Below are 144,179 nucleotides of genomic sequence, written 5' to 3'. Positions count from 1 at the left end.
TAATTGTGAGCATTTTTAAGGCATTTTGAATATCTATGGAACTGATCTAATGCTTTTGAAATAGTACTGCAGAGTACAGTTTTGTCATGTTAAGTGAGATGGTTGGTAACTTGTGTCTAAATTTGGGAGATCACATCGTACATTGTACTACTATAGATGTATGCCATAAGTCAGAAAGATAATGGATGGAGATATGGTCAGTGGGAAGAAAGGAAAGGAATTCTGTTAAAGTGAAATTGATTTTTAAATGAATGAAAGTTACAGAATGTATGTAAAGGAATGTGTAGAAGATTTGAGGTTGTTCTAAAGAAAAGGAACTGGTCAAACTGTTATAAGAAACGCTTTAAATCACATGCAGAATTCTTCTAGCACCTTTGTGGTAAGATCTATGGTAAAGATGATTGATGGATTATCTGGACTCCTGTTACAGTGCTCTTAAGATCATTGAATTTTTCAAAAGTTGCAGAAATCAAGGGTTTTGACATGGGATTAAAAACATGTTAAACGGTATGCTTTATCTCTACAGATTTTAGCTTCTCTGACTAGGACCCACAGCAAACAGGTGTATTACATCTCTGTGAGTAAAGTGAAATACTTGCTTTTCTCTTCTTTTGTACCTTCAGTATGTTTTTTTGATGTTTCATGGCACTATGTTGGTTTGCATAAATCCAGATAAGTCTTTCCTCTCTGTAATAGGGTCTACCCCTCATGCAGACAGGAAAAACCAGCCATGGGACCCTAAAGCCCTCTTCCAGGGAAACAGTCAGGGGATCTGTCTAAATGACAGGAGCAGGGATTTAACAGGTACTGTTTCAAGAACCCTACAAACCTCAGAGTGACCCTAGAGGCAGGCTGGCTCGAGAAAAGACTGGAAACCATCACTGCTATGGAGAATGAGGAATCTAGGACTCTGCAATGACTAACTCAGTCTGGGCCTACTCTCAGCGTCAAGGAAAAACCTGGAAACCAGGATTTCTCCCAGCCCTGAAGAAGGGATGGGATGGATTCCTTTCTGCCAGGACATCTCTGTGGAAAACGAGGACCAAAGCCACAACCCAAGGGCTCGAGACATCGCGGGACATCTTCTGGCCAGGCCTGGGTAGCTCTGACGTGCCAGATAAGATTAATGAAGATTAATGCCACTATTGTTGTGTCTCCTGTCTTTAGCTGATCCCCAGGACTTCTCAGTAAATAATTGGGTATCCCAAATGGAGAGTTCTCTAATCTTACTGTGTTTATGCAAAAGAACAAGCCAGGTTTGTTAAACTATCTTGCAACGTTTTAAAATGAAGGTGGAGAGAAAACCATGTTTCTGTAAGTAGCTTTTTGTAAGAATCAGATTCTAATTCGACAGAGGTAATTGAATAAATGTATTCTAATCTTGATCTAAAAGGTACCCCCTTTGGGGAAATTTAGATAAAACTTAGTTTACTGTCTGTAGGTAAAACAGCCTAATCTGTAAAGGGAACTCAATATTATACATGCTGTCACTAGTCTGATACGAGCATTGAAAGCCAGAGCTTTACTAGGGTGAAGCTCATCTCAAAGTGCAGAATTGCTTCCCCCCGGTCTGAATTGGCCAAAGTGTCGAGAAAGGCATCTAAACTGGTTAAATTAGAGTAGATTAATATCTAGTTCTAAAATACTGTGAATTTTCTTTCTATACTTTATTGCATCTCATTTTCTGTGAACAGTCATTTGGAGAGAACAAGAATATTATCAGCTCTTAATTTCTGTTGCATCATGGGATTAACAACTCCTGAACCAATGCAATGGAATATTATTAAAGGGTTATGTTTTAACACTAGTGAGAACCATCTTCCATGGGGAGGAACTGAACAGCAAGTAAGATAGAAGTAATTCAGAACTGTGCTTTCTGTGCCATTAATGAACCTAGTGGAAATCCTGAGCCTCCTCTCCTAACACCTGTTCAGCATCAAGGAACTTAGAGGTGAATCGGCAGCTTGACCTTATACAAATGATCAAATGTTCATATGTTCAAGGTATAAATATATGTTGGTTCTCATTGATAGCTTCAGTATATGGGCAGAAGCTTTTCCAGTCTGTACTGAGAAAGCCAGAGAATGGCTTGGTGTTTCTGTGACCATTAGAAAAATCTGAACACAGGAAGTTATATTATCAACCAAACCTGTTTGTAGAGTTAATCCTTTTCATTGTTTTAATGATAGAGATGGGTATGGCATTATGTTGCTTTGGTTTCTGTTGCTTTAACTCTTTTTAAGACCTCATGGAGAAATCTCTCACATCCCTGTTCGAGATAATCTCCCAAAACCTGAGAGGACTCGACCTTCGACCTGTTGTTCCTCAAGAACAGAGGGCTTTGCTCTGATCTGGTGGAGGGATGCTGTTTCTATGCAGACCACACTGAGGTTGTCAGAGACTCTATAGCCAAGCTACGGGAAGGCCTTGAACGACGTCGGAGAAGCCTGGGAGAATTGGTTTGAGTCTTGAAGGTCCTCCTAATTCTGGGCAACAATACCGGACTCTACCCACTGAGGAAAGCTACTCTTAACCACGGGTCCTCGAATTAGGCCCCGACCCCCCCATGATCTCTAGGATTAGAGATGCTCATGAAAAGAAGTGGGGAATGAAAGAATCCATATTAGGGCATCAAATTTTTGTGTACTTTAGCTAACTTGCAACATTGCTTTCTGTAAAACTGCTTGGCTGCTTTGCACCTGGGGGAGAGGGGACTTGGAAAGTGATTTACTGTCCCTGAAATGTATTGTCTCAGTAAAGCACCCTGCAGATTTGAGTAAAGGATAACTCAGGATGCGGGTGGTTGGGGGAAATTGCCCTTTCCTGGAATGTATTGTCTCACTAAAGCACCCTGCAGACTTGGGTAACTCAAAAAGAGGATGGTCAAGGGAGATTTCCTAAGGCTTAATGATTCCAGCTATAACCTTGCTTGTGCTGACAGTCGATGTACGTAAATGCTGATCTTTGAATCTATAGGCTAAGGAGTGAGGTACTTTTAAATGGATTGGTTAAGAAAGTATATGTTGTTACAAATCTATTGGCTATGAAATGCGCGGGCTTTGCTGTAACGGCCAGTGAAGGCCTATATAAGATCCCCTTTGAAGAAGTTCGGGGCTCTCAGCCACTGCCCGTTTTTGGGGTATGCTGCGGAGCCCCAGCATGCTGGTCTAAATAAACCCCGTTTTTACTCCTGCAGGAATTGTGTCTATCTGGTCTCTCCGCGCCTCCCAGGGCCAGGGAACTCCCGATCCCAACATGTGTAGATGCATTGATTTCTTAAGATATTCCCATGTCCTTTTAATTGGTATTAACTATAATTGCATGCCAGAATTTCTTGGCTTTAGGGCCTCCTGCCATTTCTTTCAGCTTGGTGTTATAAAATTTGAGAGATACAATATTTTATATAATCTTTCCTCTTATTCCCACACACCACTGAAATGCGAGCTTTCATTTTGGCATCTATATTTCTTTTCCTCAGAATGCACCTTACACCAGCTGCAATGTAAAATTGATTGTCCTGTTTTTGTGTTTAGAAATATGGTCACTATTATTTCAGTCTTTCCATGGCACCAGACCCATCTGAATGTTTTGAAATCTGTTTTGTAAAAGCAACATGTCTAACTTTAGCCAATGTTTCTTTCATTCACAGTAACAACCTCCAACATGACATGGTCTCTTTCTCCCAAGGTTCCCGTCACTTCTACTTCACTGATTTGTTCTTTCTTGTTGGTCAGAATTAAGTCTGGAGTAGCAGCTCTATTCTTACGTCCTTTACTTTCAGAGAGACGAATTGTCAGCACTGTGAGTCAGGTAGCTCAATTGGGATTGAACCCAAGGGATGTATTTGCGGTAATTCACATGCCTGGAAGAAAAGAGTTTGATGTGAGCTTCAGATAAGCAGAGAAATTGGATTTATTTTGGACAGTGCATCTGGAGGAAAAGGACCAGAGCCACTGGGAGAAATTGAGGTGATTGAATGGATCATACCAAGGCTAAAGGCTGTGTTCATTCTCTTCCAGAAATAAAACAGTAGCTATAGGAGACATAGTGTTTGCATCAGAATGACACCATGGTGTCAGCATATCTAAGAAAATGTGCAGAGCACTGGGTGTTGCACTTGTGCCTGACAATGTAATATGAGTTGTGATGAGAGTTAGTTCTTAGATGGGTGTGTGCCAGTGTAAGATGAATAATATTGAAAATGACTATTGGCACTTACTTGCCTGGTAATTTCCATGGCAAACAAGAAGAGATTATTGGCGGAAGGGGACTTTGATGTAGGGCAAGCCAGAGGAAGAAAACAGGGGCACATGGAGGTGTAGCAGAGCTTTCTTTCTTTCTTTTTGTTACCTACGGGGATAACATCCAGGGGTGCCCAAAGCATTACCTGAAACACCCCAACTAATATGTGTGGATACATCCAGTGTCAGGGATTGAACCTCAGGTCTTTCACATACAAGGTGTGTGTTCTACCATCAAACTGTATATCCTTAGTCCCATCCAGAGCTCTCTATACAAATTGTGAGAAGCAGGGTAGTGGGTGAATTTTTGGATTGATAAATTATGTGACCCTTCACTGTTCATCTCTTACTCCTCCCCTCAGGCTGTTGGAGAACTTATGTAGGTACAGCATGGGAGACACTGAATGCAGAATTGGCTCAGAATAGGGATTCAAGGAATGGAAGAGAAATGAGATTCTACTTGGAATCAGAAGATCCCTGGTGACCACTACAGTAAAGAAATGGAACAGGGACAGAAATCAGACAGGACTGGGAGAGAGCTCCAAGCAAACAACTGGCATCCAGAAATAAGGCTGAATACAGACTGGCAGTGAATTAGCTACAGAGCAAAACTGCCATTTTCTGAGTTGAGCAGGGTGCGAATGTAAGGAATACAGAGTCTGAGCTAGGTACTGTGCTTTCTAGAAAGAGATTTTTGACTAGCTACAGGTATCTTATTTCAATAAGCATGTGTGGAAGGAAGGGAAAGGGAAAAATGGAAAAATTGATTTTAATAAGCTCAAAGGTTTGAGTAGTCTGAGTCTCCAGCATCTGACATTTGAGGGCAAAGACATTGCAGAGAATTGGAGTATGTGCCCAGCTTTCAGTCCCTGTATACTTGGCAAACACTGACTGGGCTATGTGAGGGACAGGCCCAAAATGGACCACCACCAGAATTAATTTAGCTTAGCTTAACAGGAGCCCGCATTGCAAAATAACTGGTTTTTCTGCTCCTGAGCAAGGAATTCAGATACAGGTACTCGAGTTGCAAGTCTTGAGAAGGGTGGGGGTCAGACCAGATAACCGGATGTCTCTCACAAGACCCATGTTGCAAGACCCAGGACTGCCCTAAAAACCAGGATATTCCTAAGCATTGATGCAAATGCTGATCTTTAAACTATAGGCTAAGAAGTAAGGCCCTAGTAAGTTCCTTAATTGGATTGGTTGGGAAAGTGTCTGTTGTTACAAATCTATTGGCTATGAAATGCACGGGCTCTGCTGTAACGGCTGGTGAAGGCCTATATAAGATCTCCTTCGGAGAAGCTCGGGGTCTTGACCCAACCCGCTGGACCTGTGTGTCTGTGTAGGCAGTTGGACCCTGGCTAGCCAGTCTTACAATAAACCCTGCTTGCTGTTTGCAGTCTCTGGAGTCTGTTTGTCGTGTAAGGGAGATTTCGATCCACAGCGCCCTAACAGGCTACTGTGATGACTAGGACCCTATACTAAGAGCTTTTTTTCCATCTGCTCATTGAACTTCTGGGATTTTGTTGAAGAGAAACCATTTAAATAATATGACTAACATTATCAACTATGCAAGGGAAGAAACATATCCCAGACTAAACCTGAGATGCTGGGAGTTGTGGGGGAAGTGGGGGAATGCAGAGAGATAGTGCAGGTGGTAAGGTTTTGCATGCATTTCACCAGAGTTTAATTCCAAAAACTATGTATGACCCCCAGAGTGCAGAGCAACACCAGCTATGACCCAAAACACCCCGAATAATGGTGAAGCTTGAACATTCTAGAATATTCTTAGTTGTTCTCAAATCTTCCTCTTTGCACAACTCAGAAGATTGCCTTTCCTTGGTTACAGCAGATTTAGTGCATAAAGTTGTAGTACTGGAACATTGTAGCTTTCATGGAAACATTTTTATCAAATAATGCATATTGCTGTGCATATTGCCATATATTTTATACTGTAAAATGTGTCAGTGTATAGGGGATATATACTTATATACTCGCACAAATAGTTTAAGGAGGAAGAAAACTTACCCCTAACAAATCTCCCTCCAGACTAAGGAACTGCCTGTACCTGAATCCCATCCCTTACACCCCTTATCACAGTCCGTTACATATCTTCAATCTTGAAGTGCTATCCTGACATTTGTGATATGATTTTCTTTATTGATTTATTACCTATTCCCATAACCCTAAGCATTATATCTCTTTGCTTTTGAATAGTATGTGAATGTCACCAAAATGCATGTATTGTGGCTTTCTTCCTATACTTCTCTTGGGCTTGTGAGTTGAGTCAGCTCATTTAATTCCTGTGTGCTGTTCCATTACATGTTGCCACCCCCACTTATCCACTCTATTATTGGCAGACAGCTGTGGGGCCATGGTGTTACCACTATGAACAGGGCTGGTTCAAACATTTCTTCATTGATCCTGAAATACATGCACAAGAGTCCATCGAGGATTTGTACTTACTCCTGGATATGTACTTGGGGTACTTCTGGAGAGGCTTAGGGGACCAATTAGGGCACTGTGAATCAAACCTGGGTCATATGCATGCAAGGAAAGCATCCTACTTGCTTTACTAATTCTCTGGTCCTGAGGATTTGTATTTGAGAGTGGGGTTTTGGTGGCAGGATAAGCGACTATTTAACATGCAATCATACTCAAAACTTTGCAATAAAGTCCCATCAGTAATGTATGTTATTCATCGTTTAACATACTCATCATTATTGCTTTGACTTACTGACATATACATATAGATAATGCATATATTATAATTTGTGCTTGGATAATAAAGTTCTGTTCTCCATCTATTGTATAATGTAACTGATAAAGAAAATTTAAGGACTTTGTTAGAGTAGTATTCTCCATATTCTATTTCTTCTTTCTCTTCTGGTTTTATAATAAACCTCTAGCATAAAACAAAACAAAACAATACCTTTCAGCTTTAGGAAATTAAATTTTGGTAGACCATGGGGAAATTTCTGAGAGAAAACCCTAAAGAGTTTAGATAAAATATGCTTCTACTTCCATTTGATCCATGATCAATACATCCCAAATGCACTGAATTTATAATGCTGAAAAGACTTTTCCACTTGGATAACTCGGCTTGTTCTGTCGAGAAGTTCTAGAAACTTGGAGTGTATAGTTGCCCTTATTAAGACACATCTAAAGGACTCTTGAAGTTGTAAATGACCAGTATATTAAATGACTTAACATAGTATCCACAGATATAAGAACCAAACAAACTGATTGGGATTCTGGAGCCCTCCGGAGCATTTACCACTTCATGTTCTGTAATTGAATTACATGGTAAAGTAGAGAGTGCATGAACATAGACGTGCTTTTTATTTGGTTAAAGGTGGGTCAGATGTACAAAGAAAACTACAAAACTCTACTTCAGGAAATAAAAGAGGACATGAGGAAATGGAAAGATATTCCCTGCTCATGGGTCGGGAGACTTAACATTGTCAAAATGGCAATACTACCGAAAGCATTGTATAAATTCAATGCAATCCCTATAAGGATACCCACGACATTCTTCAAAGAAATGGAGCAAACATTCCTGAAATTTATATGGAACAATAAGCCCCCACGAATAGCTAAAGCAATTCTTGGGAAAAAGAAAATGGGAGGAATCAACCTCCCGAACTTCAAACTGTACTACAAAGCAGTAATAATTAAAACAGCATGGTACTGGAACAAAGGCAGAACTGCAGACCAATGGAACAGGGTTGAATACACTGATATCTCCCCTCAATCATATGATCATCTAATCTTTGATAAAGGTGAAAGTAATGTGAAGTGGAGTAAGGAAAGCCTCTTTAACAAATTGTGCTGGCATCACTGGACGGCTACATGCAAAAAAATGGGCTCAGAACTCTGCCTAACACCGTGTACAAAAGTAAGATCAAAATGGATTAAAGACCTCAACATCAGACCAGAAACCATAAGGTACATTGATGACAAAGTTGGAAAAACCCTCCATGACATTGAAGCTAATGGTATCTTCAAAGATGCCACGCCACTGTCTGAGCAAGTGAAAACAGAGATAGATAAATGGGACTATCTTAAACTAAGAAGCTTCTGCACCTCCAAAGAAACAGTGACCAAAATACAAAGACAGTCTACAGAATGGGAAAGGATATTCGCCGAATACACATCTGACAAGGGGTTGATATCCAGGATATACAAAATACTGGTTAAACTCCACAAAAAGAAAACATCCAACCCCATCCAAAAATGGGGCAATGAAATGAACAGAAACTTTCTCAAAGAAGAAATCCGAATGGCAAAAAAGCACATGAGAAAATGCTCTACATCATTAATCATCAGGGAGATGCAGATCAAAACCACAATGAAATACCATCTCACACCTCAGAGACTGGCCCACATTCAAAAGAACAAAAGCAACCGATGCTGGCGCGGATGTGGCGAGAAAGGGACACTCCTTCACTGTTGGTGGGAATGTCGACTGGTTCAGCCCTTCTGGAAAACAGTATGGACGATTCTCAAAAAATTAGAAATTGAGCTCCCATTTGACCCAGCAATACCACTCCTGGGAATATATCCCAGAGAGGCAAAAATGTGTAGTCGAAGTGACATCTGCACTTGTTTGTTCATTGCAGCACTCTTTACAATAGCCAGAAACTGGAAGAAACCTGAATGCCCAAGAACAGATGACTGGTTAAAGAAACTTTGGTACATCTACACAATGGAGTACTATGTAGCTGTTAGAAAAGATGAAGTCATGAAATTTACATACAAGTGGTACAACATGGAAAGTATCATGCTAAGCGAAATGAGTCAGAAAGAGGGATAGACATAGAAAGATTGCATTCATCTGGGGGATATAAAGTAACAAAATATGAGATTAATACCCAAGAATAGTTGAGATCAGCACCAGGAGGATTACTCCATAGCTTAGTGGCCAGTCGGGCATTCTAGCGGAAAGGGCAGTTCAGATAGAGAAGGGAACACCAAATAAAGGGTGTTTGGAGGATCCTCCCAGGAGGGGAGATGCATGTCGAAAGTGGACTATGGACTGAACATGTTTGCCACTCAATGCCTCTTTTCAGACCACAACACCCAAAAGGAGAGAGAGAGCACAGGGGATTGCCCTGCCTCAGAGGCAGGGGGGGATGGGGGGATGGGGGTGGGGGGAATATTATCCATGGTGGTGGAAAATGGGCACTGGTGGAGGGATGGGTATCTGATCATTGTATAATCAAACCCAAGCACAAAAAATTGTAAATCTACAACTGTACCTCATGGTGTTTCACTAATAAAAAAAAAAATTTAAAAAAAAAGGTGGGTCAGAGAAGAATTTCAATTGTGAAGAGAGTAAGTACATCTCTTCGAGTAAAATGGAGTGAATTGAAAGAACTAAAAAAGAGCTTAAAAAATCCGTATTTTGATATTTCTTAAAATTTATTTTATTAACTAGAATAGGTTTTCTTATTAAATATATAGCTATTATACGTTAAATGATTAAATATGTCATTATAACATTTTTATTTGTAATATTTGTTATTAGTCAGTCAAGAGATAATTATAAAAATATAGATTAACATGAATATATGTGTTTGTAAATGCAACAGAGTCCCTTTTCTTCCCATATAGACTTTGTTTAGAATTACTGAAAGTTCACAGCAGAATTAAGTAGAAATGTACAAAAACTTACCAAATGCCACATCTCTCAGATTGTTGCATTTGTCACAAGAATCTGCATTTCCACAACATTGTCATCCATAATCCATAGTTTCCACTGGAATTCACTAATTGTGGAATACATTCTGTAGCTCTTGAGAAGTAATGATCATTGTGATACCATAGTTTCTTTGCTCTAAAAACTCTCTGTTGATAAGATTACATGGTGCCAGTGGCAGTTTGTGGGTGTGACTGCCAAACTGCTGGAATACTGGGGACCTGGAGTGAAGAGTCCCAGTCCAGATCCAAGCAGGCTTGGAGATTTCAGTCATGGGTTCCTACTTTTTTGGCAGGTTTGAGTGGTAGTGGGACAGCTGGCAAAATATTGAATGTAACCAAAGTAGAGAGAAAGTATGGGGGAAGTTGTCTGTGACACCAAGAGGGGAAGGGTTGGAATGGGGAGGGGTAGCGAATTTCAGGGATTTTGGTGGTGGAAAATGTGTACTGGTGAAGGGATGGGTGTTTGATGATTGTATGACCAATGCTCAAACACAATAGCTTCCTAACTATCTCACAGTGAAGTGGTGAATCAATAAAAAGGGGGAGGGAAATAATAATAAAATAATAAAATAAAATTAACATTCTGGGAAAAAAAGTAATGTGGAGTTCATGCCCAATTCAATCAGCTTAATCAATGGCTGAATAAATAGCAGTACTCCTACGTTATTAAAAATCAAACCAAACCAAAACAAAACTCTCTGTGCTCAGCCTATTCATACTGACCTAATTTTCAACCCTTGACTTTATTTTTAAAAAATAGTTTCAGAAGACTAGATGAAGAAAAGCAGAAAATTGTTCTATCAGAGTAGAATATATAACACCATTTACATTTTCAAAAATTAAAAAAAAACCATTTTCCATTAAGAAATTACAAAGATAAGTGACAGACATGGAGAAAAAAATCATAAAGCACAAATCTGACAAGGAATTTATATAAAAATATTTCCTCAATGGCTGTCTTCCGCCGTTGGAACAGACACTGCCCAAGTTTCATTTTGTCTCATCTTGTCCAGTCTAGAACCACTCCTAGCCTGCTGCATTATGATTTGTTGCAGGAATGAATGAATGAATGAGAAATGGGGGCGGTGGGCGGCAGTGCATTCCGTGAGTGGTAAGGAGAATCAACTCTGAGCTGGGTATGGAAGGAGGAATAGGATTTGGAAGGACATACTAGTCTAAACACGGCAAAGCCTGGCAAGCTCCCTGTGCCATAGTCCATATGCCAAACACAGTAACAACAAGTCTCACAATGGAGATGTTACTGGGCCCGCTCGAACAAATCGATGAACAATGGGAGGACAGTGCTACAGTGCTTATAAACTAGTTTATTATAATCAAGAAAATAGACAATGAAATGAGTCAAAGACTTGAAGCGATACTTCATAAAAGATGAGGGTTGTGAATAAGCATAGGAAAGGGTGTTGGAGAAATAGCTCCCCCCTCCCTTAAATATATCTAGAAGTCTCTTTGTATTTACCAGAAGAGTTAAAAGAAACAGCCTGGGATGTTAGCAAGTATGGGGCCTGACAAGAGTACTCATTCTTCTAGTTGGCTTTAATGTTATCTAAGTGTGGCATAGTTGTCCTAGGGCTTTGGAAACTGGAAATTTCTTATAAGGTTGAACATTCACCTAACATATGATCTGCTAGAAATTCCACTTCTAGGTATTTACTCAAGAGAAATGAAAACACATGTCTCAATAATGACTTGCATAAGAATACAAATAATATCTTTATTCAAAAGAATACAAACTGGAGGCAACCCATAAACTCATCAACAAATGAATGGGAAAACTAAAAAAGTGTGACATATTACAGTGCACTACTCCTTACCAACAAAAAAGGGAGTTAGATCTACCTAACAACATAAATGTATCTTAAAACAATGGTATATATAAAACAGCAGAAATCCAAAACCGCGCGGCCGCGACATCATTTTATTCTTAAACCAAGCAGTAGAAAGCAAATCATTTCACAACGCTGTTTCAGCATATCTGATTGGGGGGGGGGGTCGTAAACTCTAAACAATAATTGTGCATCTTCTAGCGAAACAATGTATCTAGTCAAAGTAAATAGAGTATTAACTAGAACTCATCTGCCTCACAGGAATTGGGAGGGGTGGGAGGTGGGGTTCTATTGGGGTTCACGGTTAAAAATAAGTATTGGTAAAGGGAAATGTCTTTGATACTTACACGACTGAGACCTAAACCCGAAAGCTCTGTAACTTTTCCCACAGTGATTCAATAAAGAAATAAATTATAAAAAAAAAAAAACCCATGGTATATAAAAAAGCAAACATAGATAAATTTGTAATTTGAAATCCTATCAATATGACTTTCAAGAACAAAAAAAAACCCCTTAAGTATGTGGTAATAGACGTCAGACATAACAGTGATGGGTATAGTTTATTTAATTTGAGTGTTATTTACACAGGTGTGTATACATTTGTCAAAACTCATCAACTATACAGTCAGGATCTGTTAGTGTAATTATATGCAGATTTGACTTCAATAAAACTTCCCCAAATATCAATTAGGAATCACCCATAAATAATCATAAGCATTTAAGCTATCAACACATTATGTTTCCATGATACTGTTAATCTCTTTTCACTTGATGTTGGATGAAGATCCCACACTGAAAGGAAAGGATTCTCCCAGTAGCACACACTAATCCTTGTCCCATACTGAGCTGGTCATCGCACACATGTGCCGCAGTACTGTGTTCTTGCAAACAACCTCACACAATGAGGCATGTGAAGACCCAATTTAAAAAACAAAAAAAAAAAAATGAAAAAATGCCCCACAGCAAAACCATATTTCTAATCAATGACACATTTACCAGAAGTTTAAATATTTGTCACAGATGGTAAAAATTATTCTGAGGTCTAAACAAAGAGGTTTTAACCTGGCCTCACACATTTATTTGCTGGAGGTCTTGTATGTGCTAACATTTATTATGTTCTTTATTTCCATGCTCTTGCTATTTTGCATGATGCTGTTAAATATTAATACATACATGTATATATATTTGTAGTGAAAATCAGATGTTTGCAAAGCCTGGGAAGTACCTCTGAGGTTGAAAACCTCTGGTTGGTCTAGGGACAGTAACTCTGTATTGGAGGCCTGGATGCTGCCTTCTGTTTATGCTAAATAGCTTCGCTAATGGCTGGGCTGAAGTGTTAACAGTTTAGTAGTAATGGGTAAGCAGGCAGTCTGGGAGACTAAATGACTTCTGTTAAAAAATTGATAATGGCTCCTCCTGGGCAGATGCAAAGGACAAATAAATAGAGTGAGGTTGTGAGCTGTCCAGTGAATCTAAATCAGATGATGCTAGGCCATTATTTCAAGCCATTCGTGGCTGCATGAGTCTGTGGTAGACCCCCTTTTCCTCTTGCACCCCCAAACTCACTGGGCTAGAATGGTGCTACGTAAAATCGGATATGCCTACATGTCTCCAAAGATTTTTGTTAAAATTCCGATTATAGTCCAATAGGCCTGGGGTGGCACCTGAGGTTCCTTACCTCCAGCAAGCTGCAGGTAGTGCAGCTGCTGTTGGTTTGAGCACCTTACTTAGAGTAGATAGAGACCAGGGGTGTCAATGGCTCTGAGAGTAAAGAATGGAGAAGAGTACTCAAACCATAGCTCTCTGAAAGGGTTTTCTCATTGGTAATTCAATTTCGATTAAATGTGGTGAAGGCTGAACTTGAAAGGAAGTAAGTTTAGAGCTGCACTGTTCGATATAGACACAGCCCACAACCATATGACTATTTAAATTTATACAAAATGAAATAAAATGTGAGTTCCTCAGTTGAAATAGTCACATTTTCACACTTGATAGCCATGCAAGAATCATTATGTGTCAAATGATGGTTAATGTATTTGTTAGCCCAGAATCAGAACATTTGTACTGCTACAGGAAATTTTATTACTTGGCTCTGATTTGGGGTATTCAAAGAGTATACTTGAGTCAGGAGTAGTCTAAGGAAGCTAGCCAGTCTTCCGGAATAGGGCCTCCTGCACAGTTATCAGCCAAACTGAGTGGAGTTAGATACTGCATCTGCAGATAATTCAAGGCATTTTGTATCTTGGACTACCTAGAGCAGAATCTACTATGTTCCACTCCTCTGCTGGTTTCTGACCTCATATAGCACTGTCAATCTATTCTGTTTCCCATGCATTTAGCACATTGCTTTTTGGTTAAAGAAGGCCTTCCAGACTGCTCAGGAACTCAATGCCAGTGCTTTCTAAACCATATATTCTGGGGGTGGGAATACATCCCAACTTTGGGATCCTTCTGCTTCTTCTTACAGATTAGCTTCATTTTGATCTGTTTTTATATTGGTTTCCTTTAAAACATCCCTCTGGAGGTTGGTAAGGAGTGGAGGAGGTACTTGTGTTACTTTAAAACACAATTTCAAAATCACAAATTCTAGTTCAGTCACCTCACTTTATAAATTATGAGGCTGCGGTCTCAGGAGGGGGAGAATCTGACCTTTTCGGGCTGGTGTGGCCAATTAGCAAGAGAGCTGAGGGGAGAAGTCTTGTCTCCTGACCTGGGCAGCCTCCCTTCCATGGGCTCACTGGTAATTATCTCCACATGCTCTGAGACTGCTGGCCTGGGCAGTGGAGGGTTGTGGCCTGATGCAATTCTGCTATCAACACTGGCCCATTGCTGGCTTGTTGCTGAGGAAGGAGAATGATCTAGTTGACTGTGTGTGACATCTTCTGGGAGCAGAGGATTCAGAAACAGGAACTATAGGGACTCAAGACCTCCAAGTCTACATTTTGGAGGAAACATCTTCACATAAGAAGGCTTTCTGGTGAATGTGACTTGCTAATGCCATAGGCCAGGACAGTCTCATCGAAAGGACTGTGTGGTACTTTCTCTCGCCCTCTCCCACAACTGGCTCCCAAAGTCAGACCTGTACTCCCTGGCTGAGACGTGGCTAATTTCTCCCCTTCATCCAGAGGCTCGTGATTCTCCATTGTTGGCCTCATTAACTGTACAATGATGATTGCCGGCTCCCCAGCCGGCTGTCTTGCTTCTTTTTTGTTTTTATAGTAGATCTTTCTTGAGCTTCTATCTGTCCCTCCGGTAACACTTCATCTCAATATTCACACATGTTAACCATATGCCAAGGAACAGAAGTTTGTGAGCTTCTCCTAAATGGCACTGATGAGGAATTGAATCCAGTCAAGCTACTGGATGTGGAATGAGAACTGTTAAGAGAGGATGTGAGAAACAACGCTTTAACAATGGAGCATTCCTCTTCAATTGGATTCTGCCCCAGAGACCTTGCTCTGAATGTTCCAAGAGACAGGACTTCTTGATTCACAAAAGAGGCTCATTTACCAGTCATCTAAAATTTAGGTTCATTTGAAAATTGTTCTAAATTTAGCAGTCTCTTTGCTTACCCCCAACAATGTAATGATGATTTATTGGCATATGCATAATGCATGGCATTCTCTGAAATATCACTGCAGTTTTGAGGGCTTTCTCGGAAGATCTCTGCATCTGAATATATCTGTGTACACCACGCACCCCCAACAGCATCCCCATACCCTCTGCTGCCAAACCTCACTCATCCTGAACCATCTACGATTGTACTACCCATCCATGACCTTGGCCATCCATGGTCAGTTTGAGTTAGATGTGAGGATGAGGTGGTAGTGCCTACCTAACTTTCCATACTCTGCTCTTTGTTTTCTCTTTTGGAAAAATATTTGGCAGATACTACTGATTGACTTACTCAAGAACCCATTTTACTTCCTTCTCCCTTGTCTTTCTGTCTGATAATTCCATTAAGCAAAATACCTGAGTCCTGAGCCTCTCTTCCACTGGTGGTCTTGTGTCATCATTCTGAACAACTAGATGTTGGCAGATATACTGAGGAGGGTTTTCATTAGTGTGTAAGAACACCACATTTTGTAAGAGCTATTTTACCTTATGCATATAAACCACCCCCTCTCCTTTCTATTTGTGAGCTGGTGACAAAGTTTGAAGGCACAGTAATTTATCTGTATGCAGGAGGATAAGAAGAAAAGCTCTTTGTTAAGGTCAAAAGGGCAGCATTAGGAGCAGTAAGCTGGGGATGAGTCAGGCTTCCAGCAGCAGAACTTACCTACAACAATGCCTAAGACTATCTTATTACATGAAGTAACACGCCCTTCCTTTTTTAAACAACGATTTTTTGAGTTTTTCTCTGCTAAAAACTAAGTAATGCAGGGCATGTAAAAAGTTGTCTTGTGCTGGAACAATAGCACAGCAGGTAGGGGGGCATTTGCCTTGCATGCAACCGACCTTGGTTTCATTCCCAGCATTCCATATGGTCCCCTGAGCACCACCGGGGGTAATTCCTGAGTACAGAGTCAGGAGTAACCTCTGTGCATCACAGGATGTGACCCAAAAAGAAAAAAGGTTTTCTTGACAAGTCAAGCACATAAGGAATTTTCTTAGAAAGAAGTCATGTGATTGTCATTAAAACTTTAGTTCAGGGTTGAAGAGATAATACAGCGAGTAAGATGCTTGACTTGCTAACACCTGATCCGGGTTTGATCCCTGCATTTTGATTCACACCGGGAGTAACTCCTGAGCAAAGATACAGTATGTTTAACTACTAAATACAGCCAATTTCAGCCCAAACAAATAAATAAATCTTAGATTAGAAGTGGGACTTGTAAGCTCTCTCCTTGATTTTCCATAAGCTTAATGTATAAATCTATACATTATATACCCTATACCCTCTTGGACAAATTTTCTGTGTCTCTGTCTTCATTCATAAAATGAGAGTGTCAAACTATTTGACTTCACTAGGATTGCATTTTTTTAAATTCTTAATAAGTTTTTAATTAAATAACCAAGATTTACAAAGTTATTGATAGTTTTGTTTTAGGCATATGATATTTCCACACCAATCCCACCATCAGTGTTTACTTTCCTCCACTAGTGTTCCTGTACTTCATCCCCCATCCCCCGGTCCCACTCCCACCTACCACCTTCACAGGCACATTACAGAGCTGGGCAGTTGTAGCTTAGATAGCATATTTTCAGTGTTGTTGAGTCTGTGCCTTCTATATAGAGCTATACCACTTTCCCACATCACAAGTATAAATGAAGCTCTGACACATTTTCCCATTACTTCCCTTTTCTTTCCTTCTCTGTCCTTCTTCCTAAGCTCTGGGCTCAAGGGTGATCTAGGTATGTCCCCATTTTTATGTTTCCTCATTCGTTTATTCTATATACAACAAATAAATGAGATCATCCTGTGTTTGTCTTTATTCTTCTGGTTTAATTTGCTCAACATGATATCTTTCAGTTCCAACGAGCTTACAGCATATGACATGATTTCATTGTTCCTTGCAGCTGTGTAGTATTCCATTGGTTAAATACATCATCTTCATAATCAATTTTATCACTAAAAACCTAGATTGATTCCATATCTTAGCTACTGTACTGAGTGCAGCAATGAATAATGATGTGCATACCTTCTTTTGAATGAGTGTTTTTAAGTCCTGGTGATAGATGCCCCAAAGTGGAATTTCTGGGTCATACTTCTAAGTTACTGAGGATTTGCCATACTGCTTTCCACAGAAACTGAACTAAACTTCCCACAGTGAATGAGAATCCCTTTTTACCACAATCCTGCCAGAACTGATTGATCTATTTCTATGTGCTATCCTCACTGGAAGAGATGATATCCCATTGTCATCTTGATTTGTATTTCCTTAATAAGTGATGCTGAGCACTTTTTCATATGCCTATTGGCTATCTGCCTGTCTTGCTCTGAAAAGTTTTCTGTTGATCTTAGTGCTTTATGTATTATGGATATCAACCCTTTTTCTGATGTATTGAATATGAGTATTTTTCCCAGTTAGCTGTCTTTTACTTTTAGCTCATGTTTCTTTGATCATGCAGACTCTTTAATTTTATGTGGTCCCATTTGTATATTTTTTTATTTTGTTGCCTTTGCCAGTGGTGTCAGATCATTGAAGACAACTTTGAGGTCCAAATCTTTGAGTTTTCTGTTTATGTTTTTCTCAGTGTACTGTTTCTGGTTGGATCTCAATTTCTCTGATCCATGTTGAATTGACTTATGGTAAGGTGTGAAATATGGATTCAGATTTAATTTCTACACAGTTATAAAGATTTCCCATCACCATTTGTTGTAAAGGTTATTTTTACTTCATGTTTTCAGTTCCTCTATTGAAAATTAATTGTTCATGTCTGGGGTTTTGTCTTTGGGTATTCAATTCTAACCCACTTGTCAGAGATCTTGTCTTTCTTCCAGTACCATAAAGTTTTGATCTCTACAGTTTTATAAAGGTAAAGGTAAAGGCCCTCCCGTTGATCGTCGATTTGCTCGAGCCCAGTAACGTCTCCATTGGAGACTTTGTTGTTACTGTGTCTGGCATATCGAATACTCTCGGTAGCTTGCCGGGCTCTCCGAGAGGGGCGGAGGAATCGAACTCGGGTCAGCCATGTTGGCTGCATGCAAGGCGAACACCCTACCCGCTGTGCTATCACTCCAGCCCCTACAGTTTTATAATAGTTAAAAATTAAGTAATGAGATATCTACCAATTTCTAATTTTTCAGTATGGCACTGGCTATTTGTGGTCTCTTCTAATTCCATACAAACTTTATTGACTTTTCTTGATCCTGAAAGAATATAGTGTGAATTTGTATGGGGGTATTGCATTGAATCTATATAATAGCTTAGGTAGGATAATTATTTTAGCAATATTTATTCTTCCAGTCCATAAGCATGAAGTATTTTTTCCATGATTATATTATTGCAGGTGATTTATGTGAAGTGGGGAGGAGAGAGGTGGCAGCCCTCTAGAAAGGAGTGTACAGCTTCCTCACTAGCTACCTTGTTACCTGTGGAAGTGCCTGGAAAAAAATAGGACTGATAAGACACCAACTCAGTAGAGACCTTATGTTTCATCAGCCCTGTGAGGTGGCCATCAGACCACACTTGGGTTCCACTTGTTCTTCCCAGTGTGGGAAATAGTCCCTGCTACCCAGTTTCTGGTGGAGCCATAAAAGGCAGATTAGAGTGAGAAATTGCTCTTGGAAGAAAGGAAAGTCAGTCCTAAATCTTAGCCAGGTTTTTCAGGTTCATCACCTTTCCCTTACAGAAAAGAATTTCAGGAGGAGACAAAAAGTGAAACTAAAGAATTTTATTTTGAGATTATGTGGAAGGAAAGAGAGAGACTGATGTTTGAGAGAGAGCATGGACTTCTCCAAAAGGGAGAGATGAGAGTACACATCTCAGGTGAAAATGCAGGTCACTCCACCAGAATGGAAAAGTTCCCCACTCACTTCTTCAGACTTGGTATTATATGTTTTTATCCAAACTTCCCTTTGGGTTTTCTACATAGATAAGAGTCCATTGCTATTCCCTGGTATAAAGATGGGTGTTCGGACATTGTAGACTGAAATTCAATCACAAATAACTTCATAAATTTATATCTCAGTGACTCAATTAAAATGTATTCCTTTAGGACCCTCCTTCACTACTGGTGGGAAAGCTGACTGCTTCAGCCCTTTTGTAAAACAGTATGGATGATCCTCAAAAAATTAGAAATTGAGCTCCCATTTGACCCAGCAATACCACTCCTGGGAATATATCCCAGAGAGGCAAAAATGTATAGTCGAAGTGACATCTGCACTTGTTTGTTCATTGCAGCACTCTTTACAATAGCCAGAATCTGGAAAAAACCTGAGTGCCCAAGAACAGATGACTGGTTAAAGAAACTTTGGTACATCCACACAATGGAGTACTATGTAGCTGTTAGAAAAGATGGAGTCATGAAACTTACATACAAGTGATACTACATGGAAAGTATCATGCTAAGCAAAATGAGTCAGAAAGAGAGGGATAGACATAGAAAGATTGCATTTATCTGGGGAACATAAAGTAACAAAATAGGAGACTAACACCCAAGAATGGCCGAGATTAGTACCAGGTGGTTTGCTCCATGGCTTGGAGGCCACCCGGACATTCTAGGGGAAAAGGGAGCTCAGATAGAGGAGGGAGCATCAAATAAAGAGTGTTGGGAGGATCCTCCCAGGATGGGAGAAGCATGCTGAAAGTAGACTATAGACCAAACATGATTGCCACTCAATGCCTCTTTTGCAAACCACAACACCCAAAGGGAGAGAGGGAACAAAAGGGAGTGCCCTGCCACAGAGGCAGAGTGGGATGGGGGTGGGGTGGGAGGAGGAGGGATACTGGGTCCCGTGGTGGTGGAAAATGGGCATTGGTGGAGGGATGGGTATTTGATCATTGTATAATTGATATCCAAGCACAAAAATTTGTAAGTCTACAACTGTACCTCATGGTGTTTCACTAATAAAAATTAAAAATAAATAAATAAAACATAACATGAGGCTGACACCTAAGGATAGTATATACACAGGACAGGTAGATTGCTCCATAGCTGGAAGCTTGCCGTATGAGCAGAGGGGAGAAGGCAGCTGGAATAGAGAAGAGATCACTAAGAAAAAGATGGCCAGAGGAATTAGTTGGGATGGGAGATGTGTGCAGAAAGTAGATAAAGGACCAAACATGATAACCTCTCAGGGTCTGTATTGCAAATCATAATGCCCAAAAGTAGAGAGAGAGAGAATGGGGAATAAAGTCTGCCATGGAGGCAGGGGGAGGGCGGGAAAGGGGGGGCGTATACCGAGGATAGTGGTGGTGGTGAATGTGCACTGGTGGAGGGATGGGTGTTTGATCATTGTTTGATTGTAACTCAAACATGAAACCTTGTAACTATCTCACGGGGATTCAATAAAATTTTAAAAAATGAAAAAAAATGTATTTCTTTATAATCAAGAGACTATTGCTATACTGTTGTAAGGGGAAGAGCTTGAAACTTCAGATGATTCTACTTCAAGTCCTTATCGCAACCTACTCTTCTTTCTCGAGCTTCTCTCTGGACAGGGTCCAGCCTTTTGATTGCCATGCTGGTGCCAGTTAGAGTGTTATCAGAGCTCAGTTCCTGTGTCCACAGAGTGAGCTTGTCCATAAAGCTTTTGACTACTTTGGAACTAGTGACAGTAACTTCTTCAAATCTCATCTTGAGTTTACTACTTGCCAAGAACTCATTGTCAGCCTCCTCACCCCAACTACTTTCCGACTTCAATAGGAAAACTTCCAGGGCTGGAGAGATAGCACAGCAGGTAGGGCGTTTGCCTTGCACACAGCCAACCCAGGTTCGATTCCCAGAATCGCATATGGTCCCCTGAGCACTGCCAGGGGTAATTCCTGAGTGCAGAGCTAGGAGTAACCCCTGTGCATCGCCAGGTGTGACCCAAAAAGCAAAAAAAAAAAAAGAAAAAAGAAAGAAAACTTCCCTGACCACTGGTAAGGGATAAAGTGAGAAACCCTTTCTCTCAAAGCTTTCCACCAATGAGACACTATATATATATTTATTTTCTTAACCATATCATTTAGTAGAGATTTAGACAAAAAATGGGTAGAAGTAAGATAATCTAGTTATCAACCACTTCAACCTGTCTGCCCTCCCCACCAAAAAAAAAAAAATCCCTCCAGACCAAACTATAAAATCTTGGAAGGAAAATTACAGTAACTATTACTTTTTCCAGTTATGGCATGTCTGTGTGCCTGGCCTGGGTTCACGGTGGGGCTGCATTTAGCCTCTCTCCAATGATAGCAAGCTCCTTTTATGCTACACAGGCTGCTCAGTGGCCCAGAAATTGGGACTTCTGTTTGGGTCTCTTCTACCAGGGTAGCTCAAACTCCTGTACCTGATGACTCAGAACTCTAAAATGGTAAATAGATGATGCAAGGCATTTATTTTGAGGTACTAACCAAGAGTTCCAAAATGCTACTTGCACGGCTTTCCGTGTCCATGACTCTCAAGCCTCACCTAATGATGGTATCAGAATTGATATTCTGAATCTTTTATTCTGCATCAAGTTCTGATATAGGAAGGGCTCCTTTTGTGGTGTTGCTTCCTGGGGGCTAGCTAAGTGATTATGAGATGTAGAAATAAAAAGACACGATTGTATCTGCCTCCATCACACCAATAAGCACCATGACAGTAGATCATGAAGTGGCAGAGAAAGGATAGCAACAGAATATAGATATTCCCAGACAGAAACAAAACTGATCTGTAGAACTCTGAAATCCATCCAAACCATATTGTTAGTTCCATGGGGTTTCCCTTAACTCAAGTTCAATTCTGTTTCCCTGAAGGTATTTCCTCATTTCTGAATGTCTGTAGCACTTCTCTGTTCTTCATACTCTGTTCTTTGAACTCTCAGCTCTATACTGAGAATTTTTCCCTTTCTGTAAGAAGTGACCTAAGTTTTTAACTAAGAAGCTTTACATACAACCTGCTTCCTTATTATAGGAAGTGAGGATGAGAAAAATTTTCCCTCTGAATTGTCACTATTCTTTTATTAAAAATGGATACAGCTCTGTTACAAACATTTTGAGTTTCTTTATAAAATATTATTGTCCACTTCATTTGATAAATACCACATTTCTTCTGAAGCAGGCCAATCTCCATTTTTATCTGAGTCATGCCTCTGTGCTTTCCTCTGAAACCCTTTTGTAATGATGAACGCTTCTGTGATACATTCTCTTAAATCTTCCCAACTTCTTCATAGAGACTGATGGCTACACTCTGATTTAATTTGTACTCAGGCCATTAATTTTTTTCCCTTCCTTCCTCCTCCTTCCCCTCCTTTTCCTCCTCCTCTTCCAACCCTCTCATTCCTGTTTCTTTCCTTCCTCCTCCCTCTCCTCCTCCTCCTCCTCCTCCTCCTCTTCCTACTCCTCCTCTTCCTCTTCCTCCTTCTCTTTTTCCTCCTCTTTCTCCTGCATTGGAACCCCGGTTTCACACATTCAAGACAAGTCCTCTACTGCAGAGCTACATCCCAGACCAAAGGCCATTTCTTGCTTTGAAAATCTTTTGCTTGCTGGAGAAACAGTATTGGCCCCTCTGTATTTTCTCTAATTTACTCTTGAAAACTGAAATAGCTTCTAATTTAAACTCTCTTCATAAACTTTAAGAAGTCAAATGGAACTTTATATTCTGCCTAGAACTCTCTTTAACAAGATCCACAAAAACATTAATGTAGTAATGTAGTGGTTAAGTTTATGTTAATTTTGGTACACAAAGGGATGCCCAGAATAGATTTCTTCCCTTCCCTGCCCCCTCCTCCTCTTCTTTCTCTCTCTCTCTTTTTTTCTTTTTGGGCCACATCACATCTTGGTGCTCAGAATACTAAGGGTATTCCTGGCTCTGAGTTCAGGGATCACTCCTAAAGGGCTCCAGGGACCTGGTTTTGAGCCTTGCTCAGCTGTGTACAAGGCAAAAGGTCTGTACTAAAGCTCCAGCCCTTCTTGGAAGCTTTTAGGAATGAGAATGGCTTGGGGTGTGGGGTACATTAGGGATGGAGTGCGCTGGGTGGGGGATTTGGGAAGTCAGAACTGGAACGGCCAGTGGAGGTCATAGTGTGTGTGTGTGTGTGTGTGTGTGTGTGTGTGTGTGTGTGTGTGATTGGGAAGGCCAGCAGCACAGGCCCAGCTAGTAGGGGCAAGCTTTATTGCCCTCCACCCCCCACCGTCCCTGCCCCCCATCAGTAGCACTTGCGATACACTATATGCGGGCCCTGCTCTTCGTACTGTTCCTTCAGCACCCAGCAAGATTGGAAGGCGCGCAGCGAGGCCAGGATGGAGCCCCCGATCCACACAGCCAAGTGGCGGCTGGTCCCTGCCACCACGTGTGTGTCAGAGGCGGCGCCTGCACGCTGGAGCTCAGCCTGGAATCGGCTATGGAACCCGGGGAAGAGGCTGGAGCCTCCGCAGAGCAGCACATTGCGCGCTACCTCGGGGCGCGCCTCTGGTGGCACCTTCTGCAGTGCCTGCTGTGTCATAGCGGGTAAACCCACAGGGGCCAGGCCTGGGATCTCGGGGGGCCGGAACAGCAGCTCTGGGCACTGGTAAAGCTCCTGGTTCAGCGTGACACTGCGACCATCAGGCAGCTTGAAAGTTTGGCAACAGTCTTGCACCGGCCGGGCCTGAGCTTTTTGGAAATCATCAACCACGTAGCAATAGTGGTGCTTGATGTGTTCCACTGTGTCCAGGTGCCGCTGGCTGAATGGCAAACCGGAGCCCAGAAGCATCTTGTCAGCCAGAAAGGCGGTCAGGTGGGTGCCAGCTAGGTCCAGGCGCTGGGTGGCGTGCACCAGATTGTAACCCTGGAAGACCGGCACTGTGTAAGTGACGCCGTGTCCCGAGTCCACCACCAGCCCGCTGATCCGCCCGTGTGCGTACACCGCCAGCACCGACTGCGACTCTACGTACATGGCAGGTGAGCACAACGCCTCAAAGGCTACTTCCACCAGCTTCTCTCGATTGGTGGCGGGGCTGAAGGGTGGATCGGAGAAGAGCAGCGGGTGGTCGCGTGGGGCCACGCGGAGGTCGTGCTCCAGCAGATGCCGCCAGATGAGCTCAGCCGCCTCCCAGTCCACCACGATGCCGTTGCGCAAAGGTTGCACCAGCGCCAGCTCAGGCCGAGAGCGAGCTGCGTTGCCAATGAACGTCTCCAGAACCGGTGGCCCCGCAGTAGCCAACTTCTTGGGCTGGCAGCCTACTAACGTTTCCACTGTGTACATGGGTCGGGCCTGGCCCGCAAAACCCACCTTACAGGTTCCAGTGCCCATGTCAATGACCACAGCCCCCGTCTGGCTCAGTGTCTCACAACTGACCACGCTGGACGTCTCCCGTGGCAGGGTCTTGTTCACTAGGATGGAGTGAGGGATCACACTTGCCTTGGGCGTCTCTGAGCATGGCTGGGATACTGGGAACTTGGAGAGATGGGTATCCATGGAGGACGGACCGGGTGTACCACCCGGGAGCAGGGTGTGGGTTGAAGCGATGGGGGGGGTGTTTAGCCCCGCTGGCCAGCGCGGAGCAGAGTGGGGAGGAGCTGCGCGGGGGAGGGGTCTGTGACATCAAACACGGTCCTCGAAAAACTTCACAATGTGGGCGTGAGCAGGGTGGGGCAGGCGTCCAGGCTACTCAGCTATTAGCATCTCCCCTCACTACACCCCACCCCAAGCCCCGGAGTTGGAGGTGGAGGTAGATAGATCTCAGATGGAGCTCACTAACCCAACCCAAGAATTCACTGCCTCCACCCCCTCTTTCTTGTCCTCTTGTCTGATGTCATCCTGGTTCAGCTGGGGACTGAACCTCTTCACCTGAAACCCTTATCTCTCGTAGTTATTTTTTTATTTGGGGTTTGGGGGTCACCCCTGGCAATACTCCCGATTTATTCCTGGTTCTAAGCTCAAGGATCACTTCGGAGACAATAACCCGGACCAAACCCAGGTGGGCAGCAAGCAAGGTAAGTTCCTTACCCGCTGTACTATTTCTCTGCCTGAAATCCTCCTCTTAGGAGCTGTGTCTTGTAGTTGTTTATAGGGAGGCTGAGCTCAGACTTTTTTCCATTGGCCAGGTCAAGCAAGGCAAGCACCTTACCCACTGTACTTTCTCTCTAGCCCCCGGGAAAATGTTTCTGAACCTCTGAGAATGAATTTAAAATCAACCACATGACAAATCCACAGCTGTTTAGGCAGCACTAATGCTTGTGGCATTTCTTGGGCAAAAAGGGGGTCGTGAGTAGAAAACAAACAAAACCCAACAAACAATCCAAAACTGTAAGAAGGCCTGTGTGGAAGAGAGCAGCATGGAGGATGGGAATGATCATCATATAGAGGCCATGTCCAGCCTGCCCCCATCCGTCATCATAGGTTTTGAAAATGGTGTAGATGATCTTTTCCTGACAATGAAGCAAATGGTAAGCTGGGAGAGTCAGGCCCCGACATGCAGGCAGAAGGCTGTATAAGTCTACCGCCCCCCATCCTCCAAAGTCCTGGACAGGTGTGAAAGGAAGCCAGGGTTTGTCTTGCAGATTCTCTCAAGTAGCAATGCAGGCCTGGACCCTGGGAGATCCTACTCTCTCCTGGTTTTTGTCACAGATTCCTGCAGCCTTGGGCTCTCAGTGTAAATAGAAGTCAACAGAAGGCCCAGGTGCCACCTCCTCATCTTCGCCCTCATCCTCCTCTTCCTTTTTTCTTCTTTTCTTCTCCTTTTCCACCTTCTCCTTTTCTTCACTTTTCCCTCCTCCTTCTCCCTCTTTTGCTTGTCAGGTATTGAACCCAGGGCTTCAAACATTCAAGGCAAGTCTGAGCAACGTCCCATCCGAAAAGTCATTTCTTTGAAAATCTTTTGCTTGCTAGAGAAACAATATTATCCTTTCTACATTTTCTCTGGAATGTATATTTTTTTCTCTAGAATGTATTTCTTTCTCTAGAATGTATACATTCTCTAGAATGTATATTTTCTTCTAATGTGTTTGGAATTTGGCATAGAAAGCTCTATATATTACCCCTTAGAGGTTGTTCTGGGTTGGAGCAATAGCACAGCAGGTAGGGCGTTTGCCTTGCATGTGACAGACCCGGGTTCAATTCCTCCATCCCTCTTGGAGAGCCCGGAAAGCTACTGGGCCTCTCCGCCCTCACAGCAAAGCCTGGCAAGCTACCCATGACATATTTGATATGCCAAAAACAGTAACAACAAGTCTCACGTTGGAGACATTACTGGTACCCGCTCAAGCAAATTGATGAACAATGGAACGACAGCGCTACAGTGCAATGCTATCTTTTCTCTAATCTACTCTTGAAAACTGAAATAGCCCTCTTCATGAACTTTCAGGAGTCAAATGGCACTTTCTATATTCTGCCTAGAACTCTTCTTTAGCAAGATCCACAAAATCATTAATGTGGTGGTTAAGTTTATGTTGACTTGGGTAGACAAAGGGATACCCAGAATAGACATGACTTCTGGGCGTGTCTGTGAGGATGTTTCTGGATAAGATTGGCATTTGAGTTGGTGAACTCAGTAGAGCAGATGTCTCTCCTTAATGTGGGTGGACACCCTCCAATCTACCGAGGGCCTGAATAGACCAAAGTGGAGGAATTTCCTCCTTGCCTCTGACTGTTGGCTGTGAGAGTTGGCTCATCAGTCTTCCCTTCCCTAGAACTCGGACTTGCATTGTCAATTCCTTGGCTTCTAGGCTTTAGAACTCATTTGAATTCAAACTATAGGCTTTTCCTTGTGTTTCCAGTGCACAGAGAGTAAATTCCCAGATTTCTCTGCTGATGCACTTGCTTGCGTCAAATCTTGTGACAGCTTGATTGCCTGTTGGTTCTGCTTCTCTGCAGAACACTAATACAGCTCCCTAACTCTTCTGCCTCACACAATCCACAGTTGCCCAACACTTCAATATATCTTGAATCACTGCCCTTTTGTCAGACTCCAGAAATTAGTCATTAGAAGTGGAGTGATGGGTATGAGAAATGGGACAAAATACAATGGAGGCTGGTAGAAGAGGAAGGAAGTTTCTAGTAGATGCTGGTCGATAGTTAGAAATTTAGGATTGGAGACTAGCACCCTACTCTGTGCTGACTGTGTGGGTTCAGATAGCTTGGTTCTGGATCAGTTGTGTCGGAGGAATTGCACCCGAGATTCCACACTTAGTCTGATTCAAGCAATATATACTGATCTTCAAGCAGATGCTGTAAAGGGATTGGGCTTTGGGAGATTTTGTCCATTTAACGTGAATCATGCTTCTAGCATCCCATCCAAATGTTCAAGAAATGTCAATGCTGGAGTCTAAGGTTAGATGATGGCAGACTATTTCTGCAGATGGCAAGGTCACAGAACTCATCACCTTGTACATTTTCTCCTGTTTGTTTTTCATCAAGCAGTATAGAATCCCTTTCCCTCTCTGTGGGTGCAAACTGGTCATGAGTCTGCTTGGACCACAGAATTAAGTAAGAGAGAACCTGCAGCTTTTCACTATCCCTTGAATTCTTAAGTCACCTTACAAGAAGCCTGGGGATTCTCCTAGAACAATAACTTGAATATGAGGACCTGGCTGGCAGCAGTGTTGATCCCTAGACACTTGAGTGATACTGCAACAGCTTATTTTAGTCCTAGCTGATTTTCCCTGTGACTGAAATCATGTGGTCCGTCCATCCACACAGGCCAAGGGTACTCAGTCAGTACAAAGAACCCTGAGAAATAACACATGTACTGCTTTAATCCATTCGGATCAGGAGTAGTTTGTTATGCAGCATCTTATCACTGATACAAACCCAGCAGGAGGCTTGTGGGTTGGATCTGAGATGCTGAGGATTTTGAGTGCCTTTCAAAGCAGTCATTCGCCTTGCAAGGCCCAAATAACCTGGGAACTCAAAAATCATCTTTAGGAAACCTTTCTATTAGGACCAAGCAGGTGTTTAATAGAGTTCTGCATGTCCCCCTCCTCTTCCTACCCAGCAGCCTGTTCCCTGTGGATTGTTGAGAATGTAGCGAGAACAGCCACAACAGCTGGCAGGAACAGCTGCAAGGTAGACAGGCACATGGAGTGTGATTATTGAGAAGTGTGCAGGGTGCTAGGATCAAGGCTATGCCCGTAGGGGAGGCTGCATGATCTGCCCAATCTTCCAGGGGATTCTCGCCTCACTGGCTGCAGTGGCATGCAGGTAGAGCAGTGCCTTCAACACATCGTGTGCTTTCCTGTCTTCGTACCTTCCTGACGCTTCCCTCTGAAGTATCCACCCTTTTCATTCACCAGAGGAAATCCTACTTCATTTTAAAGACTCATTCACACATCTTCTCTGTGATGCTTTTTAAAACCTGCCTGGGCAGAGGCAATCGATCTTGCTCTGCTCCCACTATGCACTTCTTAGAATACAATTAGCTCTTTGTACAGTCTGACTTGTCTACCAGGTGCTTTAGCTAGGATCATTCTTAACTGAGTAAACCAGAAAGCTCTAAAATCACAGCATTTTCAATATGCTAGAACACCCCTCAGAGACAGGAAGCTACACGCTAGTGAGTTCCAGGGAGGCACCCCCATGGTGTCAGGGCTCAGACTTTTTCTGGTTCTTGTTCCACTGTGAAAAGGTTCTATTGCAAAGGTCACTTCAAGGTCAAAGTGGTTGGTAGAAGTCCAATCTTTATGTCTAAATTCTAACCAGCCAGAGGGAAGAAAGCTTAAAAGGGCATATTCCTTCCTTTTAAGCACATATTAAAAAAAAGCACACAGATCTTCTGTTTATGTGAAGCTTCAGGAGAAGTTGGGAAAGGTGGTCTTTAATTCCAGCTGAAATGGAAATTTATATTTCAGAGAGAGAGAGAGAGAGAGATGATAGCTATAAGGGACAATTAGGGGTTTTTGTCAAGGTGTCATCAATCTTCCTCATTGGAATACCTTCTGAAGACCAGGAAACGTTCCCTGAGCACACAAGTCCATGTTCAGTAGACAATAGCAGTACTCTTGCTTGCTGGTTTGAGGCCATTACCTCTTTTAGGGGTAGTACAAATCACTGTTAATTGTACTAAAAATTTGTCTGTGGGCTCTAAGTCCTGCTTTCAGCCTTATACTCTTTTTCCTCATATTGTTCACTGCTCTCTTTTGCTCCTTTATTCCCAGACCCAGGGGTGCGCTACAGACTTGGGATGCTATGTTGCTTTCATGGGCTAGGAGATGGTAGGGAAGCTACATATTTTAACTGGAAGTCAGGATACCTGAGATCAGTTTGACCCTAGGAAAATGGGATTCTGGCAACCATGTTTACATCAATTACTTCACCTATTTCTGCAGAATAATAGAGATGTGCATTATCCTCCTCCCAGAGGTTTAGGAAATACATTAAGCAGATTCAAGACCATGTGTATTTTATGAGACTGTTGTGCTAAGGAGACAACTAAGATCATGTGTATTTTAGATTTGCATGTACAAATATGAAATACAGTCATAAAGGATTATTATGCTATATGAATAGGAAATAAGCAAGTGAATAGACTCCTTGTGTTTTCTCCCCACCCCCACCGGCCGCCTTCCCCACCCTGCAGCTGGTTCCCAGAAGAGAAAGGATTGGGAAGAGATTTGACCTTACCCTCTTCCTCTTTCCCTGTGCTTCCTTTTGCCTATGCTGCAGCTCAGAAACGAGAAGTCCTTTTTAAGTCTATGGCATTTCTCCCAGTCATCCCTCCTAAGGGCCTGGAATGACAGGGTGATGGATGATGCTGTCATTGCCCTGAGATGGGGAATGTTTGCTCTAGCTGGACCTGGAAGGGCCCTGCCATAGATTTTCTTGGTATTCAGAGTCCTGAAAGACATAAACTAAGGAAACTGCAGGGTCCTAGGGTGGACTGGACCAGTTACTCACTCCTGGGAGTTTGTAGGCACTTCTTGACTTTTGAAGAATATACTGTGTCAGAATAGTTGGAATGAGAAGGGAGGTGTACAGTTCATGTGGACAGAATGGTTAGGGAGATTCCTGGGACCTCATTGTTCCCTACTCCTACTGGTTACTCACTGTTTGGCTCTGCTGGGGATATGCGCAGAGTAGGACAGAAGGTGATCCTTCTAGAATGTCCAAATGAGTGGTTACTACATTGGCTGTCCTGCAGCCTATATCCTGACCATTCCCTTTGCCTGTGTTCAGAGAGATATAATTAGGGGCCAGGAAGGACTCAGGTCTTGGTGTGAAACTCAGGCAGTGAGGATCAGCACCTGTTGGGCCTTATTGGGATGGGAAATTGGCTTATCTGAGCCAAGAGGATTATCCAAGGCTTTCTCTGTTCCAATGAGAGTTCAGAATCCTGCTCTCATCTCCCATGCTTAAAGGTCAGAGCTTTAATAAAGGTCACAACTTTGCCAAAGGGGTTTCTTCTGAAGGGGTGACTGTCACTTTCACAGACTCATTCTCTTCATACCTAGAGAGCATCTGCCCTCCTATGCCTCGAAGGGCAGGATGCTGAAGTACTGTAGCACTGCACTGTCCTCCCGTTGTTCATCGATTTGCTTGAGTGGGCCCCGTAAAGTCTCCATTGTGAGACTTGTTGTTACCATGTTTGGCATATCGAATACGTCACGGGGAGCTTGCCAGGCTTTGCCATGTGGGCGAGATACTCTCGATAGCTTACCAGGCTAAAGTACAGTACCAATTAAAATAATGCAGAGAATCTAACTGTACAACTTGAATGAGGAAAATTGATGTGCTCCAATTTCATCAGATCCGAACTGGCCAGACTGTCTACTCCTGTTTGTCCCTATGAACCCATATTGTATCCTTGAGTTATAAGCAAGAAATAGTTCTAATCCAGGGAATGGAGAGATAGGAGATAGTATAGAAAGCGGGTAGGGAGCTTGTCTTTTATACGGTCAACTCAGGTTGAATCCCTGGCATCCTATGTGGTTCCCCCAGTCCACCAGGTGCTATTTCTGATCAAAGAGCCAGGAGAAAGCCCTGAGCTTTGCCAGGGATAGTCAAAAACAAAAGCAAAGAAATAAACTAAAATAAATAGTTATAATCCAAAAAGTGAGACCAAAATAAGGATTTAATCTTTCTGAGAGCTGAGTAAGAGAGAAGATTTAGGGCTCCAAAGATGTTCATTTCTGTGCTGTAAAGTGGCTGCAATGTGTGTGGGGGGAGGGGGGGAGGGTTCAGTGAACTGAAGACTTTGGCTCTCCCCTCTCTGACTGGTATTGCATCTGGCTGCCTCTTCAGGACTTTGATTCCAGGAAGAACTGAGGGAAGTGGTTCTTTTCATCAGCCTAATTCCTGGATCAGGAAACTGGGCAACAGAGAAGCAGGTACTGATTCCAAACCATGATCCCATGGGAAGATGGCATGAATGTAGCCTGATCTGGCTGCTTGAGCAAACATCTGGAATGTCCTTGAAATGTAAACTTTGAATAGAAAGGGAGCTGGGGCCAAGAGGTTCCTGGAGAGGAGGTAATGATGTGGCCAGATCAGTAGTTGAAACAAAGAGAACTAAGCATAAACCACTGTAAGAGCTAAGCTAGCACAAACCACTCCCCAGCCAATGGCCTCGCTCCCTCACCAGCCTAACTCACTTCTCAGTTGGCTGGGGGGCAAGGAAGCTACAACCCCAACCCAGGTGTCTGGAGAAGCAAGGTTTTAGCAGACTGGCAGAAAGTCAGGCAACACTAGGTAGACTAGAAGGTTTAGGAAGGTGGCGTTAATAGGGCAGGTCGTCTGCACAGAGGGAAAAGACAGTACAGGGGAATGGAAAGATGACAAAAGTGTAGAAGAAATATACACAGAAATACCATTAGGGAAACAGCTGTAAGAAAGAGAGAAAGAAGGTCTCAGAAGAAGAAAGAAAATGGGGAAATTTTGGAGCAAGTTCTCCTGTTTTGGAATACAGTTCTTATCTGAGAATGACCCTTGGAAAAAACAAAAAGCAGTTAATATTTTTGAAAGCTCATGACTCTTCCACATAACATCTATACAAAGACAGTGCCTGGTGGCCCAGTGATTCACTCTTTCCTCTGAAATAATTTAAGGAGGTGGGCTCCATGACTCCAGAACAAGAACTGTCTGCACGAGCTTTGAGCTGGCATGCAGGTCTCCAGTTAGGGGTTGTGGAAGCAGCATCCAAGTCTTTCCTTCATGCATTCCTGCATTCAGGTGCATTCAGGCTTGCAACATGCCTTCAGAGGGGGGATGTCTTAGGTAGGGAGGTACCACAGCAACAGAGGCAGGAGTCTAAGACAAGTCATTTAATTTCTTGTATTGGATTTAAAAAAACATTCAGCACAGCAGTAGGGTGTTTGCCTTGCACGTGGCCAACATGGCCGACCCGAGTTCGATTCCTCCACCCCTCTCAGAGAGCCCAGCAAGCTACTGAGAGTATCTCGCCCGCACGGCAGAGCCTGGCAAGCTCCCCGTGATGTATTCGATATGCCAAACACAGTAACAACAAAGTCTCCAATGGAGACGTTACTGGGCCCACTCGAGCAAATCAACGAACAACGGGTGGGCCTTTACTTTTACTTTACTTACAAAGAACCACTATTTTAAAAGTTCCACGCTCACTTGTTTCACAAGCATATTGGGCACTCAGTGACTTTACTATTCTCCTACATTTCTGCAATACTGGATGGACTCATCCATCTATCTGTTCATTTATGCCTTATCTATCCATTGCACAGCCCCTTATTGAGATCTCATCTGTACCAGGCACTATGGAGGTGAGTCCCTGTTTTCAAGAAAATTAGGCTTATACATAAGGATAGATCTTGCAGATTAGAGGGATAATATTTATAGATCACCATGCATAAAGCCTTGGGTTTTTTCTGTGCTAGATTAAAGCAGCCTTCTCTGTAAGGCTTACAGGTATCTCTAGGGTTAGGATCTGGCAACAACATCTTCCGTGAGATGCTATCTCTTTGCCTTGCATGCCTGCTCTGCCAAATTGCTGTGCTTGACTATTGACTTGGTTTAAATTGTTTCCCACACTTGAAATCCAATCCTCTTCCTACTCATTCTCCTAACACTCATATCCAGATAATAGTGTCCTCATTCATAGAGACCCTTATACCTCACCTTAGTTGATCATCCCAGGCTAGGCTAGGTACCTCTTATATTGTTTAGAAGTTTCCCTTCTCAGGACTCTTTCTCCTTCTACTCAAGATTCAGAGGGAACAGGCGTTTGTGTTCCTTGTGGATGTTCTCCAGTACAAAATGCACAGCATAGGGAGAGTTTAACAAAATCTTATTAAATAGAACGGAGAAGTTCTGATATTTTAGAGAGACAGACCAAAAGGACAGGGATGCCACCAATGAATGGGGTCTTGGTGTATGAGGAAGAGATAACTCCAACTAGGAAAACATTCACTCCAAGGTATGCCAAGACACCAGAGGGCTGCAAAGGAAAGCTGCAAAGTTGAAGAGCATGAAGGCTAATTGCATATGTCAACTTGACTGGACCAAGGGCTGCCCTAATATTTAGTTAAACTTTCTGGGAGTCTCTTTTGGAGCATATTGGGTGAGATCAATTTAAAGTAAGTAAACTATTAATGCAGATTACTTTCCCTAATGTAAATGAGCCTATTAAATCAGTTAAAGGCCATATTAAACTTTAAAAAGCCTTGAACTGGACTGATAGTATAACAGGTAGGGTGCTTGCCTTGTACACTGCTGATGTGTACAAGGGTTTCACCATCCCCAGAATCCCATATGTTTCCCCAGCGTTCTGCCAGGGGTTAGTCCTGGACATTGCTGAGTGACCCACAAACCAAAAAATGATAAAGAAAGAAAGAAAGAAAGAAAGAAAGAAAGAAAGAAAGAAAGAATCTTTCTGATCTTTTTGGTGACTACATGATTTCTCATCTGACTGATAGTTTTTAGCAGGTCCAGTATTCTCTTTCTGCCTTTGGTCTTGAAACAATCATCAATTCTTTTTTTTTTTTAATCCAAAATTTGCTTGTTTTTGAACTGTAGTGAATACCTTTTGGCTTTCCTAGTTTCCTTGCTTGATAGTTATAGGTCTCAAAACTTCTCGGCCTATATAATAACTGGGCCCCATTTCTTAGCTCTTACCACACTTTCTCCCTCTTTCTCCTGCCCTCCCCCTTATCACTCATCCCATAAAATATTGATTCTGCTTTTTTGAAAAAAAATACAAATAATGTAAATATAAAGACATTATTGACAAATGCCAATAGATAGGAAAATTCTAAATAATGTCAATATATAATGTCAGTACATAGACGCTGGAAGACTTAGGGACCTAGAAGTGAAATATGGAAGCCCAAGGTATGTACTAAGGTCAGTGTAATGTGCTCTGTGCTCTGGTATCATTGTACTAACTGACAACTCATCCCTAGTCTCCCTGCATCCCAATGACTCTTGCCCTGTTTCGACTTGCCTCGTGAATGAACATGACTTCTGCTCTCTAGAGATTGGGATGCCCTGTCCATTTCTTCTCTAGAGTCTCCTGACCTCTGCTTGACTATGGAGACTGGTTTCAGTTGAACTCTAGAGACTCCTTTAAGGGATGGACCCTCTCTGTCCAATGTGGAGTGATTCTGGCAGAATTGGAAGTCCAGGCCTTGCATCCAGTGCTCTTGTGCTACCTCTGCTCTCCTGGGATGCTTTCCTCTAATATTTACAGGATTACCTTCCAAGAACAGAAAATCTTTTTGGAAATTCCAGCTGTCTCAGCTGTTCAAAGAGTAGCCAAGGGCAGGATTTGCATATGTTCTTGATCTAGCATTCAAAGGTGGTTAACAGTAAGGTGATAGCAGAAGACCTTGGATACAAGGACCCCACTGGGAAGTGGGGGCTGTGGAGAATGATGTCTGAACCACTTGTCCATGCAGAGGCTGTCCTGTTTGAGATGTTGCCTAGGAAAATGCTGGGTTATCCAAAGAGAACCCCTTCACAGCCTGTCATTTGGCAGTCATAACCTGGACCAGAAAAACCACTTATTTCCTGTGGAGTCTGGAGTCATCTGGGTTTATATTTTGACGTTCTGCTCTGTAGCTATGTGCTGGGGTCATCTCTATGAGTATATGAGGCTCTTCTTGCTTCTGTGTGAAGTAGAGAAATGCAGGCCTCACAGGTTATGGTAGAGTCCACTTAACGAGTTTCATATGCAAGAAATATATATGAATAAGTTTAGCATAGAGGGTGCATTTTATATTATCACATACTCATTTCTCCCCTCTTCTTCCAAATTTGCAGAAAAGCATTCTAGATAGTTATTGTCATTTCCTTAGGGACCCCCTTAAGAATTTATTTATTTCTCTATTTCATTAATTCTTAAAATCCTTGTATCCTGCTCCATTATGAAATCTGTGCTAACGGCTTCAGCATTTCTAGGCCTGGATGGGAGGGGGCTGTCTGCTCATTCTGCAGCTATTGGAAGCCAGAAGGAACAGGTTGGTTATGAAAATTGAAACTCACATTCAGGATGGAGTTACAGAGTTAAATGTAAATATGTAATATTACATCATGTTATGATTATGTATTATATAACACATAACTATATATAATTATATATAATATGGGCTGGAGTGATAGCACAGTGGTAGGGCGTTTGCCTTGCAAGCAGCCAACATGGTTGACCCTACCCGAGTTTGATTCCTCTGCCCCTTTCGGAGAGCCTGGCAAGCTACCGAGAGTATCTCGCCTGCACGGCAAAGCCTGGCAAGCTCCCTGTGATGTATTCGATATGCCAAACACAGTAACAACAAGTCTCATGATGAAGATGTTACTGGGCCAGCTCGAGAAATATAATATGGCTTAACATGGTATATTTTATAAGATAATATTTATATTACTATATTAATTAATCAAGTTTAATGATATTAATTACAAAAATGTAATGTAGAAAGAATTTTCATGAAGTAACACTACAATCCTGTCCACAAATATAAGGACTCAGACACAGGGAGACTACAGTAATTTTTGTCTTCAACTTCAAGGAACAAACGCATATCTTTGTAGCTAACTTGGGTGAATAAGTAACTCGGATAAAGGAAATATATTCAGGACTTGTGGATGGTGTAGGTTTGCACTCTCTCACACAACAAACCATCTTGACTGTATAGTCTAACTTGTGCTTTTGCATATAATTAATTTGTGAATTTATTTATTTATCAAGCAACGTGATTAGTAGCAAATTGGTAGCAAATACCATGGCTTCAGCTCTACTACCTAATCTAGTACTTGCAAGATAATAGCATAAATGCTCGCTAAGCAGTGTGATAAATGGTAGGATAGAAACAAGACAGACAGGCATGATCAAAGCACAAAGGATAATTAGAAAAGGCGACTAGCAATATGGGTCTTTGGCAAGCAACGATTTCCCAATGCAATAAAGAATGCCTGAAGTGGGAAGGGAATTCCTTAAATAGAAATGATCTTATAAAAGATCAAAGAAGCATGAGAAACTAGGAAAGGTTCAAAGGAGTTCCTCTGATGGGCTTCAGGGGAGCAGCAGTGTGGCCATGAGGTAGTTTGGGTGTCATGTGAGTATACGTTTGTCTGGGGAAAGGTGGGCCCATACAGCAAGTAGGAGTGTAGTGCCATAGAAGGTGGGACTTGAGGTTTGGGTGGTGGAGTTCAGATAATTAAGGTATGGGAAGCAAATGTTCAATAGATAACGGGAATATTCTGGAGGACTTTGAAGGGGAAAGTGATGAGGTCACTTTTCTTTTCTGATGTTTTGTAGGTATGTCCAGTAATATAGTTTTCAAAGAGGTTCAGTGGGATTGTTTCTTGCTCTGTAGAGTGTAAAGTTTAATTGAAACTGTGTGCACTCAATGCTGCTCTCCATTCTCTCTGGTCTCTCCCTTCTTTTACACCGAGTCCATCCAAGTTTCTCAGACTGTACATCCAACTGAGGATGACTATTAGTCTGTCCCTAATGACTAATTAGACTCTTGCCTCCCAAGAGCAGAGAAAGATCTCCTACTGGAGGTACTGCTGATTATGACTTGAGTTCAATAGTAGGGAATCAGAGCCCTCTGCTAACCCCAAACAATAAGTCCCAGACTCCAACTGTGCCCATCTGTGATCAGTTCACCAGAAATGGGGAATTCCTTAAGGACCAAAGCCATGTATAGAGGGGCCTATAGAAGTTTCTAATTGGTTCATTTTCTCCCTATTCCCTAAGATCAACCTTTGCTTCCTTACCCCTTTTGAGAGCTTTCTAAAATCTGGCATACTGAGATAGCACAGCTGTAGGGCGTTTGCCTTGCACGCAGCCAACATGACCGACCCGAGTTCGATTCCTCTGCCCCCTCGGAGAGCCCGGCAAGCTACCAAGAGTATCTCGCCCACACGGCAGAGCCTGGCAAGCTCCCCATGATGTATTCGATATGCCAAACACAGTAACAACAAAATCTTCAATGGAGACGTTACTGGGCCCGCTTGAGCAAATCGATGAACAACAGGAAGACAGTGACAGTGATAGTGACTATTGCATGAGCATCTTTTTTTTTTTTTTGACTCCAGCATATCATTTGTCATGGACTGGACTAAGTGGTTTTCAGCATTCCAACAAACCACAAGGTAAACTCATGGAGCTAAAAGGAAAGAATAAGGTTGCCACGAGTCATTCGATTGAAAAAAAAAAAACACAGAATGGAGGCTTTGGAAATGGCAGGGGCTTTTTACTAAACAAGAAGACCAATCAGGTCCCTTATTCATTAAGTCAAGACTGTCCCCCAAATCATCTGGAACTTGTTCTTGTTCTTGCTTTCAACTACCCTTGGACATTGATTCTCCAGAGGGGATTGGGGCTAGAGTGAGGATCCTCCCAACTTTTCCAGTAGACCCAGGACTTGCTTTTCCGAGCTTGTACCTCACATCCCACAGGCTCCTCCTGTTGCGTCTCCAGTACCTGACTTACAGTGTGTGTGTGTGTTTGTGTGTGTGTGTGTGTGTGTGTGTGTTTGTGTGTGACACTGGGGATGGGTAGCCTGGAAAGGTGGTGAGTTTTCAGAGGGTAAAAATTGTGGCTGTCTTGAGTCCTATGAAACGCAAGAGGGATCTGGATCATCAGAAGAAAAACTGTGCAGTAAATAATTCTCAATAGGACCCCCACACCCTGCTTCTGTGGGTACTGTCTTTCCTTCATCTATCTATGCTTACCATCTGGTCTTTAGGTTTGGTCTCCTCCTGTCCAGTGACTGTACAAGACACTGCAATTTCGAACCCTTTTATAAAGAGGAACTTTCTAATGCTAGGAAAGTCATAAGTTAGAAGTTTTTAGGATTTATGGGATCACCACACAGTACCCCACCTTGCCTGGAGCAGAATGGGCAGGGTGGATAGTGGACATGGCTCGAAAATCCTCTTGCTGATTCCTCCCAGCATTTTGCTCCAGCTGTGCAGTGGCTAGATGGGTGGGTGGGTGAGGGACAGGTAGATCAGGAAAGGCTTTGAAGAATAAAGAGATTTCACTTTTCTTAAAAAAAAAAAACATTTGGAGAGGTATCTACTGTCTTCTGTATCTAACTGAAGACAAATGAAGTTTTAAATTTTTCCTCTAAAATAATGCAACCCCTTGAGATTCTCAGCATTTTTAGTGACATTTTCCCTTTGTTAGTATTGGAAAAAGGTGATCTGTTCTGATCCGTACAGAAGTTCTTAGAAACCCCATCTGGGATAAATGATGCTAATTTATGCATATTTACAGGCAACTAACTCCATACTCTAGTGAGGTACATAGCCTTGTGAGTTCAAAGTTAACCTTCCAACAACAGTAACAGAATTCTAATTGTGAAAGGTAAGGCAAGCATCTGGCGATGTGGTTTGTTGGGGATGGAGAGGGCATCCTATTAAGAAGTCAGTGAAATGACTTTGGAGCTGTTCTAATAAAATCCTATTTAACTCAGGTTTACTTTTCACCTTTTTTTTGTAATATAAGAAAATCATCTATGTTTGTAATATTTTTCAATTAACTCATTTCTTTCTATTTAAAAAACATTGATTTATTTTGTAATACAATATTGTCTAACATTCTAGGACTCATTTGAATAAATCACTCATCAGCAGTTTCCGTATGTGACATACAGCCCACACCTGCTTGGACTCTGTAGGCTCCCTTCTCGCCACCAGATGCAGGATCTGGGGCTGACAAACCTCTGGGGTCAAAGGCCAGGGTGATCTGCTTTTCACTAAAGCCACAGGTCACCTACAAAAGCACTTGAGGGATCCTATTTCTAATGGGTTGGAAGGTGGAATTGGGGGTAGAGGCTTGTGATGTGCTTGATAGATAAAGTTATTCAAGGTTGGGTGCACTCCCTTTCAATCAGTATGCTGTGAAACCTAGTCCATAAGCTCATGAAGGCAAATATGTTTGTTTCTTTAAGCTTGTTTCGGCTGTTAAAAGAAAATATCACAAATTGTGGGGTAGTGGTGGGGAAAAATTGACACCACGGAATTGGTGATTGGAAGTCCAAGATGAAGCACCTGTAGGTTCAGTATCTTCAGCAATATACCTCCTAGTGCAGTCTCCTTGGCTGCAAACTGACATGGAGGATAGAGAAGAGGAATAGTGAGAAATCTTTGGTTACAGGGCCACTAACGCCTCTCATGGTGGGATCCACTTTCATGATCTAATCATTTTCCAAAGACTACGACTAACATCAATCATAAAATTGAGAGCCAGGGTTTTCTGTTTGATATTCAGATCCTAGTACTGAGGCCTACTTTTTGAATTTTCAATGTGGATTCAAAACATTTCGTTCCAAACTGAGAGTTGGCATAAATCCTACCTCCCAATGTCTGCATTGGTCAGAAAGGGCTCTTTGGGGCCATGTTGTTCAGCCTCTGCCTCCGGGTCTCTGATCAGCATTAATAAATCATCAGGAATGAGGAACACCCTGCCCTATGGTGTGGTGACCTCCTTGCCTGAGCGTGCAGAGAGCAGCTCCTCCGAGATCCACAGACTTGAGAGAGGGGTGGGCAAGTGCTTTCATATCACAGGGCATTTGAAGGAAGCTGTGAACACACCCTGGGTCATTTTCAGGGGAGCAGGGAAGGGCATCTTTTCATTAAAAAAGCCAAGTTGGAATATCCCAAAGGACTCTTTTGGCAGGGACACAGCTCCGGAAGAGTTGTCAATTGCTGGAACAATCCCAAGATCAGTATACTCCCCATTGGGAGCTTTTATTATTTTAAAAATATTAATAGAACTAATTAAATTATAGAGGTGTACACTAGCTCTAATCTGTGGCTCGTCATCTCTGCTCTCCTCCCTCCTTATTCCTGCCAGGCCCCCGGGTACATTGTCAAAGTGTCAAGTGAGGAGGGAAGGAGAAAACCAGGGAGATAAGGCAGAATTGGTATGCCGGGTGAAAGCTCTGGACACCAGGGACTTCTTTTAATCCAGTCTATTAATCAATTTCTCCGTAGAAATTGAATTAACTGTCTTTCATCAACATCACATCCCAGGACTTGAAAACACTGCGTGCAACACAGGAATGTCAATGCAGCGAGCGGGCGTGTGTCTGCCTTCCCATGGAGGTGAGTATGTGAACCTCTTGTTCTTGGCTGCGCCACGTGGCCAGTGAGGGACTGAAAATCAAAGGGGAAGGTCTTGTTCGAGCAGCCTTGAGCCAGGGCTCCACAGAAGCTGCTGCAGCTTTCTGTCCTTTGTTTTTTTCTGCTCATTGACAGCACAAAGTCACAAAAGATTCCCCATTCCCCTTCCTCCTCTACCTCAAACACATTCACCAGCAGATCCCAGTCTGAGTGTCATGTATTTTCTTCAGAACTTGAGTTGCACAAAAGATGAGTGGCTAGCACCCGATGGCCCGCAGCCCTGCTAGCATCATCTTCGGACAAGACTAGTCATCTGTTTGTACTGGGATGATACCCACACAGTTAGGAAGTAGCTTTGCCACACCTTGTCAGTTGCTAGAACAGAATTTGGACAGGGCTTTATGTGGATGGAGCAAAAGCTCCCTAGAGAGGTCAGACACAGAAGGTGTTTCAGATAGATTTGGGTATTTCATTCCTTTAATCTGTTAACTCATAGATATTTATTGGCTGCCTGCACCGTTCCCGGATCTGTGCTAGTTCTCAAGGGAACACAGATAAGAAAACAACAACAACAACAAATCAGTGCAGTCTCTTCCCTGATAATCTGTTAAGGGGAGATGGGTAGAATAAGAATTCAGAACATATAATGCATATTCAAATAGAATTTTGTAGTTCGTGGAGGAGGATGAGCATGGCAACAAAAAGAAGTTGTGATCCCTGGGCATGATGAGGCCAGGAAAAGCCTCTGAGGAGGTAGGCTCTGGGAAGACCAATAAACCAAAGACAAGAGGGATAGAAATCAGGTCCCCAAATACTTTCCTGTTCTTGACATTGCTCTCCATTCTCTCGGAGAAAGTATGTTCTGACATCTCATCAAGGACATTTCATGAATCACCTACAGGATGCTTCATCTGAGAACCCTCTGCAGCCACACCTAGGACGCCCCCATTGACATATGTCAGGAGGGCTAGCCTGGCTTCACCTGCCTGTCTATCCTGCAAGTATTTGCACCTGTGCTGTCTTTGACTGGCTATTTCCCCCTTCTACACATACCTTCATGCCACCCAGTCTGTTCTCCAGCTGCCTGGCTGTATCTTATTCATCTTCCCTGTGACCAAAAATAGCTTGACCTGGTCCTAGGGAAAGGGCTAGGCCTCCAATCACAACTCAGAGAGCAACACAACCTGCCTCTCCCAAGACTTATAGTCAGCACGGACACACGTTTAAGAACCATGTCCCTCTTCAGAATCAAGGCCGAGAGCAGAAGGACTGTATTTGTATTGATCACATTGCCATGTCAGGTCCCACCCATAGTAGATGCTTAATAAATACTTCATGAATCTTTACTGAGTGAATGTATAAGAGACTGGGACTTTGCAGAGGCTTATTTGGGGGAAACAGTGCATATGACCAGCCAGCAACAGGCTTGGTGCAGGGATCTGCCATGTGGGACTGGGTGAGATTGCATGTCAAACTAAGGAGCTTGGACTTTGTCCTGTAGGCAAAAGGAACCACAAAAGGCTTATGAGCAAGCAAGTGCCTTAATATGATTTGTGATTTAGAAATATATCTCTAGGGCAATTGATTTCCCGGTTAACTATCCAGAATTGGCTCTTATTTGATTTCCTAGGTTTTCACTCTTCCAATTAAGCAAAGGGATGAAAAACACATTTTTACTTTTGATGATGGGCAGGTTCATAACTTGGTAGAGGCTCATCATTTTCTGCTGTCACCTCCCTTCACTGTCATTCTACTCAGACTGTTCGGTTTTAACCCACAGCATCATTCTTGCTGTTCTACCTGATGGCGTATGTGTCACCACTGCAGGAGTCTTTCACTGCCAGGGCCTCCCTCCCCTCTCTGCCATTTCCAATTTTACCTTCTCTCTTCACCTGCTCTCTGTGAAGCCCCTGGCCACAACAATCCACCTTGCTCTATGGGTCCCCCAAATGCTCTTGTTTTCTGCTTTTCAGAGACTCTCAAACCTTCAGCCTGGGCTTGAAGATAAACTTGACCCACATTTTATTTTAACAGGAGGGGAAACTGAGTCATGATTAACTGTTAAAATCAGATACAGGGAGCCGCAAATTTGGATAGGACTACTTTGGCCTTTTCCCTACATAGCTGGGAACAGGATCTCGTACTAAATAAATCTCTAAATTATGAGTTCCTGAGAGACCTGAATCAAGGGAAATCTCATTTATCTGACTATAAGTGCCTGGCACATAGTAGTTATTTAATAAAGTCTCATTGACTCGGGACATTTCCGATGAGCAGTATTTCTTTGATCTCGTTTAGCTTCTGCCCTGTTCATTAGAGCAGTGATGACCTGGGGACAAGATCATTGCTTTGAACGTGAAAGCCAGAGGCAGAGCTGGGCCTCATTGTGAGATGAGACTCTTGGTCTTCCTGAGGGCACATCAGAGGAAGCGTCTTAGAGTCCTAGAAGAAAGGACTTCCCATTCTTTTGTTGTACTCCTGGGTCCTGGAACTGACTTCACTTACCAACCTCCCTACTCTGTGACTCACTAGGTTGGTCTCAACCAGTGAGACCAAGAATTGCAGAGTTGGACATGAAGGAATTTAACCTCAGGTTCTTTCCCCAGGCTCACTCACTCTCCTCTCTGATCACATGCCTACAGCCAGCTCCTCCAGGTAGTGGTTTTCTCATGCTCCAACTCTTACATGGCTTGAGTCTCAGGGGCCTAGATATGCCATAGCTAGTCCCAAGTGATTTCAGTTCTCGGCTTGCTCCCTCCATGTCTAATAAGCTCAGAAATAAACTCTTCTTGCCATCTGCATCTGCATGGGACATCAATCTGATAGGATGGTTCTAGGAAATTCATGGTTCTGGGCTGATGAGGAGGAAGTCGGAGTAGGGAATGCATTTTTCCCAGTTATTCTTGATGTTGAGGAATACCCAGGTGTGCACAATGTCATGGAGTATGCCCTGGAGCTAGCTATGGGGCAGAGTTGGCAGAAGAGTATCCTCTAATCTGAACTGATTCTCTTAGAGATATTGTGTTGGTGGTGGGGGTGGACAGTGCTTTTATTTTTATTATCTACATTCATCAAAACAGGAGCAAGCTGTAAGTCCCCTTCACAGGAGTTTACATAATGGGAATGAGAGACACAAATTCTGGGGGTGGGGGTGTGAAATCTCTGAGTTGGTGCTGGGACTGACTCACTAGAGAGGCTGCCCTGTGTGCCTGTGAGTTAGCATGGAGAACTGACTTCAGCAGAGGTGAAGCTGTACCCCCACCCCACCACCCACCCCCTCAGCCCTGCTGAGAAACTAGAGTGAAAACTCATGAGATTTAAAGGGGGCTACTGAATGCTGAGTTGAAGACAAGGTTGGGGGACACTCTCAGCAGGTACTGAGTAGAGGTTAAGGCTCTATGGAGTATCAATACTTGATGAGTGGATGAATGAGTGAGTGAGCCAGTGAGTGAGAGAGAAGGTGAGAGGGAAGATGTGGGTTGTCACAGGTTTTTTGGCTGATGGTCTAGAGGACTGATCCAGCACATACAGCCCACCTCCACTTTTCTGTATGGATTGTTCCCTTTGTAGGGAGGGAGCAAGAGTATGGGAGAGGGGCTGAATTGACGGCAGGTAGGGCATTTGCCTTGCACCCGGCTGACCCGGGTGTGATTCCCAGCATCCCATATGGTCCCCCAAGCACCGCCAGGAGTAATTCCTGAGTGCAGAGCCAGGAGTAACCCCTGAGCATTGCTGGGTATGACCCAAAAAGCAAAAAAAAAAAAATAGTGCAGCAGAACCCAAGTGACTAAAATAGTGATTCATTTTTGAGCATTCAGGTTTAGATTTTTAATATAAACTCCATACTTACTAGCTTATTTATTTTATTGGTGAGGAACCCAAACAATGGGAGGTGGAAGATACCAATTTCTTTGAAATAGAACTTTCCCCCCTTCAGTTTTTCTTCTTTACAAAACCCCAGGCCACCGACCCAGTTTCTCATTCCCTTTGAACTCAGTGGAGGCTGCTCATCTTCCAGCCGGGCTGTAGCTCAGGTTCTGTGCTTTATGTGGGTCAGGGTGACTCTTGTAGTCACTGCAAAAGCAGGTGAGCTGCGAGCATCTTTTGAGGCTGCCTTGCTGCCCAGAGTAATTTTGGAATTTTTTTCTTTAGGTTCCTTTCCAGCCCAAAGCACCAAAGTCACAGCAGTTAGCAGGACAAGTGTAAAGTGTGGAGATGTTGAGGATTTGATTTTCTGTGCAGTGACTTTGTGTGTGTGTGTGTGTGTGTGTGTGTGTGTGTGTGTGTGTGTGTGGCAGGGGTGGGGGGCATGAAGTACAAAGAACTGGACACAGAGCTGCATGGAGTCTTTCAAGGGCTTTGGTTCCTGGTAGTCGAGGTGCAGCTGCCCTTTCACCTGTTGCAAAAACTCCTGGCCCAGACAGAACCCTGTTTGCGAAGAGTGTAATCTTGGGTCATTCAGTGCTTACTTGAGATTCTGCATCTGAAACGATCTCCTACAGCCCTTTAGTCCTGACAGCTCTGTATCTTGAATGTGGGCTGGAGGTGGAAGGGCATCTTGCCGGGAACTCTAAAAATAGTAGCATGCTCCTTTCTCCCAAATAGCACTGATGTTCCCTTGCTGTGGCAGCCCAGAATGCACAGCGGGAATGAGCAGTCTTCTCCCAGAGTGATCTGAACTGCTCTTAATGGCTAATCTCCCAAATCTCTCCTGCACTGGAATGCTTCTAGCTGGAAATTTCATCATTAGAAAGTCATTCCTTTGAGTAGGACATTACTGAATCCAGGAGTTTCTGGTTAAAATGACTTTGCCACTAGATATTTGAAGAATTTAGGTTATCAGAGAACTTTATAAGGAAGTAGCTGACCGAGGACACTGCAAATTATGTAGATCTATTCTTAAGGACAGGTTAGGCCCATTCCTGCTATTGAGTATCCTGGCCTCCAACAATCCCACTGCAAGAGTGAGGTTGGCAGGTTCTTTAACTTGCCATTCAGTTTCATTTCCCTATCACACCAGACCTACTTTCTTCCCCTATTCTAGAATCTAAACTCATAAACAGGATATGGGGTGGTCCAGAGAACAGCTCAGTCTTGCTAAGCAACTACCTATACCCAGCAGGTCAGATCCTCTCCTGGGACCAGAGGTACAGCAATGATGGCTGTAGCTAACAACCAGGTGTGCTTCCTCTCTCTGAATGCAAGGTTCTTAGAGGTGGCTATTATACATTTTAACAAATCACAGGCGCACTGAGCAAGGATTTTTATGGCAACATGAACACTGTAATTTCAACCTTTTAGGGCAACCAATCTATGAAATCAAATTCCACTAGAGGTTATGGAATTGAGATTCAGCTGTGAAAGCTTTTGCCCGGATGAAGGAATTATCTCCAGAGAGAACCGGGAATGAGAAATGGTCCTTCTTAGGTGTTCGTGCCCTTAGAAGCAAGTGGAAGTTCTTAGAGCTGCATTAACAAACAGAGCCTTGGCCCTGGGTGTTGTCTCACTCACCTCATTGATTGTTATTGTTCCCAAACCTTGCTCCTGATGTTACCAAACCCAAAACCATCTCTGAGACTTCCAATGGAGGTTAGTACTTACTGAATTTTGACTGGGTATTGTGCTAAGTGCTTTACCCAGATTGTGAATTAATTCTCAGTGCAGCACAGATTCTTTCATTTGTTCATTTTCACGTACAAATGAGTAGAGGGCTGGAGTCTGAGATCATCTACCATGATCTACTATCAGCACTGGAATCAGTTGGGCATGTCCTGTACATGGCTGGCTTTGTCCTGGAGCTTGGATTTCATTATTTCACTCCACAAATTATTTTGTAAAAGAGTTGTCAAGTATTTGAAAATACGGAGTCATATTGGAGTCATTCAAAGATTTTTAAACCTATAGTCAGTCCCAGATTTTATGGACCTTCTTTATCAGGCACAGAAGACATACTAATGAAAGAATCACTGAGGTTAATATAGATTCACTGAGAAGTGAATGCCTAACTTTCTGATATGCTTCAAAAAGATGATGCATTTGGTCTGGTCCCAAGAATAGTATGAGTAGTCCTGATGTAGGCAGGTAGATAGGGAAAGGCTCTCTGCAATGAAACAAAGTCTCATAGAAGAATTCTAGGACCGACCCACCCTGTGGACACAGAGAATAAAGACTTGATAAGACCATCCCCAGACCCTGAAAATATGGGCCTCCTCCCCATGAAATTCCTCCTTTCCGAAAACCCCCTTTCAATCCGGTTAACTACCCAGCCCCAAGGAGATTCCAGGACATTCTAAGTCAGATGATTCTCGAAACTGCTTTCAATCTGGCTAACTCCAGCGACCCAGCCCCAAGGAGATTCCAGGACAATTCCAAGTCAGATGATTCTCGAACCCGCTTTCAATCCGGTTGACTCCAGCGACCCAGCCCCAAGGAGATCCCAGGACATTCCAAGTCAGATGATTCTCAAACCCGCTTTCAATCCGGTTGACTCCAAGTGACCCAGCCCCAAGGAGATTCCAGAACATTCTGAGTCGGAAGGATCTATAAGAGCCAGCTCAAGAGCCCAGTTGGGGCTCTCTCCACCCTCGGAGAAGCCCGCGTTCCTTCTGGACGCGTTACTCTCTCTCTCTCTTATTCTCCATTCCCCCCGCTTATCCCTTTCTCTCCCTCTCCAAAAGCCTCCAAATAAAACCTGTTACTTCACTGCTCGTCTACTCCTGAAATTCTTTTCTGCGAGCGAGGCAAGAACCCCAGAAACCTCTGGTAAGGCTTGGGACTGGTCTCTCCTTTCCTGCAAAGAGCAAATTCTCGCCCCAGCTTGAGTCTGTGGCTCCCCAAGCAATCAGGTGGCGGGGATTAACTCCCGTGCTGAGAAGATCAAGCGGACTTCAGGTGTTGTTAGGGCACGGATCGTGATCTCCCTTTAACGACAAAGAAACTCCAGAGACTGCAAACAGCAAGCAAGGTTTATTGTAAGACTGGCTAGCCAGGGTCAAGCCGCCTACACAGACAGGCAGGTCAGTTAGGTGAGGCAAGACCCCGAACTTCTTCAAAGGGGATCTTATATAGGCCTTCACTGGCCGTTACAGCAAAGCCTGCGCATTTCATAGCCAATAGATTTGTAACAACATATGCGTTCTTAACCAATCCAATTAAGGGTACATCACTTCCTAGCCTATAGTTTAAAGATCAGCATTTTGCGTCGGTGCTTAGGAACTGACAGGTTTTTAAGGCAGTCCTGGGTCTTGCAACATGGGTCTTATGAGAGACATCCGGTTATCTGGTCTGACCCCCACCCTTCGAGTACCTGTATCTGAATTCCTTGCTCAGGGGCAGAAAAACCAGTTATTTTGCAGTGCAGGTTCTATAAAGCGAATCTAAAAAAGCTTATCTAGACCTGTTCCTTGAAAAACAAGTTATTTTGCAATGCAGGTTCCTATTAAGCTAAGCTAAATTAATTCTGGTGGTGGTCCATTTTGGGCCTGTCCCTTACAGTGTGACTTGACGGCCACCTCGTGGGGCTGGCGGGGCTTAGGCCCGTGCCGAGCAGGTGCTCGCTGCAGACTTTACCGGTCCTAGCCTACCCAGGATCCCGGGCGGCAGAGGCGGGTGGGGAGAAAGTGACCGTCTTTCTCCTCCCCACTTCACATAAGCCACCCGTGGGGTCCACCGACATCAGTCCAGGTGTATACTCATATGCTAAGTGGAGAGAGAGCTGGTTATGGGTAAAGGAGCGATGGTCTGTAGAGATTAGCAACAGTGTTGAAGTTAGTCTGTGATGTAACCCTAGACCTGATTGAACCATTGGGGAATGTGGAGGGGGAGACACAGCAGTAAGGTGTGGATGAACTGGTCTGTCAGGTAAGCATCCTTGGGAATTGGTTCCTTTAAGCTTGAGGCAGATGCACACAGGTTGAGGTTTGAAGATTGGGTGGGTCTAGAATGAGGTACTCCATGCAAATGAAACTTGGAGAATAGAAAGTTTCACCTTAGCTCTTTGTCTTACACTTGGGTTCACAATTGAGAAGGATCTGTTTGTGTTCTTTGGGGGAAAAAAAAGAGGCATTATAGAGAGGAAGTTGGAGATTATGGCTGGAAGAATGTTAGGTAGTCATTTATGCCTCACTCACTCACCTATGCACCCTCAATACCAATAGATTGCCTGCCTGTTGAGTATAGACTTACTGAGAGTTGGAATTTATTAGTGTTGGAATATCTTCCATACCAGAAGAAAATGATATTTTAGTAATGTTCCAAGCTTGACTTTCTTCTTTTCCAGGGGAAGGGAGTGCAATAAGAGGTTTCTATACTTTTGGTTCGTGCTAACATATCAAAATTCAGCAATTCTCGATCATATTAATTACCATACCCCTTAAACTTAGCCTTTTCACTTTCTATTTCTATGAAAGGAATACCAAACTTTCCAGTTCCCCAGATTGTACTCTTAAGAGATGACCCACAAAGTAAGACACTGGATACCCATTTTATAATGGTACATGACACTAAGATGCCTGTGTTGGAAGAGTATGGTCCTGTCAGAGATGTCACAGAAAGAAACACACATGAGGATTGTTTCCTGATTGATGCCATAGATGCATCATCATCAACATCCATGGCCATAGGGAAGTAAGTGCCTGGGATTGTTCAGAAGACAAACGACAGGATAAAAGAAAGCTTGAACCAAAAACTTCACTGGAGTTTTCAAGGCAAACAATGTCAGGCACAGTACATAATTTAAGATTGTTTGAATAATACTCAAAAGGGTTTAAACTCTTGAAGGGGATACTGGGAATCGAACCTGGGTCAGCCACGTGCAAGGAAAACACCCTACCCGCTGTGCTATCTCTCCAGCCAAGTTTTGTTTTGTTTTTATGTGTTTTGTTTTCTATAGCGGCTTAAGAAAGCCACTATTTGCCTGGTGCCTGGCTCCGAGCTGACAGAGAATGGGCATAGTGTTGCCAGGCATAGGAAATTGGAAAGGATATGAGTATTATAGATCAGAATAGCTGGATGCACCTGAAAGGTGAACCCACAGAGAGCCTTCGCTAATCTCTAAAAAATGAGTTGGCCCCGAATGGGATAATGTCTCTTGTGCTAAAAAGCTTGTTAAAGTGTCAAAACATCCTAAATTTCAGAAAAGAAACTTCAATGGTTCTTTCTTTTCCCTTATTCCCTACACCTAACACTTTATCCATTCTTACCCATTGGGCTTTCTCCATAGCTATTGTTCTGCCTCCTTCTCTGCAGTTTACAATGCATGTCTAATGGGAGCTAAGGACAGAGGAGGCCTGCACTGCACGGGTTCTCCAGGATTTCTCTCTGAAGTCTGTCTCAGTCTCCTCTGTAGCTGATTGGTTCTTCCTTTAGTATTTCTCAGCAATCTCCAGAATCCAATGTCAAGGTCTTTTTGGAAGTTCCTGGTGTTTAGGACCCTCTAAACTTTGGCCTCTACTCCAGACTTATCTCCCAGAACCAAATCAATCTTCACCAACTTTAGAAAAACTAAACACGAAGGAGATTGTGTGTTGGTGGGCTCTCCGGACCGCTCTGTCTCACAGCTTTTGTTCAGTGAGTGCCCTAGCGCCGACGTGTGTGGCCTGGATGTGTGTGGGACGGCTGTTGGCCAAGGACAGACGAAGGAAGAGACGAGAGCCAGGCTGGTTGGTCTTAGTTGCTGTTTATTCCAATCCTCTCTTCATTCACTCATGTCTCTCCCTCTGCCTCTCTCTCCAACTGCCTCCTCTCTCAGCTCTCTTGCCTCTCCAACTCCCCTGTATTCTGGGCTGCAAAATCAACATAAGAAAGCCCTCCCCAAGGGCCCATCAAGTTCAAAGGGAACACCACCTACAAGGCATACCAAAGCCCCTCCTGACTGCCCCAGGCAAAATACCTCCTTAAGGTGTTTTTCTCTTTTCCTCAGTCTAATACACTATCAATAAACTATCAACTGTCAACTATTCCTGGGGCTATGCAGGAAGGACAGAACAGTGTTATTCTACAACCAACCAGACAGACATACTTTTCTGAAACTGTGATTACTTCTTGTCCCTTCACCACCAGGGAGTCTGCCACCTCATCCAACCACTCAAATGCTCTTTCTGCTCAGAGGCCTGGGCATAGTCACATAGTTTCTATCTGACCCCTGAGCAGAAATCAATACCCCCACCATGCCCATTCTCATAGTGTTAAGATTTGGCTGCTGTGATTCAACTTGTCTTATATTTTGAAACAATTTACTTGGGATCAGTGGGGGAAGCATGATGTAGGCTGGAAAATTGCCCTGTTCTTCTGGGCTGCTAATATCCAGTGTCCTTGTCTAAGCTGGTGGCCAATTGGGACTGTCAAGGAGTTAGGATAGGCTAGCACAAGCTTAGCCCAGGACCCTCCCATATAGAGCCTCATTTAATTTTCTCCATTTGGAAATTGGAAGGGATATGAGTATTATAGATCAGAATAGCTCTTCAAATACAATACCCAGAGGAGCTCCAGGATCAAAGGGCTATCCTGTGAGGCTGAGACCCAGATCCAGGTGAGCACCCTGCTGAGGGTAGCAGCTAATTTCCTTGAGATTACTGAGTCCATTTCAGTTTTCTGGCAGATGGCTCCGATGTTGAGACTGTATAATGTGAGTCACTTCAGGTGATGCTCACTCATGTCCAAAGGATGAATTCAGGGCTCTGTGTTCCTGCCACCTATCCTTGGGCTTCAGCCTCCAACGTGGCCTGTGTACTAATTTTTGATGATGTTCTGCCTGCAGTGCCAACTCTGGTCTGCAGTACCCAAAGGTGATGAATGTCGTCAGGTGACTTTTATGAGGGATAGGCCCAAAACGGACCACCAGAACTAATTTAGCTTAGCTTAATAGGAACCTGCATTGCAAAATAACGGTGTTTTTGCCCCTTGAGCAAGAAATTCAAATACAGGTGCCCCGAGTTGCAAGTCACGAGAAGGGGGGGGGGTCAGACAAGATAACCAGATGTCTCTCACAAGACCCATGTCGCAAGACACAGGACTGCCCTAAAAATCAGGACGTTCCTAAGCACTGATGCAAATGCTGATCTTTAAACTAAGAAGTGATGTACCCTTAATTGGATTGGTTAGGAAAGCGTCTGTTGTTGCACATCTATTGGCTCTGCATGGGCTCTGCTGTAATGGCCGGTGAAGGCCTATATAAGATCCCCTTTGAAGAAGTTCGGGGTCTTGCCTGATGGCTTGACCCTGGCTAGCCAGCTCAATAAACTACCTGCTTGCTGATTGCATTCCTGCACGGTCCTTGCTTGCGGTCGGAGATCCAGTATCATGCCCTAACACTTTTATACTGTCCACCTTTGCGGCTGGCACCAAGAGGCCACTCTCCAAGCCTTTTATCAGATGTTTTTTGATGGTGGATTAAAACCCATGCTTTCCAACGTGAGTGACCCTTCTGAGGGTGTTCTGTTGCCTCCCCCGATGTGCTGACACTGTGTTCTGTCACACTGGCAATGTCTAAAGAGCAACAGATATTTCTTGTGTGAAGAGACCCCTCTCCTCCTCCTTCTCATGCCTCTTGCTGTTCTTGCTCTAGGGAAGCAAATGTGCATAAAATAATCAAATAGATCAAGAGATCCTATACAAAGAATTCAACAATTGTGACTTTCTCAAGTTCAAAAGAAGTTAGGATTGGTCTTGTGTTGCTTTAATCATTATGCTAGAAAATTCCAAATGGTAAACATAGTGTAACCAGAAAACTGAATTAAAATTTGCACTTTCCTGAGTTTGTTAGGTATATTTACCTCTGTGGGCATTAGCCATAAAGCACTGCAGCATATTTGATATTTATTGGAAGGCAGAATTCAGGGTGGCATGTGAGTGACTCATTTTTGTATGCAATAATTTAAGGTTTTAGGGACCTTCAGAGAAAAGAAAACAATTATTAATTCAATGTAAGCAGGTTTCAAAGGACCATATATCATGAGTAAATGACTTTATAATATTTTACTTAAGATGGTAGATACAAAATTAGCTGTAAATGGCAAAATTGATAAAAGAAGCAATTGGTCTCTAGACCTGGAAAAGACCAGACTTTATGTGGAACTAGATTGTATGAAGAATACTTTTTAACAAAACTTTTAAGAGCAGTTTGACTGTTATAATTAAATGGAGAGAACAGGGATTTCTGTTTACCATCTGTTCCAACACCACATAGTCTCCCCAAAATTATGATCCTGAACTCATGTGATACATTTACTACCAGAAATGAACTGGTACTGGCTCATCATTATCCCTTAAAGCCTGTACTTTGTATTATGGTTAACTCACTTGAATAGATTTGGGCGAATATACAGTGACATCCACCCACTATTAAACCACTGATTATCTTTATGAATAATATTTATGTGCACATAGGCAGTGAGAAATACCTGTTATTCAAAATTAGGAGTTGGCAGACTGTAGCCTATGCCTGCCACATGGCAAATCTGGCCACCCCTGCCTGTTTTATTTTTTCTTACTGCTTTTGTGTTATGACAACCAAAGTGAGTTCTGTATGTGAAGGTCATATGATCTATACAAAAAATAATATTATTCATTATAAAAAATATTTTCCAACTTCTTTTCCAAATATTTGTTGCTGAATCACTATACCTCACATACATTCAAGGATGTAACAATTTTTTAATTACATTACAGTGATTTACAAAATTATTCATTGTTGGGTTTTAGATACATAGTGTTCCAGCACTAATCCCACCACTGGTTGACTTCCCTTCACTAACTTTCCCAGGTTCCCTCCCATAATTTCCATCATCCAGTTTGCTCTCTGAACAGGCACATTTTTGGTGTTCAGTTGTTAAAGTTTTCATCATTTGAGTATTGACTCTGTGGTTTGGATATTTGTCCCATCATTCCATAACACCCACAATATACCTGAGTCCCTTTGACCATAGACCCCCAACGCTTCTCATCTGTCTCTTCTCCGTCTCCCCTCAAAGCTAGTTTTTTGTTTCTCCTCACTATTCTTTGGGACTAAGGGTGATCTAGGCTTCCTTCCCTTAGATCATTGCATTTCCTCATTCAGTTATTCTAACTACCACAATTAAGTGAAATCATCTTGTGTTTATTCTTTTCCTTCTGACTTACTTTATTTAACATGGTATCTTCCAGTTCCAACCAGTTTTCAATGAATTTCACGATTCCATCATTTCTTACAGCTGTGTAGTATTCCATTGTGTACACCACATCTTCTTCATGGATACTACATCTTCATGATCTTCTTACCTGTATTTGGACATGTAGATTGATTGCAAGTATTGGTGATTGTACTGTGTGCTGCAAAGAATAACATTGTGCATATGTCCTTTTGAATGAACATTCATCTGTCCTGGCAGTAAATACCTAGAAGTGAAATTGCTGCTTCATATGGCAACTCAGTCATGAGTTCACTGATAATACTCCATACAGTTTTCCATAGACAATGGACTAGAATACAACCCCACCAGATGTTGATGAGAGTTTCTTTTTCATCACATCCCCATCCACAGAGATTTTTCCCTGTATTTTTGATATGTGCTATTCTCACTTACATAAGATGATATTTTATTGTTGTTTTGATTTGGATTTCTCTAATAAGTTAGGATTAGAATATTTTTATGAACCTGTTGGGCATCCATTGGTCATCCTCAGAGAAGTATGAAGTATCTGTTAATTTTCTTTCCCCATTTTGGGGGGCTAATAGTTTTTTTTATCTTTGTGTTTTATAGACCCTGGATATAAACACTTTATCTGATGTATTGAGTGTGAATATCTTCTCCCACTCACTTAGCTGTTATTTAGTGTTATCTCTTGTTTCATTTTTCATATGGAGACTTTTAAATTTGATATAGTTGCATTTGTTTAGCTTTGATTCTGTAGCCTTTGCCAATGGTATCGTATCATTGAAGACTCACTTCAGGTTTAGATCTTGAAGAGTTCTGCCTATATTTTTCTCAATTTACTTTATAGATTTGGATCTGATATCAAAGTTTTTGATTCAATTCCAGTTGACTGTTGTGTAAAGTATTTCTTGGGGATATTTAAGTCTCTCAACATGAGAGAATTTACTCCATTTCATGATCTCAGCTCCTTTGTCAAAAATTAACTGACCAAATATATGGGAGACACTCTATTCTGACCCATTGGTCAGAGAATCTATCTTTGTTTCAAAACCACATTGTTTTGATCATTATAGCTTTATAGTGATATATAAACTCTATAGCTTCAAGTTTAGGTAATGAGATGCCTCTCAGTTTCTTATTTTTCAGTATAGTCTTAGCTATCCAGGCTCTTTTATGATTTCACACAAACTTTATATTTGATTGTTCTAAGACCTTGAAGAATGTTTTATGAATTTGGATAGGGATTGCATTGAATCTGATAGTAGTTCAGGTAAGATGGTCATTTTGACAATATTGATTTTTCTGATCCACAAGCATGGAATATTTTTCCTAAGGTCATCTTGGATTTCTTTCTAAAGTGTATTGCAGTTTTCATGGTATAGATTTCTTACCTTTTTTATTAAGTTGATTCTTAGGTACTTGATGTTTCAGAACACAATTTTAAATGGATATCTAGTTTAATCTTGCTTTCCACTGATTTATTTTTTGTATGTAGGGAATACAACCAATTTTTGTATGTTCACTTTAGCTGGCCACTTGGTTTGTATTGGTTTGTACTAGGCTGTATTGGATTATTGTTTCTAGGAGCTTTTGTGTGGACTCCAGGATTTTCAATGTATATCATCATGTCATCCACAGATAGAGATCATTTGATGGCCTCTTTTCTGTTTGGATCCCTTTGATTTCCTTTTCTTGCCTGGTTGATGTTGCTATATCTTCTGATACAATATTGAGTAAGAGTGGAAACAGTAGACAAGCTTGGTTTTTGCCTGATTTCAGCAAGAATGCTTCCAATAACATTGGCATGTGCTTTTTATAGATAGCCATTACTAACATGAGGAAGGTTCCTTTCACCCCTATTTTATTGAGGCTTTTCATCATGAATGGGTGTTAGATCTTGTCTAAAGTTTCATCTCCATCAATTGAAATAATCATATGCTTTTAATCTTTTCTTTTGTTGATGTGGTGTATTATGTTAATCGATTTGCATATATTGAACCATACTGTGTCCCTAGGATGAATCCAACTTGATCATGGTGTATAATATTTTTTATTGTTGTTCTGTTGAATTTTTTATTTGATGTTCTAAGATTTTGTTGAGGATTTTTGCATCAATGTTCATCAAGGAGATTGGTCTGAAATTTTTTTTTTTGTAGTATCTCTGTGGGCTGGAGCAATAGCACAGCGGCAGGGCATTTGCCTTGCACGCAGCCAACATGGCCGACCCGAGTTCGATTCCTCCGCCCCTCTCGGAGAGCCCGGCAAGCTATCGAGAGTATCTCGCCTGCACTGCAGAGCCTGGCAAGCTCCCCGTGACATATTCGATATGCTAGACACAGTAACAACAAAGTCTCCAATGGAGACGTTACTGGGCCCGCTCGAGCAAATCGACTATCAATGGGAGGGCCTTTACTTTTTACTTTAGTATCTCTGTGAGCTTGGGGTATCAGTGTAATGTTAGCTTGATAGAAGGTGTTAGGAAGCATTACTGTTTCTTTGATATTCTGGAAGAGCTTAAGGATTAACAGCAGAAAGTCTCTGAAGGGTTGATAAAACTCATCTGTAAACTCATCTGGTTCGGGACTTTTATTCTTGGGGAGATTAATTATTTTTTCACTTTTCTAACTTGTGATTGGCCTGTTCAGACTTTTTATATCTTCCTCACTCAGTTTTGGGAGATTATGTTTCTAAGAATCTTTGCATTTCTTCAAGTTTCTCCAGCTTATCAGAGAAGAGTTATTCATAATAAGTTCTTATGATATTTTGAATTTCTGTTATAATTCTGCTGCCTTTGAGTTCTGTTGTAATTTCTTCCCTTTTGTTTCTGATCCAATTTATTTGAGTGGTTTCTCCCTTTTCCCTTGTCAGTCTAGACAATGGTTTGTCTATCTTATTTATTTTCCTGAAGAACCATGTCCTAGTTTAATTGATTCTTTGTGATGCTTTCTTGGTTTCTATATTGTTGATTTTTGCTCTGCCATTTATTATTTTCTTCTACTAGACTTAGGATTCACTTGTTCTTGATTCTCTAGACATTTAAAATGTTAATTTAGGTTCTTGATTTTATCTTTTCTTCTTGCCTGTGTAGGTCTGTATTGCTATGAGTTTCCCCTAAGTATTGCATTTGCTGTGTCTTATAGATTTTGGTAACCTACTTCATTATAATTTGTCTAAAGAAATCTTTTATTCTTCTTTGATTTCCTCTTTTTTCCAGCTGTTATTAAGTAGCGTGTTGTCCAGCATCCAGGTGTTAGAGTTTCTCCACTTTTTTAATGGTTAATTTCTGCTTCGTGGCTTTTTGAGTTGATAGGATGTCTGGTATGATTCTTTTTTGGTGAAGTTATGTTAATTAGACTTATGTCCTAATGTGTGATTTATCTTGGATGACAGTGACAGTGATCCTGGAGAATGTTCTGTTTGCACTGGAGAAGAATGTATGTTTGGCTTTTGAGGATGTAAGGCCCTGTATAAATTCATTAGTCCCAGTTCTTCTAGTCCCTCATTTAGGGATGTTGTGCCTTTACTGATATACTATCTTATGGATCTATCCAGTGGTGACAGTGGCATGTTGAAGTCTCCCACTACCATTATGTTTCCAACCATGCATTTGTGAGCAAGAACCTTACAAACTTAGTAGACCCAACACTTGATGCATATAAGTTGACTAAGTTAGTACTTCTTGATCGACTGTTCCCTTGATAAATACATACTGACCATCTCTACCTTTTATTAATTTATTTAGATTAAATGAAATTTTGTCTGATATAAATATTTTTTTAATTTTCCATTAGCCTGTATAAATGTTTTCCATCCTTTTACTCTGAATCTCCATCATTTAATTTTAGATGTGTTCACATTAAGTATCCAAATAGAAGAATTTTGTTTCCTGATGCAACCTGCCACTCTGCCTTTTTATGTGAGAGTTTAGTCCATTGACATTCAGGGATATTGATCTCTTGATCACCTGACATCCCATTACTCATCAATTTGCATGAGTGGGTGCCAGTAATGTCTCCATTTGTCCCTGTCGCATGCTAGTGTAGCCCAATGGCGTCTCCTCATTCTAGGAACATGAAGAGCCTCAAACCGATCATTCAGGGTCTGACGAAGAAGTCTGACCATCTTGTAGGAGGGCAGCCACGTGATCTTTTGATGCCCAGTGGAATTCAATTGGTACAGGCTCTAATCCAGTAGTCATCTCCAAATCTCATTACGTGTTCAGCCCATCTGATTTTTGACACCTTGGCAAACGACACAGTGTCCTTGATTCTTGATCATTGACAGAGGTCGGAACTCCAGATTCTTTCTCTCATTTGAGTGAAGCATGATATTCCAAGCATAGCTCTTTCGATTCCTCTTTGGGAGACCTGAATAGCGTTCTCATCCTGTTTTCATAGGGCCCAGGTCTCTGAGGTGTATGTTAATGCAGGAAGAACAGTGGACTCGAAGAGATGTGCCCGAAGCTGAAGGTTCTTCGTCTTCTTAGATATTTCTCAATGCTCTTGAAGGCGTTCCAAGCCGCTCTCTTCCTCCTGCACAACTCAGGTGCCAGGTCATTCATTATGTTGACTTCTTAACCTAGGTACACATAACTAGGTCAAGAAGGGATATTATTGATATAAATGGCTGTGTTGTGTAGGGTTGTGCCTTCTATAATTGGTTATTTTTTTTTACATAAGTGTTTTTTCTGGGATGGTTTGGTTATCAAAAATGTCTCTAGGTCTTGTTTGTCTGAGAATGTATTTATCTCATCCATCTAAATGAGAGCTTGGTTGGGTAGTGGACCTTAGATTGAACTTTCTTTGATTTTTCAGTGACTTGAATAAGTCATTTTCTTCTTTTTTCACCTCTACTGTTTCATATGGGAGATCTGTTTTGATTATTATGTCATTTCCCTTATATTCAGGTTTTTCTTCTCTATAGCTACTTTAGGAAGTTTGTTCCTTTCTTTGGATTTTCCCATTTTGATTACTATGTGTCTTGGTGTTGTTCTGTTTGAGTCTATTTTCTTTTATTTGTTTCTTGTTTTTGTGCAGTTTCCTCCCTTCACAGATGGATAAGTTCTCTGTTATAATGTCTCCTACAATTCATTCTTCCCCTTTACCTTTTTCTTCATCTGGTATTCCTATTGTTTTTTGGTATTTATTCATTCAGTACTAGGCATCTTGTTCCATTCTTGTGCTTCTCTTCTTCTTTTCCAATTTCATATCAATGCTAGCATGAATATTGTATTCAAATTCATCTAGACAATTTCTCCCCCCTGTGAAATTCTGCTACTGTGGCTTGCTGGTGTGTTCAATTCCATTTATATGGCTTGTTCCTTAAATTCCATTTGTATGGAATCTCTCGCCCTCTGGAAAAGCTGTTCTTGGAGCTGGTTGAATTTACTATGTAGTTATTGCTTAATTTCCCTGGCAAATACATGTATAATTTCGGTGTCAGTGAAGTGAGTGTTGATTTTAGGTCCTCAGAGACCAGGATCAAGCATTTTGATTCTCTTGACGCTTGCCTGGGTTTCTGTCACCATCTCTGATGGCAGCTTTGTTCCTTAGTTCCTTAGTTCCATTTACCTATTCTTAGAATTTCGTATGAGTTAATGGTGGAGGTTTAGATTCTATTACTTGAGAACTGATCTGTTGAGTTGTTTATACCTGAAGGCTACTAATAATAACTTTACTGTTCAGGTTATTTTCCTTACCATGTTGCATTATTTGAGTTTGCCTAGAAAATTGTCAAGTTGTTAGTGGGTTGAGTTAACTGTGATTTAAGGCTGTGTATTGTCTGGGAAATAGATGTCATATCCTTCTTGCCTCCAATATAACAGATATACATAGCAGTGTTTTTACACTGATGCACTAGAATCCACGCAGTTTTGGGTTTGGCGGATAGACAGATGCAGGATACGAATGGTGGGGTCTCCAAGCTGGCTGACATGTAGTTGCATGGGGTTCAGGGTGGGGAGAATCTGATGGATGGATTATATTTTACCTTTTTTACTTACAGAAAAAAAATAAGTTACATATACTACCGGCCACTCATACATTCTTTGTGGAGAAACTCCTTTCAAGTTTCTCAAATTGTCCTCACAATGTCCTGCATAGCAAAACAACCCTTTCCAAGCTCAGGAGAGCTCCACTGCCACATTTTATTTGTCTCTTTCAGCAGGGTTGTGCCCTAATCCTATCTGAGTTTGGTTTTGGTTTCCATTTTTATTTTGACATTATGGAATCACAGAAAGTTTCAGAAATTGCACAGAGGGAAGAAATCCTTTTGGTTATTTCTCAGGATTTTCCCCAAATAACTAAAGGCAGGGGCCACTACAGCAGGTAAGGTGTTTGCCTTGTATGTGGTTGACCGGTTCTGGTTTCACCTTTAGTACCCAGTATGATCCCCAAAGCCTGCCAGCAGTGATCCTTGAGTGAAGAATCAGGATTAAGCACTGAGAACTGCTCAATGTGGCCTAAACATGTTCCAAGTAATAACTAAAGCATGATGTGTGTAATAGATGATAGATAAGTCAGGCATTGGAAGGGAGAGGGAAAGATAGATGACAAGGAATTGGGTTGGGTGATTTTTGAAGCTGCTGAGTCCAAAATATGCAGTATGGATGTAGATTTGAAACCAAGGAGGAGAGCAGTAGTTCAAATGAAGTCTATAGGAAGACCACTGGAGAATCCTCTCTTGCTTTGGGAGGCTGATCTTTCTGTTCTATTTTGGTCTTCAACTGATTGAATGAGGCCTGCCCACTATATGGAGGGCAGTATGCTCACTCAGTGCTCATCCACTTCAATGTAAATGTCATCCAAAAGCACTCTCTAAGGTGATACATAAAATTAACCAACACAGTTGGCAGTTGTCATGAGTTCTAGTTATATTCCAGGCATCATTCCTTAGCATTATCAGATTTCACCTTGAAGGCCCTCTGTGAACAGCCAGGACAGCTAAGATAGTTCCCAGTACCACAGAGTACAATCAAAAATGCATTTTTACATCATTGGACCTTAGTATTGAACTACCAGCCAATTGGCTGTATACAATTAATAATGGTCTCTGGAGTCCCTAAGCAGAGCATGGGAGGCCTTGCTCCTGAAAGAACATTGACCATCATAGACCATTTACATAGCCAAAGTATAAAATCAAGCCAGGAAATAGATCCATGACTAACCCTGACTGTAATTTTCAGTCATGACTTTCTAAACTTCAGAGTTTCAGTGAAAATCAAGTTGAGGTTGTCCCTAGATGGGTGGGAACCAAGTGAACTGGTTCCTACTCCCATTCACTGGGGATAGAATTGTTGATCTTTTATGTCTGACACCTACATAGTTGCACTTGAAGGAAAGACTATGTTGCTGAATCTATTTAGATTCCATTTCTCTAGTCTATATTTAGGCCATTCTTTTTTAGATACCATTTTCCAACATTTACTCCAGATCTGCTACTTATTCCTGCCTTCCTGCCTTCTATTTCAATCTCTAGGGCTGGAGCGATAGCACAGCAGGTAGGGCATTCGCCTTACAAGCGGCCAACATGGCCGACCCGAGTTCGATTCCTCCGCCCCTCTCGGAGAGCCCGGCAAGCTACCGAGAGTATTTGATATGCCAGACACAGTAACAACCAAGTCTCCAATGGAGACGTTACTGGGCCCGCTCGAGCAAATCGACGATCAGCGGGAGGGCCTTTACTTTACTTTTATTTCAATCACTGGCTTTCAAGTCCTTGATACCTGTCTCTGTCTTACTGTATCTGAATCTTTGGCCTCCAGGGTTTTCCCTTTCCCATGTTATCTTACACAAGATCTTTCCATTCCCTTACTTATGCACAGAAAGCCCATTTTCTATTTTTTTCTATGATAACCCTTCATAAATTCTCTTCTTTATCAAAATAACATATTCAAAAAATCTTTCCAACAAGCACCATATATGCTTATGTAAAAACATCTTAACAATTGTGGGGTATTCTGATAAACCATTTTCAGTCTTTGATTAAGTGGGTTAACTTACAAGAACTAAGAATATTTGAATGTTGTACAAATAGGCATTATAAAACTTCCTACTTGAAAGAGTTTTTAAATCATGTTTTCTTTTCAGTATTGCTTGCTTTCCTCATTTAGGGTAATTTGATAAAGTCGACAACTAGTTTTAATTAAATTATTGAATACCTTAAAGCTTTAAATATCTTTACATTTCTAATTATTTGAAGTAAAAGTCAAGCTAAAAACTCAGGCTTCCCTAAATAGCACGAGGCCTTTGTTTTTCTTGCCTCTCCTTTTATACTCCTCATTACTTTAATCTTAGTTTGTCTTTTTTTTTCAAAATCAATTTATTAGCAGACTGAAAACAAATTATTGAGACCTTTCTACTTGTTTTCACTGTTCATTATTAGTTATTTTTTAGTATGTCCCTATTCCCTCCACTCTTCTATTATTGATTCCAGTGATCTGTGACAAGCAAAGAGGATTGGGACTGACTACAGAGTTTGGGGTCTCAGGAGTCAATGAATTTATATTAACTTCATTATTTTAGCATTTTTGGAAATGGTTTAAAGGCAGGGGGTGCCTAGATTATCCTTGGCACCAGAGAATAGAGAGGAGAGGAAAAGAAATTGAGTGGCCAGAGGAAGAAGAGAAAGATGAGAAGCAACAAGGGGCAGAAGTCAAGGGGATTCTGGTACATCTGTGGTGTCAAAAAATAATAGAGCTAAATATCCAAACCGCAGAGTCAACAACACTGAAATAATGAGACCTAGACTTTAAAACCCAAACTTAAAAAGGTGTTTTTCAAGATATCAGGGTGAGGGAGGAGTAGGAGAGGGAACCTGGGAACACTTGTGGAGGGAAATTGAGACTGCGGTGGGATCAGTGCTGGAAAACTGTGTGTCTAAAACCCATCTATAAATAACTTTGTAAATTACAGCGCTTTAATACATTTAAATTAAATTAAAATGATCTTCTATTGAATTTAGAATATTGCAGGGAAGTTTTTTGTGTACCTTGATAAACATTCAAACATTCTTATATACCTCATGAAGCTTGTCTCTAAAAGTCTTATTACATTTGTCACTGTAAGATTACTCCTTTCTTAAAAAGGTTTTTGGCCACACCTGGAGGTTTTCAGGGCTAAGTCCTACCTCTGGACCCAGGAATCACTCCTGACAGTGCTCAGGGGAATCACATGGAATCTTGGGAATCAAACCTGGGTCAGCCACATGCAAGGCAAACTCCCTACCTGCTGTAGTAACACTCCTGCCCCAAGATAAATTCTTTTTATCTGGTTTGCTACTTCTGTTTCTCCCTTCTATAAATCACTTATTTGGTCTCAAAGTCTTAAAATTAACTTCCATTTTATTACTTTCACTCATTTGTTTAGTTGATGCGCCTTATATAAGTGAAATAATACAGCTCTTGTTTTTACCCACCTTACCTCTGACCTACTTTACTAAGCTTCACCAAGCTTCTGTGTTCATTTGTGATGTTGAAAATGTCAGAATTCAAATTTTCTGTAGTTGAGTAGTATTCTAATCTGTATATAGAGCGTATATTCTTTATCCATTCATCTGGTAATGGGCACGTAAGTTATTTCCATATCTTGGCTGTTATAAATGATACTGAAGTAAGGGGATATATATATATATATATATATATATATATATATATATATATATTTGAATTAGAGTTTTTACATTATTTAGGTAAATAATCTGAATTGGAATCCTCCATAATATAGAATTTCTGCTTTTTATCTTTAAGGAATCTCCATCCTCTTTTTCATAATGGCTACACCAATTTATAGTTCTAACAACTGTAGACAGGGGTTTCCTTCTGGGAAGGAAACCTTTAAAGCACTAATTTTTCATATTTTCATGGGAGGTATGGTTTCCCAAAGTAGTTCTCAGAGGTCTAGCAGTTACTCTTAGGACTTCTCAGCCAATTAGATTGGCTGTTTAATGTTAGAGCCCAAAGATGGCTTATGGCTTTTCATACCCTGCTGTGTTTGGCACCACAAGTGCCACAACAGCAGTCCTCAGGGGCTTCTAGAGCTACCCTCACTGAGGCTCATGAGATTGTTTGGTGCCAGGAATCCAATCTAGGTATCTACAGCACTTTTCTCATGTTTTATTGATAAAATCCATTCTCACAGGTTTGATATGAAATTTCATTGTGATTTTGATTTTCAAGGTTGTAAAAAGATTGTAAACAGTTCTTTATATATCTATTGGCCATCCAAATGTCTCTGAAAAAGTGTCTGTGCAGATCCTCTGCCCAGTTTTTAATTGGGTTGTTCATTTTGCTATTGAATTTTATGAGTACTTTCATATATTTTGTATATAACGGATTGTTTAATATATAATTCATAATGCTTTTACCATTCAGTAAGATGGGTTTTAATTTTAAAAAATTGTAGCTTTAGTAACATAGTTATAATAGTGTTAATACACTTGATTTCAGTGTATAAAGCTACTGCATCTTTAGTACCACATAGTACCCAAGACCCTGTACCACAGTTCGATGTCAATTCTAACACACTTCTTCCTTCCTGTTCATCCACATTCTCCACTGCTCAGTAATCTCAGCTTTGTAATTGAAGTCAAGGATGTTTTTGTTCCTCTATATATCATGATGAGTGATCACTTGTATCACTTGTCATCCCTTTGATCATCGATTTGCTAGAGCAGTCGCCAGTAACATCTCCATTTGTCCCTGTCGCGTGCTAGTGTAGCCTAATGGCTTCTGCTCACTCCAGGAACACAAGAGCCTCGAACCATTTGTTCAGGGTTTTGACAAAGAAGTCTAACCATTTCTCGTAGGCGGGTGGCCACGTGTTCTTTTGCCGTCCCGTGGAATCCAGTCGGTAAAAGCTCTAGTTCATCGTTCATCTCTAAATCACATTACATTTCCGGCCCATCTGATTTTTGACGCCTTGGCAAACAAGACAGCGTCCCTGATTCTTGATCGTCAACAGGGGTCAGAACTCCGGATTCCTTCTCTCACTTGAGTGAAACATGATATTCCAAGCATAGCTCTTTCAATTCCTCTTTGGGAGACCCGAATAACATTCTCATCTTGTTTCATAGGGCCCAGGTCTCTGAGGCATATGTCAGTGCAGGAAGAACAATGGAGTCGAAAATATGTGCCCAGAGCTGGAGGTTCTTTGTCCTCTTAACCACTTATTCAATGTTTTTGAAGGTGTTCCACACTGTTCTCTTCTTCCTGCGCAGTTCAGGTGCCAGGTCATTTGTCATGTTGAGTTCTCGACCCAGGTACATATAAATGCTGCATTCAGAGATGTTCGTTCTGTTGAGAGCAAATGGCATGTCAGGAAGTAGTCTGTTTCTCATGAACATTGTCTTCATGAGATTCAACTGTAGTCTGATCTTTCCATACTCACGGACGAAGTCGGCCAACATTTGTGCCTCTTGGCTAATGTTTGGTGTTATTAGAATGATGTCATCATCGAAGCAGAGGTGGTGTAGTTGCCAATCACCTATCTTCATTCCCATTTCTTCCCATTCCAGTTGTCACATGATGTTCTCGAGGGTGGCACTGAAGAGTTTCAGTGAAATGGTATAACCCTGCCAATCCCCTCTCTTTACGTCGAGATGATCACTTCCTTGTAGAATGGTGAGATTCTGGTGGTGAATCCATAATACAGCTCACAGGGGATCCTGATATATTGAGTTTGAACGCCCTATTTGGCTGGAGCATCGATGACCACTTCAGTCTCAACAGAATCAAATGCCTTCTTTATCACAATCATAATCACAAATCATCCTGTTATTCGTTGATTGCCTCGAGCAGGCCCCAGTAAAGTCTCCTTCATCCTAGCCCTGAGATTATATTCAAGGCTCTTTAGGAGAATGAGACCCATCATTGTTACTGGTATTTGGCATATTGGGTACGCCACGGGGAGTTTGCCAGACTCTGCCGTGTGGGCAGGCTACATTCGGTAGCCTGTCAGATTGTCTAAAGTAGGAATGAGATAATAAGATGTCATAATAGGATGTCCCGGTGAGGACAGTCAGGTGCGGGGGCAGGAGACTGCACTGTTCTCTTCCGGGAGCTGGTTTTTATAGTCTCTGAGTCTTGGCCATTGATGGGATTACACGGCGCCAGGGGGCCAGTTGGTGGGTGTGATCCCCGCCTACTGGAATTTGGAGGATCTGGGTGGAGGATGCTCGGCCCAAATCCGAGTAGGCTTGGAGGTCTCGGCCCCGGAACCCGCGTGACTTTGTCCCTCTGCCAGTACCTTCATGTGTGCAGAGAGTGGTCTCAGCATGGTGGTGGCTGGTCTTGGAGGTCTTTGCTGCCGGAGCCCTGGTCAGGGCGGGGAGGAAAGCTCAACCCGCTCCCCTCCAAGGGGCCCCAGTGAGGACAGTCAGGCGCGGGGGCAGGAGTCTCCTGTCTTCTTTAAATCAATGAATATTAGGTAGAAGGGCGTCTTGAACTCTTGCAACACTTCAATAAGCTTGGTCACCTTGTGGATATGGTCGATCTGCTGAATCCTTTTCAGAAACCAGCTTGCTCGCATGGTTGTCCTTCATCTAGTGTTCTGCCAATCCTATTCAGGATGACTTAAGTGAATAACTTGTAGATGACAGACAAAAGGCAGATTGGGCAATAGTTGCTGATGTCTTGGATGTATCTATTCTTGTACAGCGGGATGGTCCTGCTGGTTTTCCATTGGGACGGAACCTGGCAGACAGGTAGCGTGTGAAGAGCGGAGCCAGTGAATTGATGAATACTGGCAGCAGATTCTTCAGGTTTTCAGCTCTGACCTTGTCTGGAGAGGATGCTGTACGCTTCTTTACCAATGAAATGGCATGTTGGATTTCAGAAGGGAGAATGCTGGAAACGACATATCCATCCTGAGGAATTTGGTATATGGGCAGGTGGATGTGGCTATCGAAGAAATCCAAGTAGAAGTCATAGATAACTTTCTCCATTGCCCTTCTGGAAGATGTGATAGATCCATCAGGATGTTGGAGGGCAGTCATCTTAGTTGGCGAAGGACAGGTGGGCATTGTGAATACTTTTCCCGGGTTCTGCCACATCAGCCAACACTGCTGCTCTTCTTTCTTTGAGGTCTTCCTTTCTTGCTTCTCTGCTCAGCTTTGCGAGCTTGGATGTTTGCTTGCGATTGCCTGAGGCTCACACCAAACCACATTGGTGAATGAGCTCGAAAGATTCTGAAGACAGGCTTTTTTTTGTGGCTTTCTCTCTCTTGGCATTCCTTGCACAATTATGAAGGTGCAATTCTATTCTTTGCTGATATTGTCAACGACAGCATCTTCCCAAATTGCTGCAATAGTGCCAAAGAGTTCCCAGTTGGTGGTCATTCTGGGAGTTCTCTTCTTAAACTTTGCAGCCCTTTCTACCTGCTCCATGAAGTAGAATTTTGCAGAAAGGAGACAGTGGTCTGATCCCGTTTGAAATTTTGGGACAACAGGGACATCGATCAGGCAAAACCGTCCATTGAATACGATGTGATCTCTTTAAGGATGAAACAGCACTGACCATGCAAGTGGAAGCAAACATAAACAAATGGGACTACATCAAACTAAGAAGCTTCTGCACTTCAAAAGAAACAGTGACCAAAATACAGAAAGAGCCCACAGAATGGGAAAGAATATTTACCCAATACTCATCTGATATTAATATCCAGGATATACAAGACACTAGTAGAGCTGTACAAGAAAAACCCTCCAACCCCATAAAAAATGGGGAGAAGAAAAGAACAGAAGTTTCCTCAAAAAAGAAATACAAATGGCCAAAAGGCACAAGAGAAAATGCTCCACATCACTAGCCATCAAGGAGATGCAAATCAAAACAACAAAGAGATATCATCTCACATCATGAATACTGGCATACATTCAAAAGAACAAAAGCAAGCAGTGTTGGTGTGGATGTAGGGAAAAAAGGACACTCTTTCGCTGTTGGTGGGAATGCCCACTAGTCCAGCCTTTCTGGAAAACAATATGGACAGTCCTTCAAAAACTAGAAATCGAGATTCCATATGACCCTGCAATACCACTTATGGGAATATATCCTGAGGATGCAAAAAAGCACAGTAGAAATGGCATCTATACCTATATATGTTCATTGCAGCACTGTTCACAATAGCCAAAATCTGGAAAGGACCCAGGTGCCCTAGAACAGATGACTGGTTAAAGAAATTTTGGTACATCTACACAATAGAATACTATGCAGCTGTCAGGAGAGATGAGTCATGAACTTTGCTTAAAAATGGATAGACATGGAGAATATCATGCTAAGTGAAATGAGTCAGAAAGAGAGGAACAGACATGGAAGGACTGCACTCATTTGTGGAGTATAAAACAACATAACATGAGGCTGACACCTACGGATAGTAGATACATGGGACAGATATATTGCTCCATAGCTGCAAGTCGGCCTCATGCACAAAGGGGATAAGGCAGCTAGAATAGAGAAGGGATCACTAAGAAAATGATGGCTTGAGTAATCGTTCGGGATTGGAGATGTGTGCAGAAAGTAGATAAAGGAGTAATCATGATAACCTCTCAGGGTCTGTATTGCAAACCATAAGGCCCCAAAGTACAGAGAGATTATGGGGAATCATGTCTGCCATGGAGGCAGGGGGAGGGTGGGAAAGGAGGAGTATACTGGGGATATTGGTGGTGGGGAATGTGCACTGGTGGAGGGATGGGTGTTTGATCATTGTGTGATTGTAATCAAAACATGAAGGCTTGTATCTATCTCACGGTGATTCAATAAAATTTTTAAAAAAAAGAATATGATGTGATCAAGTTGGTTGTGGAACTCTCCACCGGGATACTCCCATGTTCAACGTTTAAATTTGGCCTTCTTGAACTGTGAAGGTCTTGGATGGTCTTGGCCAACATAATTAACTCAGACAGTCTCTCACCCTGTTCGTTCCATTCTATGACATGGGTTCCAAAGTGGAGTTCTTTGGGCGACCTTCCTGGTCCTAGCTTGGCATTAAAATCACCGACAATGACCTTGTAGAAGGTGTGGTCTTCTTTATAGAACTTCTCCAGCTCCATGTAGAACTTCTCAATTTCTTCTTCATCGTAGTTGGATGTTGGTGCGTAGGTGACAAAGATAGAAACTGTTGGCAATGAGTCACATCTATTCAAACGTAAGCGTCTGATTCAGGTTGCTAGGCATCCAAAAGAATCAATGCTCATGGCCAAGTTTGTGTTGACAAGGACACCAACACCACCTCTACCGTCACATGTTCCAAGGAACACTTCTTCTCCAGTGTTGAGAAAGGCATGATGTGATCGATGCCTTCTCATCTCAGTCAATCCAATGACATTGTACTTGGTCTTTTGTGCTTGCACCATCAGGTCCTCAATGGATGCTTCCAATGCCAGCGTACGTGCATTAAAAGTGCAGATAGCCATTTTAGTTCTTCTTTGTTTTGGCAGCCTAGTTCAGCCCTGAGATTTTAGCAGCTTCTCCTTGTTCGTCCTCAACGCTGTCATACTGGAGACTCTTCCAGGGTCTGGGGAACGAGGCCCACTTTTTGTTACTGTTTTTTGGCATATTGAATATACTCTGGGTAGTTGCCAGGCTCTGCCATGTGGGTGGCATGATGAGTGATATCATCCAGTATTTGTCTCTCCCCTTGACATATTTTGATTAACATGATGCTCTCCAGTTGCATCCAAGTTGCAGTGAATGGCATGATTTAGTCTTTTCTTATAGCTGAGTAATATTCCATTGTGAATATATAGGACAACTTTCTATATCCATTCATCATTGGACATTTGGATTATTTCAATATCCTGCCTGTTGTACTTAGTACTGCAAAGAACACAAATATGAAAATAGTTTTTGTCTTGTTTTTTGTGTCATACACATATTCCATATACATATGCATATACATATCGCTTATGTATTATTGCTTATGCACAGCAGAGCCTGGCAAGCTACCCTTTGCATATGGGATATGCCAAAGACAGTAACAATAATGGGTCTCATTCCCTGACCCTGAAAGAACTTCCAATATGGCAGCATTGGGAAGGACTAGTAAGGAGAGGCTGCTAAAATCTCAGGATTGGGACAAATGGAGACATTACTGGGACCTGTTCAAGCAAATTGATGAACAACAGGACAACAGTGATACGGTGATACAGTGATGGAATTTTTATTTCCATGAGAAACCTCAAATTACTTTACATAGAAGCTAAACCAGAAAACATCCCTACCAACAGTACATGAGGGTCTCCTTTTTCTCACATTCCTGTTAATAATGGTTGTTTCTATTATTTTTGATATATTACATTTTCTTAGATTTGAGATGATATTTCATTGTTATTTCGAGCTGCATTTCTATGAAAATAAGTGACACCACGTGCTAGGGGAAAAGGAAGCTCAGATAGAGAAGAGAGTACCAAATAAAGGGTGTTGTGAGGATCCTCGCAGGGTGGGAGAAGCATGCTGAAAGTAGTCTATAGACCAAACATGGTTGCCACTCAATGCCTCTCTTGCAAAACATAGTACCCAAAAGAAGAGAGAGAAAACAAGGGGGAATGCCCTGACACAGAGGCAGGGTGGGACGGAGGGGATGGGGGGTGGGAGGGATGCTGGGACCCGTGGTGGGGGAGGATGGGCACTGGTGGAGGGATGGGTACTTGATCATTGTATAACTGAAACCCAAGCACGAAAATTTATAAGTCTATAACTGTACCTCATGGTGTTTTCACTACTAAAAAATAAATAAATAATATATTTTAGGAAAAATCTAATAAACATTCTTGAAAAAATTAAAAAAAAAAGAAAATAAGTGACGCTACGCTTTTTCCTATGCCTACAGCTGTCAAAATGTCCATTACAGGGAAGCATCTGTTCTTCTATCCCTATTTTTAATTGGGTTATTGGTTTTTGTCGTAGTTAGATTTTTGAGTACTTTATATGGCTTTAATATCCGCACCTTATTTTATAAATGGTATGCAAATATATCCTCCCATTCAGTGAAGACTTTTCAAATTTTAGCCTGAGTTTCTTTTACCATGCAAAATCTTTTTGATTTGACGTATTCTCATTTGTTTATTTTTGTTTTCTTTGCCAATGGAGCTAAATCATTGAAAACACTTCTGAAGTTCATATCCTAGATTTTTTTGCCTGTGTTCTTTTCAGTGTATTTGTGAACTCTGGTCTAATCTTGAGAATTTTAATAGACTTTGAATTAATCTTTATGTATGGTATAAAATGAGGACCCAATTCCATTGTTAATGTATATGTCTCTCCAGTTTTGCCAGCAAAAATTATCGAAATTTTCCTTGCTCCACTTCACGAATACAGCTCATTTGTAGAATAACTGTTCATATATTCAAGGATTTGTCTCTGGACCCTTTTATTGGTCTGAGAATCTATCTTATTTCCAAAGCCACACAGTTTTAATTACTATAGTTTTATAATGTACAGTCAGAAAAAAAAAACACCTCCCATACTCTGTTTTTTCTGTGAACTTCTTGGAATATTTGAGAGATTCGTGGCCCCAAGGAAAGTTTTGTAATGTTTCTTCTAAGTCTTTGAAAAATGCCATCAGAATTTTGATGAAGTTTTTATAATGCTCTGAGTGCAACAATCAATTTGACAATATTAAGTCTTCCAACTCATGAACATAAAATATTTTCCCATTTCTTTGTATTCTTTTCTATTTCTCCTAGCAGTGACTCAAAGTTTGTTTTTAATCTATAAGTCTTCAAATCCTTTGCTGATTTCTCTGTATTTTATGTTTTAGGGCACTTTAAAGTTGTATTGTCTATTTTATTTCCTTAAGAAATCCAAACGGGTTGGATTCCTCCGCCCCTCTTTGAGAGCCTGGCAAGCTACTGAGAGTATCTCGCCTGCACAGCAAAGCCTGGCAAGCTACCTGTGATGTATTCAATATGCCAAACACAGTAACAACAAGTCTCAAAATGGAGACGTTACTGGGCCCGTTCGAGCAAATTGATGAACAATGGGAGGACAGTGTTTGTTTTTATATTGTTTATGAGAGTTTTTAGTGGAATCCTTAGGATATTACAGATCTTGTCGTCTTTTTCTACTTGGATCCTTAAGGATGAAGAGACAGTAAAGCAAGTGATGTGCTTCCTTTTTATGTGGCTGAGCCAGCTTTGATCCCAGAACCCTATGTGTTCCCTAAGCATCACCAGGAGTAATCGGTGAGTGAAGATCTAGAAGTAAGCTCTTAGCAACTGTAAGTGTGGTCCCAAGACAAAAACAAATAAACCAAGGCGAGGTGGGGAGGTTATTTAGATACCTTTGAGTTTTTCCTTTTTGCCTGATTTCTGTGCTGGGAAATTCCAAATTCAAATTGATTAACAAGGGAGCAAGTGGACATTATTGTCTTGTGCTTGATCTCAGGGGGAAGTCTTTACATTTTTCACTGTTGAGTATGATATTGGCTGTTTCATTTGTAATTACTGTATTGTATATTCCTTTTATACCATTTTTTTGAGAATTTTTATCATGAATAGGTGATGAAACTTGTAAAAAGCTTTTTCTGTTTCTACTGGTAAGTTAATATGGCTCTCATTGATCCTCCTGTTCATATGGTATATTCAATTAATTGATTTGAATAGATTGATTGACATCATTATAATGAATCCCATTTGTTCATAGTATATGATCCTCTTAATATGTTGGATTTAGCTCACTAAATTTGAGAACCTTTGCATGTTCATCAGATACATTGGTCTATAACTTTCTAACTTATTTTGTTATTAAGGCAATGTTGACTTCATGAAAGGTATTAGGAAAGATTCCCATTTTATTGGTATATACATGCAAATCATACATACAAATATTATTACATCCAATAACTGTACTTTTTAGATCCTTTATTTTTGTTTGAATAAGTTCTTTTATCATCTTTCCTAAACATTTGTTTCAGTTTATTTATTCTATTTTTCAATGGTTTCTCAGTTCAGTGAACACTGAGAGGATATTATTCTGAAGTTATCTTTAGGCAATTTAGAAAACTTTGACATAGTTAGAAGGAACTTTCTTGAGCTTCTGTCCCCATTTATTGATATGGCTAAATTACTTGTGCTTTTCATTAAACCTAGTACTTTGGGGAAGCTAGGAGTGGAGTCCTAGCTTCTAGCTGGCCTGTGTAACAATTTGGTGCTCCTGTTTGCAATATCTTGTTAGAATCTAAGATTTCACTGATTTCTAGAGGCCACAAAATGCCTTATGAGAATTTCTTAAATGTTAGCAAAAATCATTCTAGTGCCTGTAGCTCTGCGTTATGTGCACCTCTGGGATGTCTGCTATCTGCTACTGTCTTTGGGACTACATTTCCCATTTTTGGCCTTGGGAATTGATGCTCCCACCTGCAGACTGCAGTCAATTGCATAGTATCAGTACTGGGACTTCCAGTTCCTAGTCTTTTTTTAACCCAGCAGGTTCAAGTAAAAAACTGAACCTCTGTGAGGCCTCTAAACACATTTTCCTCTATCTTATGTTGGAATTTTGTCTGGTGCAATCCATACTGAGGAAGTTTCCTTTTGTTCTGAGCCACTGAGGGGGTACAAACTTGTCAGAGAGTACCACAGCTATAAGTCTATAGGATGGAGCCAAGACAATAATGCTGTTGGGTTGCTGCAAATCAAGGCTGTGGCTCTGTGAGGGTGGAGTCGAGGTTGAAAACAGTTGTCTTGGACTGTGCCAAGGCTTTAAGCCTGTTAGGCAGGATTGAGCCTGTGTCCACGTTGGGAAAAGGCTGTGACTCTGAGTATCAATTCAGGAGTGGCTGCTCCACAGTCTTAACCAAAGTGTGAACCTGCCCTATATTGGGTTTAGCAAGTCCTGAGATTCTTTTCTTACTTAGTGGGTTCCAGTAGAAGGCAAATTTTGATTTTATTTTTAAGAATTGTTGTTTTCAGCATCCCACTGTGAACTTGTTGAGTCAACTCTGTTAGGAAGGAATGAATGCTCCCAGCTTGAGCCAGGGGTGCCAGATATGGTGTTGGGCTCAAAAAAGATCCAAGTTTGGTTTTGACAGAGAAAATGCTGGTATAAAGTTGAAGTTCTGTAAAATTTTTGCATTCATTGCTCATCTTGCCTTAGGTTGGCATTTAATGTCCAGTACTATATTGCCAGTCCATCATCTCTTTTGGTCCCTGCTTCCCTCCCCTCACCCAAAGGAAGTATCTATTTTCTCTGAATTTTCCCACAGTTCTATCTTCCACAGAAATTCTCCCTGAGGTGATCACTGAATTCTCCAGTTAATTTTCTCAGTGAGACAACCATGGAGGATACTGTGTTCAGTTCTGTTTCTATGTTTTTGTGTGTGTTGCTGTTACAGACTTGCTCATAGAACTGTTCCTTTTGGTCGTCTTGGTCCTGCCCCCTACCTTTTCATTTTGTTGAGTATTGCTTCACTGTGCATAAGTTTGATTTGTCCTATTTGTTATTCTCTGGTTTTATTTCCCTTACTGTTGGAGTGCATCCCCCAAAACATAGCCAAAAGTCATTGTCAAGGAAGATATTGTCTATATTTTCCACGTGTATTATTTTTTCTATGCATTTGATGGGTTTAAGTCTCATATTTAAATCTTTTATTCATTACAAGTTAAAGTTTTGTGTTTGGTATTAAATATTGGCCTAGTTTTATTCTTTTGCATATAGTTTATCAATTTTCCCAACAACATATATTCAAAAGACCGCCTTCTGTCACTTTACTTTAGACAGACTGAATTAGAGATGTTCATTGGACACCCAAACACAGGCATCTGGAATTCCATTTTAGAAAGCACATTTTAATGCTCAATTAGACACAAGTATAGGAATCTGGACCTCCATTTTAGACATATTGAGCTTGAGATGCTCAGACTCCCAAATAGGAGAAAAGTTATTTATGAATCTGGAATTTGAGTGAAAGGTTTAGGCTGGGATGGACATTGGAAAGTTGTCAAGTTATAGGTGTTTAAAGATGAGTCTGCACAAAACAGGTCTAGTGACTGCAGTGTAGTGACTGAGAATGGATTATTTTTGTGCTTCCAAGACAGGGGGAGTAGGGTAACAGCAAAGGAGACTGACAAGGAACCACAGAGAGATAGAAAGTGAGCCAGACAATTGTGGTGTTATAGACAGCAAGGGAAAAATAATTGACACAAGGAAAGAGTGATCAGCTTTACCAAATGCGGCTGAAGGGCCAAGTAATTGAGAACTGAGAATTTACCACTGGATTTGGCAACATAGAGGTCATTGGTGTCTCAGATAAGAGCAGTTTCTGAGGAGTGATGGGACAAAAGCCTGATTGGAGTGGGTTTGCGAGAGCATTGAAAGAAATTTGAGACACAAGACAGGCCACTATTTTCAGTGCTTTTGCTGGAAAACGATAAAGAGAAAATGGGTGGTACTTCAACAGAAGTGAGGTCAGAGGAGTTTTCTTGGAAGAAATAACAAGCATGCTTATGCACAGTGTTAGTCTTCTACTGCATGTCACAAATTGCCATTAACTTACTCACTCACTGTCACCGTCCTCCTGTTGTTCATCGATTTGCTCGAGTGGGCCCAGTAACGTCTCCATTGGAGACTTTGTTGTTACTGTGTCTGGCATATGGAATACATCACGGGTAGCTTGCCAGGCTCTGCCGTGCAGGCGAGAAACTCTCGGTAGCTTGCAGGGCTCTCCGAGAGGGGCGGAGGAATCGAACTCAGGTCAGCCATGTTGGCTGCGTGCAAGGCAAATGTCCTACCGCTATGCTATCGTCACTGTAACATACATGAACTATACCAGTACTATTTCTTTTTTTTTCTTTTTGGGTCACACCTGGTGATGCACAGGGGTTACTCCTGGCTCTGCACTCAGGAGTTACTCCTGGCGGTGCTCAGGGGACCATATGGGATGCTGGGAATCGAACCCGAGTTGGTCGCGTGCAAGACAAATGCCCTACTCGCTGTGCTATCTCTCCAGCCCCATACCAGTACTATTTCACGCTTTCCATAAACTCTACAGTAGAGGAGGCATGCAAGAATTAGGTTCATTCTTTAGGATGGGCGCTTCCATGCTTACATTGTATTTGTCTGAGTCCCCTGCTTCTTTTCTCTCACTTTTGGGTCTCTCTCAGCTTCTAGGAACCATTCTTAGTTATTTGCCTTGTAGCTCTCTCACAATTACCTCTCATAACCTCTCAAAACCTGATGGCTCACTTCAACACCAGTAGGAAAACCTCCCTGCTTAGCAAAAGATAAAGTCTGTTTTAAAAGACTTACATCTGATTAGATCAGGTCCACTAAGAATGACCTCAAGTCAGCAGAAGTAGGAAATTTGATCAAGGCCCTTTGTGTCAGGTGTACAAATATGCTTTTATCCAGGACATCTTCTCCATAACCATGGTCATGTAAAATTCCTTAAAATCAAGTCACAGATTCTTCCTGTACTCAAAGAGTGGAAAATTACACAAAAAGAAATTCCCTGGTGTCATCCTAAGGTATTTTAAATGTTTTTATCTATGTTAATAGGTTCCCAGAAAGAAAAAAATGGTATAGGAGAAGAGGGGGAGAATTCTAGAATAATTTCCTCAAGTAGGTGAGAAGTAGCAAGGTGACATTGGACAGAGTGCAAGTTTTTTGCCAACACATGTCAGAATACAGGAAAGCTGACTGAGAAATCAGATGCTCCTCCCTATATGTGTGTAATGGTATAGCCCAGGGAAGACTTTTCCTCTTTCTACTTGAACATTCTCAGATAAGGAGCTGAGGCTCCAAGAAGAGTTGATGGAGGTTGATTTTAAAGTGTTTCTACTTAACTCATGGCTAATATATACTTATATATTTATTATAAAGCATTTGCATGTTTACTTTTAATTTGCAATTCATTCATTATCATATTATCATAAAAAGGATCTATAGTCAGTCTTGGCAGGAAAAATAGGTAGCCTAGAGCTCTATCTGGCAGTTGGATGAAAGTCTGGAACACAGCAGGTAAGGAACAAATGACTCACTTGAGACTTAACCAAAGGGAAAATCAAAAACCAAATCCAAATGTTCACTGAATGGAGATTGCTAGTTCAAGATTGAGAGGTGGGGAGGGGAGGATAAGGTCCCATTACTACCTGGTGTACTCAATTGTTGGGGGCCCATTTGTACAAGTGATTCTGACTCTTCAGACAGGAGGCTAATAGATATTTCATATTCCATATTTTCATTTGTGACTCATAAATTAGGGGCTTGTCCTGACTTATAAACTCCGTGTAACACCTGGAACACAATGCATTTCCCCCACAGAAATTTCCTAGGTAATTAGTTCTATGGAGCTTTGCCATTTGGCACATATCCTTCCTCTTTCCAGGTACTCCTGGGGATACTGTGATACTGAAAAGGCAGTCCTCCACATGGCTATCTGTAGAGCTTAAATGAGCAGAAAACACACAGAGTAGGAATATCAAGTGTTAGGTGCACTATCTGAATATAGAAGCATATTTCTGTGGCCAGCTCCAACTTAAAAACCAATTCATCTCACCCACAGCTATTGATGTTTCTTCATCCCGTTCCAAACCTGGGCAGAGACTGCTTCCTTAGCCAGACTCTTCATGTTCTAGTTTATCTAGAATTCCATGACTCCATTGATTTCTCTCCTTTTCATCTCTAGATCTATTTCAGGTTGAAAGCCCAGGCTTAGAAATCCTCTGGGAAATGGCATGTCTTCTCTCTGCTGCCACTGGCCTAGTCTCTCACGTAGCTGTTTTATGCTTTGTAGTTGGTCCAGGGATGGTGTTCAAGGGCTGCAGAGGATGTGAACCTAAACCCAGAGCATCACCACACTTGTCTCCCTGTGGGAAGTAAAATTTTACCTGTTTTACTAGTGGCTGTTGCTCTGTATCTCTTTGTCCATACCTTTCAGTCACTCTCAATGTCACCTTGGGTCCTCCAGGGAGTGTCACAGCTGGGAAGATCTTGTGTTCCCCTCACAGAAAGGTGTCCTCTCTAGACAGGGCTGTTCTTTTTGTAGGCCCCTACCATGGGATGGTAGAGTACGAAGGAAATGCTTTCAAGGACCCACAGCAGTATGGATGAGCAGAGCAGTTCAGGATAGAGTTCCAGAATAGAGAATTGACAGGATAGACGATGCACAGTTGCTGGAAGCTAACTGCAGCCCTACCCTTGAATATGAACATTTTCCATACCCAAATCTGAAATTTTCCATACCCAAATCTGAAGTTTTTTTTTGGACAAACTTGCAGGCTATCGAATGTAGCCTGCCCACAGGGCAGAGTCTGGCAAACTCCCCGTGGCGTACCAAATATGCCAAATACCAGTAACAATGATGGGTCTCATTCTCCTAAAGAGCCTTGAATATAATCTCAGGGCTAGGATGAAAGAGACGTTACTGGGGCCTGCTCGAGGCAATCGACGAATAACAGGATGATGAAATGAAATGAAATGAAATCTGAAATATGCTTCAAGTTTAAAAGTTCTGGAACCTAAAAGTTAATTGGAATTGATAAGGCTAGTAGGTATTTGGGGCCCTTCTGTGGAAACAGAGAGGTGAGTAAGGAGGATGCGCCCTGAGTCATTTCCCTCCACCTGAGTTAGGAACGTCACTATGTGATTCTTCTCCAAGGTTGGAGCTGACTCTGGATATCACCTGCCTTTCCAGCCTCATCTCTTGTTATGTCTTATGAATCTTGAATGTTCTAGACCCTATTAGCTAATTTATGTTACCTATCTACACTCTCAGGGGCCCCTTTCTCCACCAGCCAGGCGCTGTCAGTCTCCCTGACCCACCTGCCTGGCCTGTTGGACTTGTGAACTGTGGGTCTAAGTGCTTCTTACACAGTCCCCAAGCCCTAATAAAAAATTCTTTATCACCATAATCTTATCCTCTCTTCTGAACTGGAGAGACAGTACCCTAGGTAAGGTGCTGACTTTGCAGGTAGTGTGTTCCTGGTTCTATATCCCTAAGTACAGAAAAAGGGGTGAGCTCTGGAAACAGCTGAGTGTGTCCCAAAATTAAAAAGGGGGGGGGAAGTTGAGATTTAACCCCTTTCTTCTGTTCCCTCACTCTCAGATGCATATTTTGTGAAAAACCTTATAGGAAGTGGAGGTGGGGAAGGGGACCTTACAGGGAAGACTATCACTCTCCAGGTTGAATCCTCAGATAGGATAGAAAATGTAAAGGCCAAAATCCAGGATAATGGTTGAATCCTCAGATAGGATAGAAAATGTAAAGGCCAAAATCCAGGATAATGAAGGAATTCCTCCCCAAGATAGGCAAAAGATTGATCTTTTCTGGCCAGCAAATTGAAGAGAGGTGTACTTTGTCTGACTAAAATATCCAAAGAGATTCAGCTCTTGATCATGTTTTGAGATTTTTGGGGGTGCTAAGAAAAGGAAGAAATCTTACAACAAGAAGAAGAATAAGCATAAGAGAAAGAAGGTAAAACTGGCTCTCCTGAAATACTCCAAAATGGACGAGAATGGGAAATCAGTTGCCTCCACCAGGAATGCCCTTCAGATGAATGTGTTGCTGCAGTTTTTATGGCTAGTCACTTTGACGGCATTATTGTGGCAAATGTTGTCTGATCTATTGTTTCAACCAACCGGAAGACAAATAATTACCTGTAAAAGGCATGAACTCTTAAAAAAATAAATAAATAACACCATTAACTTCCTATCTCCTTGAAAGAATGCAAGGCTTTTTATCTTTGTTGCTGGAAAGGCCACATGTTCTGAGCAGAGTAATGCAGTGAATGGAGGCAGTACTGCATCACTACTGCTAGAGTATACTGAGTTTCAGAGAGACTGCCTTTCAGAAACTCTGAGCATCAGAGAGACATCCCATGGGACCAGTCTGAGGTGGGGACAATTTTGTGCTCCCCAAGTCAACTCTTGTTTTGTGATGGCAAACACAAACTTTCTTCTTCCCTCCCAGTGACCTTCCTGCTGTTGTCCCAACTCCTCATCAATGCAGCTTGCAGTCCACTCACTGCATTCAGTCCCACTCGAATGATTGAAGCTTTCACAGGCAATTACTTTGATCTCAAATTTGAAGAACCCACTTTGGTGACAATTTTTATTTCAGTTGTGTATTTTCAAAGCTATTAACTGTAGTTTTTTTTCTTAAGATGGGGTTAAACCCTTACTTGGATGTCAAATTGTTCTTGGGAAGAGTCCAGCTGTGGAATGATTTGGTCCCATCTCTTCTACACAAGCTTGGGGTACAGAGGGTGCACATGCTATTATCCCTCCTCCCTCAACTGATATGTTCAAGATTTAGCCTCTTTAGGGTGGGTGGTGGCCAATGACTTACTATGGAATACTGCAGGCAGCAGGACCACTTAGGGTCTGTATTTTTGTTAAGTGCCATCTTGTGCCCCGAGAGCAAGCACACACTGTCTTCCTATTGTTCATCAATTTGCTCAAGTGGGCCCAGTAACGTCTCCATTTTGAGACTTCTGTTACTGTGTTTGGCATATCGAATGGCCTGAAAATTAGTTGGATCTTGTGGCTAGGGTAGCTGAGGATGAAACAAAGCTGTCAAGTAATTAATAGAGTGAAAAAAACTGAGGATCCTGTGGGGGATGGCATCTGAGGAGGCTCCTGAGGTGAACTAAATCCTTTGTCCTGTTTCCTCACCTCCCTCCATCCACTCTCTTCACTATGTGACTTTTGAAGATGTTTGAAGAGCATGTTTCTGCCTCCTGATGTTGAGCTACACTCATGATATTCCCTTAAGAGAATCTAAGGTTTTACTTTTTTATTATCACTATAAAAAGTGCTTCCTTCAAACAGGAACACTGGCTCAGGTTGAATCTCAGGACAAACGTAAATGGTACAAACTTGATTCTAACCCAAAGCAAAAAGCCAGTTTCTGACATCCATAACCTATAGCAGGAAAGTCCAGCTTGGATAAGCTAATGCACAAGTGACTGAGAAAAATAATAATCGCTATTCTGAGTTTGGGGATAGTTTATTATGCAGTAGTAACTAGCTCATACAAAGTCTTAATGTGAAATTTTGAAATAATATGTCCTTATTTATGTTCAAGGTTATTTTGCCAATTTTCCTTTTTTGGGGCATGAACATATCTTTTCTGTAACAATAAAACTTAGATTAACTACAGCACCATTTATGAAACACTTAAAATGATATAAGTTCTGTTATAGGTACTTACATGTTTTAATTCTTGCAACAAACCCTGTGATCAAGCTATTATCATCATTCCAAGTTTTCTAAGGACTGAAAAAAGAGTCCTTAGAAACATTAATTGGCCTGAATTCACAGGGTGAGACAGTGGAGAAGCAAGGCTCTACTGATAGGCAGTAGAAATTTGGGCCCAAGTTTCTTGGATCTCTCTGTGAGTTCACTTTTCTCTCTCCTATCAGGAATCTAGAAAATTTCTGAGGACCATTCTGTTGCTTAGTAGGGCTAAAAGGTGGCTCCTATGACAGGTTTAGAAAAATCTCACTTTGAGCCCCAAGCTCCAGGAATGGGTTAGGAAGGCTACTTTATTCTACGATGTCACTTTAAACATCACTGAGTGAACTCAAAGGTATGGTTGTTTGAGAACCTCTGCCTGTTCCTGAGTTCATAATGTCAAGGTCAAGAACTACTTGACACTTAGTATATCTAAGTTAAATTTCATCTCTCTCTCTTAACATGGAGAAATAGAACATGGTTCCAATCTCTGAGCTGCAGGATGCAAGGGCACAGATTCTGAACCTCACTTGCTCAGTATTGGGAGAATCAAGAGTGTTGTTAAGTGCTAGTGAAAGTGGGGTAGAACCCCAGATGCTGGGCCTGGAGCTATAGCACAGTGGGTGGGCGTTTGTCTTGCATGCGAGCAACCCGGGTTCGATTCCCAGCATCCCATATGGTCTCCCGGGCACTGCCAGGAGTAATTACTGAGTGAAGAGCCAGGAGTAACCCCTGTGAATCGCTGGGTGTGACCCAAAAAAAGCAAAAAGAAAAAGAAGAAACCCAGATGCTATGCTTCTTATCCTGTTAAATTCAGTATCTTTTTTTTTTTTTGGTGGGGGTGGGCTATACTGGTGGTACTCAGGGTTGACTCCTGACCCTGCACTCACTCAGGGGTCATTCCTGGAAGTTCTTGAGGGATCATGTGGGATGTTAGAGATGTAACCCAAGTTGCCTTATCCTCTCTCTGGTTCACGTTTTATATCTTGATGTTAGAGATGTCCCTCCCTTCCTTCCTTCTTTTCTCTTCTATCCTTCCTTCCTTCCTTCCTTCCTTCCTTCCTTCCTTCCTTCCTTCCTTCCTCCCATATTCCCTTCCTCCCATATTCCCTTCCTCCCCTCCCTCTCTTCTTTCTTTCTTTCTTTCTTTCTTTCTTTCTTTCTTTCTTTCTTTCTTTCTTTCTTGACCCCACCCAGATGTGTTTAGGGCTTACTCCTGACTCTGTGCTCAGAGATCACTCTTGGTGAGCTCAGGAAACCACATGGGGTTCCGGAAATTGAGCCACAGTCAGTTGTGTGCAAAGCAAGTACCTTACCCACTGTACTGTCTCTCCAGCTCAGAGATGCCATCCTTAGCCTCAGGAACACTTCTCTTGCTTCACTCCTTAGGCACCTAAGGCTGAGGGGGCTAAGAGCTTGTTCTGAAGCTCCAATAATGCTTCTCCCCTCCCACCTTCCCCTATTTCCCCTCCACTTCCCTTTCCTCCCCTTCCTTCCACTCCCCTTAATCTTCCTCCCTTTTCCTCCTCTTCTCTTCCCTTCCCTCTCTTCCCCTCTCCTCCTTCTTCCTCCCCTCCCCTTTCTTTCCTCCTCCTCCTCTCCCCTTCTTTTCCGTCCCTCCCTCCCTATTCTTCCACCTTCACCTTCCTTCTCTCACCTCCCTTCCCCGTCCCTCCCCTTATCTTTTCCCTTGCCACCCTTTTCTTCTCTCCCCTACCTCTTCCCTTCACTTCCCTTCCTCCCATCAACACCCTCCCCTTTCTTTCTCTATCCTCCCTTCTTTTCCCTTACTCATTTATTCAACCCATATTAATGTGGAGATGCCAATTTGTCTGGAGATAATTATTGTGAAATAGAAGCTAAAAAATGAGTGCAATGCAGCTAAAAGTAACTCAGGGTTCTCTGTCCACACCTTATGCGCCCCAGTCATGACTCTATGCCCATGGTTTGAATTTCATTTCTTTTCTGTGGGGCCATATCTAACTATGTACCCAACGTCTAAGTCAAATATGGAGAGCCTTTTCTCTCCCATTCCCCAACTTGATTAATAGAGGATGACTGGTGGCAATACCTGTATCAAACTCAAATCCCAGCCTGGGGAAACAAGACTGCTGGAGGAGGACAAAAAGCATGTGACACTCTGAAGAAGACAAAGAATAAATTGCCTAAGACATGAGAGGAAGAGAATTGCATATATAGTAACCTAATCTTACAGAAGTAAGGCAGATGGGGCTGTTTTAATGGGCTCTGGAAAACTGAAAGGACCCAAAGGGAGAAAGTGCTGGTAACAAATGAGATGTAGATTGGGGGAGAGAAGCAGACAGCAGTGTGTGTAGCGAACGCTAGAAGATGAGGTGTTTTTAATGAGGCTTCTTTGGAGACGCCTTGGTCTCTATACGGAGAGCCCAAGGTCAGCACTGACACCCTCTGCCCTCACCTTCCAAATCGGGAAGTAGCTGGAAGCAGAGATGGGTGCAGGATCAGAAAAGGGAAGTTTTGGGGATTGGACTATTAGATGCTCTGAGAATGCAAGCTGAGTGAATTCAGAAGTGTGTGGGTGAGTGAGGGGGGCTTACCCAGCTTTTCAAGAGCAGCTGTTGCAGCCTCAGTCTGAGGACTTTGCAGAGGGAGAGTCTCAAGGCTAAGCTGAGGCCTGGGCAGCCATGTCTCTGCCTGGACATCGTAGTTGTCTTTCGCCACTGTGGGGATGAAACCACTGAAGAGCAATAAAAGCTGAGGGTCTAGGCATACTGGATGGGTGGTATAAGCACTTCTGTCAAATAGGGAGTGTTGTACCATTTGGTGGGACATGAAAGGGGACCTTGAGGCAAAACATCATTGTGTAATAGCGTTTGATTGGGGCTGAAGAATGGGAGCTGGGAGTTCCAGCATTGGCCACTGCATGCAGAGATAGAAAGGAGAAAGTGGACCTTAACATCGCTGAGATTTCTCAGCCTGTGATGCCATCCAGGCTCTGGAACCTAGAGCTGTGGGACACCAGCAGCTGACTGAACTCACAGTGCCTCACCATCCATCTGGAACTGAGGGTTGGCAGGGAGATTCATGCTTCCAACCTCAAATTTCACAGCAAGTCTCACCCAGGGCTTCCTAATAAGTACAAGAAAACAAAACTAATTTCCAAAGCAGAGGAAGGCGCAAATATAAGTCTGGTAAAGGAGATGGATCAAGGCCTGTGGTGTGTGGTGACTGATGATGGGGAACTACGTGTCTTCTGAAAAAACTGCTGCTGCTTCTTCCTGACAGGACAGTGGGAAAGCACCCGGTTTCCTACAAGCTTCCTCTATGTAGAATGGAAGCTGCATGACTGTGAACTGTTTCCTGTTCCTGCTTGAGCGGAAGGCTGAGGATGTGGATGCTAGAGTCTCAGGCAACCTCCCCCTAGAGGCTCACAAGTAATTCTTGGCGTAAAGTAGCTATTTACCCACTGGCAAATCTCCCAGGCATCTACTTAACCTGCAGGTAGCAGAAGAGGCGAGCTGGGGTGGAGAGAAGGGTTCCACTGGGGAGGCCACTTTCTCATGTGCTGTCGTGGTTTCTCCAGAGTCTGGAATCAGGCCCTGCTTGTAACTGTCTGGTGAGCAGTCCAGCTCCAGGAAGGAGAGTATAGGGAGAGCCATCATCATGCTGCTTCCTGAGCATGCACTGTAAGAGCAGCTGTGAGACCACAGGGACCTTTCCACAGTGGAAGTTCCCAACAGTGGATTTTGTTTCTACAAACTTAGTGAATCATCCTATGTAGGGTGCAAGATACAACACGTTGAGCAGAAAGAACCTGTCCTCCAAGAGGAAGAAATCAGGGCAATGTTGCTCTGGATGGGAAGTGCATGCTGAAAGTAGATTCTAGACCAAATATGATGGCCACTTAATAACTCTATTAAAAACCACAACTCCAAAAGGAGAGAGAGAGAGCAAAAAAGAATGCCCTGCCACAGAGGCGGGATGGGGTGTGATGATAAGGTGGAGGTGGTTGGAGGGATACTGGGATCATTGGCAGTGGAGAATGGGCACTGGTGGAGGGATGGGTATATACAATGGATCATTGTATGACTGAAACACAAGCACGCAAGTTTGTAAGTTGGTAACTGTACCTCATGGTAATTCATTAATAACAAATTATTTAAACAATAAAGTTAATCAAATGTAAAAGGAAATAAATATAAAAATAATCATGGCAATGTGAAGCTTTTGCAATGAACACTGCAGTCAAGGTTAATATAAGAACAAGATTAGCAATCACCCTTTGATGTATCTGTGGTCATCGCCTTGTGAACATCAGCCAGTGTTTCAGGGGCTGTTACAAGACTGGGTAGCTGGAATGAAGCAGAAATGACCCTTTAGAACTTTGCCTACTGTTTTGCCATGCTATGAACTGGTGTGAGCATGCGCCAAGGAAGCCAGAGTTCTGGAATAGTATTTCACACCCATCCCATCCTCTTGTCTGGATTTAAGAGGGTTATACATCCTCTGAATAAAGAGAAAATTCCTTTCTCCCTTCTGTATTCTCCGGGAATACAGAAAACGTCAGGCTTGGAGCCAAAACATGGTGGAAAAGTAGGTTTGAAGTCATAACCACTGTCATCCCTGAATTGTTCCTCCTGCCTTTTCTATTCCCTCCAAGTGCTGGAGAGTGTCTTGTCTACTTCAGAGAGGAGAGCTAACAGTATGCAAATCCCACTGAGTGCTCAGGGGTAAGTAGCCCATCACAAGCACACAAAAGGTGGTCTGGAATGCATGACAGGGTGATTGGTGGAACTCCTAGAGTGATTTCAGAAATAAGCAAATAGTGGATACCAATGTGAACTTTCTCTGCTTCCCCTCAGAACAGTTCTGGGCTGGAGATAGGACAAGTGGATGACTGAATTTCTAAGCGTGGAGAAGTGGGAACACCTTTATGGCCTAACATTTCCTTCTCTTCAAAGGAGAATTTGGTGCTGATTGGAAGTTCTGGGACAGGCTGGTTTCTGTGGTCCCTTTGTGTGGAACACGCTGTCATCATAACTTTATTGCATTTGTACTTTTTCTAGGGCAAAGGTCCAGAGCTTAAATGAGAAGATAATTCTCTGTTGCCCGAATCATCTGAAAATCCTTAAAGTCCACATATTTGTCACGGATTCATCCCAGATTTTGGGGCTCTCATTAGGAATTCACCCTCTCACCCCAGTCCAAAATTTACATTTGGAAGGTTTTATTTTTAATTTTTATTGTTTTATTTTCTTTCCTGCTTTCTTAAGCAAGGCTTGTCTATTCTTTCAACTCAGGAGCTGACCTCAGACATAATCTGACCTAGAGTTTTATGTTATTCAAGGCATGGCAACAGCATGGGAAACATAGTTGAAATTTTCACTTCTTTGTTTTTCTAGACAATTCCTATACTAATGAGCAAAAACTCTTGGAAGTTGATTGTTATTCCTTTGTTCACATAAATATTTTCTTCTGTCTTCTTTTACCTTTACCTTCTTCTTTCTCTAAACGTACATAGGGAAGCAAATTGGGAATGTTTTATTTATTTATTTTGGTTTTGGGCACATCTGGAGATACTCAGGGGCCACTTTTGGCTCTGACTGAGGATTTATTTCTGGCAAGACTCAGAGGACCATATGGGATGCCAGGGATCAAACCCAGTTGGTCATGTTCAAGGCAAGAACCCTACCCTCTGCTGTTACCATTTCATTGGTAAAGAAGTGAACAGCACCCGGCCCAGACAAGGTCACACCCAAACACCTGAAGAATCTGCCGTCAGTACTTATCAATACACTGGCTCAGCTCTTCACATGCTACCTGTCTGAATATAAGGTTCTTTCCCAATGGAAAACCATAAGGACTGTTCTACTGTACTAGACGGAGACATCCACGACATTGGCAATTATTGCCCGATCTGCCTGTTGTCTGTCATCTACAAACTGTTCACTTGACTCATCCTGAATAGGATTGGCAGAACACTAGATGAAGGACAACCATGTGATCAAGCCGGGTTCTGAAAAGCATTCAGCACGACTGACTATATCAACACGGTAACCAAGCTCATTGAGGTTTCTCAGGAATTCAAGATGTTGTTCTGTCTAGCGTTCATTGATTTAAAGAAGGCCTTTGATTCTGTTGAGACTAAAGCGGTCATCGAGGCCCTAGCCAAACAGGGCTTTCAAACTCAATACATCAGGACCTCCCTGAGCTGTATTACGGATTAACTACCAGGATCTCATCATTCTACAAGGAAGTGATCATCAACGTCAAGAGAGGGGTTCAGCAGGGTGATACCATTTCACTGAAACTCTTCAATGCCACCCTCGAGAATGTCATGCTGCGACTGGAATGGGAAGGAATGGGAATGAAGATACATGGTGATGGTCGGCAACTATACCACCTCTGCTTCACTGATGGAATCACTTTAATAATACCAAACATTAGCCAAGTGGCACAAATTCTGGCCTATTTCAACTGTGAATATGGAAAGGTCGGACTACAGCTGAATTTCACGAAGACAATGTTTATGAGAAACGAACTCATTCCTGACATTCCATTCGCTCTCAATAGAGTGAACATCTCTGAGTGCAATAGTTATGTTCTACCTAGGTTGAGAAGTCAACATGATGAATGACCTGGCACCTGAGTTGTGCAGTAGGAAGAGAACGGCTTGGAACGCCTTCAAGAGCATCAAAGAAATAGCCGAGAGGATGAAGAACCTCAGTTCTGGGCACATCTCTTTGACTCCACCATTCTTCCTGCATTAACATATGCCTCAGAGACCTGGGCCCTATGAAAACAGGATGAGAATGCTATTCGGGTTTCCCAAAGAGGAATCGAAAGAGCTATGCTTAGATGATCACGCTTCACTCAAGTGAGAGAAGGAATCTGGAGTTCCGACCTCCGTCGACAATCAAGAATCAGGGATGCTGTGTCATTTGCCAAGGCATCAGAAATCAGATGGGCTGGACACATAATGTCATTTGGAGACAATTGCTGGACTAAAGCCGTTTTACCAACTGGATTCCATAGGACATCAAAAGTTCGTGTGGCTGCCCACCTACGTGATGGTCATGGTCAGACTTCTTTGTCAAGACCCTAAATGATCGGTTTGAGGCTATTCCTCTTCCTGGAGCAAGCAGATTCCATTGGGCTACACTAGCACGCCTCAAGGATGAATGGAGACATTACTGGTGCCTGCTTGAGCAAATCAATGAGTAGCAAGATGTCAAGTGATCAAGTCATTCTTCTTTCTCTGAAAGTACATAGGGCAGCAAATTGGGAATGTTTTATTTATTATTTTGGTTTGGGGCACATCTGGAGATACTCAAGGACCACTTTTGGCTCTGACTCAGGAATTATTTCTGGCAAGACTCAGAGGACCATATGGGATGCCAGGGTTCAAACTGAGTTGGTCATGTGCAAGGCAAGAACCCTACCGTCTGTTCTGCCTCTCTGGCCATACTCATTTTAGATATAAAACCTTCACAAAGTGTTGTCACACAAAAGGTCAAGCCTAGTGAGCACATTCTTGCATTTGCCAGGTGTTATTAGTAGCCAATCTTTGTGTTTGGAAAGAGGTTTTAATTTTTCAGGGCACCTCTTTGATCTCCTGTTAACTCTACAAGGCAACTATCAGGAAGGATGATCCATAGGAAGGTGAGGTGACCTGGTTCAGTGATCAGGTGAGCACTGGGAGAGCATCTTTGCCCAGTGATGAGCAGGAGGCACTGAATTCAGCTGGGAGTGGTAGTGGCACAAGGACATGGGCTGGGGAAGTAGGCAGAGTGGACTGAGCACTAGCTGTGTCACACTGGACCTCAGTCTAAGAATAGAACCAGAATGTTTCTATAATGCAATAATGCAGGGCATCAGGAGAAAACATGGCTGTGAACCCAGCACGGTGTACTATGACGGGCTCTCAGTGCTTCTCCATAGGTACTTGGTAGCAGGTTTTGCTTAGAAAACATAAATACAGAGAGGCATTCACCCATATCCATCCTGGAAGGTTTGAATCTGTCTCTCATGAGTGACAGGGACTTCCTGAAAACCCTGGAAGTCAAGATTGGAAGGAAAAGTAAAGATACATTCTGTTACTTCCAATTCAATTTATAATGAAAAAAGATTTTCAAGCACCGGGAAGAAAAACCGTTTTTTCCATGACACATAGCTATTTAGAGGTAGTAATTAGGTGAGCCGTAGATCTCACCAATAGATCTGAGCAGGAACACAGGACTTCAGAATGGCACCTGGACCTACCCCAGCAAATGGAAATGAGCTGCTCACCCTAATCAGTGATGAAATAAGAGGCTGACTCCTAACCTCCAGCCAGACCAGTAATAATGAGACAAATGTTCCTCAGAAGTGTATCTTTTCTCAGGTCTTACTTCTATGAGTTCTTAATTGTTCCATGGGCTAGGGAGATATCTCACTGCAAAGTATGTGCAAGGCCCAACTTTCATACCTGGAAAAAACAGACAGGTGACAAGGTTGGGAAATGGTGACAGTAAGTAGTTGAGATGGTGTTATGAAGCGTTATATGTGACTTGTCACACTTTCTATCTAGGTATATATAACTAATGAGGAACTAGTCTTCAAAACATATTTAAAAGTTCTATAAAATTGATAAGAACATGACAGAGATCTCATTAAGAAAAGAATAGGCAGAAACCTTAATAAAAGCTTGTTCAGGTGGCCCATCACATATTTAAAAGGGTAGATCTTTAGTGATCAAAGAAATGTGTATAGAACAGTTCAACATTAATTAGAGTGCAACAACATGGTCTTACAAAACAATGGGTGCTAGTGAGTACAGAGCCTTGAGAATACCCCATTCCTCATTCTATAAATGCTGTGCTACACAAGCCCATGACCCAGAAATTATGTGCCCAATTATGTGCCCAGGTACTATCTACATGGAGGTGAATAAACTGCTACTGCATCATCAAAAATACTTATTGTGCCATGACCCACAGGTGCCCTAGACTAGCGGTATCAATAGAATGTTAAATTGTAGATATAATTATATTAAAACTTTAATAATGTATTTCCATTCCTAAAAAAACACAAATAGCTGTATTTTTCAAATATATCATGTTTGTACATGATCCCATTTAAACAAAGTATGAGAATAGGCACAAAGACTTCATGATGACAGTGATGAGGATGATACCTTGGGAGAGTCAATGACCCGAAGGGATGTAGGCAGAGTTTATTGATATGTTCTTTCTCCTTTATTTTTTTAATTTTATGATTTTTTTTTATTAGTGAAACACCATGAGGTACAGTTGTAAACTTACAAACCTTTGTGCTTGGGTTTCAGTCATACAATGATTAAGTACCTATCCCTCCACCAGTGCCCATTCTCCACCACCAATGAACCCAGTAGCCCTCCCACCCCCATCCCTCCCTGCCCCACCTCTGTTTCAGGGCTTTTGCTCTCTCTTTCCTTTAGGGTGTTGTGGTTTCCAATGGAGGTATTGAGTAGCCCTGGCGCTCGGTCTATTGTCTACTTTCAGCACGCATCCGCATCTCGCATCCTGAGCGAGTCCTCCAAACACCCTTTACTTGGTGTTCCCTTCTCTATCTGAGCTGCCTTTACCCCCAGCATGTGCTGCCGGCTTCCAAGCAGTGGAATAGCCCTCCTGGTACTTATCTCAACTATTCTTGGGTGTTCGTCTCCCATTCTGTTACTTTATATTCCCCTCATCTCCTTGATTTTAGTGGTGGTTGTAGCCTGGCAAGTTTGTGGAAAACATTGAAATAACTCTTCTAACATGAATACATATATTTTGAATATCCTTATTTCTTTCATAAATGAAGTTATTTTTAAAGAATGTGATATTTCATCTCACATTCTTTTCCAACTTTCTAATTAGGTTAAAATTAATGGATCTTTGGTTTCCCAGGACAAAAATTCCTTGGTGAAAGCACCTTGGAGAAAAAGGTAACCCCTCCGCATTGTCACCTGTGCATAAAATCCAGGGCTGCCTTTGATCTCTGGGGCTCAGCTCCTATGTATCATGGATGATGGTTCCCCAAGCAGCCCTGCATCTCCTCTAGAGAAACATTCATTTTCTCTTTTATTCTGGGCCCCAAACTGTACTAAGAAACCTATTCTAGAACTTTAACAAATTGACTCATGCCAATTTCTCCTCTTCCTCCAGCCACTCTACTTCATTTTCAGGCCACTAAGTCCATTTTTTTTCTCTTTTGTCCTTGGTTTTTAAGGCAACCCATTTGGGTTGAGACCTATTTGATGACAAGTTGTCAGAGCAGCTCAGACCTTAGTTCTGTTGTGTGATTTAAGCCAAAAAAATTTTTTGACTGGAGAAATTAGATGGAGGTGATTGCAACTAAAGTGCCTCTTATTGAAGCTTTTGGAAAACGTAAATGTCATCAGTCTTGTCAAAGCTAGACCCAGGAGAAAATAACAGGACTGAGGGCGGACCAGGATACACGCTGGGACTGCACAAACTTAGAATTAGCCTTTCTATTTGTTATTATTTTTTCTCTTGTAAGTAATGGGGTGGAAGGGGGAGGAGTAGAAAGAGAAAATAGGAGAGGACTGTGGGGGCACAGTGGGGACATGGGTAAAAAAATTCTAAACTTAAGTTGTTAGGGTTTCTTTTTTGTTCCTCAGGAGCACTGTGGTCCCCAGGCTACTGAGCTGAGAACAGCTGTACTGGGTGGTTTAAGGGTAGCTGGCAGGGTTTGGGGTGATGTGCAAGAGATGTAGGTTCCTGCTGTGCATCAGGCAGCTGGAAAATGGTCAAGTTATTCCCTATGCCCCTTGCCTCAATGACCCCTTGGAAAGTGCAATTATGGGGAAGCACATATTTATCATGTTTATTACCATAAGAATTGACTGCCTGGGAGACTCTCTTAGAATACAAACAAGGTTCTGAGCGTTCTTATCTATGAGGGCAGGAGGCTCTGCATCGATGTCTGAGATGTTGGGGACAGCTGAGGGCAGAGTGGTGTTGGCTACGGGTCTGTAACTCAGAAGAAGTTAGACAGAAGCTGAAATCTGGTGTTGGAGGATGAGGGAAAAGGCCAAGGGGGATTCAATAATAATTTAACAATAATTTAATGGATTAAATAAGCTGGTGGATAACTTCATTAGATATCCAGAAAGGGCTGATATTTGGTCAGAGATGTAGGAAAACTGACTTGGAAAAGACTTGGCAAACTGACCAATGCACAAGATCTAAAGTGGAGAGGTCAGGCAGGATAGTTCTGAGGAAAGGCAGGGCATACTTGAGGGTCAGCTCAGGTGAAGGCACTCTTGATAACAGAAGAGTTCAGCAAAGGGAAACACAGCCTTTAGTGCCAGACTGAGTGTAGACAAAAGGAGATAGCCAGGTATGGGTTAAGTGAACAAGGTCTGAGTTTAAAGAGCTAAAGCTGGAGTTCAGTGTCTGAAGAGTAGAGGTCTAAGGATAGTTGGGGTGCAGTAGCAAGATGATCAAACAATATTTTTAGGACAATGGTGTGAGGTCTTCACTGAGAATAATATTGGAAGGGGAGACTTCAGTTTACCCTTGCCAGCTGTTGTGAGCAGGCATATATATGTATGTATATACACATATACAGACAAATATAAAGTGAAAAAATATATACATATGTACATATTTATACATATATATATATTTTCACTTTCTGCAAATTCCTGGTTTTTTTCTGATAAACAGAGAGTTAACAATTGTCCATCAGAAAATTCTTGCCCTGAGTTTAGGCTCAAAGGGAGGCTAAGATAATGGGAAATAACCTAAGGCTAATGGCCAGACAAAGATCTGTTAGATCCTTGCTTCCTCTGTAACTTTTGCCAAGAGCCCAATTTTCATTTCAAAGGGTCTACAGGAAAACCCTTATCTTTAACTTCCCTGCATTCCCTGTAACACAAAGACCCTGTTTTCCTATAAAAATCCCACAGAAAGAGCCATAGTTAACTTAGTCCTATACAAAATTCCTCTTCCTTTGGAGGACTTTTTTTTTTCTCTTCTACTTTGCAATAAACTTTTCTACTTTCCAAATCTGAGTCTGAGCATCTTTATTATTCAATATTTTCATTCTTGAAAATATTTAAGAATCTGGGAATCACGAATGAAAACAGAGACCTGCTGCCACTGCTTCTGCCTCACCTGCATCAATAATGATTTTCTATTGTATGGGGAGGGCAAGAGATGAGTCTCAGACTCACTTTCTCTGTGCTCTCTTTCTTAATGATGGAGACCAGCCAGATGGTGATATTGGCTAGTTCCTTCCACATTTCACAGAACCATTAAATTATAAAAATTCTCCTTTGAGGACTTGGCTTACCTTATTGGAAAATGGAGTTCAAACTACAAACTACATACTTTCCCCAAAATACATTCTCTTGTCCTACCTCTGAGAGACATCAACCAGCATGGCATGTCACTTCCAATGTAGACATTTCCAGCACTTTAAAGCAGGAATCTCTCTCTCTCTCTCTCTCTCTCTCTCTCTCTCATATGCAAGGCAGAGGTACCACCAGGAAGGAGGCATCTAACACTGACTTATTATTGAGAGACTGAATGAGTGAGCTAATAAATGAATGAAGACCTGTCAATCCTTGTTGTTAATTACCAGCAGGTTGAAGACATGAGACCTTGGAGAGAACCAGTTACTTGCCACTCTATTATGACATTTCTTCTTTGAATACTCTGTGGCATCTGAACTGTGTTTTCTGGGACGAATGATTTTTTAAAGAAATTGATTCCCCATTTCAAGCATGGTAAATCCAGAAGCAGATAACCCACGGCACGAGTTAGATGTCCATGGAGGGCAATCTGATGCCAGGAAGATAGCTTGTGTAACTTATCTCTTCTTCCAGTAGCTGGGCTGTGCATTATCTCCGCACCAGGCATTACATCTTTGGTAGCAAAGGCAGCAGTACCACCAAACCACTGGACTTTCCTGGTTTGATCCATCCCTGTGGACCTGGCATTCCCATCACTGACTACAAGAATCTCTACTGGATTCTAGGGAGCCCAGTAGCCTCATTCTTCTTAAAGGTCAAGTCAAATTCCCAGGACCTTCCTCCCTCTGCGGCCTGCTTTACAGACTCAGGGAGCTCTGAGTTTGAGCTCAGAGACCAGGATGCTCCCTCCTTGCTGCCAGGTGTTCCCACCCTTGGGGGAAATGCTTTCAGGACCTTTCTTTCTTTGTCTTGTAAATCGCAGTCCGTAGGTGCTCTGATTCCTAGGCCTGGCTGCAGCTGGCGCCCTCCGCATTTCTTCAGGCTAGCTGATTACATCTGTCTGCAGAGGCAGACAAAGGGAGGCTGGCTAAAGGGCTGATCCTGCCAGGTCCTTTATGCAGAAAAAGAATGAAGAGAAATGACATAAAAAAAAAAAACTCTTGAGGCTCTCATTGGGTTTTGGAGAATTTTGCAGCCCATGTCCACCTGTGGAGCTTTTGAATTGGTAACTTGCAGATGGCTGAATGAAGGCAGAGCTGGGTCAGCCCCTGTGTTACTCCTTTTCTCCACTTTGTTCTACTCTTTTCTGCCATCCCCTGCCCAGCCCTGTCCTTTTGAGGTAGGCAGGTAGATAGGGAAAGGCCCTTGGCAATGAAACTTAGATTGACAATGTTTCATGGAAGAAGAATTCCAGGGCCCATCCACCTTGTGGATACAGAAAAAGACCTGATAAGACTATGAGGATATTGGCACCCTCCCCATGAATTTCCTCTTTTCGAAAAATCCTTGGACCTCTCTTTTAATCCGATTAACTTCAGTGACCCAGTCCCAAGGAGATTCCAGAACCTTCTGAATCAGAAACGACCCTCAAAAGATCTATAAAATCCAGCCCAAGAGCCCATTTGAGGCTCTCTCCACCCTTGGAGAAGCTGGCATTCTCTCTGAGCGTGTTACTCTGTCTCTCTTACTCTCCATTCCCCCACTTACCTGCTTATCCCTTTCTCTTTCTCTCCAAAAAACCTGTTACCTCACTGCTTGTCTACTCCTGAAATTCTTTTCTGTGAGCGAGACAAGAACCCTAGAAACCCCGGGTAAGACCTGGGACTGGCCTCTCCTTTCCTGCAAAGAGCAAATCCTCACCCCAGCCTGAGTCCGTGGCTCCCCAAGCAATCGGGTGGCGGGGATCAACTCCTGTGCCGAGAAGACCAGCAGACTTCAGGTGTGGCCTCACGGCCACCTTGTGGGGCTGGCGGGGCTCAGGCCTGTGCTGAGCAGGGGCTCATTGCAGACTTTACCTGTCCTAGTCTTCCCAGCGACTCCTAGGTGGCAGAGGGGGAGTGAGAGAGAATGACCGTCTTTCTCTCCTACCGACTTTGTGAGCCACCTGTGGGGTCCACCGACATCCACATTCACTACATTTTTTTCTTTTGGGTCACACTCAGCATTGCACAAGGGTTACTCCTGGCTCTGCACTCAGGAATATTCTCCTGTCAGTTCTCGGGGACCATATGGGATGCTGGGAATCTAAACGGGATCAGCCGAGTACAAGGTAAAGGCCCTACCTGCTGTGCTAGCGCTCCAGCCCCCTCCATTCACTACTGAGGTACTGAGGTGAGTTTCTCATGTTCCCAGCAGGCTTCTCATTCATCTCCTCCACCTCCAAGTTATTGCCTGCCCTAGGTTCAACCCCTCCTGCTCCCAGCCACCCCATACTTTATACCACAGACTTGTCATTCCTGTGTTCCTGGACCATCTCACCTCAACAAGAGTGAGTGACCACACCCTTTATGGTAGAATAAGACATGCTGATGTGTTCCTATCTGTCCATGTACTCTTCATTGTAACCCTGAAATTTGTCTGAATTCCATTTTCCAGTTGGAACAGCTGACAGAGGTGCTAACCTCTCTCTAAACAGCCCATGAAAATAGTAGTCTGCCTGCTTTGTCAAGATCTCCAAGCAGCAGGATTTTTATTTTGTTTTGTTTGCTTTTTGGGTCACATGTTGCAATGCACAGGGGTTACTCCTATCTCTGAACTCAGGAATCACCCCTGGTGGTGCTCAGGGGACCATATGGGATGCTGGGAACTGAACCCTGGTCGGCCGCATGCAAGGCAAACGTCCTTCCCACTGTGTAATTGCTCCAGCCCCAGGATTTTTAAAACAACTTCACCACCACACACAGCTGCCACGGGCTAGGGAGACTATGGCTGGGACATGAGATTTCCCTTAGAAACAAAAATGAAAGGTTTCGCCTGGGTAGCAATTTCTGTCTGTGAGTTAGTATCCAGGTGCAATGCCCTTTCCTGTTTGTCCCCTGGGCTTTTCCCTTAGCTAAACCCTGAAGCTCCCTCTACCTTACTTTCTCTGAGCACAGCAGGGAGAGTTTATTACCAAACTGAGGGAAGGAAAGATGACCTGGTCAGAGGCACCTTAATCAGCAAGCACATTTTAGTCGTTGAGTTCATTATTGCATATTATTTAAAACTGGGCATGAGGCTGGATAGAAGCGCTTAATTACAGGATTGGAAAAACCAGCCTCCTGGCTGAGATATGCAGGGAGCTTCTGAAGCTGCAATCTCCAACCCAGTTTTCTCCTCCTTAATCTACTCTTGAATTCATGAACCTTAAGTTTTGCAAGCTCAGCAGAAAGGCCCTTCCTTAATGCCTTTTTTACCTCTAGCATCTGGCCATTTAAACCAGCCCCCTTGAAAGTGGGCTCTGTTGGTATCCAGCTTTCATTTCAGAGAGCCCATTCCAAACGGCCTCTGTGTTTACATCTCACTTAGCACTTCCACTAATGATGCTTTAGCCTGGCACCCCGTCCCACTGCACAGTGGTTGGTTTCGTTCAGCATGGCATCGAGGTGTTAGAAGGTTAAATGCTCACATCACAGAGCAGGAACATTAGAACCAAACCACCTCTGGTTTTCATCCGGTTCTGCTATCTACAAACTGTGAGCTTCTATTTCTTAGAGCATTAATTCTTTTTTTAATAACATTTTTTGTGTGTGTGTGCCAGAGAGAGATTGAATCTCAGAGAGAGGCTCTCATACGTGTTTCTGTACTGAGCTACACTGATCGTAATATTTTTGGGGGAGGGTCCAGACCCAAAGGTACTCAAGGATTACTAGTTATGTGCTCAGAGGTCATTCCTAGAGGTTCTTTAAGGATTACATGCAGTTCAGAGGATCAAACTAAGGTTGACTGAATGCAGGGCAATACCTTAACCCCTATACTATCTCTCCAGTCTCTATATTTAAAAAAAATTTTTTTTTAGGTGCCAGGGATCAAGTTTCAGACCTCAAAGCATAAAGCATGTGCTCTATCACTTGGTCACTTCCCTGAATGGAAGTCTACTTGCTCTAAAATGGAGAAAATAATATGCACCTTCTGAAGAAGGAGCACAATATCCAAAATGAATTGCATCCCTCTTCAAGTCACATGTGAAAGCTCTCAGCAAAACCCCTTTCTCGTCCGTCTGCTCTTCTGGCCTCAAGTGAGCAAATACCTTTGGATGTTATTTTCCAACTCCAGTCGCATTCTCCTCTTCTCTCTTTATTTCTTCCTGCTTTTTCCTGTCAATACCCACACTTCAAATGCCTGAGGAACGTGGAGACCAATTTGTGACAGCTTGATTCCACAACTTTGTTATTTGTGGTTAACTTTACCCAGCAATTTTGAGAAATGGATTGATAGGAGGTGGCAGTATAGTTTCAGGGTCCCCTGGCCTCCAATTGACAGGAGTGCACTTTCCCTTATACTCTAGGTGCTAATTACTTTAGGTGAATTATCTCACTCCTCACAGTGCTTTCAGGAAGTCTGAATTAGTTTAAGTAAAGCTTAATCTTCTGTAATAGATAAACTCTGTTGTGTCTGTGGCTAAGTTTTGCACACTGTTATCGCTTCTAAGGGATAGTCCAGTTATCTCTTAGTCCAGTGTGGGGTGGGGGAATCTCTTTCACACTCAGACTTGGTTGATAAAGATTGTTTAAGGATTCTGAGGTGGCCTTTGAGTGGACAAGCCCGTGATCAAGGTGATCAAGTTGGGAGAGAGAAAGAAGGATCACTTAGGAAGTTTTTGTTCTGTTGTTTGGTCAGAGGGAGAAGCACCCTTTCTTCCCACATTCCTGTTCACTCAGCTACATGGATCAGCCTGGTCAGAAGACTGAATTCTTGGTGTTTCCCTGAAGAGGGCTGCTTCTGAGAGAAGGGAAGAAATCAAGGTGGGAGAAGAAGAGAACGAGAAGTAATGGGTGAACAGGCATCAGTTATATCAGTTATACTAGGGGTATAGCCATATACCCCAAACACAGATTCAGCAAAAGTGAAAACATTAGATCTAAGCTGAAAACACCATACATTTGTAATGTGCCTGTCAAGTTGATAGGTGTGGGTGGGGTGGGGAAGGAATCTGGGAACACTGGTGGAGGGACATTGACACTGGTGGAGGGATTGGTGTTGAATTATTGGATACCTAAAACTCAACTATCAGTATCTTTGTAAATAATGGCTCTAATAAAAGAGAGAGAGTGATAGAGGGAGAGAGCCTGTCTCAGCACCTGCTGCCATCCCAGTGCCCTGTTTTGCAGAGGAGCAGTCAGCGTGGAGGAAGGCTTTCATGCTTTTTTCACCTATTGAGAATGATGGATTTGAATTTCCAACCACTAAGCACTTGATAATTTCCAAGTACCAGAAACACACATTTTCACTAACTGAAAATGAAGCCCAGGTGAAATTTGAACCAATAAAAGATAATGATAGCAACTAGTCTCAAAAAGGATTACATGTTAATAACCCAGATGTGAAGGTTTGTCATGGCACACCTGAAACAGCCAGTTTTCAATTTTTGCTTAATAGCAAACAATTTAAAATATTTTTCTATTGAAACAAATTGGGATATGTACTGAGTATAATAAATGCTTTTATGAATTTTTATGTTTAATAAATGGAGAAAGTGACACGGGCATGAGAAAAGGGTCTTGGGCTCTTGGTGGTGGTGTGTGAGGTTGAACTATCACACGAACACGCATGTCAATACCTTTTTAAACACATTTCTAACAATAATTGCAACCAAATGCATAAGTTTGGGGAGTTTAATGTTCAGCAGGGTGAATATAATGAAGACTATGGTATTGTATTCAGTCTAGTTGATAAGAGAATAAATTTTAAGTGTTCTAACCACATACTTTATGCAATTTCAATGATATGAGGTGACAGGTATATTTACTAACCTTATTGTGGCTGGAGTGATAGCACAGCGGTAGGGCGTTTGCCTTGCACGCAGCCAACATGGCTGACCTGAGTTCGATTCCTCCACCCCTCTCGGAGAGCCTGGCAAGCTACCGAGAGTATCTCGCCCGCACGGCAGAGCCTGGCAAGCTCCCCGTGACGTATCGGATATGCCAAACACAGTAACAACAAAGTCTCCAATGGAGACGTTACTGGGCCCGCTCGAGCAAATCGATGAACAACAGGAGGGCCTTTACTTTTACTTTTTACTTTATTGTGGTAAAAATTTTGCAAAATATACGTGTATCAAATATTCACAATGTATATTGTGGAAATTTACCAAATAATTCCAGTTGTATTAGCACCTTTGAGCTCCATCCAGTGGGAGTTGGTTGCAAAGAATGAAACAAACACACAAAGAGATAAACACACGGTACGATCAAGGTTTTAGGGTCACCTTGAAAGCCATAGTCAGGCCATTTATCAATACAATAAAATATTGCTCCCCAAGCCTGATTCCCAACACATGAATCATTGCTTAAATTGACAAAGATAGTAAGTACATCAAAATACAACATGTCCATTAAAAGCAGAGGCTGGAATATTTCACGTAGCCAAACAGCAACCACCCTTAAGATATAAAGTAGTGCCAATTTCCAATTCTACTTTTGCTTAAGTTTCCCCTTACAACTTTTTTCTTTGTTTATTTGAATTTTGGTTTGGGAGCTACACCTGACAGTGCTCAGGGCCTACTCCTGTCTCTGTACTCAGGAATCACTCCTGGCAGGCTCAGGGGGCTATATGAAATGTCAGCCCCAGAAGAGGCAAGTGCTCTACTATCTTTATGGCCTGTTATTCTCTTCAACTTAAAGACCCTAAACTGTGTTATTCTGTCCTTTCCTGTGCACATTTGCTTGTCCTAGTCTATTCTAATTTTTTCTTGGGTGCAGATTTGCTCGCTCATAAGGTTTTTCTTAGGGAGACTACTTTCTATAGTATACCTTAAGTTTATGTAATTTATGTAATGGGCTGGAGCGATAGCACAGTGGGTAGGGCGTTTGTCTTGCATATGGCCGGCCCGGGTTCGATTCCTCTGCCCCTCTCAGAGAGCCTGACAAGCTACCGAGAGTATCCTGCCCGCACGGCAAAGCCTGGCAAGCTACCCGTGGTGTATTCAATATGCCAAAAAACAGTAACAAGTCTCACAATGGAGACGCTACTGTGCCCACTTGAGCAAATCAATGAACAACAGGAGGAAAGTGCTACAGTTCAGTGCATATTCTATGTTAATAACTCCCCAAAGTGTGGGGTTTGAAATGAAAACACTTGCTTATGGTAGGCCACATCTGTGTGCCTGAAGTGCAGAGGCTCAACATCACTCCTTTCATGTTCAATAGTGGAAAATTTGAGATTCTTTAGAATTTGGGGTAGAATCTCCCCTGTAGTGTTCAGGGGTCCCAGGGTCCTGAACTGACAGCTCAGTGCTTGCATCCTGGCTATGTGCTGCTTGGCTCTGAGTCACTCCATGGGTATTCAGCGATCTCAGGGCTTTACTGAGTTGCTGGCAAGGGGACTCATGTTACCTTTTGGTGCTTCTCACTGAATTCAGGCCTTCCACATGCCCTTTGAGTTTAGGATTTATTAATGAAAAAAGTCATGTAACTTTTTATATTTGCTTTTTGGAATACATTGGCATTACTCAGGATTTACTCCTGACTGTGCAATCGGAGAACACTCCTGGAGGGCTCATGGAATCATATGGGGTGCTAGGGATGAAACACAGGTTGGCCACAGGCAAGGAAAGATTCTTACTGCTGCACCATCTCTCCAGCCCTCTATGTAACTCTTTTCTAGCTATTAATAAATAACTATATTTAAATTGTTAATGTTCTTTGAGTTTCTGGAGGCCATCTTTAAGAGCTTCGACTCTAAAGTCTTTGAAAAAGTGCTCATATGACAATTGGCCTTTTTTTCTACAGGGGTAGTCTTGCTGTATCTTCCCCAAACCATGAAATACCTGGTCTTATATTTTGAATCAGGAGTCTGCCTTTCTTTCTTTTCCAGCGGAACAATAAAAGCCTTGTATGCTTTTCTTACCTTATCAGGAGGCCACTGCTCCAACTCTTATAGCTGTTTCCTCCACTGAGTGAGCCACTTTAATCTGCCTATAAGACTGGGGCTAATTAATACTTTTCTCACAGCTCGTTCCCTCTAGAAACATTTAGCAACTTCCTCCTAGTTGAAAATGTCCTAGAAACAGAGTTCAACCTAGACAAATCTCTTTATAATAGATCAGAGCATTTCACATTAACTGGCTTTATCATGAAAGGCAAGAATGGCTCATTAGTGTCTTGAATCATACAAGTGTATTGCACACATGACCCAGAAGATGAGAGGGAAAAGATCCACATGGCTAGTATTTATTATTTACTTCATACTTATTTATTTATGTTTTTCCATTTTAATATTTTATTCCTCAATTGCTTTGAGTTCAGAAAAGATTGTATTTAAGGGAAGGGAAGAGAAGGAAGAAAGAACAGGAAGTTTCTCATAGCAGGATTCCCTCTTCCCTCTTTCGCAAAATATTTTTTCTTACACTCTACGTTTGATATATCATTGCCAAGAAATCTTTTTTCTTTTTTTTTAAGTGGAGGGAGTCTCCTAAGCATTGCTCAGTGAACCCGTGATTCTCTGTCTTATTCAGGAGACTAGGTGGTGCCAGAATTCAACCTGGGTAGGGAGTGTGCTAGGCATACACCCAAACTGTTGCGTGCATATCCGCTCTACCTTTTGAGAATTGGTTTATCTTTAGTGTAACACTCTCATCACTCAAACATAAATGTATTACTTTACTTGAATTTAATGATGTAACAAGTGCTCACAAAACTATCTGTGCAAATAAGAGCTAGTAATTGAAATGAACTCATAGCTAACCCATCTCACTGTGTTTCCTGCCTCCTACCATCTGAGACAAACTTAAGTGAATTTGATATTTACCACTTTTCTGCTCTTTTAAGAGATTTGTTTGATTTTACTTATATATCATCTTTAGCTCTTTTGATTTTACTACTTTTAAACTAATTACACCAAGGCTTATGTAATTTTTTTTGCGGGGATACATTTTTAATATACTAAATTGATAATATTTGCCCATATTATTGCAAGTTTATATAATTCCTTCACTCCTGCTTATAATCCGTCATGTGACTATTCTCATTTCTTACAGTACATTCTACCACTGATGAACGTTTGAGCAATTTCAAGTTGTTTATGCAGTGGTGAGCAGTTAATAATAAGAATGTTCACATTAGCATATGATAGAATATAAATGCTCTTGTATATATGTATATTTCCTCTTATACATGCTCAGAAATTTTTTTTTTGAGCATTTAATCATGAACGGAATTTTTGATTCACAGGATGTGTAAATGGTCAAATTTAGGAAAATCACCAAGCTTGTCCAAAGTGGTTATAAAAAAGTATTGCATCAATCACAGCAGCAATCAGATCCTACACATTCATATCCTTTTATTTTATTTTGTTGGACTTGTAAACACTTTTACCCACTAAATAACTATAAAATAAGGTCCAGTTTCATTTCAATGATTAAAGACATATTATTCTTATTCATTGATTATGTATATTTTCTCTATATCTTCTATAAAATGTCTATTTGTTCATTTGTCTATTTTTCTAATGTGTTGCTTGTATTTTTCTTATTGATTTGAAATTTTTATGTACTTTGTATGCTAATTTTTTTGGAGATGAGTAAGAAAAATGCTTCTCTCAGTTTTATTTTAACTTTCCTTAAACAATTAACAAAGAATTAGTTATTTAATACATTAAAATATGCTGTTCTTTCATTTTATTATGTAAAATTTTTTTGATAAAATTAGAAAGTTTTCTTTGCTGAGTAATGCATGTTTGTTGCATACATTTTTCTCTATAGTACTGTGGTAGATGATGATTTTAATTTTTTTTTTTTGTTTCCAAGATTGATTGCTTCCTTTACAGAATGATCTTATATCCAGTTAGTTTCCTTTGCTAACTTCTAATCTGTAGTTATTTTAGATGTATATTTAATAGATTATATCATCTACAGATTTGTATGAGTCTAATTTATTTTTCTTGGCTTATTTTATTGCCTAAGACTTCCATTACAATCTGGAATACAAGTGGCAATTGTAATTATCCAACAATTACAAGAATGATAGAGGGTCATATATTTTCTAGATTTTAAAGTAGATATTACTCTGAGAGAAGGATGTTTCTGTTTATTACTAACTTAAAATGTATTCAAGACAGTTGTCAAATTTTATTAAAATCTATTCCTACATTTATTTAAAACTATCTGATTTCCTACTCATTTCACAGCATAATAAAGACAATTTCTTGATTATCAAAGCAATGAATCATCTTTGCATACCTGAAATAACACTAATTCAATCAAGATGAACTATCTTTTAAATATATTTTGAGGTAAGATTTGTTAATACATTAAAGAATATTCAAAATGGAGTGGCATAATTGTTTTCCTTTTCTATAACAACTATGTGTGGGTTTAGGGAATATCATTAGCATTGTGCTTTAGTACTGAGCTGAGGTTTTAGTGTTGAGGGCTTATAAAAATAAGCTAAAGACTGCTCACTTTCTATTTTCTGGAGTATTTGCATAAAATTGAAATAATCTATTTAAGGTTAAAAATATATCTTGTTTTACACTTGGGAGGATCTTGAAGTGCAATTTCAATTTCTTTAACAGTTATGGAACTATTTAATACATGATTTCTTCTTGCAGTTTTTTTTTTTTTTGCCAGTTTTTGGGCCATTGGTGGTGCTCAGGGGTCACTTTCCTTAGAGTTCTGAGGACCCTGTTGTGGTACTGAGAATTGAACTCGGTTTGGCCATATGCAAAGCAAAAACCCAAATCAAAGGCCCCAGCCCTCATCTATTTTTTTTTCTCTTTGGGGTCATACCTGGCAATGCACAGGGGTTACTCCTGGCTCTGCACTCAGGAATTACCTCTGGCAGTGCTCGGGGGACCATATGGGATGCTGGGAATCGAACCCGGGTTGGCCGTGTGCAAGACAAAGACCCTACCCGCTGTGCTATTGCTCCTGCCCCCCCCCCCATCTTTTTGGTTTTATATTCTGCTTCAGCCCCTTTGACTTGTTTTGAAGACTTTACATCACTTCATATAAATTTCAAAATTGTTTGTACATACCTGATGGCATTATATATCAAATATTTTTATCCATTAGTGTTTTTGTAGTCTTATTCATTCACAATATTTTTCATTCAGACTTCCTCTCCTTTGTAAATATTCAGAAGTTTCTCATATTTTCCATTTTTGTTCAGAGAATAAACTTTGTCTTTGTTGTAAGTTCTATTAATCTTTGTTTTCAATTTTGCTAATTTATGCTATTAATATTTCTCTCACTTCTGTTCATGGTAATGAAGAAATAACTCAGTAATTTGAGGTTTCCTTATACTTTTCAATGAAGCATTTACAGCAACAATTTTCCCTTAAATTTTTTTTTGGTTAACCCTCCATATTTTGATTATCAATATAGCATTATCATAATATCAAATAATCTTCTGGCATTATTTAGTTCTTAAAAAATTATAATTCTTTTATAATCCTTCAAGTTATAAACTAGGACCAGAAAACTTTTACGTTTTTAAAATGTGAAAATTTAGCACAGTGGTGAGGACGTTTGCCTTGTACGTGGCCAACTGAGGTTCAATCCCTAGCATCCCATATGGTCCTCCAGCACTGTAATTCCTGAGCATCACCGGATGCGACCCCAAAATATCAAATAAAATAAATAAGTAAAATGTGGAAATTTATATTTTTTGTTGGAAATATTTTGCATTAATAGGCTACAGTCAATAATCAAGTTAAATTTGTCGAGAATTTTTTGTTGAGAATTTTTATGTTTCACATGATTAAATTTTAAAAATATTTATAAAATATGTCTCATATAAAATTAGAAAATATTTGTTGACTGTAGAAATCTGTATGTGCCTGTTAGGTTGTTTAGTAGTGTTGTTTATATTATCTTTTTTCTTAGCAGTTTTTAATCGGTTTGATGTTTCAATAATAAAGATATATATTAAAATCTCCAGTTCTAGTTATATTAAAATATCTTTAAATCTTTGGTTAGAATTTGACAATTATTTCCATTTAATTTTTAAATCTTTTCTTTAGGGTGTAGTTTTGATCTCCTTATACAGTATATACCAGACCTTAACAATTCAACTACTTAGGTAAGAATCTTTTGCTAGGGTAGTTGCCAAGGGGGTAGACTGCAGAGTTGGAAACAGTTTATGGTCTTATTTGATATATATTTTTTTCCCCTGGTCTTTGTTACAGCTGGGGCTTCTCTGGATCTGTGCTCCAGCCAGGTAAAGATCTTATTGGGATAAACTTTATGAGACAACATGGACACAGGTGGCGTCCTCACGCACTGACAACAAACGTGCTACCTGGGCCCATGTGTTGTTGCCTAAGTGCATGTGGTACCCGGGCATATGTGTTGCCTGCATCTCCCTTCTTGATATATGTTCTTTTATCCTCTCATATCTAACGCTGGGATGGATACTGGGGCTCTCTCTCCACTCTGGAGAAGCCCACATTCTCTCTCTCGAGCGAATTTCTCTGTACTGTCTCTGTCTCTGTCTCTGTCTCTGTCTCTCTCTCTCTCTCCTTCTCTCTCTCTTACTCACTTTCTTTCAAACCCCCTTCCTCAGAACTTGCAAATAAAAACTGTTTTTACTTCAAGATAAATTTAACCAGCTAGTTTTTGTCTAATAATGATCTAAAATATATTAAAAATTAGTTTAGGACTTTTAAAATATTTTTAAAAATTTAGTTATAGAACTGTGATTTATAACTTTATTGATACTGGGTTCTAGGCATATGATATTTCATCGCCAAGCCCACTGATAGAGTGGGAGTGGAAGGGTGGAGTGCCAGATAAATTTAGTTGGTCACTTTAAATCTCACCCATGGTCACCAACCAGAATAAATAATGAGATGCTTGGGGTGGGAAGTAAGGAGGTTATAGGGGGGTTATGGCAGCAGATAAAAGGAATCCCCTAGCCCTATCTCTTTGGCTCTTCTTCTCTTTTTTCTCTTTCTGGACAGGTATCACTCTCTTCACAGACTGCAGGTCAGGTGGCCTGCATGCCCCTTGAAGATGGCAGGTCTCATAGTCCCAGACAGGGACAGAATACAGGCAGGGCTCAGACGCCCAGGAAAGCTGAGGTTCAATCAGGGCTTGAGGCCCAGGTAGTGACAAGGTGCTGAGTACAGGAGTCCCACCCACATGCACTTGGCTATGTCCTGGGAGTAGGAAAGCTGGGACAGGAACTGCTGGGAACAGCAACTGCTGGGGTGGAGTTGTTTGGCCCAGTGACAGGTACAGAGCACAGGGATCTTGCCCATGTACACGGGGCCATGGCTGGAGACTGAGGACAGTATACACAGGACAGAGAGTGATGCAGGGACAGGACCTGGCCATTGTTCTCAGGAGGCGAGTAACCTGCACTGGGCAAGACAGGGAGGTCATTCACAGGTTGGTGTAGTATAGTTTCAGGGACAGGACCAAGACTTGGTTCATGGATAACAATAGACCTGGACATTTGGAAGAACCTTGGACCCTTCCACTTTATATGTACAACAAATGCTAACTTTAAATCTTCTGTGTTTTGTTGCAAATCTTTCATAAAATTCTCAAGATTCCATCAGTGCAGGGAATCTATTTTTGTGCTGGAGCGATAGCATAGCTGGTAAGACGTTTGCCTTGCACATAGCCGATCCAGGTTCAATTCTTCTGTCCCTCTCGGAGAGCCTATCAAGAGTCAGGCTACCAAGAGTCTCTCACCCGCACGGCAAAGCCTGGCAAGCTACCCATGATGTATTTGATATGCCAAAAACAGTAACAACAAGTCTCACAATTTTTTGTGAGACGTTACTGGTGCCTGCTTGAGCAAATCGATGAACAACGGGAGGACAGTGCTACAGTGCTACCACAGTGTCAACTTCCCTATTCCATCCTCACCCCTACCCCAATCCCACTTCACTTGTCATCTAAACAGGCACATTATGTAAAGTTCAGTGGTTGCAGCTTAGGTCTCATGTTTTCAATGTTGTTGAGTCTGTGCTTTGGGTATATAGTTATACATTCTCCCACATCACCATTCTAACTGAAGCCCCAATCCATGTTCATCCATTACTTCCCTTTCTCTTCTTTTTCCACCTACCCCCTTGATTTATTTCCTTCTCTATCTTCTCTAAATTCTGGGGTCAAGGATGATTTAGACAGCCACTCCACTCCTTTTACTATAATACATTTCCTTATCTAATTTTTTTTAATATACCAAAGAAAGGTAAGTAGCCTCATTTACCTCTATTCTTGTGGCTATCTTGACTCAACATGATATCTTCCAGTTTCAACCAGGTTGCAGCAAATTGCATGATTTCATCATTCCTTGAAGCTGCATAGTATTTCAATTCTAAGTTTACTGAGGGAGATAGAGGCTTTTAGGGTGGCCTCTAATTGCCCTTGCAGGTGTTCTCATGGTTCAAACTATATTTGAACCCTATAATATATGGTGGGCTGGAGCTATAGCACAGCAGTAGGGCTTTTGCCTTGCATGCAGCCAGCCCAGCCGAGCTTGGTTCGATTCCTCTGCCCCTCTTGGAAAGCCCGGCAAGCTACCGAGAGTATCTCACCTGCACGGCAAAGCCTGGCAAGATACCCGTGACGTATTCAATATGCCAAACACAGTAACAACAAGTCTCAAAATGGAGACATTACTGGGCCCACTTGAGCAAATCAATGAACAACAGGAGGAGAGACAGACAGACAGATCATATATGATGTGGTAATAATGAAAAATGGGTATTAAGTGTCTTACGATGTGTCACAGGGTGATACCATTTCACTGAAACTCTTCAGTGCCACCCTCGAGAATATCATGCAACGACTGGAATGGGAAGGAATGGGAGTGAAGATAGACAGTCGGCAACTACACATACTCTGCTTCACTGATGATATCATCCTAATAACGCCTAACATTAGCCAAGTGGCACAAATACTGGCTGACCTTGACCGTGAGTGTGGAAAGGTTGGACTGCAGCTGAATTTCATGAAGACAACGTTTATGAGAAACGGACTTGTTCCTGATGTTCCATTTGCTCTGAGCACAATGAACATCTCTGAATGCAGCAGTTATATACGTACCTAGGTCGAGAACTCAACATGACAAATGACTGGGCACCTGAATTGCACAGGAGGAAGAGAGTGGCATCAAATGCCTTCAAGAGCATTGAAGAAAGAGCTAAGAGTACAAAGAACGTCCGGCTCTGGATATATTTTTTTGATTCCACCGTTCTTCCTACATGAACATACACCTCAGAGACCTGGGCCCTGTGAACACAGGATGCAAACGCTACACGGATCTCCCAAAGAGGAATCAAAAGAGCTATGCTTGGAGTATCATGCTTCACTCAAGTGAGAGAACTAATCCGGAGTTCCAACTGTCAACAATCAAGAATCAGGGATGCCATCTTGTTTGCCAAGGTATTGAAAATCAGATGGGCTGGACATGTAATGTGATTTAGAGATGACCGCTGGACTAGAGCCGTTACCGACTGGATTCCATGGGATGTCAAAAGATCGCATGGCTGCCTACCTACAAGACCCTAAATGAATGGTTTGAGGCTCTTCGTGTTCCTGGAGAGAGCAGACGCGATTGGGCTATACTAGCACACAACAGGGATGAGTGGAGATATTACTGGTGCCCACTCGAGCAAATTGATGAGTAACGGGATGTCAAGTGATCAAGTGATCAAGTTTACTGAGAACTCTCCACATTATTTCCCGCAAGAGTTGAACCAGCCAACATTTCCCCCCAGCTTGGAGAAGGCAGCTCAGATAGTGAAGGGACCACCAAGGAAAGGATGTTTGGAGGGCTTGCTTGGGATGTGAGATGCATACTAAAAGACTATAGAGTGAACATGATGGCCACTTAATCCCGCATTGCAAATCACAACACCCTAATGGAGAGAAAGAGTAAAAAGGAATGTGCCTGCCACAGAGGTGTTGGGGTGGGGGGTGATGAGGTGCGAGTGGTGGGTGGGATACTGGGAACATTGATGGAGAATGGGGACTGGTGGAGGGATGGGTACTCCATCACTGTATTTCTGGAACGTAAGCAGGAAAGTTTGTAAGTCTGTAACTGTACCTCATGGTGATTCATTGAAAAAAAAATTTACCCAAGGCAGTAGATATGAGTTTGTTTTACACCATAATTCTGCCAACACAGATTGTTTCTATTATTTTTGATATGTACCATTCTCACTGGGGTCAGGTGGTAGTATTCTCACTGGTGTCAGGTGGTATCTCATTGTCATGATTTTGATTTTGCTAATGATAAACGATATTGAGTTATTATATTTTTTCATGTGCTTGCTGACCATCAACTGTCTTCCCTTGAGAAATGTCTGCTCATTTTCTTTCCCCATTTTTGATAGGGTTATTGAATTTTTTAGTTGCCCTCTGTGAGTACTTCATCTATCCTTTATATCAAACCCTTTATCTGAATACAAGTATTTTCCCCACTTCAATTAGGTATGTTTTAGTTTTAGCCCATGTTTCTTTTACCACGCATAATTCTTTTTTAAATTTTTATTTATTTATTTATTTATTTTGAATACCCATCCCTCCACCAGTGACCATTTCCCACCACCACGGATCCCAGTATCCCTCCCACTCCCCCATCCCTCCCATCCCCCCCTGCCTCTTTGGCAGGGAATTCCCTTTTGTTCTCTCTCTCCTATTGGGTGTTGTGGTTTGCAAAAGAGTTAAGCCTGATTTTCAGGGAGAAACGTTGGATGATTTACTTTCCATTGATTACTTTGTATATAAGGAGATGTCGCGGCTGCGTGGTTTGAAATAAAAGTCCTGGTTCCTGCATGCCCCAGCTATGCTTGTAGAGGCTCATGGTCACCAGGGTTCCATCTGGAGAAGGCGGGATGCGGCACCTACCCTATCTGGGACTTCCCAGTGATCTCGGCTCTGTTTGGGACCTGGAGCATTCTCCAGGAGCTGTGGACCATGCATAACTATTTGATTTTATGTAGTCCCAGTTGCTTAGTTTTGAATTTTCTAGTGTTACTGTATTTGGATATGTTTATACTGTTTTATGGGCTGTAGTGATAGCACAGTGGGTAGGGCATTTGCTTGCATGCCACCGACCGGGCCGACCCGAGTTCAATTCTTCTGCCTTCGATTCCTCCATCCCTCTTGGAGAGCCTGGCAAGCTACTGAGAGTATCTTGCCAGCATGGCAAAGCCTGGAACGGTATCTGTGATGTATTCCATATGCCAAACACAGTAACAACAAGTTTCACAATGTTACTGGGCCTGCTTGAGCAAATCGATGAACAATGGGAGGACAGTGACAGTGACAGATACTGTTTTATATTATTCCAATTTGGCTAATAGTTCTGCTTATGAAAGCTTTGATCATCTTTATAAATATCTTGAAACATCTCCTAATATTATCTCAGTATTTTAATAAATTTAGCTAAGATTTTGTAAAACTAGAATGTCTTTCATATCTTCATATGGTAAAGGTGGTTTGGATGAGCACAGCATTTCAGTTCAATGTTCTTTTATTCAATACTCTGAAATTATTATTTTGTTGTTTTCTTGCATTTTTAATAGAAAAATCTGATATTAATTATAGTCATGTTTTTTGAATAATTTTTCTATTTTAAATTTTTAATAAGTTAATTTCGATTGAATATCCATGTTAAATTGCTATGTAGGCCTCACACTGCCCAACTGTCAGAACAGCTTACCCTTGCTGGGAGCCTTTGGCTTGGTTCTTGGGCCAGGTCAATCAGTTCTCACTTCTTGAGTTCCAGTACTGCTAAGAGTTTAGCAACACAAAGGCCCTATGCCTGCCAGAAATCAACACCTCATACTGCCCACATAAGTGTGTGGCCTCATTATTCCCAGGAGTTTGAAACAGAATCTTGAATGAACTCACTCTTGAGAGGCTTAGCTGCCCTCAATCACACTATGTTAACACTTGCTTGATTCTAGGCCCAGTCACCTATTCTGACAAAAATGAATGGTGGTAACTGTGGGGGTAAAAAAATCATAGAACCCAAAAGTAATGACATAGCTGAAGTAGTGAAAGGACCAATGACACTAAAAGCCTACCTGGAATCCTCACATGAAACTCTAAACTAGTCAGTACAATAGAAGTGGCTGGGATAACCCAAGAGGAAAAAGAGAGCAATACCAAGCTGTTTCTCCCAGAGAGCTACCTTGCAGGGGAGCTCAAGTGTTGAATTTGAAAGACCCAACTTCAGACTGTAACAGAGACGTGGAGGGGGGGGGCGGGGGGGAGCAGCAGAGAGCACCACCTTGCTTTGGGAATGAAGATAGAAATCCAGAAGACTCAACCAGTTCAAACCATCTCTACAACCACTCAGATAAGGATTTTAGAGAGAAAACGTGGAGGATTTTTAATGAGCTCCAAGAAACAATGGTGCAAGTACAAGAAAGAATGAGATCAGAAATAAGAAAACTGTAATCAGAGTTTGGTAGGTGATCTAAAAAACTCAATGGAAGACCTTGGCGTAGAGTTATACTAGTTAAGGACAAAATCAGTGAGCTCCAAGATTGGGGTGCAAGAAACTTCCAGAGAACAACAGAAGAATGAAAGTCTCAAAATGAACACACATCACTAGTGGTGGAATTGGTGTTGGAACATTGGTGCTTATAAATCAATGTTATTTAAACATTGGGCTGGAGCGATAGCACAGCGGGTAGGGCGTTCGCCTTACACGCGGCCAACATGGCCGACCCGAGTTCGATTCCTCCGCTCCTCTCGGAGAGCCCGGCAAGCTACCGAGAGTATTCAATATGCCAGACACAGTAACAACAAAGTCTCCAATGGAGACGTTACTGGGCCCGCTCGAGCAAATCGACGATCAACGGGAGGGCCTTTACCTTTACCCTTTTACCTTATTTAAACATTGGTGTTTAAATAACGTCTTTTCAAAAGACAGTATATCAACTATCTTCTCAGACCATGATGTACTGAAAATAGAAGTTAATGACAAAACAGAAATGAAGAATACATTCAGATAATTGGAAATTAACTACTGACCATCCATTGGATCAAATGGGAAATTCAGAGGGAAAAATCAAAAGATTCTTGGAAACAAATAAACAATGAAGATAAGGGATACCAGATTAGATGGGACACAGCAAAAGCTGTATAAAGAATATTTATTATTTTCACTTAATCACTTAATCACTTAACTTCCCGTTAGTCGTCGATTTGCTCGAGCAGGCGCCAGTAACGTCTCCATTTGTCCCTGTTGCGTGCCAGTGTAGCCCAATGGCATCTGTTTGCTCTGGGAACATGAAGAGCCTCAAACCAATCGTTCAGGATCTTGACGAAGAAGTCTGACCATCTGGTAGGTGGGCGGCCACGCCATCTTTTGACATCCTGTGGAATCCAGTCAGTAACGGCTCTGGTCCAGTGGTCGTCTCCAAATCTCATTATGTGTCCAGCCCATCTGATTATAAACTCTTCATTATAAACTCTCAATAGAAGGAGAGGTGAAGTAACTTTCCTCAACATAAAGCTCACAGTAGGGGGCTGGAATGAAAGTACAGCTGGAAGGGCATTTGCCTTGTACTCAGCTGACCCGAGTTTGATCCCTGGCATCCCATATGCTCCCCAAAGTTCCATCAGGAGTAATTCCTGAGTGCAGAGCCAGGAGAAAGCCCTGAGCATCGCTGGATGTGACCCAAAAAGCAAAATAAATAAATAAATAAATAAATAAATAAAGCTCACAGTAAACATTGTACTCTCCCGTTGATCATCGATTTGCTCGAGCGGGCCCAGTAATGTCTCCATTGGAGACTTTGTTGTTACTGTGTTTGGCATATCGAATACGTCTCTGTAGCTTGCCGGGCTCTCTGAGAGGGGCGGAGGAATCGAACTCGGGTCGGCCATGTTGGCTGCGTGCAAGGCAAACGCCCAACCGCTGTGCTATCGCTCCAGCCCAAACATTGTACTCAATGGTGAAAAATTGAAAGCCTTCCTTCTAAAATAAGCATAAGAAAATTTTGCTCACTTTCACCACTGCTATTCAATATAGTAAATTGTTGCCCTTCAATTAGATGAGATATAAAGGGTATTTATTGAAAAAAGTCAAATGTTCACTATTTGCAGATGCCATTATACTGCACTTAGAAAACCCTAAAGATGTTACAGAGAAGCTCCTAAAAATTGTAGACTTATGTGTTATAGTGCCAGGCCACAAAATAAATGCAAGGAAATCCATGGCCTTTTCACATTCAAACAATGAAATGGAGGAGAGATAAATTTAAAGTAATAATTTCATTTCAGTTGTGCCTCACAATTACTTGTGAATCAACTTAACCAAAGGGGTGATTTACACAGAAAACTATAAATCATTACTAAAAAATAAAAGACATGAAAAATTGAAAACACATTGCTTGTTCATTGATGAGAAAGATCAACACTATCACATGGCAAACTTGCCCAAAGCACTGTACATATTCATTGCAATCTCTATGAAAACATTTGTGACTTTTTGGGTTTGTTTATTTGGCGGGGGGCATACTTAGTGGTGTTCAGGGATTACTCTTAGTTTTACAATCAGGGATTATTTCTGAATAACTTAAGGGAGAGCCCAGCAAGCTACCGAGAGTATTCAATATTCCAAACACAGTAACAACAAAATCTCCAATGGAGACGTTACTGGGCCCGCTCAAGCAAACCGACGATCAACGGGAGGGCCTTTACCTTTACCTTTACCTAACTTAAGGGACCATATGGAGTACTGAGGATTGGCCTCATACAAGGAAAATGCTTTACCTCTGTACTTTCTCTCCATTTCCTACCCATGGCATTTTTAGATGAAGACCAAACATTTCTGCAATTAATATGGAATAATAAGCACCAGTCTCCTGCCCCCGCACCTGACTGTCCTCGCCGCTGGGGCCCCTTGGAGGGGAGCGGGTTGAGCTTTCTTCCCCGCCCTGACCAGGGCCCCAGCAGCCAAAGACCTCCAGGACCAGCCACCACCATGCTGAGACCACTCTCCGCACACATGAAGGTACTGGCAGAGGGACAAAGTCACGCGGGTTCCGGAGCCGAGATCTCCAAGCCTACTCGGATTTGGGCTGAGCATCCTCCACCCAGATCCTCCAAATTCCAGTAGGTGAGGGTCACACCCACCAACTGGCCCCCTGGCGCCGTGTAATACCATCAACGGCCAAGACTCAGAGACTATGAAAACCAGCTCCCGGAAGAAGAACAGTGCAGTCTCCTGCCCCAGCGCCTGACTGTCCTCGCTGCTGGGGCCCCTTGGAGGGGAGCGGGTTGAGCTTTCCTCCCCGCCCCGACCAGGGCTCCAGCAGCCAAAGACCTCAAGGACCAGCCACCACCATGCTGAGACCACTCTCCGCACACATGAAGGTACTGGCAGAGGGACAAAGTCGTGCGGGTTCTGGGACCAAGATCTCCAAGCCTACTCGGATTTGGGCCGAGCATCCTCCACCCAGATCCTCCAAATTCCAGTAGGCGGGGGTCACACCCACCAACTGGCCCCCTGGCGCTGTGTAATCCCATCAACGGCCAAGACTCAGAGACTATAAAAACCAGCTCCAGGTTTTTAAAAACCACATCCTATTATGACATCTTATTATCTCATTCCTACTTTGGACAAACTGGCAGGCTACCGAATGTAGCCTGCCCACATGGCAGAGTCTGGCAAACTCCCCGTGGCGTACCCAATATGCCAAATACCAGTAACAATGATGGGTCTCATTCTCCTGAAGAGCCTTGAATATAATCTCAGGGCTAGGATGAAGGAGACGTTACTGGGGCCTGCTCGAGGCAATCGACGATTAACAGGATGATTTGTGATTTGTGAATAAGCACCATGTCCCTTGAGTAATCAAAACAAGCCCAGGAAAAAAGAAGATGGGAGGCTTATCTTTCTTCAATTATTAAACTGTAATACCTTCAGACTAATGGAATAGAATTGAGGGTACAGAGATAGATCTTCAAGTATATGAACAAATAATATTCAATAAAGGAGCAAATGATAGAAAGAGGAGCAAGAAAAGCCTTTGATACAAAGGCTGTTGGGATAACTGGTTGGTCATATGCAAAACAAATAAAGTAGACACCCACTTAAACACCATGCACAAAGGCTATAACAAAATTGATTAAAGACTTTGATATCAGAATCCATATACAGAAAACATAGGTAGAGCACTCCATGACATGGAAGCAAGAAGTATGTTCAATGACTTAAACTCATTGATGAAGCAAATGGACGCAAAGAAACAAATGGGACTATATCAAATTATGAAGTTTCTGCACCACAATATAGAAGGAACAGAATAAAAACACAATAAAGAAGGAACAGAATAAAAACACACCTTATATTCTGGCAGAGGATATTTTTCCACCATTCTGTGGGGAAAGTATTAATATCCAAAATATATATACTAGTGAAACTTTACACACAAAAGAAAAAAACTAAAAAAATGTGAATGGGAGAGAGATGTATAAAATCTTCCACAGGGAAGATATTAAGAAGGCCAAAAGGCATACAAAAATTCCCTATATCTTTTATCATCAGGGAATTTCAAATCAAAACAACAAGATAACACATCACACCATTGAGACTAACACACATTTTAAAAAACAAGCCTGTGCTGGCACGGATGTGGGGGGAAGGGACCCTCATTCACTACTGGTGGGAATGTTTACTTGTTCAGCCATTTTGGAAAACAATTTGAATACGACTCAAAAAAACTAGTAATTGAGTTCCCATCTGAACCAGCAATCCCACTTCTTGGCTTCTACCCCAAAAGGAAAAATTTAAAAAAAAATCAACTCAGAAAACACATTAAAAATTTTTTATTGAATCCCTGTGAGATAGTTACAAGCTTTCATGTTTGGGTTGCAATCACACAATGATCAAACACCCATCCTCCACTAGTGCACATTCCCCACCACCAATCTCCCAGGTATACACCCCCTTTCCCACCTTCCCCCTGCCTCCATGGCAGACAATATTCCCTATACTCTCTCTCTACTTTTGGGCATTATTTTTTGCAGTACAGACCCTGAAAGGTTACCATGTTTAGTCCTTTATCTACTTTCTGCACACATTTCCCGTCCCGATCGGTTCCTCAAGCCATCATTTTCTCAGTGATCCCTTCTCCATTCCAGCTTCCTTCTCCCTTTTGCTCATGAGGCAGGCTTCCAGCTATGGAGCAATCTTCCTGTCCCATGTATCTACTATCCTTAGGTGTCAGCCTCATGTTATGTTGTTTTAAAACAATATTTTCACTTCTATGTTCATCATAGTACTGTTTACAATAGCCCAAATATGGAAACAACCTATGAAACAAATGACAGGATGACTGGATAAAGGAACTATGGTGTATATATACACAGTATAATACTACTTGACTATAAGAAAAGATGAAATCATGAAATTTGCTGCTAAAAGAATACATCTGGAAAGTATCATGCAAAATGAAGTTAAAGGGGGAGAGGCATACAGATCTCTCTCATGTGGGACATAAAGAAACATAGTATGGTTATAACATATCCAAAGGCAAAATAAACTTAGAACTGGTTGGTAGGAAGCTACCACAGAGGAGAAAAGGGGGGAATTAGGGTGACAAGGAGACACTGAGTCATAGTGGAGGAGAGTGGACACTCTAATAGACTATATTGAGAGAATGTGTTATGCATGAAACACTAATTAATAGTATTGTAAACCATGGTGCTGGAGCGATAGCACAGCGGTATGACGTTTGCCTTGCACGTGGCCGACATGGCCAACCCGAGTTCGATTCCTCCACCCCTCTCGGAGAGCCTGGCAAGCTACCGAGAGAATCTGGCCCACATGGCAAAGCCTGGCAAGCTCCCCATGACGTATTCGATATGCCAAACACAGTAACAACAAGTCTCACAATGGAGATGTTACTCACAATGGCCCGCTCGAGCAAATCGATGAACAATGGGAGGACAATGCTACAGTAAACCATGGTGCATAAAATAACTGCACTACACTGTAGCACTGTCCTCCCATTGTTCATTGATTTGCTCAAGCGGGCACCAGTAACATCTCCATTGTGAGACTTGTTACTGTTTTTGGCATATCAAATATGCCATGGGGAGCTTGCCAGGCTCTGCCGTGAGGGCGGGATACTCTCAGTAGCTTGCAGGGCTCTCCAAGAGAGACCAAGGAATCGAACGCTGTGTTGACCGTGTACAAGGCAAACGCCCTACATGCTGTGCTATAGCTTCAGCCCCACATAAAATAACTACATAAATAAATTACTATGTAGTATATTTGGATGTGGTTTTTCCTTCTCCATATCATTATAGATTTTTCCTATTTTCATCCCTTTTCTGTATTTATTCCTTTTATCTCTATAAAATATATTTCCAGGTTTCAAATATTTTCCCTTTCTACATCAGCTCTATTTCTGTGATTTGTATTTAATCTGTATATCAGTTCTTTAACTTCTATCCTCTATTTCTTTTCATTTTTTCATCATATTTTCCATTACTTTGAGAGATTACTTTGAGAGATTGCCTCAATCTGGCCTTCTATATTGCAAATTTCTTACTTAGCTGAATTCTTTTGGCTATTCAATCTTTTGTGTTTTGTATCACTATCAATGTCCTCCCGTTGTTCATCGATTTGCTCGTGCGGGCCCAGTAGCACTGTGAGACTTGTTACTGTGTTTGGCATATCGAATATGCCATGGGTAGCTTGCCAGGCTTTCCCCTGCAAGCAAGATACTCTGCTGGAGGAATAGCACAGTGGGTAGGGCATTTGCCTTGCACGCAGTCAACATGGCCGACTCGAGTTCGATTCCTCTGCTCCTCTTGGAGTGTTTTATATAAACATTTATATATTTTACAGTCAAATATATGCTTTTCTTTATTTTAATTTCATCACTGGAGCTATAGCTTAGCAGGTAGGGCGTTTGTCTTGCACGCAGCAGACCAGGGTTGGATTCCTCCACACCTCTTGGAGAGCCCAGCAAGTTACCGAGATTATCCCGCCCACATGGCAAAACCTGGCAAGCTACCTGTGAGGTATTTGATATGCCAAAGACAGTAACAACAAGTCTCACAATGGAGGTGCTACTGATGCATGCTCGAGCAAATTGATGAACAACGGGAGGACAGACAGATGGACAATTGTATCTTATAAGTAAAAATGTATTAAATGTGAATGACAGGCAAAGATTCAATACAAATCCTTTAGTTACAACCCTGAGTATAATTATGCAGGGGTTATCTAACCAAGAGAATATACTTTGGACTTGTTATTTGTGACTGGTTAGGGTTCATATTATGTGAATCTACCTAAAATGATAGATTAATCAAACTGTTTTATTTCTGGTCGTAATAGATAAACTGAAAGTTTATATTATTCATTTTGCTTTTGCTCTGGGACATTAACCAGTTTTGTTACAGATTTAGTAATAATTCCAATAATCTTTTTTCCATTGACTTGTTGTAACCATTAGCTCAAATTCACATTTGAAGCAACATTATCATATTGTTAAGTAAATCTTAGTTAAAATATGTTTTGCTATAATCTGCAGAAGAATTATCTTTTTAACTATTTTGGAAAAATGGAATATTTAAAAATATCTATATAAATTTTAAATAATTGATTCTTCTCTAATCATTCTATATTTAGTGACAAGAAAAATTCAGCATTCATTGATTTTTGTATGTGTGTGTAAAATGGAGTTGCCCTCAAGTGTGCCCTTATTTTGTCAAGGATACATTTCTCCTTTAGAGATATTGGTCATTTGGTTAGTAAATATGGGAGAGACTAAAACTGTGTGGTAGAAAACCAGTCTTCCTACTAGCTAACCAACTTAGAAGGAACCAGAATCAGTATCAGAACCTCAAAATGGTTTCTTGCTGTCCTTCTCCAGAACTTGCCTAAAATCATTAGTTCCCATTCCTTGGTTTGGTCTCTGTTAGTATCAGTGGTTCCTCTGTCTGTCCTTTTATGTGGTTGCCCTTATTAGACTTCCACCATGATCAGTTGTCCCTCCCTGGGGTCACTGGTCCAAAACTCTATCACTGAGACTGGTACACTGCTCTTCACTGCCAATTCTGCATGTGAGTGGTGCAGTCACCGGTTTCCACTTTCCAAGTCACAACTCAACAGGTTTAATGGTTCTCTCTCAGAAACAAAACAAAACAAAATAACAAACAAACAAAAAAACCTCGAACCTGTGAATATGACCTTACTTGGGGAAAATATCTGCAATGTAATTGAGCACTTTAGGAAATTTGTCAATGTGAAGGAGGCCATGTGAAGATGGAGCCAGATTGCAGCCACTGCGCAGCCAACCAGGTGTGAGCAAGATCCCTAGGTCTTTGGCACAGGCTTGCTAATGTGATTTCAGACTTCTGGTCATTGAACTGCGAAAGATACATTTCTATAGTTTTAAGCTACCAAGTTTGCGGTGATTTGTTCAGGAAGCCATAAGAAACTCATTGAGATCTCCCAAACTAGCCTGTAAACTTTAAGCATCACTACTACAAATTGGGAATAAAAGAAAGGCATGGAAGAAAAGAATAACACAGAAAATCATTACAACTACCACATAAGCGTAGAACTCTTGCCATAGGAATAGCTTCAGTATTGTTCCTATGGCAAGAGTATTGAAATTGCCATGGTATTTGGATTGGTCCAATTTTTCTCTTTTACCCTACTCTCAAGAGGGTAAAAGAAGAGAAGGGGTTTTCTTTTTTTCTCACAACTATTTTAGACTGCTTTGCTGATGACATTGTTTTAATAACACCAAACATCAGCCAAGCGGCACAAATGCTGGCCGACTTTGACCGTGAGTGTGGAAAGGTAGGACTACAGCTGAATCTTATGAAGACAATGTTTATGAGAAACAGCCTCGTTCCTGATGCCCCATTTGCTCTCAACGGAATGAACATCTCCGAATGCAACAGCAATGTGTACCTAGGTCGAGAATTCAACATGACAAATGACCTGGCACCCGAGCTGCGCAGGAGGAAGAGAGTGGCTTGGAACGCCTTCAAGAACGTCGAAGAAATAACTAAGAGGACGACGAACCTTTGGCTCCGGGCACATCTCTTTGATTCCACTGTTCTTCCTGCATTAACATATGCCTCAGAGACCTGGGCCCTACGCAAACAAGATGAGAACGCTATTCAGGTCTCCCAAAGAAGAATTGAAAGAGCTATGCTTGGAATATCACGTTTCACTCAAATGAGAGAAAGAATCCGGAGTTCCAACATCTGTCGACGATCAAGAATCAGGGACGCTGTCTCATTTGCCAAGGTGTCAAAAATCAGATGGGCTGGTCACGTAATGAGATTTAAAGATGACCGCTGGACTAAAGCTGTTACCGACTGGATTCCACGGGATGTCAAAAGACCGCGTGGCCGCCCACCTACCAGATGGTCAGATTTCTTCGTCAAGATCATGAATGATCGGTTTGAGGCTCTTCATGTTTCCAGAGCGAACAGATGCCATTGGGCTACACTAGCACGCGACAGGGACAAATGGAGACGTTACTGGTGCCTGCTCGAGCAAATCGACGACTAATGGAAAGTTAAGTGATTAAGTGATTTAAGACTGCTTAAATTTTCCTAGCTCCAGGATTAACTTCTCTCTCCATTAATGGGAAGCCACACCTACTATAGATTCTGGATTTCAATAACATCTTTTCCCAATTTTTCCATCCACAGTAGACCCCCAAAACTGGTGCTATTGAGCCTGGCCAGGGGAGGCAGCAGTCTCAGAAACAATGTCATTCAGGGTCATGTTCTTAATCGAAGACTATTTTATAATACCTTGAACTAGGGTTGCTTGTCGGAACAAAGGATTTTCATAAAATTAGTTTTACTTGTGAATATGAATATGAGAGCAGTAATGTGTGGGAACTGAAAACAAATGACTTCACACACCATTGTGAATGCTATGGTATATGATTCTGAGGTTACAGGTGGGATCAATTATGGTGGGATTTAAGCTCTTAAAATATGTATTTTAACATTGTTTGGAGAGCTTAATGCTATTTTTTTAAGTAAACAAGGATAGTCATACAATGTTGATGCTGTAAGAAAACATCAAGGATTTCTTGCCTCATTACTTTGGGGAAAATACATCCATGCTTTTATCTCCCTCTTGAGAAACTTAAAGTATAAAAGTTTCAGATCTATTTCGGAAAAGAATACTTCTCTTTGGTATTAACAGGAGAAGATATTTGCCCTCCTCTTATTAAAAAATTATGAGGGATGACCTAAGTCTAGTGAAAAAAAAAAGGAGAAGAAGGGATGTACAGGGAGTGGAGGATGGATTCTTAGGGCAAGAAAGATGCAGGGACATTATTGTTAGCCCCCAAGGTGCACCCAAGTGATAGCAGAAAACTGTGCAAACTCGTTAATAGATTCTGGATGAGTCCAAACATCTGTCTTACCCATTTCTCTCCATCTGGAATATATGTATTTCTACTTGCTGACATTCAAAAGGATCCTCAAGTTCTACTCCACATGACAGCTTTCCTATAAAAACTTCATTGATCACTCTGCACCTATCAGACACTTCACTTGCAATTAGGGAAATCACCTGACAGTGCTCAGTGCTTACTCTTGACTCAGTGCTTAGGAATCATTCCTGGAGTGTTCAGGGGGACCATAAGGGTGTCAGGGATCAAACTCTGGTCTGCTGCATGTAGTACACTGCCCACTGTACTATCTCTCTGGTTTGTCTTGAAAATTCTTAACACATTTATTGTATTCTTCTAGTACTTGCCTTATATCTATCTTCTCTCTTCACTCCCTCACTAATCTCTCATATATTATAAAACTCAGTGTATATTTTTAGTGTCTACATTATGACTTCTTCATTGTAAAAACAATTTGTAATCTAATTTGAAGTTCAAATATAAAATGAAAGATTATCTTGGGCCAATAGAAAAGAGTATAAAATTATAACTATGTTAATTTTATACACAAACTTTCATGTATATACTTAAATATTAATCATAGAAACAAATCTGTAGTTTTAAAATTAAAACAAAAACAAAGATTGAAAGGCTATTTCCTGTTCTCCGTGCCTGTTGTCTAATTCTGGTTGTTGATGTCCTGTTGCCCACCAGGCTGGAGTGTTTAATAACAGCAGAAAAATTGTATTGCATTGGACAATACCTAAAATTCCTGCAATCCCCATGGGATAATGAGCCTATGATTTTAAATAATAAAAATAGCCATCATTTGTCGTTGCTAACTCAGTGGCAGACACTGTTTTAAGAGCTTTGTGTTTTCTCACTGGTGCAACTTCAATATTACCTGAGTAAACTCAAGCATAACAAAGTTAAATCCTCTCTAATTGTGGGAATTTCGACTAAGCCCATGGAAGTCCTTCTAAAGTCCACTTTCTTCAACACAATGCCTCACTGCCTCTAGTGCCTTGCCTCTTTTCAAAAATGTTTAGAGGTATATTACATCATTATTAAAGAGAGTGACAAAATTTTAAAAGTAGAGCCTATATTTAAACCCTGAGTGCAGTATTTCCCCCTTCCGAGCCTTCCTAGCTGGGTGAGAAAACAGTATGAGGATGGACTCCGAAGCAAGTTCCACCCTGTATCAGCTGGGTGACCTCAAGAAAAGGCACTTAACCTCTCAGAGCTTTATTTTCTGTGTCTGTGAAAGGGACGGTTGTTAGAATTGCATGAGAAAATATGTGTAAAGCATCTTAGCAAACTGCTGAGCACAAAGAAAGCTATAGCGGTGTTTGCTGATGTTCACAGAGCTCACAGAATGCCACGGTGTCCCAGTATTGTGCTGGGTGCTGGTGACAGAGAGATGAGCAAGTCTCATTCTTGGCTGGTAATGGAGTACTTGACCCAGTGAGGGAGAAAGGCCTGCGATCAAATCATTCTAACGGAATGGAATAGAAAGCAATTTGGAAGAATTGAAGAAAGTGTACCTAGCTCGCTCTGGGCGGAAAGAAAAGGACTTGGCTGTTATTCTAAACCACAGCAAGTCTAGTCAAGGAATGTAGCCATCTTATATCTGGTTTTCCTTGTCCCTAAGTCTGAGTTCCTGAGATTCCCACATTAGAGTTTCATTTTTTTTAAGTTAATGAAAATGCTCTTTTCCCCTAGGTTTCAGTAAAAGTGGAAGTGAAGTTGGGATTTTTTAATATATATTTTTTAATGACCTTTTGGTGGTATTTTGTGAGACAAGTTGCAGGAACCTATACCCATACATTCAATTCAGTAACTCTGGAATGGCCTGAAACTTCAATTCAGTGACTTTGGGATGGCTGCAAATTTCTTACTGGTTCTGAGTTTGGTGAAGCTGCCCATGATTCTGAGAAGGTACCAAGTTGTGGGTCCTGGATAGAATGGTGGTATTTTTCACCAGAAGAATCAAAACCACAGTGGATAATAAAGAGATCAGGTTTGTTTTCTGTGTTCCCCATCCCCATTTTTTTTTTCTTGGGTGGCCTCTCTGATCCCTCTGGGACAAAGTTCACAGGTCGGTCCCAGGACCAGGACCTCCACAGGCCTGCAAGCTGGTTCCTTTCTCTGAGTTCTCCCAGCTCTGCCACCTGTGTCAGCTGTCATGTGGCTAATGAGAAGCCTATTCAGACCTCATTAGGAGATCAACTTGTTTTCTTCTGCGCTCCAAAGCTAATTATGTCTCTTTCATTTGTTCAATCTCAGCAATTAATGCACCTTCGTATACATAGATGGCTGCTTTTAATCTAAGTGACAGGTGTGGGGCTGTCCTTTGTTCTCCTGCACACTCTGTCTTGTTTCCATTTTTTTTTTAATCAACAGACTGTGGTCAGTTGATAAAAAAAATACATTTATATTATATACTTATGGAACATATGTGTTTGTTCTTTTTATCCTTCCTTATTTCCTTTAAAATTTATTATTTTTTATTATTGAGGGAACATAGTTATAATGGTGTTAATATTTATTCTTGTGGTGCACATTTTTAATGGCTCCTCTCCACTATTCTTATGTTACACTAATCTCTGACTCTTTTTCCCCAATTTTTACCCCTCCCCATACTTGGTAACCCTGTTACGAAGATATGCTTGTCATACTTGTCAGAGTTTAAGTGTTTTATTTCATTGTCCATTCCTTTTCTTTGTTCCTTTGTATACCGTATATTAATATTACACAACATTTTCCTCCTGTTGACTTATTTTGCCTTAATATGACATCTTCCTGTTCTAAATTTGAGCAAAAGACAAGATTTCATATTTTCTTAGAGTTAGTAGTAATTTTTTTTTATCTGAGTGTATGTAACTAAGTAGTGTATGTCTACCATTATTTTTTAAAATGCTCATCTGGTGTTGGATACTTTGGGTTATCTCCAGAACTAGGTTATCTCCCGCACGGCAGAGCCTGGCAAGCTCCCCGTGACGTGTTCAATATGCCAGACACAGTAACAACAAAGTCTCCAATGGAGACGTTACTGGACCCGCTCGAGCAAATCGATGATCAACGGGAGGGCCTTTACTTTTTTACTTTTTACATCTGGAGTTGGATACTTTGGGTTATCTCCAGAACTAGAGGGTTGAAAACAGTGCTATGATAAACATGGATGTAGACATATCTTTTTGAATTAATGTTTTATATTCTTGGGATAGATGCCAAGGAGTACAATTAGTTGTTGGGTCCTATGACAGTTCTATTTTTTAATTTTTTGAGCAGTTTTCAGACCTTTTCCATAGAGGCAGTCCAGATGACAGTTGTACCAATGGTGGATAAGAGCTCTTTTTCACTTCATTCCCACCATTGTCTCTAGATTGCTTATGCCATTCTTACTCATATGGGGTGATATCTCATTATCTTCTGATTTTTGTTTACCTTATAATAAGCTATGATTAATGTTTTTTTCATATGTCTCTTGGTCAAGTGCACACTATCTTTTAGCAGGTTTCTGTTTAGCTTTGCTTTCCAGTTTTGGGGGTTGTGTTTGCTTTTTGGTTGTTTGTTTGTTTTATTTTTGAGGCCAAACCTGGGGGTACTCAGGGATTACTCCTGCCTCTGTGCTCAGGTGGGGCTCAGACGACTATATGGGGTGCTGGGGATTGAACCCAGGTAGACCGTGTGCCAGGAAATTTCCCTACCCACTATACTATCACTGTGGCTCCTACTTCCCAGTTTTTAATGAGATTGTTTCATTGTTATTATATATATTAGTCCATTATCATTTTTATCTTGTGTGAAGGTTTTCTTCTGTTCAGCTTTTTTCCCCTATTTTAGGTGTCATTTTTTCCCAGTGTAGAAATCCTTTAATTTGGTAGAAATTGGGTATGGACCTATTTGTTTATTTTTGCTCTGCTTGTTTGCTCTCTCTCTCTCTCTCTCTCTTTCTCTCTCTCTCTCTATCTTTCCCTCTCTATCCCTCACAGAGAGAGCTCTGTGTCTGTCTGTCTCTGTCTCTGTCTCTCTGTCTCTGTCTCTGTCTGTCTGTTTGTCTGTCTGTCTGTCTCTCTCCCCCCCCCCCCCCCCGCCTTGGTTTTGAAGTCACTCTGAGACGCTGACCTATATTCAGATATAGGAATATATAGGAATAATCCTGACTCTGCTCTTAGGGGTCTCTCCTGGCACTACTGGGTGACCATAGGGATTGATTGGGATTGAACCTAGGCCGTATGTAAGGCAAGCACTTTAGCCACTTGCTCTCTGACCCTGCTTTGTATCGTTTGCTAATAGAGTAAAACCATTAAGTATAAGTTTGAAATAATGTAAAAAAAAACAAACAAACAGAACTATATTCTCTTGATGTCCTTTACTCTTCTATGGCTAATATCAAGGTCCATAACCTATTTTGAATTAACCTTTGTATATTTAAAGAGCTGGGCTGAAATGATAGCGCAGCAAGTAGGGGGTCTGCCTTGCATGCAGCCAACATGGCCTACCCGAGTTTGATTCCTCTGCCCCTCTCGGAGAGCCCAGCAAACTATGGAGAGTATCTTGCCCACAAGGCAAAGACAGGCAAGCTACCAGTGATGTATTCCATATGCCAAACACAGTAACAAGTGTCACAATGGAGACGTTACTGGGCCCGTTTGAGCAAATCAATGAACAACGGGAGGACAGTGACAGTGGTAGTGATATTGAATGAGCTAAGGTACAATTTCTTTCTTTCTCTGGTTTTTATTTATTTTTTGCAAGCATCCGGTTTTTCTAATGCCACTCATAGAAAAGGCTTTTTTTCCTCTATGTAGTATACCTTTGTCAAAAACTAACTTTGTCAAAAACTAGTTTCTTTGTCAAAAACTTTTTCATAATATGAGGGTTTATTTTTGGACTCTATTCTATTCCATTGGCCCGAACATATGATTTTCTGCCAATATCATGCAGCAGTATAGTATAATTTAAAGTTAAAGAATGCAAAGGTAAAGGTAAAAGGTAAAGGCCCTCCCATTGATCATCGATTTGCTCGAGCGGGCCCAGTAGCATCTCCATTGGAGACTTTGTTGTTACTGTGTTTGGCATATCGAATACGTCACGGGGAGCTTGCCAGGCCCTGCCCCGCGGGCGAGATTCTCTCGGTAGCTTGCCAGGCTCTCCAAGAGGGGCAGAGGAATCGAACTTGGGTCGGCCATGTTGGCTGCGTGCAAGGCAAACGCCCTACCGCTGTGCTATTGCTCCAGCCGCAAAGAATGCAGTGCTTCCTATATTCTTTTTTTTCTTAGAATTTTTATAGCTATTTTAAAGTTTTATGCTTCCATGCAAATTTAGTAGCATTTGTTATATGTACTTAAATAATGTCACTGGAAAATTGATTGGATTGCACTGAATCTACAAACTCTTTGAGTTGATAATTTAACATTTCTTCCAATGCCTGAACATGAGATTTTTTTCCTATTCCTTTTAATGATGACTTAAAGTTTTCAATGTACGGATTTTAACTTCTTTTATTGATTGATTTTTGATATTTGATGTTTTTGGACATTAATGAAATGAAAATTTTTTCCTTTTACTTTATTGTTTACATATGGAAATATAACAGATTTTTATGTCTTAATATTATAATTTGCTACTTTGTTGCATTACTTTTCATTGATGTTAAAAGTTTTTGATGGTGTCTTTAGGTATTCTATATACCTCTTCATGTCACCTGACAGTACTGAAAGTTTAACTTCTTTTTTTCAATTTGAATGCCTTTAATTTATTTTCCAAGTTCTCTGGCTAAGACTTCCAGTACTATGGTGAATAATAGTGGTGAAAGCGGACAGCTTGTCTTATGCCTTGTCTTAGAGGGAAAGTTTTGAGTTTTTCACCATTGAGTAACAAATCAGTTGTGAGTTTATTGTGCAAGGCGCTTACTATATTGAGTTAAGTTCGTTCTGTCCCTAGTTTGCCAAGAGCTTTTATCATCAATGGACATTGAATCTTGTCAAGCACTTTCCTTGCATCCTTGGAATGAATGCCATTTGATCATGGTATATGATCATTTAAAGTTTGTTGAATGTGACATACTAAGATTTTATTGAGGAAATTTGCATTTTTTTCATCAGGGATATTGCTCTGCAATTTTCTTTTTATAATCAATATCTAACTTTGCTTTTGGTATTAATATTGGCCTCCTAGAAGGAAGAATTTCACCCCCTCCCTTTCTTTAATTCCCTGTAATGTTTGAGAAGAATAGGTACTAAATACTATCTGAACTATCTGAAGGTTCTATAGAAATCACTAGTAAAGTCTTCTGGGCATGGGTTTTTATTTGGATAGAGGTTTTTTTTCTTTTAATTGCTTCAATTTTCTTACTAGTAGTTGGTATTTTTTTTTTCTCCCAGTTCAATCTGAGAAAGTTGAATGATTTCAAAACTTCATGCATCTCTTAAAGTGAGTAGCATAAAGTTGTTTGTAATAATCTTCTATGAACTTTTGTAAATCTGAGGTGGCTATTATAACTTCTTCCCTTCCTTTATAATTTAGTTTATTAGCTTTCATCTTTGTTATATTTTAGTTAAGAGATTTCAATCTTCTTTATTTTGAAAATTCAGCTCATGGTTTCATTGTCCTTTTGTATTGTTTTGATCTCTATGTCAGGAGATGACCCTAATTTTTATTATTTTCTTCCTTTTATATGCCTTATTATGTCATCTACAAGTGTTCTCTCTCATTTAATTTGCTGTTTTTGTTCTAGTTTCTCAAGATGTTATTTACTTTAGCTTTTCTTGTTTTTCTTGTTTCCTGGTTTAAACCTGTATTGTTATAAATTTAGTTCTGCTTTGGCTATGTCCCATATGCTCTCATATCTTATTCTTAATTTTTGTTTATTTTTAGCAATATTTTACTTTTTTCTTTTGTTTCCTCCTTGACTCAATGTTTATCCTCTCTCATACATTGATTAATCTCCAAATGTTAGCAATTTTCCCAAGTTTCTTTTTATGGTTAATTTTATCTTCAGAGAATTGTAATCTGAAATAAAACTGATTTCTATTTTCACAACTTTGTGGACACTTGCTTTTTGTCTCAGCATATGGTCTGTCTTGAAGTTTGTTTCATATGTACTGGATAAGAATGTTTATTCAGTTCTTGATCAGTGGAGGGCCCTATATTTGTCTATCAATCCCAGTTCTTCCATTTATTCATTTACGGCTGTTTTTACTGATTTTCTGTCTGGTTTATTTATTCATTGAAGAGAGTAGGATGGTAAATTATCTTACTACTGTCTGGTTGCGAATGTATATTTTTGAGTCTATTAGAAGTTGCTTTAAGAACTTTCTACGCCTTTAATTGGCACATACACATTGATTAGTTAAGTCCTCTTGATGTATAAATCCCTTAATTAGTATATGGTGTTCATAGTGTCCATCACTATTATTACCTTTTTAGTTTTGGATACTATTTATTCTGATACATGTCTGGTTGTCTGCAATTTTTAGGTCACCATTTGCCTATATGACATTTTTTAGTGTTTTATTTTGAGCCCATGTTTATTATGAAAGTTTTGATTATCTCTTATAAGCAACAGAAGCCTGGATTTTGTTTCATGATCCAGCTAACCACTCTGTGCTATTTAATTGAAAAGTTCAATTAATTGACATTTAGATAAACTATTAACATAAGGTAGTATATTGTGATTTTTCTACAAGAATTTTGGATGCTCTTGCAGTTCGTCTTTCTTGCTTTAATTTACCTTAGTTTCTCCGCTCATACTTTTATATTTGCCTTTATCTAATGATCCACTTCAATATTCTTCTTTTTGTTTGTTGTTTACATTGTGAGTTTTACACTAAGAGTACTTAGTGGGGCTGGAGTGATAGCACAGCAGGTAGGGCATTTGCCTTGCACGCGGCCGACCCAGGTTCAATTCTCAGCATCCCATATGGTCCCCTGAGCACCGCCAGGGGTAATTCCTGAGTGCAGAGCCAGAAATAACCCCTGTGCATCGCCAGGTGTGACACAAAAAGAAAAAAAAAGAGTATTTATGTAGGTTACATCTGAAGTTATAAGCTTATTTCCCTTTTTAAGTCAAAAGCAAGTAAGTATAGAGTTATTTCTGGCATCCCCTTCATTACTTTCCTTTCTTTCATTACTTTCCTCTTCATTTCATCCATTTTATGTTTTTAAAGTATTTTTCTGCTTTCAAGAGGGTTTTCCTTAACTTTTATAGAGCAGAACGCTATCATAGCATTCTTTTTGGTCTGTTGAGTTTTATTTGAGAAATATCACGTGAACCTTATGGGGGTTGTATTATGAATGAGGCTTTGCTTTTCTTAAGCTGAGTATAGGAGCCTCTCTTTTGTCACTGCTTTTTTTTTTTATTGCGATGTTGTTGGTGTTCTTCCGCTTAGGTTCAATTTTTTTGAGGAATCTGGGGTTTCCTGGATCATGGTATATACAGCTCCCTCCTCAGATCAGAGAAGTTCTTTGGTGTTATTTCTCCAACTAGCAATTCTCCTCCCCTTTCCTTCTAGAATTCATATGATGCAGATATTGTTGATCTTTTTTAAAATTGTTGATCTTAATGAAATTCTGTAAATCTATTGTATTCACTTCATTTAATTTTTTTCTTTTTCCTCTATCTTGATCAGATTTTGTACCTTGCCCACAAGATCACTGATTTGAGTTTTGGCTTCTGCCATTCTGAACCTTGTTATTGTATTTATTGGTTGAGCTATTGTGTTCTTGACATTCTTTATTTGTGTGCGGAGTTTTTCATAATTTCTTTAATACTTTCTCTAAGCTTACTTGTGGTATCTTTTACTGATTTATTCATTTAATTGAAAATAAATAAGATAATTATTTTATTATTAATTTTTTGTCTTATATTTATTTTATTTACATTTTACTCTCTACCCCCTAAAAACACATACACTTGTTATTTTCCCAGTGAAGTCAACAAACAAAGTGAAATGGAAAGCTAGTAATCATTTTATTTATTTTCTTTTATAATTTTATTTTATAAAGTTATTCACAATATTTGATTACTTTTAATATTTGAACACTAAGCAATACAAATAATTATTCTGCTTTGGGGGCAAGGTTTGGGGTTTGGGATGGAAATATGGTGGTAGAAAGGTATAATGGTGGTGAGATTGGTGTTCTAATATCAATGTTTTAAAGTCTTCCTCAGGGAATTTGGAAATTTCTACTATAATTGAATTGATTGCTGTGTTTCTGTCTATGTTCATCAAAACAGAATCTGTCCTTTTCTTCATTAAGTTTTGTGATATGCAAGGGAAAGGGAGAGAAACTTACATATGAGTTGAGCTATGATCAGGGTCTCATACTTGCCATATAGAGTCAGCATCTATGACTCTCTGATTGTGTGGATGCAAGCTGGACTCTTGTGATCACAAAAACCTATAGTGGTCACAATGCTTAGGGAATTTGTGATCACAAGCTTATGATATCAACTGTATCCATAAGATTGAGGTGACTGGTGCCTATATTCCAGAGTACACAACATTATCTGATTTTCTCTTTTTGTCAGAGTGGAAAAGAGTACATTGCAAAATCAGTGGCTACTACATATTATGTACCCAAAGCTTTATTAATCTACTCAAACAAAAATGTCAATCACAGCAGCTATGAACAAAGGTACAACAGGCTTATGCTTACATTTGTTTGAAACCCTTTTGCAGAATTTATCTAGTTTCTACAGAGGTCACTCTCGCTAGTTCTATGGATGGCTGCTACATAAAAGAGCCACAATTTCTGCATTCTTTGTTTTCAGGATTGCAGTGATGTTTATCATTGATGTGAAATGCAACAAGGTCTTCTATTAAATTTTTATTTATCTAACAATATAGTATTGTTATCTATAGGTATAATATTTTACATCAGACCTCTAAATTTATTCAACCCATATAACTGAAATGTAGTAAACATTTATTAGCAAATCCTCTGTTTTCACCTGCTAGAAATATGCATTCTACTTTTTGCTCTCTGAATTTGTGATTGTGTTTTAGATACATCATATAAATTTAAAACTGTAGTATTTGTTTTTCTCTGGCTTGTCATCTTACATAAGGTGATGGATAATCTCTAGTCTGATGCATTTCCTTGCATATTGTAGGATTTCTTTCATTTTTAAAGGCTGAATATTATTCCATTGTATGAATAAACTACATTTTCTTTATTAATTCATCTTTTGATAGACATTGAAGTCATTTGGACATCTTTGCTATTGAATAGCATGACAGTGAGTGCTAATATTTATTCAAGACCCTGATTTCAAGTAATTTTGGATAACTACTTAAAAGTAAAATTGCTGAATCATAGGGTAGCTCTAGTTTTACTTTGTGAAATCTCAAATCTGTTTTTCCACAGCAACAGTATCATTTTGCTTTCTTTTTTTAATTTTAATTTTTTAATCACTTAAAAAATTTTAAAATAAATTTAATGGAATCACCTTGAGATAATTGCAAACTTGCATGATTACTTTTCACTCATACAATGCTCGAGCACCCATCCCTCCATCAGTACACATTTTCCATCACCATTGTTCCCAGTGTCCCTTCCATCACCCCTAACCCATCCCACTCCCTGCCTCTGTGGCAGGTATAATCCTTCTTACTCTCACTCTAATTTTTGGTGTTATGGTTTGCAATACAGATACTAAGAGGACATCATGTTTGGTCTTTGGGCTACTTTCAGCACCTATCTCCCATCTCAGGCAATCTCTCCTATCATCATTTACTTAGTGATTCCTTCTCCATCCCATCTGCCTTTTCCCCCAGCAGGTGGGGCCGGCTTCCAAAGCATGGCGTGATACTCCTGACCCTTATCTCTACTGCCCCTAGGTGTTAGTCTCATATTGTGCTGCTTTATATTCCACAAATGAGTGCAGTCATTCTGTGTCTGTCCCCCCCCCCTTTTTTTTTAGATTGTAAGAGGACTTTATTCAATAAGGTGTGTGGAGCAATACCATGATGGGATTTGTGGTAAGGGAGAGAAATAAGGTCTAACTCTGAATACAAGAACAAGTGACAACTGTAACCAAAAGGCAAGATGAGGATCAGTGGAAAGGAACAGAGTTTAAAGATATCTCAGGGGTGAGGAAGATTCTAGAAAGTTTTTGCTGAAGGAATGCCAGGGAGATATCTAGGATAGATATTGGGGGTAATCAGATACCAAAGGTAGAAGGTGGTAATATTTACTAAACTATCTGAGCAGGGTTTATTTTTAATTAAAGTAATAAATTCTAAGAGTTTGTATATTTTAGGGGTACAATGTTAATATGCCCCCGAAAAGTTCTAGTATCCCAACACCAATGTCTGGTAACCTCACTTCTGTCATCAGAGTCCAAGGGTTAGTTTTTTCTTTTTTTGACCTTACAAGTTTTTGTATTTGGATTTCAGTCATACAATGATTGAGTACCCAACCCTCCACCAGTGCCCATTCTCCACCACCAATGATCTCAGTAACCCTCCCACCCCTCCCATACCCCCATTCCATCCCGCCTCTGTGGCAGGGCATTCCCTTTTGTTCTTTCTCTCCTTTTGGTTGCTAAGGTTTGCAAAAGAGGCATTGAGTGGCAATCATGTTCGGTCCATAATCTATCTTCAGCATGCATCTCCTATCCTGGGAGAATCCTCCAAGCCCATTTTACTTGGTGTTCCCTTCTCTGTCTGAGCTGCCCTTTCCCATAGCATGTGTGGCTAGCCTTCGAGTAATGGACTAAATTTCCTGTAACTTATCTCTACTATTCTAGGACATTAGTCTCCTATTTTGTTACTTTACATTCCCCAGATGAATGCAATCTTTCTATGTCTGTCCCTATCTTTCTGACTCATTTCACTTAGCATGATACTCTGTATTTACTTCCGCTTATATGCAAATGTCACGATTTCATCTCTTCTAATAGCTACATAGTATTCCATTGTGTAGGTGTACCAGAGTCTGTTCTCTGGCACTCAGGTTTTTTTCCAAATTCTGGCTATTGTGAACAATGCTGCAATTAACATACAAGTGTAGATGTCATTTTTACTGTTTTTTTTTCATATCTGGGATATATTCCCAGGAGTGGTATTGCTGGGTCATATGAAAGCTCAATTTCTAGTGTATGGAGGAATGTCTATATTGTTTTCCAAAAAGGCTAGGCCGGTCAGCAATTCCATTAATAATGAATAAGAGTTTCTTTCTCCCCTCATACATGCCAGCACTGGTTATTCTCGTTCTTATTGATGTGTGCCAGTTTCTGTGGTGTAAGATGATACCTCATTGTTGTTTTGACTTGCATCTCCCTGATGATGAGAGATATAGAGCATTTTTTTCATGTGCCTTTTCACCATTTGAATTTCTTATTTGGGGAAGCTTCTAATTCATTTCTTCTGCCCATTTTTCGATGGGGTTAGAGGGTTTTGTGTGTGTGTGTGTGTGTGTGTGTGTGTGTGAAAGTTATACCAGTGTCTTGTATATCCTGGATATTAGCCCCTATCTGATGGGTACTGGGTAAATATTTTTTCCCATTTGGTGGGTTCTTTCTGTATCTTAGTCACTGTTTCTTTTGAGGTGCAGAAGCTTCTTAGTTTAATGTAGTCCCATTTGTTTATATTTGTTTCTACTTGCTTGGTCAGTTTCATCCTCGAAGATGCTTTTAGCTTCAATTTCATGGAAGGTTCTGAGTACATTTTCCTCATGTACCTTATGGATTCAGTTCTGATATTAAAGTGTTTAACCTATTTTGATCTGACTGGCATTAGACAGAGGTCTGAGTTCATTCTTTTGCATGTAGCTGTCCAGTTTACTCAGCACCATCATTTTGCTTTATTATTAACAGTGTATGAGTTGAAAATAAGAATTAAAATTTCTCCAAATTCTTCCCAGCCACTGTTTGTTATTAATTAAAAAACCACTGTCATTATTAATAAATAAGAAACATTTTAATGGAAATAAGTAGATGGTGTTGTGGTTTCAATTTGTATTTTTCTAGTTATTGTGATGTTGAGCATCTTTTCATGCTGTTTTTGGCTATTTGTATATCTCTGATCGCATGTATTTAAAAAATTATGGCGGTTATGATTAATTTTTCTATTAATTTATATATTTTGGAAATTAATGTCTCATCAAGGATATAATTTGTAATACCATTCCATAGGTTTTCTTTTTATGATTTTGTGTTCTATGCAAAAAATTTCTAATTTGATGTAGTTCCATTTATATAATTTTATTTTGTTGCCTGTACTTTTGGTTTCATGCCTATTAAATACTTTTTTTTATTAGTGAAACAACATGAGGTACAGTTGTAGATTTACAATTTTTTTGTGCTTGGGTTTCGATTATACAATGATCAAATACCCATCCCTCCACCAGTGCCCATTTTCCACCACCGTGGATAATATCCCTCCCACCCCCATCACCCCCCATCCCACCCTGCCTCTGTGGCAGGGCAATCCCTTTTGTTCTCTCTCTCCTTTTGGGTGTTGTGGTCTGCAAAAGAGGCATTGAGTTAAATACTTTCTAAGACCAATGCAAAGTTTACCACCTACATTTTAGAAATTTTATGTTCTCAATTGTATTTAAGTATTTTATACATTGTAAGGGCTGGAGTGATAGCACAGCGGTAGGGCGTTTGCCTTGCATGCAGCAAGCCGGATTCTTCCACCCCTTTCGGAGAGCCTGGCAAGCTACTGAGAGTATCTTGCCCACATGGCAAAGCCTTGCAAGCTCCCCATGACGTATTCGATATGCCAAAGACAGTAACAACAAGTCTCAAAAATGGAGAGGTTACTGGGCCCGCTTGCGCAAATCGATGAACAACGGGAGGACAGTGACAGTGACATGGTATAAAGATAAGGGTACAGTTTAATTCTTTTGTATAACACCATCCAACTTTTCATTAGTATTTGTTTAAAACCATGGTCAATTTGAAATGAACTAATGGAATCATTACAGAATACACCTATCATATTACTTCTGGATACTTCCTCCTCATTCAGCGATTTAGGATCTGAATATTGGATTAGGCATGGGAACTAGGTAAGAATCGTGATTTCCTTGATGATTGCCATAGCTTCCTCCCTTATTATTATAATTTTTTGTGGTTACTGGTTCTAAGTATTATATTAGTTGACAATCTGTATCTTTTGCTCTGCATAGTTTACTGTGAATCTAATTTCTTTGACTGACCTATGGGCTCTTCTAAGGACCACAGTCCCCTGAACTTTCCTAAAATGTTTATCCCCGCCTGCTCATATCCCTAAGCCTCTTTATTTTTTTCACTATCATGTTTTGGAACCACTTAGAAACGTAGGGCGTTCGCCTTACAAGTGGCCAACATGGCCGACCCGAGTTCAATTCCTCCGCCCCTCTCGGAGAGCGCAGCAAGCTACCGAGAGTATTCGATATGCCAGACACAGTAACAACAAAGTCTCCAATGGAGACGTTACTGGGCCCGCTCGAGGATATTTTATCAATGTTGACTTTTTCTTTTACTAGGATTTAAAAAAAACTCCTCTCCATTTAGCAGCAAATTTGCCTCAGATATTTTGTCCTTGCTGGGGTGATAAATCCTATTTCTTTTTATTTTCTATTAATTTTTTTTTATTAAAGAGCCATGATTTACAAAGTTACTGATAGTTGTGTTGTAGGCACACCATTATTCATCACTGTGCTCAGTGCAATACCTAAGATATGAAGATATGGAATCAACCTAAGTGTCCAAAGACAGATGAATGGATTATGAAGATGTGACTTATATGTATGTAGCACTGTCCTCCCGTTGTTCATCGATTTGCTCTAGCGGGCCCAGTAACATCTCCATTGTGAGACTTTTTGTTACTGTGTTTGGCATATCAAATAAGTCATGGGTAGCTTGCCGGGTTTTGGCGTGTGGGCGAGATACACTCGGTAGCTTGCCAGGCTCTCCAAGAGGGGCGGAGGAATCAAATGTGGCTCCGCTAGGCTGGCCGCGTGCAAGGCAAACACCCTACCACTGTGCTGTCGCTCCATCCCTGCTATCGCTGCAGTGATATGTGTGTGTGTGTGTGTGTGTGTGTGTGTGTATAGCTAATATAATAGCTAATATATGGAATCAACCAAGGTGTCCAAAGACAGATGAATAGATTATAAAGATGTGATTGATAAACACACACACAAAATGGAATAATATGCACCTTTAAAGAATGATGAAATCATGCAATTTGCTGCAAGATGGTTGAAACTGGAAGATATCATTTTGTGTAAAGTAAGTCAGAAGAAGAAAAACAGGATAATATACTTATCTGTCCAATATAGACTATTTTATGAGAAAATATATTATAGTGAATGGTGGATGCTTAAATCATCTTTGAATCCGGTTCTTAGAGAGAAAATAGGCAAAGAAGGAAAGAACTCAAAAGGGGAAGAATGGGTTAACAGGCATCAATAATTCAGTTATACCAGTGAAATGAGTGAGGAGGATAGCCATGAACCCAAAATAAGGATTCAGCAGAACTGAAAACATGAGATCTAAGTGGCAACCACTGAAACTGTAATGTGTCTGTCAGGTTGCCAGGTGGGGGTGGAGTGGTTGTTGGAATGGGGAGGAACTCTGGGAACTAGTGAATTGAAATTGACACTGTTGGGGGATTGGTATTGAATTATTGTATGCTGCGCCCTCAAATTAATAATTTCTTCCATATATTCTTTTTATGTGAGGGGGCATATTGGTAGCGCCAAAATATCTTTGGTGCTCAGAGATGAAGCCTGACTATTTAGGCATGATTTTTGGCAGTGGTCAGGAACCATAATTTTTCCTTTTTTTTCTTTCAGTTTTTTTTTTTTTTACTAAACCTTGAGATTCACAGGTTACTCCTGACTGCACTTGGGAATCACTCCTGGCAGTGCTAGGGGGACCATATGGGATGACAGGGAAGGACCCTGGGTCAGCTGAGGGGACCATAATTGGAGTCAGGGATCAAACCTCAGTGGGCCTTGTGCAAAGCAAGAACCTAACCACTGTATTATGTCTATGGCCCCACCCCAGTGGATTTTGATATCCTTTTTTAATCAGAAACATTCAAAAATCTTGGATTGGAGAGATAGTATGGTGGGCTAAGATATTTGCATGCAGCTGACCCAGGCTCAATCCCTGGCATGCCATCTGATACCCCAAACCTACCAGGAGTGATCTTTGAATGCAAACACAAGAGTAAACCCTGAGCATAACTGGGTCTGGACCCCTAAACAACAAAAATTAAAAATCCCATTCTAGGACTATTCTCCTAATACTTGCTGGTACCTACCAAGAATTTAAATATATAGTTGATTCGCTCACTTATTTTTCTTAGAATATCTGTAACAGTGAGATTATTATGATGAAACTCAACCGAGAAATTTAGAAAGGAACCTGAAGTTTTGTAGGAAGGGACATTTTACATATCTTCCATTTAGTTAAAGTTCTAGCTCTTTCCAGAGAAGATTATCTATCCCCACTGCCTTCCAACCACTCCCACACCCAAAGCACCAAAAGGATCCAGGGTAACCTGCAGTACTATCTTTCACAAATATAATAGCAGTTTACATATAGATGTTTCAAGTTCCCAGATTTTCCCTAACAGGGCCCTGTTGATCTCTGATGGAGATCAACAGCCTTGTTGGAGGATTCAAGAATTATTGGAGTCTGTTATTCAGTTAGGACTACTACTCCATTGTAAGATATAAGGTTTTCTTCATAAGCATGCATAATTATTATCATTCCACTGAACATTAACATGCCATAGCAGTAACCATCCAGCTCTGCTTTCTCTGAAGGTAGTTTCTTCATATTTTCAAACTTTTGAATAATCGTGTAATGTCATTTATCCCCACCAGAAAAGAATGCCACTTGTAATATTTTCCTGCATCTAAATTTTGTCTCAGCTCACCACCGGTAGATTGTAAATTCTTAGGCCACCTACTTTAGCTACAGCCAATCCTTGTTCCCCTGCTTACTACTCAGGATAGAGATATGAGTCAACCCAAAGTCTCCTTCTAATGCCTTCTTAAGCCTCTTTTGTACTACACATTTTAGTTTGGAGCCTCCTAAAACTACAAGTTGTCATTAGGGTTTGGGTTTGGACTAAGTCAGGGTTCATGCAAGAGTTGGGGTATAGTTTTGGCTGTATTTGAAGAGAGTGAAATTTAGGTACAGGGCAGTTGTTCAACTTAGACTAATTGGTATGTTTAGGCCTGGCTCAGGTAAGGTTAGTCTTGTGTTAGGGTTAGGGTTGGGTGAGGAAGATGTTTCTGGTTTAGCAATTTTAAAAGTTGAAAATGAAAGTTAATTACAAGGTGATTGATAAACTGTGGCTAATTCTTAAATTTAGTCCTAGAATATGGGAAATTTTTATAGGTATAATGTTGGGATTAGGGTTAGGTTTTAGTTTAGGGTTAGAGTTAGGATTAATTTCAGTGATAGTTAAGGTAAATGGTTGGTATGTTTAAAATTGAAAGTTAAGGATAGGTTAAGGCTATTGTTCAAATTAGGCAAATTAATAATTTTAGGCCTAAGTTGGGTAAGGTTAGTCTAGTCTTAGGGTTAGGATTAGCATTAAGGTTAGGGTTATGTGAGGATTACAGTACAGGTTAGGCTACTTTCAAAGTTGAAAATGAAAGTCAACTTTGGTGACTGTTAAATTTAGGCTAATTGTTAAAGTTTAGGCATAGGCTAGTATATGGTATAGGGTATAGGTATAGGCTAGTATATAGTATAGGGTCAGGGTCATGGATAGGCTAAGGGTCGGGGTGTAGGGTTAGAAAAAAACACATTGTACTACAAGATTGACAACACTAACAATGACTTTGGGTTGTTTCTGGAGTGAAAACAAGAAAGATGATGACTGTTCTTACTCCTTACTCCTTTACTCTTCTTTCCTCCTTTCTTTCCCTTTAGGTCCCCTTTCTTCCTCTGTTTTCAATTCTTCTCTGTCTCCTTTTATCACTATGTTTTCCTTCATTCAAAGACATATTCATAGGTGCTTTACTTTGGCTGAATTTTGGGGGGTGGTTTAAATAACATATACCAGAAAACAATTGAACATCACTGATGTGATGTTCAAGGGGGCTCAGGGTCCACTCCCAGTGATTCTCCACTAACCAGACTAGTTAATTAAATGTCAGGGTTGAGGACGTAGTGCTGCTTGGGTGGGCCCTGAGACATAAGGATCACCAAGTCCATTCCTAAAAGTTCCCCAGAGACCTCTAGGGGTACATCCAGTGTTACTTCAATGCCATGTGATATCAAGGATTAAACCAGCATCCAGTGCATGAAAAGCATCCACCCTAAAACCTGGACTAGCTTCTCATCCCTAATACACATATATTACTTACACCAGCTCTTTCCCCAACTACTATGTTTGTGGTTAATCATTTAATTAGTGAAGGAATAAAACAATGGAAATAATATTAATGTGAAAATTATTCAGTTTTGTGTATAGTGTATTTTAATTTATAAAATGTTATAGTATACTATTAAGTCTTCAGTTTTGTGACAATTGCTATGTTTCTTTACAAGTGGGAAACTGAAGTTCAAAGAAGCAAAAGAACTCATCTACTTCCCTTTCATCTTTCCTCCTTCTTGTCTTGCAACTGTGGCCTTAATCCACAGACAGGACTGAAAAAGACTGAGGGAAGAAAAAGAAGAACATCATACAAGGTCATACAGAGCAAGTGTAATAGATTCACTAAATATATTCAGTATTCAATGTTAGGTGCGCCTGATACTAAGAAGATGAAAATGGAACAAGGTAGTCAATAGAATCAAACTGAGTCAATTCACCTGAAATATATCTTCAGTGACATAATTCTATGTTTTAAAAATTAAAGAAAAAATGGTTACTGTTATCAGCAAAGATTATCAAAAAGATATAAAAATAAGCAATTTTCTGGAATTAACAAGTGCAGTAATTGAGAGGAAATTAATTTTTCTCCATAAGCTCAAAATATGAATTTGAAATACCAGGATCAAAAACTCAGTGGTCTTGTAGGGAATAATATCTTTTTTACCACATTCCTATCAACATCTTTTTCTAGCCTTTATCACAGGAAACTTCTTGCTACTGTGAGGTGGTAGATTGTTTTGATTTCAGTTTCTTGATGATATGTGATGATGAACATTTTTTTAGGGACTTGTTGGCTGTCTCTATGTCCTTTTTGTGGAAATATCTGTTCATCTTATCTCTCATTTTCAGGGTGGAATTGAATTTTGTTGTTATTGTTGCTAATTCTTGAGATTGTTTTATAGGTCTTAGATCTTAGCCATTTGTCAGATATGTGGTAAGAAAATATTTCCTCCCAATTAGTGGAGTCTCCTTTTATCTTATAGCTCATTTCTTTTGCAATCAAGGAACCTTTCAGTTTAATGTAGTCCTGCTGTTTATTTCTGATTTTGTTTTCTTTGCCACTGAGGATTTTATCAGTGAAGACACTTCTGAGGTCAAGATATTGAAAAGACCTGCCTAAGTTTTCCTCTGTGTACTTAATGAAAACAGGTTTGCAGCTATCTATGATAGAGAAATTTTAATCCATCTTGAATTGGCCTTTGTGTATGTCATGAAATAGGGGTCCAAATTAAGTTTTTTGCAAGTTTTGCCCAGCACCTTTTGTTGGAATGGCTATCTTTTTCCCATTCCATACATTCAGACTCTGTCATAAATTATGTGTTCTTAGTTTGAGGGATTGTTTCTGGTATCTCAGTTCTATTCCAATGATCTGAGAGTCCGTCTTTGCTCTAATACCATGCACTTTTGATTACTATAGCTTAAGTTTTTGTCTTTAAAGAATTTGGTGGAAATTTGGGGAATCATATTGCATATGTGAATCTACATGAAGAGTATAAAAACTTTAATCTTAACAGATTTCTGCATAGCTATGTCCATCATAATAGTCAATGTCTGAAAACATCCCTAAAATCAAACAACAGATGAATGGTACGGATAAGGAAATTGAAATACATATAGTAGAATACTCTTCAACTGTGAGAAAAGATGAAAATTTACATTTCATTGAATCGTGGAAGGAACTGGATGGTATCATGCTAAGTGAAATAAATTGGAAAGTAAAAGACAAATGTCTGATTCTCTTACTCATATGTAGAGTAAAAAGAAACTAATAATGAGATTATATGGTTTCCAATGGAAACAGAACCTGGAACTGGGCTGAAGCGATAGTATAGTGGCTAGGGCATTTGCCTTGCATGCAGCAGACCTGGGCTTGATCGGCAGCATCCCATATGGTTCCCTGAGCAACTCCAGGAATAATTTCTGAGTGGAGAACCAGGAGTAACACCTGAGCATTACTGTATGTGACTTAAAAAGAAAAAACTCACCACCACCAACACCACCAACCTCTCTGCCCCCCCCGCAAAAAAGCAAACCTAGAACTGAGAGGTGGGTTGGGGATGGAAAAATGGGCAACGGGAGAATAGTGGAACAACCTGTAGCCATTGGTGGAGTGTCTGGTGTACCTCTGCAACTACAAATAATGACCCTAATATTATAAAAACCTTGACACCTCATAAAGAATTTAAAAAAAATCAATGGGTTTGAAGATAGATCAATAGAAATCATCCTATTTAAACATCAAATAAAGGTGATGTTAAAAGATGATGTTAAAATACTTCATATTTGGCAAAAGTCCTTAAATACACTAATGCAAGAAATTCAGTGAATGCCAAATAGATAACTTTCAAAGTACCCAAACATAGTCTAATCAAATTGTTAAAAATCAAAGCCAGAGGGAAAATCTTGAATGCCGTTGTAAAGAAATGACCTATAGGGAAACAGCAAATGGACTTTTGACTTCTTGAGAAATAATATATAGCAGAAAGCACTGAAATAAGAGGTTATGTAATCTGTGAAACTTATTGTCTATCAAAATTTCTATAACCAGGAATACTTACTTTAAAAATGAATATTACATTAAAAAATTTCCAGAACAAAGTAGCAGAACCTGAAGTGTAAGAAATATGGAATGGAAGTCTTTTAGACTTGAAGAATATGACTCCAATGAGAGCTAAAATTCACAGGCAAAAACATAGAAGATAGAATGATAAGTGTGGTAATAAATATAAAACCAAAACTGATATATTCTTTTTTATTACGTTAATTTCCTTAAAAGATGTTATAAAACTATATAATAGTTTTATGTTTATAAAACATTGATGCAATATATAAAAATAATAGAACTGTAGGGAAGGAAATGGAGCTATTTTTGCTAGAATTAAGTCAGGGGTAATCCAAAGTGTGCCGTATTAATTAAGATGCATATTATAATTCATACAGGAACTACTAAAAATCATTGAAAATATATCATTACAATCAAAATAGGAATTAAGGCAAAGGAATACACACAAAATAAAAATTAAGTAAAAAAGTAAAAGAAGAATATTAAGGAAAAAGAGACATATTTTTTAAAAAGATAATATATGCAAATCCAAACATAGTTATGCTAGAGTTGATGAACTGTATATTGCAATAAAAGGCTGAACATTGTCAGATTGGATTAAAAAAGTAAGATTCAGCTATTCATTAGAGACATAGTTCCAATTAAAAATACAAGTTTAAAAGAAAAATGGGGGGAAAAAAAGCATAAAAATAGCAACATATGAGAGTTGAGTGGCTATATTACTATTACCCCAAAGAGATATTAAATATCATTAGGAAAAAGGAATATATATTTTAATAATACAGAAAGATATAAATTATATAGTGTATATTAACTGAACAAAACTGCTTCAAATATATTCATGTAAAACTGATAGAATTGAAAGCAAATAATTCTACAATTATCACTGGAAATCTCAATACCACACTAAAAGTATTTGAAAAACAAAAACAAAAACAGCTAGACAAAAAAAATCAGTCAGAATAAAGATACTTGAAAAACTCTATTAACCAATGTAATGTAATTTGTATTTATAGAAAACATTATACTAAAATAAACAATGGTCATTATTTTCAGAACATTTTCTATAAAAGTCAGATGGTAAGTCCCTAGAATAAGTCTCAACTAATATAAAAATAAATTAATCAGAACACATCTTTTATTATACCAGAATTTAATTAAAATATAAAATTTTAAAAGAATTTTGCTTAGAAAATATTTTGAAATTAATTTCCATGCTCTTTCTTTACTTAAAGGAATATTTTTTTCAAATTTTCATTTAATAATAAAGTTTCAGTCATACAAAATTTCATACAAAAATCACACCCACCGGCTTCTTAATAATAGCATATGGGGTCAAAGAAGTATCCACATAAGATAATAGAAAACAATTGAACTGATGGAAACGGAGA

The 144,179-nt window shown here is 40.9% G+C and overlaps 1 protein-coding gene and 1 pseudogene across 1 annotated transcript; one reads left to right on the top strand and one right to left on the bottom strand.

The window, feature by feature from the left end:
- Nucleotides 1-23,564: 23,564 nt before the first annotated feature.
- On the bottom strand, nucleotides 23,565-24,815 carry ACTL9 (actin like 9). The gene has a single exon (XM_056118816.1). The coding sequence runs from the start codon at nucleotides 24,813-24,815 to the stop codon at nucleotides 23,565-23,567; it is 1,251 nt and encodes a 416-aa protein (XP_055974791.1).
- An 860-nt stretch (nucleotides 24,816-25,675) lies between these two features.
- On the top strand, nucleotides 25,676-79,579 carry LOC130028086 (ubiquitin-40S ribosomal protein S27a-like; annotated as a pseudogene).
- The last annotated feature ends 64,600 nt before the right edge of the window (nucleotides 79,580-144,179 follow it).

This window comes from Sorex fumeus, unplaced genomic scaffold, assembly GCF_029834395.1.
Source record: "Sorex fumeus unplaced genomic scaffold, SorFum_2.1 ptg000039l, whole genome shotgun sequence".
Classification (NCBI taxonomy): domain Eukaryota; kingdom Metazoa; phylum Chordata; class Mammalia; order Eulipotyphla; family Soricidae; genus Sorex; species Sorex fumeus.
Note: the sequence above shows the minus strand (reverse complement) of the source record. Positions and strands in the feature narration are given on the sequence as shown.

Bases quoted from the DNA above. Each gene is read 5' to 3' on its own strand.
- ACTL9 (XM_056118816.1), bottom strand. From the start codon at position 24,815: ATGGATACCCATCTCTCCAAGTTCCCAGTATCCCAGCCATGCTCAGAG.